General features: G+C 44.7%; 2 protein-coding genes across 7 annotated transcripts; one reads left to right on the plus strand and one right to left on the minus strand.

Moving 5' to 3' along the window:
• The first annotated feature begins 1,434 nt into the window (after positions 1 to 1,434).
• Positions 1,435 to 39,778, plus strand: SLC5A9 (solute carrier family 5 member 9). Its single transcript, XM_067535664.1, has 14 exons — positions 1,435 to 1,563; positions 2,997 to 3,068; positions 9,287 to 9,391; positions 11,268 to 11,432; positions 14,346 to 14,451; positions 16,516 to 16,596; positions 17,398 to 17,603; positions 18,644 to 18,779; positions 20,188 to 20,295; positions 20,899 to 21,049; positions 22,615 to 22,783; positions 24,277 to 24,492; positions 33,538 to 33,697; positions 38,319 to 39,778. The coding sequence occupies exons 1-14, from the start codon at positions 1,435 to 1,437 to the stop codon at positions 38,525 to 38,527; spliced, it is 2,013 nt and encodes a 670-aa protein (XP_067391765.1). The 3' UTR covers positions 38,528 to 39,778.
• Positions 39,779 to 58,636: 18,858 nt separating this feature from the next.
• Positions 58,637 to 106,561, minus strand: SPATA6 (spermatogenesis associated 6). 6 transcript variants are annotated; one of them, XM_067535513.1, is made up of 13 exons: positions 106,341 to 106,553; positions 101,842 to 101,979; positions 99,753 to 99,801; positions 97,790 to 97,831; positions 95,968 to 96,092; positions 91,121 to 91,201; positions 88,364 to 88,642; positions 86,517 to 86,604; positions 84,002 to 84,042; positions 81,098 to 81,279; positions 68,982 to 69,081; positions 62,598 to 62,686; positions 58,637 to 60,230 (listed from the first exon to the last, which is right to left on the minus strand). In XM_067535513.1, exons 1-13 carry the CDS (start codon positions 106,386 to 106,388, stop codon positions 60,050 to 60,052), a joined length of 1,443 nt encoding a protein of 480 aa, XP_067391614.1. In that variant the 5' UTR covers positions 106,389 to 106,553; the 3' UTR covers positions 58,637 to 60,049. The 6 variants fall into 6 exon arrangements, with proteins under 6 accessions (XP_067391614.1, XP_067391616.1, XP_067391615.1 ...); XM_067535515.1 differs by lacking the exon at positions 91,121 to 91,201; XM_067535514.1 differs by lacking the exon at positions 68,982 to 69,081 and having other exon boundaries at positions 106,341 to 106,552.
• Positions 106,562 to 144,179: the final 37,618 nt, after the last annotated feature.

The raw sequence follows: 144,179 nt of genomic DNA on the forward strand, positions 1-144,179 counted from the left end.
TGCTGAAATGCAGCTAGTTTTGGTGTGGAACGGTGCAGCTTTTTGCACCACATAGAACAGTTTCAGGCAGGAAAGAAGGGTGAATTCCAGACCTAATGGGAAATGCAAGGCGGAAACAGGGAAACAGAATGTAAACAAACAAACTGCAAACTGGCCAGCATGTGAGACCTTGCTGTGAAAAACAGTACCAAGGGATCATTAATGACTGTAGCTAGTTAGAACCTCAGGTTTATGTCTCATTAACTTGGCTGAATTTGCCAACCAGACTCTTTGCTTATAAAGGGACTGGAAGAAATTTATCTAAATGACAGGTGCTGGATTCTCATTCAATTCAGCTTTCTGTTCTCTGGTTTGTACACCAGGTGTCACTGTGCCATATCTGATACAAGCTGGCTGCACTCAGGTTACGCTGTTTTTTCAGCTTCTAATTATTTTTAAAAAGAAGTTGATGGATTTTGTCAGTTTTTAAAAAAATGCTACATTTAGGCCCCAGATGCTACATGGCTATTTTACATATGCATGCTGCACCCTGGGCCTGCTCCAACTCCCATTGAATGGATGGGCCAACCACAAGTATTCACAAATCATGTCCACCCCTCCCCAAATAAACTTTTCTTTAAAATCATGATTTTTTTTTTTTTTTTTAAATAACTCTTGGGTACTCTTGATTTTCCTTCTGATTTTGTCTCCCTTGAGTCATGTTTTCAAGCTTTTCTCTGCAGCCATGAGGACTGGAAATGTCCCTTTCTTACAACAAACGCTGCTCTTCTCACTTAATCAAAGGATTCCAGCAGCTGGGCTTTTACAAGAAATGTCCACCATGGTGAGATTTGGGATAGAAGCGTGAGCGTCGGCAATATCGCTTCAACGCAAGTTGGAAGAAGCCCCGTATAAGTTATTCTTTGTATTGCGATGGCACCTCGGAGTGCAGAAAGATGGTCCCTGCCCCAGAGAACTTGCAATCTAAGTACAGTGTGTGACGATCTAGCCCCAGCATGTTGTAGGTGCAATTGTATTTCCACAGCCTGTGTTCTTGCAGTGATTCCTGTGGGGTACCGATCAAAATAAACGTGATGTGCTAAGTCCATTTATTCATGAATTCAAGGTCTGCCAAGTTCCAGGCTAATGCCCTTTAATCCTGATTCTCTGCACTCTCTTATCTGAGCCCACCTTCCAAGCCCTGTGAGGATTTGCCCATCCTGAGCTAGGCAGGGCTGAGACGAGTAGCTAAGCACCGGATGCCTAGTCACACCGTGGATGGGGCAGGGATCCCCCAATTTCCACCTTGCTGAAGTGTTTTCTGCCACCCTGTACGTGTCTCGATTTTCCCCCCGACACTCTCTGTTAATTATTAAAGGAGAATAATGAAGGAAAACGTGCATCAAAGTCCAGTGTGAGAGCGAGAGAGAGACAATCGGCCGTTCATTCCCAGCCATGAGCCTGCCCACCTCTGCCACCACAGAGCTACCTGGCCAGCCTGGAGACACGAACGGGGCCTTCGAGGTTGTGGATATCATTGTTGTCGTCGTGTATTTTGTCTTCGTCCTGGCCATTGGGATATGGGTGAGTCCAGGTGCTCAACGATTTGCTTCTGTGAGGACACAGAGCACAGGGAGCGTGCGCTATCAGCTGTGGGCCCCTCCTGTGTGCAGAGATATCTGCTTATAAACAGCCTGCCTTTGTATTTGTCTATACCACTGACAGAGGGCCAGGTAGCGGCAGGCCTTGCCCGGTTTGTTGAATGTAGGAACACTTCCCAACACTCCATGCACTTTTACTGGAGGCAGCTCTGATTCCATTCCTTGCAATCCCCGAGCAGCGTTCAGGAATGGCAAGTGCCTTTCACTGTGGATTACTGGGCATGAAATCAGAATTAAGTTTCATTGCACTGAAAGTTTCAGAATGGCTTGTATGGAGTGGGGAGCCAGGGTGGAATGGTTGCAGAAAGAGGAGCTGGGAAACTTTCCTGGCGAAAGAGGGGGAATGAAGAGAAAAGGACATTAGAAAATTTGGAAAGATTATTACTATTTGATCCCTGTTTCCTTCGGCCCAGCCTATCTGGAAGAGTGCTGAAGTGGTTTTGTTCTCCAAACATACGCACTCACTGGGAGATTATTAAACGGATTCAGAAGCCCCTTCCCCCACCCAGTCAGATGGCGGCGTCTCTCCACGCCCTGGGAATGGGGAGAAGGACAATGGAAGAGCTAAACCTGCACTCTGCACCCCCAGCCTCAGGCGCTCCATGCATGCACTGCAAGCCTGGACCAAACCTTTCGACCCCTCCAAGCAGTGACGCTGCTACGTATTCTGGGTACTGCGGTGCAAACCAGAGCTAAGCCACAACTCGCTGCCTGGGAAATTCTGGGGATAGTGTCACGACAAACCGAGGGGCTTTCCTACTTGCGAAGTAACAGCCACACCCCCGGCTCAGTAACCAGAGAAGCTTGTTATCTCAGGACAGAGAACTCCCCTCTTCACTGGCCAGAAGTGTTGGCTGGGGACATACAGGGGACACGCTATGTTTCTCCCATGCAGTAGGAAGCTCAGGGAGGATTGCTCCTCCTAAATTGCCCTAGGAGGGGGCAACTTTACACAGTCCCAGTGCAATCCCATGGAGACTCTATAGTACGCAGTCTGCGGTCTCCAACAGGCATGCTCTCTGAAGCACAGGATCAGCCTTAGGTTTCACCCCACCGGACGTGCTGGAGCACAGTGCATTATTTCCCTGTGTTAAGTATTGCCACTGCTCATTGAGTGTCTGCAGAATCGTTTATTGAATCCTCCAGAAGCCAAAGCCCTGGGATGAGTTGGATATGGGGAGTCAGTCGATTCCAGCAGCAGCCGGAAGGGCAGAACTGGGATGACTCCCAGCATGTTGCTGGCAGGACGACTCGGACATTTCAAGGCCACGGTGGGAGGCGTGGGCGGAGAGAGGGGCCGATGTGATGGATGGGAACGTGGGCGGGGAGCACTTACATGTTTTTTCTCTATTTCAGTCATCTATACGAGCAAGCCGGGGGACAATTGGAGGGTATTTCCTGGCCGGACGGTCCATGACATGGTGGCCTGTGAGTCCAATGCTTCCACTTGTTGTTTTAAAACTGGGTTTTAAGCAAATTCAGGTACCAGAAAGAAAGGTCTGGGGACAGGCACAGCCAGGCAGCAATCCCCCCTCCCTCCCCCAGCTCTGTTCGTAAGCCACAGACAAGCCCCCACCACACGGTACCTCCCCACACAGCTCTGCCCATGTCCCTCAGTCCTGAGCCACAGGGACCCCTATCTGGAATAAAAGGACAGTTCAGTCTCCCTGTTCTTTTCCGTTCTTAGCTTTTTTACTCAGCTCAGTGGCAACAGGTCACCGTGGCCCCACTTGTCCATTAGGACCTGGATTTAGACCCGCCCCCCCTGTTCCCAACCCACTCCACATACAGCTGGAAAACCGCCATGGGAGCTTTCAATGACTCAGGACTGCATGATGCAGTGCACATCCTTCAGCGCCTCCAAAGAAAATAATCCCATGGCAGGGCCCTTCACCTCTACCCCCTCTGTGTGGGATAAAGTCTACGCTGTTGACTGTGCGAGGGCTAAGACGTGGCTCCAAACCGCACAAATATAAATCTCCGAAACGATTCACTAGAAAGGACTAAAGGGCATGCTTTCGTGGGAGCAAAAGGTACACATCAAATAATGTAAAAGTTTGAAAAGAATAAAAGCGTCACAGGAATAAATATCTTTTTTATCCAACTGCAAAATATACAGCCGTATATCTCTCCAGTGAGTCGCTGGGAACGGAATACAGTTTTTGACCAAAAACTTCTTGCTCTCTGTACCCAGTGCCCGTAAATTCTCTAGGCTAAATTTTCAACCTCTTCTGTAGGAGATGCATACATACATATATATATAGATATATAAAAGCTGTTATTTCTTTAATATGCTTCATGCTCCGATTTCTCCCAGGTGACGTTTAGGGAAAAGCATAGCCCAACGTTCCCACAACCAGAGTGTGGAAGGTTTAAAAGATGTTGAAAGGAAACTGGCTTTTCCCAGCATCTTTACTCTTCTTATTTCTCATTGCGGCTGGAGACTGGGCTACTCCAAGAGGTAATGTGGCCAAGTGGTTAGAGCGCATGAGTGGGTGCTCGGAGGGCTGGGTCCTCGTCTTGGCTCTCCTGCTGACTCACTATCTGGCAAGTTGCTTAGGTCAAAAGCAGCCTCTGATTTTCGCCTGCTTCCGTTTTTCCAGCCCAACTTGAGATACTTGTGGCTTGATTCTCAGATGAGCAGAGCCCCACTTGAGTCCAGTCAAGGCATGCTTCCTCCGAAATCAGTGCTGAAACAACGACACAACTTGACAGGAGGGCTGTGGAAGTGGAAGTGTCCCATCACTCTTTGCGAGAGTTGGGAGGTGAACCCCGGCGCCCCAGTTCAATTCCAGCGTGGGTGGCAACGTTCTGACAACTTTCAGAATGTCAGCTTCAAGCTACAACTGGTTTACAACTGGTTAACTGGTTCAGTCTTGAGAGGGGGTCTCCAAGGCAGGCCTCTCATGTGATACGAGATCAGCTCAGGTGCCAGTAGCCCCTCCAGTTTAACAGAAGAGGTTGGTTAAACAGCATTTCCCATTAATGGCCCCCCGACTTTGGAACTAATCTCCCCTCCTGATCTGACCGAGCCCATATTTTTTATAGCCTTTCCATCTGATGGCAGAAGAAATATGGCAAACAACCCAAAGTGAGGCTCCTGAATCGATATTCAGGCACTTAAATCAATGAGGCCTAACTTTTTTCAGGGGCCTGGGGCCCCCGAAGCTCCCGTTGCCTGAGGTGAGAGTTGCAGGTACCCTGAAGGTCAGGCCACATTTATTTAGGTGTCTAAACATGGCCTTAGGAGCCTGATGGTAGGCAGCCAGATTTGAAGATTTTGGCCTGTGGTTTTCGTTCACTTCCACCAGTGTAAATCTGGAGTAACTCCCCTGAAGCCTGGAGTCCTCTCTGTGTCAAACCTTCAGTGAAGGCATCATAGAATCATAGAAGATTAGGGTTGGAAGGGACCTCAGAATATCATCTAGTCCAATCCTCTGCTTAAAGCAGGACCAACCCCAACTAAATTATCCCAGCCAGGGCTTTGTCAAGCCGGGCCTTAAAAATCGCTAAAGATGGAGATTCCACCACCTCTCTAGGTAACCCATTCCAGTGCTTCATCACCCTCCTAGTGAAAAACGTTTTCCTAATATCCAAGCTAGACCTCCTCCCCTGCAACTTGAGACCATTGCTCCTTGTTCTGTCATCTGCCACCACTGAGAACAGCCTAGCCCCATCCTCCCTGGAACCCCCTTTCAGGTAGTTAAAGGCTGCTATCAAATCCACCCTCATTCTTCTCTTCTGCAGACTAAACAAGCCTAGTTCCCTCAGCCTCTCCTCATAAATCTTGTGTTCCAGCCCCTTAATCATTTTTGCTGCCCTCCGCTGGACTCTCTCCAATTTGTCCACATCCTTTCTGTAGTGGGGGGCTCAAAACTGGACACAATACTCCAAATGCGGCCTCACCAGTGCCAATGAAAGGGGAATAATCACTTCCCTCGATCTGCTGGCAATGCTCCTACTAATGCAGCCCAATATGCCGTTAGCCTTCTTGGTAATAAGAGCACACTGCTGACTCATACCCAGCTTCCTGTCCACTGTAACCCCCAGGTCCTTTTCTGCAGAACTGCTGCCTCGCCAGTAGGTCCCCAGTCTGTAGCAGTGCGTGGGATTCTTCCATCCTAAGTGCAGAATTCTGCACTTGTCCTTGTTGAACCTCATCAGGGGCACAGAACCTGCCTTTCCTCTGTCACTGATTTTCTTTTCCTATGTATCTCCAGTGGGTTTGATGATGTTACCCCTGAGGAGGGCCAGGTCCAGCTCCCACTGCAGTTTCTCCATTGACTTTAATGGGATCTGGAGTGGGTTCTGAGGGTAAATGTTAGACCTGTAGGGAAAATACAGTGGTGACAAGGGCACCTTCCCCATCGTCTTGTGATAGGCTGTGGAACCGCAGGCAACTATTTCTATGGCACCAGGCTTATTTTTCTTGGAGTGTCTGTGTCTTGCTGTGAGTTGGACACAGGCACTACCAGAATAAATAATAAGGCCACTATCTCACTGCTCTACATCTTCTGTGTTTCCTACATCTGTGTCCGATACAGTCGGATGTGTGTATTAGAGAAGGTATTTATATTTCGTGGGAGCCAGCATATTTACCCAGGATATGATTTCACATTACAGCAGCCAGCCTTTTAATCAGCAGTTTGCTATATGGCAAAGCACGGCTGTTGGCAGTGTTCACTCTAGCCCTGGCTTCCGGCTTCCTGCAATATTAATATTTTAACTTGCTCAGAAGGTGAGAAGCAGGTCAAACTCCAGTACTCTTTGCTCAGAGCTCAGCAGCGCCGTATGAGAAATCTGCTGCTCAGACAAGGTGTGGTTGGAAAGCAAACTTTCTGTAGGACGCATGCCAAAGTGTTGGAGAAACAGGGCCAAATTTATCCTGGGTGTCTCTCCATTGATGTCAATGGCCACCTGGGATTAATTTGACCTTTGTAGATATGTGGCAAATCTTTGTCCTGAAGGAGGTTGATCGTTAAAGCCAGAGGTGCTTTATCCTGGGTGAGGAGCACAGTACCTTGCTTTCATCTAGTTAAGGGACCACTGGACCACGCTAGGGGCAGTGTTAAAATTAACCCAAGGTGTTAGTTAGCATTTTCCAGACTGCTACAGTTTTCCTTCTATATGTTTTTTGAACCCACATTTAAGCATGGGTTGCAGCTTTCCGAGGGTCACACATTCTTTAAGATACATGCAACATTCTTTCCACTCAAGTGTTTCTTGAACAGGTCAAGGTTCTGGTTTGGAGTGTAAATATTTGCTTATAGAAAGGCATTGGATTCTCTCGGGGTAGAAATGCAAAAGTCCCCCCCCCCCCCCCCTTTTTTTTTTTTTTTTTTTTTTTTTTTTTTTTGCATCCTTCACTTCCTGGCTCCCCCAGTGAGAATACTGGAGCATTAGCTACTCAGGGGCAATGCTGGCCCCATTGAAATCCGCAGGAGTTTTGCCACTGACTTCAGTGAAGACAGGATTTCACCTCCATTTCTACTTGGTCAGCAGTCAGTTGGCGTTTTCCTGAGGGACAAACAAAGTGCCCGGATGCTCTGGGCTGACCCACAAATGGGGGGCATTCTCTGGGTGAGGATACCCCCCTTCCTGTGCAGAATGAAGGGACCAGCCGCCTCCCTGAGGCCATCTCCTCCCTAGCGCCCATCCTAGACCTTGTAAAGGCCTCTCTGTGGGCTTGAGAGCCATGCAGGGAAAGGATGGAGCAGGGGGGACCCCTGGGGAGGTTACACACAATGTCATCCCTCTAGCCCTCTGGAGTTTAAGGCTGAAGCGGTGTCAGCTTCTCGGAATGGTTCCTTCTGGGGCATGGGGCTGTCTCTGTTGTTGCAGCTCCGATGGAGCCATGTTGCCAGGAAACGGGTGGGGCAGCAGGGCCGATGCAGAGGCTCAGGGCCTGCTCCCCAGGGAACTGCCAGGGTGGGGGGCAGGCCGCACAGACTGTTGGGAGAGGGGAGTGGGGGTGGAAGAGAAATGCTGTGTGTGGGGGTGGGGGTTTCCCTCACAATCCCCTGCGTGGATCTGACTGTGGCCGGGGGACATCTGAGCCTGTAAGGACATCCAGGTTTGGCCCAAGGGAGAGAAGGGGTTGATCTCACCGTATTTCCAGGGGAAAGCACGAGCGATTCCCAAAGCAGGGAGATTTGGGATAAGCTCTGCCTTTCTGCCCGCAAGCACCTCCCTGTTCCACCAGCGTAGGGGAGCCTCCGGAGTCACACGCATCACTGTAAAACACGAGCCCTGCTGCTAATGAAGGGTTATGAAATGAACAGTGCATAAAGGCGGCCCAGGCGTCTGCTGTACCCAGCCAGGGCCGGGGCTGTGAAGGACTGTTTGACTTGCACAACATCTGCTGAAAGGAGGTTTTGCTAACTGCCCCTCGGGTTATCTCTCTGAGCCGCTCTGGCCGAGGGTGATCGCATGGCCCCACATCCATAGGGCAGCATCAGACCAGCACCTGCTAACCTGACGGGCACTTACAAAGTCGGGCCCTTTTTCTGCAGCTGTTACTCCCGCTGAGTAGCATTTCGATGGAGCACCTCACGAATAAGAAAGCAGAGTCACGCCCTGAATACAGAGCATGATGAGTGATCAAATGCGGATACATGATGCATGGATGTAGAGCTTTGGATCTGAAAGTGCTTTACAAACCAGCAGCTAAACTCTGATTGCACGTGGAGGGAACGGTCCCTCGCTGTGGGGTATCGCAGACACCGCCAAGGACCAGCCCCATGCCCCAGACTTTGCAACAAGCCCCTCTGCTGGTCCGGGAGGCGGGATCTGCACACAGTGGAGGGACAGAGACCCAGTGGGCAGGGTTTAAGAATGCAAATTGCTCACACGCACGCACCTCTCCCACCATGAGCTTGCAGGGCTTATCCAGAAAAGATGAGCTGCATTCATCCTTCCATGGGGCGTCTTCTGTAGCTGGGTATCCCCCTGTAGAGGTGGTCTGGGGGCACCCCTGTGAGCACGACTCCAGCATAGCCACTCGGTCATGGTGGCACACGGTGCAGCAGAGGACCGGGTTCTCCAGCGGGATGGATCCCAAGGGAGCAGCGGTGTTTGGGGCAGGTCCCGCCACAGCCTGTGTCGATACTCTGGGAGCAAAGCAGTAACTGCGCTGGGAGATTCCTTGCACTTCCTGGAATACCTGTAGATTGGAGTTGGCCATAAACAGGCTTCACAGTCATTGAGATTTTTGCAATACATAAACTAAAAAGGAAGCAAGTGCTTGTTTCAAATGGGTCCAATCCTGAACCTGTGCTCGGACCGTCTCAATCCACTTACCTATATAATTGCTACGATATTGCTCCCTGGTGTATCTAAGCTCCCATGCCATCCTCTGAATTCATAAAGACATCTCCACAGCAGTGTCTATTGAAGGGAAAAGTCCCACTGAAGTCATGATGGAATGAAAACTGACCTAATTAGGACCAGCACTAGGGGGCAGCCTCACATATGTTAGATTATTTTAATAAATCAAAGCATAGCATCCGTTTAAAAAAAATCCCTCCGACAGTAGCCTCCTGCATGACAGCAGGACAAGCCGTGAGGAAGAACCGGGGGAGTGCTTTATGTTTCTTAGACGCTACGTGCAATGACTTTCTGCGTTCTCTGCCTGCCTTGTGTTTCAGATTGGAGCCTCGCTGATGTCAAGCAACGTGGGCAGTGGCTTATTCATCGGTCTGGCAGGCACAGGGGCAGCTGGGGGCATCGCCGTCGGGGGCTTTGAGTGGAATGTAAGAAGCCAGGCTGCTCTGGAGTTGCAGTTTACACGGGGGGGGGGGGCGGACTGAGCTAATCTGTTATGAATAATATTGTTTTCTTAGCACCCCCGCCCCATCCCTCCTCCCCTTATTATAATAATAATATGCAGGATTCACCTACATTCACCAGGGGTATTCTTGCTGCTTTTTGTAGCACTCAGCAACTCCTGATCTTGTTGTGCAGAGATGAAAAAATAAGGGATGTCCCTTGTAATCCGGGACTGCTGGCACCTCTGCAGTTCACAAGACTCACCATAAAGTCACAAGAGCCAGCAATGCTGCAATAACATTTCAGGTTCCAAAATGTGTGTTTCTGTGTTTAACAACTTGGTGCAAATTGGAGCTGAATCTTGCCCTGATGAAATCAACGAAAGGTTAGCCACTGACCCTTCTAAGAGCATGAATAATAGAAGTGGAAGCGGAACAAGACCTGACATCCTGTAAAAGAGAGACACAACAGATCTCCAAAGGCTTGTTACTGTACTGATAGCAGTGTTCACCAGGGTCTCATTCACTCATCTTCCAACCATAAACTGAAATCCCCAGAGAGAGGATAATTAAGGAACAGAATATGCACCATATTAATTAAGGAACGGATAATTAGGGAACAGAATATGCACAAATAATTAAGGGACAGGATATGCACCACAAGTACCCTCTTGCCTCCTCCGTATTCATCCCTGTATATCAGACAAGATCCGCAGCTGATGTCAATGAGCTTAGCTCCATTGACTTCAGTGGAGTTATGGTAATGTACACCATCTGAGTCTGATCCATTGCATCTTGTGTTGATTATTGTGTACAACACAAGAGAAATTACTAGCTGCACTGGCTAGAAGTGAGGCTGGTGCTAGTTTTCTTGCAACACACATCAGTCTGATAACTCAGAATCTCTGCTGTTCCATTCCAAGGCCACTCAATTTCCTTGTGTATATTTTCCCTGGAGCTGGTATTTTCAAGGCGCCTGTGGGAGTCGACGTTTGGGTCCCTTTGCAAATTCCCAGCAGCACTAAGAAGCCCTTTCAGCAGAACGTGAAGCCTATGTGCAGGCCCGTGCACTGTCGGACGTATTGATATATTTTGACGATCATGTAGAGCAAACCTGACGCCATTAGTTTTAACTTCTCCATTTTGGCCTGCGCTAGATTTTGGAGCAGCAGGGTCTGATGGGAGCGAGAACTTTAAACCTCCTGAGAGAAACGTCATCCATCTCATGCTGGATCTTGCTTTACCAGGTGCAGGCACAAATCCAGTTCAGTCCCACAGGAAGTTATCCAAACAGAAAGGAGGAGACCATCAGAGTCTTCGCTGGTTAACCTAGTTGTACTGTCCTGCACAAATCATGAGATGCTCAGAGGCGTCTCTGGAGCCAAGAGTCTGAAAGTCAGTTTGGCTCAGATCCTCAAAGATATTTGGGCTTCTGACATCCTGGGCCTTCGTTCATTGGCACAAGCGACAGAGCTGCGGGTACCAAAGGTCACCAAATACTACATCTCCTTTTATAGACCTAGTGCAACAAAGTGGAATCCTGCCAAGGAGGCAAGGAAGTGGAACAAGAGCTGACATCCTTAAAAGAGAGACACGACAGATCTCCAAAGGCTTGTTGCTGTACTGACAGCCGTGTTCACCAGGTTCTCATTCACTCATCTTCCAACCATAAACCCCAAGACCCAGGAGAGAGAAATGCAAGTGCACCCCTGACCTTTGCCTTCTTGTCTGTATGGCAGCGCCATACTCTGCCTCAGAAATGCTGATACTGTCCATTGCATGTTCAGAGAATTTCCACTGTGCAGAGTCTATTGCATGTGTTTAATTATGGCTCTTTCTTTTCTTTCTTCTCCATTGCCAGGCTACCTGGGCGCTGCTGGCCCTCGGCTGGATTTTTGTGCCTGTTTACATTGCGGCAGGAGTTGTCACCATGCCCGAGTACCTGAAAAAGCGATTTGGAGGACAGAGGATTCAAATCTACATGTCCGTACTGTCCCTCATTCTCTATATATTCACCAAGATATCAGTATGTATCCCACTGGAAAGCAACACTGTGTCTACGGCAAGCTGACTTCATAGACAGATGCATAGTAATCGCTCGGTGAACCTTACAGTAACATTACAAATAATTAAGGGACAGAATATGCACCACAAGTGCCCTCTTGCCTCTTCCGCATTCTTCCCCATATATCAGGCAAGATCCGCAGCTGGGGTAAATGGGCTTAGCTCCACTCACTTCAATAGAGCTGTGGTAATGTACGCCATCTGAGGATCTGATCCATTGCCTCTTGTGTTGAAAAAATTCTTTGCAAAAATAATGTTAGGGTAATAGCATTTCTGTGATTATTTCCTTTCCTGAAATTTCTAATTTTAGGAATTTCATTTTAAGGAAACAACTAGTTTTATCTCCATTCCCTCCGCCCGCCTCAGTTGCTTCCATTATTTCAATCTGTAGGATGAATGGGAAATGTATTCTGCCTCAAGGCAAAGCATCGCGTCCTTAAAGCATTGTTACTTGCGTGCTGGTAGCATCATATGGTGCACGAAGCAAAGTCCGCTTTGCTGTCATTCAAATGCTGCAAAGAAAGGAGCATATTCTCTGCTCAGGGCATTAACAGGAGTTAGCTGGGCACCTGAAGGGAAGATTATAGTGCAAAGTCTTGAGCACGGAGATGTTCATTACCCAGGGGACTAGAGAGTTCAAGAAACTGGGAATGGGAACTATAGCCTTTTGTCTCTAAGCCAACGTCTCCAAGTTTACATCCAGCCCAGGTCAGAAGTGACCAAGGCCCAGATACTCACAGATCCTTCCACCAGTGGAAATTTGGAGTCTAAATACCTTTGAGAGTCTGGGCCCAAACGTCCTTCCTACGTGATGACTTTTGGTCAGCTTCTGTGAGAGGACTGGCTGGCCACAATACAGTGCAAAGGAGACGAATGCTGTGGGTGCTATCAACACCCTAGGAGATATTTGCTTAGCAGAACTGGCTGTGAGACGAAGGAATGAACGGGGCATGGACACAGAGCTACATTTCCACCCTAGAAGTGGCCCTTAAAGGCCAGGGATGGACGCCGCTTGCGCTGCCCGTGTCATGCCTATTCCAGGGGCAAATACAGAATTTCAGGCTCTAGGGTTCTTGTTCTGTGGAACCAGAGCCATCGCTCCAAGACCCCTCCCTGTGGGATCCTATTGGTCTCAGCCAGACTACATTCACTTCCCCATCACTGCATGGTTGTCTGCAGGTTCCTCTGCCCAGCAGGGCACCAGATATTGGGAAGGAAGGGGGGGGAAGGGGCCCCCAGCTCATCACAGCCACAAGGTGGCTTTTGTGGCAGCAGCATTTTTCAGTGCATTTCGGCTCAGTGGTCTGTGCGTAGTATTCACCGTTCATTCTCAGCGACCTCTCTTCCAAGGCTAATTCATACGCATCTGACAGGCATGTCTGGTTTAGCTTATTGGCCTCCTCGGTGTTTTCTCTAAGGCAAACAGCTTTGTTTTCAGAGTGCCTATTTAGTGGCTGGTTGGACAGCAGGAGGTTTGATTATGAGGGGAATTTTTCTCACCGCACTTCCTGCTGGAAGGTAGCTTAATAACTTTGCTGCTCAGTTTCACAGTGCTTCTGCTTGCCAGGAAGAGCAGAGCTCTGGGTGACTGATGGTGTCAAAGGGTGTGGATACAGTTCTCTTTATATTTCCTGCTGGGAAGACAAAGAACATGCTATTTTATGTAAAAGAGGCTCTTCACTGCCCCCCACCCCACTACTTTGTGTGCCTGAGGGTTGTAAGGGTCAGGAGGTCTAATGCAAGCTGGATTTTAGGGAGATGCTTTGGGGGCAGAGAGTAACACTCTGTTTATCACTCCATTCTGTCTAGCTATGCAGTGGACTTTGTCTGCATCTCTCCATATCCCAGGTTTACAGATTTCTTTTGGGTTTATTGATACAGAACAAAGCCGCCCCGCTTGTTACATGCCACCTTCTGTATTTACAATGGCTCCTTCTGAATTATAACTCTGTTTTTCCATCTGGCCTTGTTTACTATTCCTTTCAACAAAGTGAAACCCAGGGGTTTTCTGCAGCTCTAGGTCAGAGCTCCAGCAGGCGGAAATAGGCCTAATTTTATGGAAGTTGTTAGACCGACCCTGATCTATGCCGGTGCAGGAACTGGTGTGTGTCCATTTTCAGATAAGGAGACTGGCGCACAAGACATCGGCCACCCGTGGGCAGGGTCTTTCCAGCTGATAGTCCATCGCGCTGACCATTAGGCCATGTAATCTCCCAAGCCCAGGATGATACCAAGACGTAGTTCTGTTTTAACAGCTGCAAAGGACCCTGGATCCTTCCAAATTCATCTACTAGAAAAGCGAGACTAAATTCGCAACACCCACCGTTCTCGGAACCCGCCCTTGTTTCCCAGGGGCTCATGCTCTAGCCTGTGCATTCAGTGAGTTCCCCTTTCCAGCCTTCACCCGCTGATCAGCACGGGGAGTTCTGACCCTGGCCCGTCTGAATGAGGGGCCGATCTCTTACATCCCTAGTAGGCAGCTCTAAGATGTGCTCCCTACTGTAATGGCTTCTGCGAGCCACTGTCAGGATACAGAGTTGCAGAGGGACAGGCCTAGCTGATCTCACCCCAATTACCCCTCCCCCCCCAAGGGGTATTAATCTGATGAGGAGGGTGTATGCGTCTCCTAGGGCCTGGCACAAAGAGGCGCGACCCTGAAGCAGGCCCCATACTCTCCATAGCCCGGGGTACCTTTTTGATCGTATCACGTCTGACTTTTCCCCTCTGTCTCTCCCTCCATTGCTTTCATAGCCTCCTCCCTTCTGGTTGCCCATTTAATGGGTTTTGAGCCTTCCAGTGGGCTGGAGATTATGTCATTGAAGTGCTAATAAGTGCAACCCAATGGAGACTCAAACACTCCCTGCTCTCATTCCAGACAGATATTTTCTCTGGAGCATTGTTCATCCAAATCTCCCTGGGCTGGGACCTTTACCTCTCCACCGTGATCTTGCTGGCAGTGACAGCCGTCTACACTATAGCTGGTAATTATACTTGCCTTAAAAGCAGCACATGTATCTGGAGTCTGGAAAAGAACAGCTTCCCCCGTGCATTTTAGTTCTGGGCCCAATCGAAAGTCCACTGAAGTTAATGGAAAGGCTTCCATTGACTTGGAGCTTTGGATCAGGATGCCTTGTAATGGACTAAAGGTGAAACATCTTCCGTGCAGATCAATGGCACAGTTCTGCCTCTGCAGCACAGGCCTGCACAAAGAGAGGGAGACGATGCACTCCCTGCGTAGCAGCCTGTACAACAAGCACATAATTATAGTATTTATCAATTTTGCATGGCTCACCCATTGCATGGGCCTTTTAGCATTTGGCTCCAAGATGCAAACAACTCTTCTGCTCTCCTTGCCTGTCTAAGCTGGGAAGTTGGTCTTTGAAGGTCTTTAGGACCAGATCATTTGCCTGGGGTGCTTCTGAGGTTGCAAAAGGCCCTTAGGTCTCCATAGGGGGGCTGAAAAGTCCTATCCCTCTTCCAGATGTTTGCATCATTTGAGGCTCGTTTGCCTACTGGCGGTAAATATGCCCCAGGGGTTGTGATGGGATGTTGAGTGGGGTGGGTTCTGAGTTACGACAGAGAATTCTTTCCAGGGGTCTGGCTGGTGAGTCTTGCCCACATGCTCAGTGTTGAAATGATTGTCATGTTTGGGATCGGGAAGGAATTTTCCCCCAGAGCAGATTGGCAGAGGCCCCGGCGGTTTTTTTGCCTTCCTCTGCAGCATGGGGCACGGGTCACTAACTGGTGGATTCTCTGTACCTTGAAGTCTTTCAATCATTATTTGAGGACTTCAATAACTCAGTCATAGGTCAGGGGTCTATTACAGGAGTGGGTGGGTGAGGGTCTGTGGCCTGCATTGTGCAAGAGGTCAGACTAGATGATCATAATGGTCCCTTGTGACCTTATCGTCTGTGAGGATGGTCTAGTGGGTAGGACACCAGATGGTGACTCTAGAGACCTTGGCTCACTTCCTCTCTCAACCACCATCTCCTGGTGGGACAGTGGGCAAGTGAATTAATCTGTGCATGCGTTTTCACCTCTGAAAATGGGGGACGACATTCCCGTGTTTCACGGAGGTGTCATGGGGCCCAGATCCATTGATGAGTATGAGGTGCTCAGACGGTGCAATAACTGGGGCCAGATAAATACATAGGATTCTCCTGGTTGCCCCTTTCTGAAATATATATCAGAGCTGAGACCTAGGAAGGCGTCTTCAAAGTGGGGAGACCTCCTCCACAGGTAACACAGCAGAGTTGGCCATTTATATAAATATGGTGACCTGCTTGCTCTGTAGTTGTAGCCGTGTTGGTCCCAGGCTCTGAGACAGACGTGGGAAGTGAGGTAACATCTGTTGCTGATCAAGTTCTGTTGGTAAAAGGGGCAGCTTTCCAGCTCAACGGAGTTCTTCTTCCTGTCTGGAGAAAGTAACCAGCGTGTCTGAGGGACAGAGAGTTAAGCATAAGGGTTTCAGACACGGTGTAAGATATTTTGAGTGGCCCGTTCCATAATGCAATCTACTTCTCGGGTTGGGTGTCCTTGTTTAGAGAAGGCAGTTTTAAGCCAGTTTAGGTGTGTATCCTGCATTTTATCTTCAGAGCAAATTCTGTGGTGGCCAAGTGCAGAGAACAAATGTATTGGTGTGTCTGGGGTGGCTGCTAGATCTGCAGCGGTAACCATGGTGATCTGTGGGTTTTTGGTATATCATCCTTTGTAGGACTCCAGTTTTGACTAAACAGGGACTTCACAGAGACACGAGTTTTATGGCTCTGAACAATAATTTGTAATGCACCCTACTGCCTGCTAACCCTGAGCTGCCCACTTCATTTTAAGCCATCTTCTATCTCATGTGTGAAACCCTTATGCTTCACACTCTGTCCCACCTGGTATTTAGCTTGGACACTCTGGTTCCCTTCCCCAGACCTGAAGAAGAGCTCTGTGAAGCTCACAAGCCTGTCCCTTCCACCAACAGACGTTGGGCCAATACAATCTACTACCTCACCCATCGTGGCGCTCTCACACTCTGCTGTTTGCCGTCCTTCCTGCAGGTGGTTTAACAGCCGTGATGTACACAGATGTGCTGCAGACCGTGATCATGATCCTCGGGGCTTCGGTTCTTTCCTTTATCGGTAAGAGGAACAAGGGCCTGCCTTACCTACAGTCTGAGGTTCGTGATCTTGAGCTAGGCCCTATGGGGCATTTTTTCCCTCTTTCGGCAGCAGCCCATAGTTTAATAGGCGGCACCTGCCCACATAAGCCAAGCCAGTTCCGCCTCATCCGTGTTTTGTGCCAAAATGCTTATGTTGGTTGTGGAAGGTGTTGATCGCCTTTTTGCACCCTTCGGGAGTTGATGGGGCACCTTGCTGGATCAGACCCGCCGAGTCAAACTCGGCTCTGATTTGTGCCCGTAACTCCTCTGACTGTCAGCGTTCTCTGCCGCTTTCCTTCAGTGGCGTTCCTCTGGATTTAAGAGGGAATAACTGAGAAACAAAACGGACCCTCAGCACTTTGCTCCAAGCCTTCCTACAAGCAGCAACCCAAATGCTGTCTCCTGTGGTTTAATGTTTTCCTGCCTAGGCTCTTCCAGAGGGTTTTTATCAGAGCCTCTGGGTTGTAAGGCATTTTGTTGCCAGTCTGGGCCATGATGCCACTGCTAAGGGAATTCTATGGTGCTGGTGCTGTCTCCCGCAGAATGCACTGCTGGGTGTAGACTCCCACAGATCCCATTAACATCCCAGTGTTTCTGGGTGGAATCCTGCTACCCCCCGCCCCGCTTCCACCCGACACACACAACTGGGCCACCGAAATCTAGGTGCGAGGACAGCAAGGAAGAGAGGAGGAAAGAAAAAGCAAGACAGAGAGAGAACAAGATGGATGAATAACCTTGTACCAGGGCATCGGACCTTACCCACGGGCTGCTTCCTTTTCAGGGTTTGAAAAAGTCGGCTGGTTTGAAGGACTTAAAGAGAAATACAGCAGCGCGATACCCAGTGTCATCGTTCCAAACACCACCTGTCACCTCCCACGAGCTGACGCCTTCCACATGTTAAGGAACCCCATCACTGGGGACATTCCTTGGCCTGGGCTTATCTTTGGACTCTCTGTGCTGGCTACTTGGTGTTGGTGCACTGATCAGGTAAAGTACGTCTCTTTTCTCTTTCTCTCTCCCTCTCCCTGTCCACTGTAACTTCATTCCACTGACTTCATTTCCAGGCTGCTGCGCAGTGTGCAGAGTCAATAAAATGACAAATGCGTCTGTCTGTCTGTCTTGGGCGGAGCCACTGCCTCTGCTGGTTGAAACAGACCAAACCTGATCATTCTTTCCACTACCAACCAGTGCACCTCGGGTTTCAGTTCAATGCTTCTGAGTGTTGGAGGGTGGGGGGTTGGTTTGACAGTGGGGAGCAGCAGGTTATGAAGTTTTCCCATATGCACAGAGTTGACAGGTGAGCAAGTGTGGTTTCTTTACAGAGGTAGGTAGTAAAAGCCTTGTTCTGCAAGTCAGGATGTCTGTGTTCTGTTCCCGACTCGGCCGGTGATGTGGTGCGTGACTGTGTAAGTCACTTAAATCTCCGTGTCCTCATCTCTTACCCACTTTTTTGAAATTCCTGCACACAAAGTGCTGTGGACGCACGAGGTGTTGCGCAGTTACAGATCACTACCAACTTGTAGTGCTTCATCTGTTCATGAACTAGGAGCCTCGTGGGAAATTTACTGAGCAAATACAAAAACCTATTGTGGGCTCAGAGCAAAGAGAAACGGGCCCATTCTTTAGAAAGCCTGGTTCTCAGTGTTCAAAGGTGGGAAATTCAGATCTGCTCAGCACAATCCCGGTGTGGGATTTTTAACAAAGTGCCATGTTCTTTTTCACTCCCTACTCTAAGCTCTTGCCTCATTTTGCTGAGTGCATTCGTGAGCAGCTGCTGGGTTTCGCCCTAGAGGTGGCTGCTTTTCAGTGGAGGGTGAAGTGATTCCTGTGAAGGGCAAGGGAAAATTTCCTCACTGTACTCAGAGCCCTCCCTGGTGCCATACAGCAGAGAGCTGCACTGTGGGTCAGAGAGGAGAATTTTACCATTGGCTTGCAAAGTGCTTTGGGATCCTTCGGGATGAAAGGGTCCTGTTTTCGATGATGATTCTGTTTTCTTTTAACTCTTGCCATTTTCATGCTGACTGCAGGTTATAGTGCAAAGGTCTCTCTCTGCCAAGAACCTCTCCCATGCCAAGGGGGGATCGGTGCTGGCGGGTTATTTGAAAATGCTCTCTATGTTTTGCATTGTCATGCCCGGTATGATCAGCAGAGCTCTTTACCCAGGTAAGCTGTTGTTCCAGAGGGTTGGAATGTTCTTGGGTTGTGAATACAATTTCCTTGCGTCAGAGCCTCCTGAGGGTGCAGACCCACTAGAGTTTAGCAGGCTTGCCCTAGGGTTTATTTACATGCCTTGCTCATACACGTTAGCCACTCAGACAGCACTTCCAAGCCCTTCCCTTCACTGCCAGGTTTGCGCTGCTGCTTTTAGGACATTTGTGGCAGAAGCCATTGGGACAGTTCCAGGGGGCAGGTGTCATAGTACCATCTTGTGGACATTGCACGTATTTAATAGGAGGCAGAAGGGAATAGACTAGAGAGTGAAATAGAGACATAGGATATATTTAGACTGCACCCTAAGCCAGAGCTTTGACTCAGGTTTGAGCCCAAGTCCCCCTTCCGTCCACACACACATAAGTCAGCAAGTGCTCAGGAACCGGGGTCCTAGAAATCTCCTGGGGCGGGGTCAGAGCCCAAATCTTGCTGTGACTTGGGTCCCAGCCGTGTCATTTTGCAGTGTGGAGGCAGCTCAAGCCTCAGATCCAGGTCAGAAGGTCTGCCTTGTGCAGTATGCACTCATTAGCACGCCCAGCCATTGTAAGTCCAGGTTTACAATGTGGTGTGGGTACTCAAGCATGGCCTTGGAAACACAGAGTCCACAATCCCAGATCACACAGAGCTGGGGTCACAATGCAGTGTAGACCCACCCATACAGGCTTTAGGGGCTCTCTTGAGTAAGACATGGAGTCTGGTTTCTTCCATTATGATGTTGATGCAATAATAAAAGTATTTCACCTTAGTCTCCCCTTGCTTCGTCATGGGTTCTACAGGGCAGGCAACTGCCAGGCTGAGATCTTTCTTGTGGAAAGGAGCAAGATCTCCCCTCATCCCCTCCAGCCAAGCTGCGTGAGAGCCAGCTGAATCCGCAGATTCTCACTGCTGCTTCGGGTGTGATCGCTGAGAATGCAGCAGGTGCAGGGGGAGCCAAGCAACGCTGCAGTGCTAGTCTCCTCTGGCCCCCTCCAGAGGTGGCTGGGCCACAGCTAGAGATTGATTAACCTACTGCAGCCATGGTTAACAAGCAGAGCTGGATCTTGTGGCATAGGCAGTGAAGACCCATGCATTTAGCACCAAAAGTCCAGCGTTCAATCCCAACTGCCCCAACCCAACTAGGGGGAAAGAGCCCCCCTCTGTTTTTAACCAAGTTTGCACCTGTCCACCTTTATTCAGGGACCCTCACTGTCCTTTGACTCCCATTGCTGTAGGTTGGAAAACTCTGTTCTTCTGTTTTACTTACTTACATTAAATACATACGGTATCGAGAATCAATTCCTTTAAGACAGTTTCCAATAGTTGTCATAGTTATGCCACAAACTGGCTTGTTAGGTTTTCTAACCTTTCCTCTCTGCTGCAGATGAAGTGGGATGTGTGGACCCGAAAATCTGTAAAGAGGTCTGCGGAGCTGAGGTGGGCTGTTCTAACATTGCCTATCCTAAGCTGGTGATGGGACTCATGCCTGTAGGTGAGAGAGCTGTATTCCTAGAGCAATGGGCTTGTGTAGCGCTGAACGTCTGTGTACCGGGAATGGAGCTGCCTTTTGAGCTACCCATATGAGGAAGTAATCTCCTGCAACTGGGTTGGTAAACAAATTAAAAGATAGCAAAGTTTTCTTTTCCATTATGTGGCCAGCTAGCACGCGCGTGTGTGTGTGTGTTTGACAGACAGATGGATAAATCCAAGTAGCTGCACCGAATGGAAAAGAATAAAGTGTTTGCTGTGGAAAAATATCAAAAGAAACAAAAAAACCCAACCCATCTTTTTCAAAAAACGTTGTGGAAATTTTCCGATTTTTCAACAGAATGTTTAGTTTTCACATTTTTAATTGAAACAGTAAAATCCTAAAGAGAAAAAAAAAAGATTCCTTTTTTCCAAATAAAAATTTTCCCAGGACATTTTTTTGTCAAAAAACCCCCCCAAACTTGACCTTAAATGTCTCACTTTAAAAAGTCAAGATGGGCCTGGACCCAACGAGCTCTCTGGACTCTGTTTATGTTTGCATGCAGCACCGGATGCAGGAACTATAAGACCAAAGTTCTGAACCAAATTTTCCTTGTTGGTTGCCCAGGTCTCCGAGGTCTGATGATAGCTGTGATGATGGCAGCCCTGATGAGTTCCCTCACCTCGATCTTCAACAGCAGCAGCACGCTCTTCGCCATCGATATCTGGCAGCGGATTCGCAAGAAAGCCACGGAGCAGGAGCTCATGATTGTTGGCAGGTCCTCTCATTTCCTTCTGGCTTTGCTAAGCTTCTTAGGCTGAGAACATGTTTGTTGTTGTTCTGACAGCAGTTCTGAAACTCTCCAAAATGTCCTAATCTGGATTCTCGGATTCATAGATTCCAAGGCCAGAAGGGACCATTGTGATCATCTGGCCAGACCTCCTGTATCACTTCCCAGAATCGATTCTTGTTTGAACTAGAGCATATGTTTTAGAGGGAAAAACCAAAACAAAGCAGTGTACCCAGGTGACAATTAGCATACCTAGTGCATGGTAATGAAAAAAGTAAAATCTGAGACAGCGTTCTGTTTCCCAACTTTACCTGGTGTAGATTCAGTTACACACACAGGTTCAACCTGCCCCTGACCTGGAGAGATTATTTCCTCGGTGTTTTCTAAATTTGTCCTAGATTCCTTTATCAAAATCCTTCGTGAAACCATGGCACCCTCTATTGGCAGACTCCTGTACTGCATTACACGAAGGCAGTAAAACAGTTCCCTTCCCACTAAGGCTATGTCTACACTAGAGACCTGACAGCGGTACAGCTGTACCACTGCAGCTGCTCTACTGTAAGGTCTCCCATGCAGCCACTCTATGCCAATGGGAGAGATCTAGCCCATTGGCAGAATTAAACCACCCAGCGTCTCCCACTGACATAGCTCGTCCACACCGGCGCTTCTGTCGGTAAAACGTACGTCAGTCAGGGTTTGGGTTTTTTTTCACACCACTGACTGACAAAAGTTTTACTGACAAAAGTGCTAGTGTAGACACAGCCTAACACCATTAATAACATTCTGCACTTCTGCAGAGCCTTTTATCTGAGGTCACGCATATAAAGTAAGCTTCAAAACATCCCTGGGAGTTAGGTGAAGGGTAGAGAGGGGTAAAAGTGTCAGCTGTTTGATAGTACACAGCAACATGGCACCCCAGTCAATGCAGAAACAAAGGAGGCTATTGTATGCAGTTGAAACGTCTGTGGGGAATTTTATTAAGTAGGAGGTAGTGACTTAGCTGGAATCTGGTGAAGGCACCAGGCTTAACACCTCTACTCTTCTGAAAGGTGACTGGGGGATTTTAATGACCATGAGTTGTCAGGTCATCTGCCTCTGTCTCATCCAAGAGACAGTGGCTCCAGGAGCAGAGTTCCCACTAAATACATGTCAGGCTACTGGGTCAGCAATGATTCAGCTAGCCCTGAGAGTACCACGTACAGAACCACCAGCACCACTTCTCGCCACTCTCCAGGTTCTCCTGGGAGCTCTCCTATTCAGGTCCCAACAAGGCCCCACCCAGTTTAATTTATGCCCTCTGACCAGAGCTCAGCACAGGGTCGTTTGCCTGCCATCCTCCTTAGGTGAGTGAAATTTACTTCTCACCTGCAGTTAGAAGGAGAACGCTTTCCTAGATTTCACTTGAGATGAGCACTTCAATCAGGATGCCTAATGGTTTTTCCTAGGATTCATTGAAAACGTGAGGGAGTTTCTTTTGATTGGGAATTACACTTCCAGGTCGATTCTGAAGCATGCAGAGCTAATACTCCTTGTTCTAATCTCCGGTCTTCCAGGGTGTTTGTTCTCATCCTCATTGTCATCAGTATTCTCTGGATTCCCATCATTCAAACATCCAACAGTGGTCAGCTCTTCGACTACATTCAGGCAATAACCAGTTATCTGGCCCCACCAATTACCGCCCTCTTCATCCTGGCAATCTTCTGCAAGAGGATCAATGAGACCGTAAGTGAGGAATCAATGACTGGACCAGCAGGGATAAAAGCACTGAATCTCACAGGACAGGGTGGTTGGGGGATTGGGACTGGTCTATAGAACCTAGGTCACCCATTCAAACCCAGCCCCGCAAAGTTGAGACCATCACAAAGCGGCTTAGTGGTATGCGTGAGTGGATCTTAGCCCACCCTCACAGAAGCCACCACAACTGGGGCTAATTGGCAGCCATACTAGAGGTGCCATGGAAACTGACCAGGCTTCATACTCCTAGAGGTGGTCCTGCTCAGTCTAGGTGGCAGCCAGTGAGGGACCACTTTGCGCTCCCACTGCACAGAGAGGGTCTTAGGCCCAGATCTTCATTCAGGTGCCTGACTCCCGTAACTGTGAGGATCTGGCCTCAGTCTCTAGGAGACGCATCCTCAGCTGGTGTAACTTGTTCTAGCTCCACTGACGTCAAGGAAGAAGCCATGACATGTTACCCCGGGTGAGGACCTGGCACTAGGCCTGTCCAACCAGCACCTTGCACTCGTTCAAAATTCCTTTTTAAAACACTCACTGTTAATATTGGCCTTTCCTCCTGACCGTTATGAAGAAGCAGAGACCCAGACGTCTAGCATTCCCCTGTGCACTTTGATGCCTCTCTGGGCCCTCTTCCTTCCACTGTCAGTAAGAGGGGGAGCATCACTGGGGCTGTCTAATCCCATTGTTTTGACATGTCCATTGAGGCCTGGTTCTGCTGCCGACCCAGGCTCAACTTCTGAGGCAGGAGAAAACCCCACAAGGGATTTCTGACCCTATTTCAGAACCTGGTTCAGGGTCCCAATTATTTCTGGAACATCAGACCTTTTCGCTAGACCCGTTGAAAACAAAGTGCAGTGACAATGAATCCCCGCCCCCTTTTGCTGTAGCAGCCCCGCACGAAGCTCAAATCTAGGGTTGCCAACCCTCCAGGATTGTCCTGGAGTCTAGAGGAATCAAAGATTAATTTTTCATTACAGATTATATTGTGTAATGGAATCTCCAGGAATCCGTCCAACCAAAATTGGCAACCATCTTTCTAACCTTTCTTGTGGTTCTGTCTCTCACAGACTCTCCTGATCTCTCCCTTTATGGTGTGGCCAGAAACAAATGTCTCCCCATGGGAAGGACTGCAGAGTCTTTCAAGGACTTTTACCCCAATTTACCGCTAGGTCCCAATCCTGCAATGAGATGAACCTTGTGCCCACACAGAGCTGCACTGACACCGGTGGAAGGACCGTGGCTCAGTCTGGTCTGAGGTGTCCAGCTTGCAGTTAGAAGGGGGGAAATGTGTGGAGTACAAGTTCTGAGGTGTCTAACATGGATGTATTCCCCTCCCATACTGTCCTGCTCTGTTGACTCCATCCAGGAGAGACAGCCATTCCCAGAAAGGGACCGTAAAAAAAAAAACAAAAAAACCCCACAAAGATGCTTTCAGTGAACTCTCACTTCCTCATGCTTCTCTTCCTATGTTGTCTTCCCAGGGCGCTTTCTGGGGCCTCATGTTCGGGCTGGTAGTAGGCGCCATTCGGATGATCATGGAGTTTTCCTATAGGACGCCATCCTGTGGAGAGGAGGACCCAAGACCATCTGTGCTAAAGGATGTGCACTATCTGTACTTTGCCCTCATTCTCTGCGTGCTGACAGGCATCATCATTACCTTAATTAGTCTCTGCACCCCACCAATCCCAGAGGAAAAGGTAAGCAGCTTTCTGGTTCAAACCTTTTAAACCCTGCCCTATTGTAGCGTGTAAGAGGATTCTATGAGCTTTATCGCCTGTCTCTCCTATTGCTGGGATCTCAGGGCCTATATCACACATCTGCAAAGAAGCGCCTTTCCCAAGCTCTTCCATTTTTCAGGGCTTATAGTGTTAATGCTGCTTGAGGTTCAATGAACTGGAGTGTGAGTTCCCATCCTGTGCATACAGCTATGCAGACATCACAGCACATCATATCTGGGAGAGAAGGAAAAGGGGTGTGTGGGGGGCGGAATCATATTACAGTGTGTTGCTGAGAAGGAATTAAATGGATCTAATTGTTAGCTTCCACCCTATTTCAGCAAAGCCCCCATCAATCTTGCAAGCAAACAAGATTAATATCTTTGCAACACTGGCATTTAGAAGAATAGCATTCCGTTCCAATGTGATCTCAATTAAGTTTAACAACGCAGCATCATGGTACAGAATAAAGCAACTTTCTTTTATGTACTGTATTAAAATAGAACAGTTCATAAAGGTTCAGCTTTTATTGAGTGTCAGCTTAAAGAGATACTGTGAAGTAGTTTTGGGTCTAAGGAGGTTTGGTTTACTGAGCAGTTGCATAAAAATTGGGGGCAGGAAAAGGAAAAAACATCAGGCACAGCCATGTTCCATGAGTGTCATTTTTTAAAAGAATTTCTGAATGGGGTATAGGATATATAGATTCTCTGGGCCAGATGTAGCCCTGGTATATCTCCATTGTCTTCAGTGGACTTATGTGGGGGTGAATTTGATCTCATGTGGAGGGGAGAAGAATAAAATGATCTTCATAGATTCTAAGGCCAGAAGGGACCACTGTGATCATCTAATCCAGGGGTGGGCAAAATACGGCCCAAGGGCCGGATCTGGCCCATCTAACATTTCTGTCCGGCCCACCATGCATGGGCGAAAGCAGGCCCACCCAATCCATTGCTTCTGTTGCCAACACTCTGCTTAAACTACCCTGGAGCATCAGGCAGATTTTGGCCAGTCACTACCCAAACTTCTGGCTTCTGGTCACATGGCCAGAAGTTGGAAGTGGCCGAGGCCCGCGACAACTTATCAAAATTTGTGGCATGGTCCCTCTGTGAAAATTATTGCCCACCCCTGATCTAGTCTGACCTCCTGTATAGCACCGATCACCTTGATCGATCAGTCCTTCAGTCCTTGTATAGACTGTGCCAATCACAACACGTCTTCCATTCTTCTCTTATCCTGGCCTTCCTTCTCCATGTGGGGCCATGCCTTTTCATGACAAAATCTTCCCGTCTCTTTGGAGGTCAGCCAAGTGGTCATTTCAATTCCCCTGACTACCACTCGATGACAGCTGCAGTCGATTGTCAGTGAGCTTAGCTATATGCCCGGCCCATCACATTTTATTGTACCTGCTTTCAACAGCGACATCCTGCACTCCACGCTGCAGTCTGATCACTTCATTGGGGATTTGGTCGTGGATTAAAATCCCCAGAATTTTTCTCTCCATCGCTGTCTTCATGATGGATAGTTGCTGAGTCTCTATCTTTGTCAGTGCCCATGTTTCGCCACCGTACAACATTACCAGCAGCACTGTTGAGTTGAAGAGGTTGGCGCATGTTGCCTTATTGATTTTTCCTTGGAGGACATCCTTGGTAGAATTAAATGCACACCAACCAGCTTTCTTCTTCTTCGAGTGCTTGCTCATGTCCATTCCACTATAGGTGTGTGGACGCCTCCGTGCCTGGTTACCTGGAACTTTTTTCCCCTTAGCAGATCCTGTAGGGCCGGCCCCGGCACCCCCTGGAGCCCCGCACACACGTCATGGTATATCAGGCGCTGCCGGCCTAGGCGCCCCCTCCCCTCTGCCCCCAGTTCCTTCTTTCCGCCCGTGACGGTTGCTGGAACTAGCCTTGCTCTCTGCAAGTACTATTCCCCTTGTTTGGACTTGTTTGATATTCTAAGTTAGTTTTAGTTAGTTAAAGTGTTGTTAACAGTAGTTAGAGATAAGGCAAGTCCCTGCGGGGACTTCAAGCGGCCGGGCCATGCCCCAGTCGCCAGGATTCAAGCCGTGTGCCTCCTGCATGAAGGCTTTCCTGCTCAGCAATCCCCACAATTGGTGCCTTAAGTGCTTGGGGGAAGCGCACAGGAAAGAGAAGTGCAGGATCTGCAGGGCTTTCAAACCGAGGACTCAGAAGGACTGAGAGATCCGGTTAAAAGCCCTGCTCATGGAGGCAGCGCTCCGCCCGGTGTCTGAGCCGGCCCGCTCCACCTCGGCATGAGCGTGACCTCGGTACAGAGTCCACCGCCGGCACTGGCCTCGACTCGGCACCGCGCAACATCGCCGGCACCGAAGAGGAAGAAGCAACTTGCGGAGCGCGAACACTCCCCTGCGCCGACGGTACGGGCAGGGTCGCATGCGGAAAAGCACCGGACCAGGCCCGTCGAGACTTCTACAGTGCCTGCATCTTGGGTCAGGGAGCCTCTCCCGACTCCTGGGAGTGGGAGAGTGCCCCTGCGACACCATCGACACCGGAGGCTTTTCAGGCAGCAAGAGCCTTGTGGCCTTGCCTACGCCACCTCCACCCCCCCTTCACCGAGGGAGAAGGGGCCGGTGCCATGGGGGAAATCCGCATTGGGTCCCCCTGAATGGCGGAGGAGATCCCTGGTACAGGGAGGAAGATCTCCTGCTGGACAGTGTCCAAGGGTAGAGCAGAGACGCTCCTCCAGTAGTCGCTCCAGGTCAGCGTGGTTGAGCTGACCTGCCCTGGCACCGGACATGGAGTCTCCCTTTCGGTGCCGACGTCGCTCCTCAGCACTGGAGACAGCGCACGCCAGGAAGCAGCACCCAATCGAGGTCTGCCAGGTGGCACTCGGACAGCTCCCGTTCCAGATCCCCGGCACCAAAGAGTTCGCCTGTACCTAGACGACGAAGAACCTGGTCGCCGTCGGAGGACCCGGCACTGATGAGTTCACCCGCACCGAGGCGGCGCGGAACCTGGTCGACGGAGTCCGGCTTGGCACCGAGGAGTTTGGGGCAGCGCCAACCTTGCTCACTGAAGGTGTCTGCAGATCTGCAAAGCAAGCGGCAGTGGAAATCATCGGTACCAAGAGGACACTCCGGTATCTCTAGCTCGTCAGAGCGCACCCCCGCTCATCGGCACCACTCACGGCGACGGAGGCAGTCCTCATCGTCCTCCAGGTCGGAGGTGTTGAGAGGACGGTCCCCAGCATGGAAGGATGCCCGGGACCGAGGGTGAACATGGCACTACCGGTCCAGGGCCTCGGACCATGACGATGACTCGGGGTCGCCCAGGGGGGACAGTCGTCGGGCAGGCCAACACCCCCACAAAGCGTCACAGCCTGTGGCGCTGTCAGCCCCAGTTTGGCCCCAGGGACAATGGCTGCAACAATGGCCTCACTGGGCCCCATGGGGTATCCAGGTGGGGCCGGGGCCCCAAGCCATTATGTCGTCGGGGGTGCAGTCCGTGCCTCTGGTACAGGAGAAGGCCCATAGGCACCAATCCTTGGCCAAGGCGTCGGACCCCCTGGAGGGAACCGCAGCGGATACAACCCTTCGCCAGGAGGGGGCGCACCTGCAGGCTGCACGGCTGCAGTCCTCTCCCTCCTCACCTGACGAGGCAGTCTCCCGGGACCACTTGGCACCACTGGAGGATTGGAGGGTCAGATTCTCAGCTGGTCTACATTGGCACTGCTTCACTGAATTGAAGTACTAAGAACAGCTCTTCAAGGAAGCTCCATCGATTTACACCGGTCGCGGATGGCGCCCAGACATCTGTAGCGACTCAATGCTTTGCAGATAGCAAATGCATCGAAGGAAAAAAGCAATTTGTATCCTATGTTAGCGTGGTACGGTTAATGTGCCGAGTTTTAAACGAATTACAGTCCAAGAAGTGCCAGCCGTAGCATTTTTCCCTGCTGTTTTGGACAGTCTCCCATCCCTGCGGCGATGGCTGCTGTGCTGGGAAACAAATATGCGAGGAATTTGTTTGGTAGACTTCAGAGTTCATATGTCTTCATTGTAGGTCGTCCATATTGTGTCACGCTGTCCTTGAAAACCCTGCAAAAGCGCTTACAATTCAATTTGAGACTGTGAAGCTGAACCACAACTGTCAGGTGCCAGATGGCATTTTTGGAACAGAAGGATTTATTTTAGTTTACAAAAGGGAAACTTTTTGCTGAGTTCCCTCCACGTCCCTTGGGCCAGGAGAACGTGAGGGTGGTGGGGCGGGGAGGGGAGGGGAAGGAAGTGGTACACTAGTGGGGCGACGTTCTCTAAATGAACAGAGCCACACGGGCTGATCACCTGCTACCCTCCCAGGGCCTGTGCTTGTCTTCCAGACTAGTACACTAGGAACTTCACCAGTTGTGCGCCAGAGAGTGAGCTTGATGCCTTAGGCGGCTTGTTTTCCAAGGTGCTGAGTTCCCACCACGCCAGGTGGAGTCAATGGGAGCTGGAAATGCTCCTCTCCTCTGAAAATCAGCCCTTCAACGTGTGCAAAGGAGACGTGTGCCCAAACCACAGTCTGGGCTCCGAACGCCCCCAGGTTGGAGCTGTTCAACGTAGACCAGCTTTCATTCCCCCCCCTCCCCTCCAGCCCATTGTTCGATCACTCACTGGGGACACCTGGGTTCAAGCCCCTGCTCTACTTTTGCAGTGGAAGGATTTGACTTCCTGTGTGAGTGGGCTAACCACTGGGCCTTTGGGTTCAAGGCAGGCACCACCACCACCTCCTTATGAGGCAGGACTGACCTGGCTTACGCCCCTACCTCCAGGAGAGGGTTCACCATTGTGAATCCTAAGTGGAGGCAGGCACTTTCTAATGCCCGCTGAGGGGCGGAGCCTCAGCCATGCTCCTCCCCTCCGCATGTCGTGTTGGCTAGCTTAGGCAGCTGCCCGCTTCACATGCTGGCTTTTGAGGGTCCCATTCTTAGGCACTTAACTCTCCTCCTGCCTTGTGTAGGGAGCCTGGGCACCTAACGTAGGGCTGCGGATTCCACTAGGTTGCAGAGCGCCTCGGTCCCCTGTGTGGATCTGATCCCCGTGACCACTGCACCTGCCACTATCATAAAACGACGTGCTCTGTGTAGCGCTACTTATTCATGAGCTGCTTCCACTCAGAAATACCACCTGCCTGCAGTATCCGAGTCCCTTCTGCCTGCATTCCCGCTCATCCGCTATGCCCCAGCTACCGACCGTGTGAACTACTGCGTCCAATCCTGGCTTAGGGGCCCAGTGACTTGTGCTGCTAACTTCCCCATCAGCATTTTTTGTTTTTGCTTACTCCTAAGTAGCTGCCCTGTTAGACATGATCTGCCGTTAGTAAATCCATGCCGACTGAGCTTAATGAGATCACAGCTCACCAGACATGCCGCTGCGGTGTCCTTGGATTGTCAGTGTTGAAGGCAAGCTGCTGCAGTGGTCATTTCTATGACATTTCTACGGGAACAGGCTTGTTTTGAAAATCAGCTCTGAGCTCTTAGGAAAATTCCGCCCTTAATACATTAATTCCCCAGGTGCTGAGACACCTGACAGACAAGCAGCCATTTGTGTTTGGGATGGGGGGGGTGAGGCCCGCGTGTCGTTTCTTGAAGTCTTTGCCACATCCTGGTGCCATTTCCTAAGTGATTTAAAAAAAAAAAAAATCCTCAAGCACGATGAGGCTCATCAAATCAAGTAATTTAGCAAAATGTGACAAGAAAGATTAGCCCTGCCTGATGCTCATCTTAGTTGAAAATGCTTTAAATAAAGCTATTAATCTTCTAGCACTTGTGCAACAGTTTGTGTCGGCTGGAACTTGCCATCTCGCTTTTGTAGCTAAAAAGAAAATCAACACTTAAACTTGTGTTACTTTGTGAGTGACCCAGCGGTGAACTTAACTTCCCTGGCGGCGGCGGAGGAGCCAGCTGCTGCTGGGGGAAATGAGGGACCGTGTCTGACGTAGTCGCCATTGTAACTTCAGTTCAGCCCTGCCTTGGTGTGGATTCTCTGAAGAGAAGTCAGAAACTCGTAGATGTTGGAACAGAGGGCGACCTTGTTGAACTTGGTTGCCGAAGATAGACGCAGGGAGCCCCACACCACTGGCAGGGCTTCACCTAGGTGCATGAAAAACAACGGGCGTTAGCTGCCTAAATATCTTTGAGGCTAGACCTGCTGCCTTCTAGCATCTGTGTCTATGGTGGCGGCTGAGCCCTAGGTTGTTCCAGGTGGCAGGGGAGAGGGAATCGTCCCTGGCATCATGACCCGTTGCCCGTGCAGCCATGCCACTCTGCGGGGTGGAGTTGGCCAATGTCAAGCTGCTCCGTGGGGCTTCTGTTCCCCTCCTGCACACCCGTGGGAATTCAGCAGCTCAGCATTAACTTAGCCACTTCCCGCTGCTTCATGTGCGGTCGGAAGGGCTGCCAGTGGAAAGCTGTCGCTGGGCCAGTTCCATTCCTCCACCACCCCGGGACAGAATGAGAAGGACATGGCAGGTGCAAACGCCTACACCTCCCACCTGGGAGTAGGCCATGTAGGGGCTGACCTAACCCATGGTGCATTAAGAGTTACGGACCCAGGTCAGTTAAAAGCCCAGTCCACTGCAAGCCCACGCTGCGCATGTCTCTGGAAGGGCCAGGCTTTTTGACGCCCACGCCGCCTGACGCACTTACAGGCCATACACATGAGCCTCAGCTGAGTGTTTGGGCCTGTCCTGGCATGGCCGTGTGCTTCGAAAGGCAGAGCAAATGAGAGCCCATGTCCCTGGAGTCAGCCGCTGCTCTGCTCATTGCAGTGGCAGGAGAAGGCCCTCCCAGGTCTGCCAAAAGCCAGTGCGAAACAGGGACTTGGCAGGTCCTATGGGGAGAGTGTAAAACCCCCCCAGCTTTTAATACAAAGCAGCTGGAGGCGTTGTCTCGGTTTAACGTCAGCGCCAGCTTTGCCGGGTGGCTCTCTTGGCGATGCAGACTCATGGTGCCAGGCTCCGTTTTGCAGATTTCTTCTGCAACTGCTTCTCGCCAGCTGCTAGCACTTTTCCAGAACGCCCTGCAAAATGCCTGGGTGCCTTGAATCCCCGGGGCAGGCAGGCTGAGCCTGGAGGTGCGCCGTAGAGGAGAGAGAACCCCTCTGCCCCGGGCTATCACACGGCAACTGCAGCATCCTTCGGGACGCCAGCGCTGCCGTGCTTTTGCCGGGGAACGGCCAATGGACCTGGGTCCCCGGCTCTGCCTTACTAGTGACTGTCACTCAGGCCTGGCCTGGCAACTTCTTGCAATGACTTCGGGCGATCTGAGTGTATTACATTTGTGTAGCATTGTGGGCCGGGGACTGTATCGAATTGCATGGGAGAGGGTGACCGCAGCCCCTAAGAACAGCAAGTGCATGGAGGGTGATGAGGCAAAGTCACTCCGGTTGTATCACCCCCAGCTCTCGGGGCAGCTCGCCTGTACTAGTTCACACTGGACGCTCCAGAGGCCAACAGACAGAGGCAAGACTTTGGGATAAATAGCTGGGGTTTAACAGGAACAGGACCTGCTTTCTGATCCAGCAAATGGACAAGGCCGTCTGTCCAAAGGGGGTGGGGGGGGGACCCTGAACCCTCAAGGCAGGGCGGGAAGAACTGACACCCGCCCGAGCCGGGAGTGGGGGGCACTGATCTTGGATAAGTTTTTCTAGCATGCGTGCAGGTTCTTTTATTGTTTCTACTATGATTTCGCTCAGTAACGCTTTCCCCTTAAGAATCAACAGGCTTGCTTAGCAAAGGCTGGGTAGTAACTTATGGGCATTTATGCTGTCCATAAGCCTCCAGCCACTGGCCTGCTTAGCCAGCATGGCTTGCTGGGACTAGCACAGTGTAGCCAGGGAAGTGTGCAGCCTGGAAAAGCCCTGGTCAAGAGGGAGAGTGAGACACCCAAGAGAGACGCTGGTGGGGGAGCCGGGACCCTAGGGTGGGTGCCGTGGCGGGACCACAGGGGGGATACAGCTGCAGGAGCCCTGAACTGTGACACTGGGCTGTAACTTTACACGCTCCCCTGCATAAAGAGCCGTGTGTAGCCTCAGGAGAGATTGCTTCAGGCACGCCCACGGCCTCCCCGTGCTCTGGGAGAGGAATGTATTCAGCCAGCAAGAAAGGGAGGGGGGAGGAGGCCAGGCTTCCCCCCGCCCCGCTCCTCCACCGCAGGAGGGTGTATTGCTCACATAGCCCCTGCTATACCCCCACCCCAGCTGGAGTCACACTCCATGCAGGGCTGCGAGGGGCGTTTCCCCCCCCCCCGTGTGCCCAGATAAGGGCTGGAACCATCTAACCCTGACTGGAGGTGATGCTGTCAAGGTCTGGGTGGGGGGGTGGGGTCCTGTCTCCACCCCATGGCCCAGCCCATTGTTGTTCCTTTGAGCTGCCGGCCCTTTGTGCCCAGGGCTGGGGCTTGGTTCCTTCCACGGTGGCTGCCTGTGACATGTCATTCCACAGCGGCTTGACTGATGTGCCGGATGCTGCCGGTGTCGCTCTGGAGCGCCAGCTGTTTGAGTTATTCCGCTAGATGCCTGCCTCTCTCAGCAGTTAACACCCTGGGATGGTGACAGTGATTTGGCAGATTACAGGGGGTGGGGGGGAAATCAGCAACTTAATTCAAGAGGCAGCGTTCCTTGCTTTAACTAAGGGACCTTGTTATGGACCAGAGTTTCTAGGGGTGTGTGTGGAGGCGCACCATATACGACCACACTGGCCCTGCCTGCACAAACATCTTTTGGGCCCCTCCCCCAGATCTCTACCTGTACATCATGTAATTGCCCAGGGAGAGGCGTCTTCACCTAGGCACAGCGGTCTGCTAGTCTCCTAAGGATTAAAAAGGCAGAAGCCAACTGAAAATACAAGCTCAGTTGGAAAAAAGAAACACAGCCCCTCTGTGAGGTCAGACCCTCTCCATGCTAATCACAGCTCCTGTTTCCAGCCGAGGTACGCCCACGCCTCTTGCACTGTTTAACCTGACAGCTCTTTCAATTGCTTTCCTCGGCACGGTTTGAATCCCCGGCTCCAGCTCGCCAGCCTGACGTGGTGGACTAGACACAGCACAGCTCCCACCCTTGACCTGGTGAGCTACAAGAGCGAGGCGGCAGAGGTCCAGCTTGCCGCGGGTGAGAACAACGTGGAGGCGCCGATGTGGGAGGACACGGATTCCGGGAGCAAAGCCCAGCGAGGTAGGTTAGCTGGGTCATCCGAATATGAGCATGTGTACAACAGCTGTGTGCATATGGGAGCTGGTCCGAGGCCACCAGCGTCCATTGCAGGCCTTCCAATGACTTCAGTAGCATCAGGCCCAGGGATCTATAGACACCACATTTGTGCAGGGGGTAGCTACATGCTACCTTCATGTATTATGTATCTTCGACCACCGCACCTGCACTCTGCCTGCTAACCTGTCCCCCTTCCGATTTATTCCAACCCTCTGTATAGTTCCAGCTAGCTTTCTTTTAAAACCAAAAAAAAAACCAAAACCCAAAACAAAGCAAAACAACTTTCCAGAGAAATGGTTCCTCCTCCTCCCCCAAAATGTGGAGTTTCCTTCTCCCACCTTACCCGGGCCTCAGAGCCGTGATGGGCAAGGTTCAGCCTGGCACCAGCAACAGCATTTTTAGCCTTTAAAAGCATCCCAGCTTTCACAGCCTAAATCTGCCAAGCCAGTTGGCTGCGGAAACTTCCCAGCAGATCCTCAGGTATACCAGTGATAGGGGCCATATGACCAAGCAGGCACCTGCTTTTAAGCCCTAGCGGGCCTGTGATCTGGCGTTTAAAGCCGTGGCATTTTTAGATACAGAAAAGCTATTGTAGATCATTGGGGGAGGTTTCGATGGGCCGGATTCTCAGTGACTCTGGGACTGGGGGTGTAAATGGTCCTCTAACAACATCCCCTGGTTACCTAGGCTGCTGTAAAGCTGTCAAAAGAGTTCTCTGTTATCCGTGCTCCCAGCCCCTTGCTGCCAGAGGGTGCCGGGGCGGCCTGGGTGCATTGTAGTACTTCAGCTTACTGCTTGCTAGGGCCCATGGGAGGGGGCTTTGGCTAATTGTGCACATCCGTTTTGAAGGCTCGGTGAAAATGGTCTCCCTGGTGCTACCTGCCGCCTTCTTAAACACGTAACAAAAATGTGACTGCAACTCTCCTAATTCTGAGCATTAAAATTACATGAAGCACAGCAGCCGCTGACAGGATTGTCCTCCTGTGCCTTTAAACCAGCACCTACTTCGTCTGCATTCCTTTTCCGCCATTGCTGCTTGTCTAGTTCTGCTGGAGGGGCGTTCTCCTAGCTACCTCGCCTGCCCTAGGCGCTTAGTTCAGCCCGTGAGGCTACAGTTGAACGAAGCGGAAGGTACCAAGACGGCAGCATCGGCCAGTGGCTGGAGCACGGGAATGGGGAACCTTGGTTCTCTGCCACTGACCGCTGCGTGACCTTGAGCGAGTCTCCGTGCCTCAGTTTCTCTGGCTGTAAAAGGGGGATGACACGTGCCGTCCTGCATTATAGGCCTTAGGATCTCAGGCTGAAAAGCACTACAGAGCTACGCTGCCGTGTCGCCATTCTGCTAGCTAATTAAGGGTTGATACAAGGGAAGAGATGAGCTAAAGCAGAGAGACGGCAGGAGGCACTTCAGCATCATAGCGTTTAAGGCCAGACAGGACCAGCAGATCATCTAGTCTGGCCTCCCGCATAAGACAGGGCAGCAGCCCTGCACAGCATCCGTGTACTAAATCCAGCAACCAAAATTAGACCAAAGGCTCACGGCCTACAGGAAACGAGGCTATTGTGTGCCACAGGGGGAGAATAGGAGAAATCGAGGTGCACCAACACCCAAAGCCCCCCAAATGGCAGGAAATTAAGGGAGATTTACCCTGCTAAACCAGGCACGTGACCTGCAGCCCCATGCTTCAGAGGAAGGCACAACAACCCCAAGGTAATTGGCAGTCTGACCTGGGATCGGGGGGGAAATTCCTTCCCAACCCCACCTAGGATGATCAGTTAGACCTTGAGCATGAACAAGATCCGCCAGCCTAGCATCTGAGAGCGAGAAAATGCTCTATACCCCCTCAGTGCACCGGTCTTCCTTTCCAGTGTCCTACCTCCAGCTGTAGCCATCTCTAGTGCTTCAGAGAAAGGTGTAAAAAAAACCCATAATACATTGAGGGGGAATCCCCTTCCTGACCCCTGCAGCTGTCCAGCTGAAGCCCTGAAGCATGATATTTTAGTGGAAGGGAGCCCCAGAGCTGCTGAGCCCTGCCCCCAGCCAACACAAGCAACCTGGTCATACAGGCACACTCACAAATCCATCCCTCGCTCTCTCTAGTAAAACAAGTGCTTTGGGGAGGCTGTTCCATAGCTTCACTCCTCTGCCCGTTAGCCAACATCTAATTTCCATAGTGGATTTGTTCATGGCCAATCGAGATCCATTTGGTCTTGGGCCACCACTGTCCTTTATCAGAGAAATCAAAGACCTGTAGGCCTGGGAGGGCCCTTGCTAGGGTCATCTAGTCCAGTCCCCTGTACTGAGACAGGACTAAGCATTATCCTTTTAGCCCATCCCAGACATGGTCTTGTCTAACCTGCTCTTAAAACCTTCCAGGGAGGGAGCTTCCACACCCGCCCGAGGTAATTTATTCCAGTGCTTCACTAACTATTTAGCTCTTCTCTTCACCCTCTCTGGTGTTTACATCCAGCAATCCTAGCCCTGCTTTCTGTTAGACAAGCTCTTCCAGTCTCCTCTCGTAAGACAGGGCCTCCATTCCCCAGCCATCCTAGTAGCACTTCTCTGCTCTTGTGCTAGTTTGATTTAGGAGTTCTTGAACGTGGGCGACCAGAACGATGCACACTATTCCCGATGAGGTCTTACCGCAGTGCCTGGGCATTAATACTGCTCTAGTGCTACTGGAAGTGTCAGGCCTAATACATCCTAGGCTTACATTTGTCTTTTTCACAGCCGCATCGCATTGGTGGCTCATGGTCATCCTGTGATCAACCCCCACACCCAGATCTTCCTCCTCCTCCGTCACTTCCAACCGATGAGCCCCCAGTTTAAATGCGAAAGTCTTATGATTAGATCCTAAATGCATGATCTTGGACTGTATGCTATTGAATTGCATCCCATTTCTGTTACTGAAGCCTTCCAGCTCATCCAGGTCTCCCTGTCTAATATTCCAGTCTCCTCTGTATCGACAAATGTCTCCCAGCTTTGTATCATCAGCAAATTCCATTAGCACACTTCTGCTTATTCGAAAGAAAACAGCTGTCCCCCACCACACAGACACACACACAGTTCTAGGCATGGTCAGAGATTTCCTTTGGAAAACCATCCAAAATTTTAGGTTCACGTTTTGAAACGAAACACCCCCCCCACCCCCCGAGTCCACAAAACTGGAGATCTCGCAAGATGGGAATTCTCTCACAAGATTTTCTATATTGCCTAAATGTAGATGGGCCAGGCTTGAACCAGTTCTCATCACAACCTCGAACGAAGAGGTGAGACACAACAGCAAAAGTTCTCCATTTCTTTCTTTTTTTTTTTTAAATGGAGAAAGTTTGGATTCAAGTTTAGTGTAGCTGTTCAAGATGATGATGTTGTTCCTTATCAATTCTTATTATACCTGACCCAGCTCATCTTCTTACAACCTGACATCTTGGTAATTTGGTAATTAGCAATGATGGGAAAGGAAATGCAGAACAGCTTATACAACAGCTTAATGAGGTTTTGGTAACATGTTTTTCAAGCTTTTAATGACACGCTACCTTTCAAAGAGGGTTATATTTGGAAAGAACAGGAAGTGAAATATACATAGCACAAGGCTGACAATTTAAAAGGCCTAATTCACACAGCACTTCAGTTATGATAAACAAGCCATGAGCTCTGTCTCTGGGCCCATGAAATCCTACAAGTTTTGTGGAGTCTGGTGGAAGTTGGGCTGGGGAGAAATAAGAAGCGTTTCTAATTCATTAAATAACAAGTGTTTCAGATGTCAATCACCTGGGCCCATTTAACCTCTTTGAGGGACAGATTTTTTTTTTAAAGTAACATTTTTAAGAACACCTGAGCAAAGGAAGGCAGATTGGCTTGGTGGATTGAATGCAGGGCTGGAACCCAGGAACATCTCAGTCCTAATTGCAGCTGGACCCTGATTTAGGCCAACTATTTTCCAAAGTGGCCCTCGGTTTTGGGTGTTCATGTCGAAATACTTTATGCCTGATTGTCGAAGTGGCTGCGTGCCTGTAGCGCCTGGTCAGCTTCACTGGGAGATATGGGCACGCGGAACTGCTGAAAATGGGCCAAGCCGTGCAGCCAGAAACGGAGGTGCATAAAATCAGTGGCCACCTCTGAAAACGTTGGCCTTAGGCAAACAGCCGACCCTCTTTGCATGTCAGTTTCTTTATATCATTATAGTCCTGGTCTATTTCCAGCGAGGGGGAAGGACTGACTCAAGCTTGCTCAGCACTTAGAACATAGCATCTATTACTAATGTAAAGTGTTATTTAAATGGTCTTTCTTCTGGGTTTCAGGGGGCTTACCTGTGTTGTGAATGTGGACTGGGCAGTTAAAGCAGAGCCCTTCCTGAGCCTCATGCCATTGGCTACAGGGTCTGTCATCAGCTGAGACGGTGAAGCATTGTCTTCCATTGAGAAATTGGCTAAATGTGGCTCGTTTTCACCTCATGCACCTCAAGCAGCAGTGCTGTCATGGGAGATGTTTAGACAGGCGACACGGTGTATTTAGGGCGTGGGACAGAGGTGAGGCGCATGGAAGACCCCACTAAATTCCCCTCTCTGTGTGTATTTCCTGCAGCAGCGAGCCCTCCTTGCTGGAAGAAGCTATACTTCTGGTTCTGCGGGATCTCCAATAGCCCAGCACCCATCTTGACCTCGGAAGACAAAGCAGCTCTGGACAGGAAACTCACCAACATTGTGGAAAAGCACCTACCAAAGATGCTTTGCAACATTAATGCTATACTCCTGCTGGCTGTTAACGTCTTTCTGTGGGGGTACTTCGGCTGAAGACGAGGGCTGCAGGCAGTACTCAGCTGGCGTGGCTTTGATTTGAAATGAATTCAGACACTAACTGAAGGAAACCAATTAATCTCTCCTCATCCTAACCCCCACCCTAGCCCAGAGCCGGCAGATAATAGAGACGATAGATTTTCCATCAGGCTCTAAGCTTCCCCTCGCTACCGTTTCAGTCGATGCAGAGATTGAAGGAAATGGGGTTAGCTGCTTAGTTTCTCCAGGAGGGAGAATAAAGTAAAATGAGATGAGATCAGACCGAGCCCCCAAAGTTTGGATTCAGAATCCACCTTGCCCAGAATTCAAGGATCTGCAGGACAGGCTTTGGTTCAACTCAGAGTTCTGGGGCCAGGTGGAAAGTTTAGACCCAGACTCAGTTCCAAATCACGTTCCTCGGTATTTAGATCTTGAGGGGGATGGGGTTTGGACCCACATCGATTAGCTTGGGCCTGCTGCTCCTTTCCTTTAAACAGAGGCAGTTCCACTGAGGTCAGGAGTAAATCAGGAGTAGTGCCATTGTCCGAATGGATTGAGCCAATGTGCTGCACAGCCATACATAGACAAAGTGTCGTCGTCTTGTTCCAAATCACTGCCCATACATGGCATCTTTTTCTCTATCAAGTAGTACTTAACACAGCTGTACCATTCATTTGCTAATGCCTTGGGTTCTCTTGCTAGCGTAGTACAGTATTTTCCGGTCTCCTTATTGCTTCCAGTATCATCTGCTGATACAGAAACCAGAGCCAGCTGTCACTGGGACAATGTGCTCATTACGCCAGCCAGCGTGTATTGATGGAGCTGCTTTTCCATATATTTTGCTGTGTGCTTCCATCTTTACGCCCTCAGTAACTGCATCTAACAGGTTACCTGCTTTTGACTGGTTTCTTTGTAGACTGGCCATAGGCAGCTGATCGTTGCTTGAAAAACTGGATGCTCAGTAACCACAAAGGGAATACTACAGCCATAAACACATTCTGCAATGTTCAAGTCCAGTTCTGGGGTTGTTTTTGTTATAAATATATACGTGTGATTGAAAAACCATGACGCTTCCTCCTTTTTGCCTTTGGCTGATGTGGATCTGCCTTCCTTTTGATGTGCTTAGCAATGGCAAAGCAGAATTACCAGTACCTGCATCCTCAGAGTCCAAGTCTAGTACTCGCCTATGTTTAGCAAAGTCAGTGGTTCTGGTGTCCCTTTGTTCCTTCCATTGCATTTCACAAAATGTTTTCTCACGTGGTTGGCCTTTCCCCTCACTTGTTCTTTGCAATTTCTGCGTGAGATGATCTTTGCCATCTTCAGGAACTTCCTCAAAATAATCATGAGTTTGGTCAAGTGCTCGTCCACCTTTGCTCCTGTTGAAATAGTTTGATGTGAGTCACTGCTCATTCAGTTGCACTCCAGCCAGCCAAATCAAGGGACAGAGTCTTGGCCTGGATAATTGGTTTGGCAGTTTACTGCAAACAGAAACTGAACCATCTGAATCTCGGTGTGCCCCGTCTTTGTTTGCTAAACAAACATGTCATTTTCATTCCTAACCGAAGAAGGGGAATTTCTGCATTCAGACGGTTCAGTTTCTGGTTGGGCTAGCCAAGTCAATAGCACACAGCTGCTTTTTTTAATTTTATTTCCTTTAATTAAAATTAAACAGATCATGTTACTGCAAAACTGTTATCAAATTGCTACGTATTTGTGGGTAATTTTCATTTGTATATCTAAATAATAATGTTATTTTTTTCCCCACTTCCCTGGTTTAACCTGGTCTTAAAGCGGTATTTACCAACTCTCTGTACTAAACTGGTTTTACTTGGGAAATTGCCCACACTGCTAGCAAGAGGATGAAACTAAATCAGCTGGCGTGGGCAAGGGAGGAATTAAAATAACAGGCAGCGACAACTTGGCCTCCTTGAAATCAGTGGCAAAACTTCCACTGTCTTTTCTGGGGCCAGGATTTCACTCAGGGTGTTTGAGCAGAATGGCTCAGCGTTGTGGACATAATTAAGCAGTAGCAGCGATGGTGTCTCCTCACCTGACTGGCAGCTTGCTAGATGCACTGCGACCCTTAAAGGACATTTTCTTGGTGACGTCATGCGCGAGACACCAGTCACTGTTACCACTCTGTCTTAGCAAGAGCTTTGCTGATGCTAAGCCACGTGTCAGCTCCCTGCCGCACCAGCTGCCTTGTCAGCAAACTCTTCAAGCCTGTGCCTGTCCAAAGCTTGCTTTGCAGGTACCAGTCCGTGACCCCCAGTTCCCCAGAGACGGCTCCCTGCAACGTCCGGTCCCTCCGAAAAGACAGCGCCCAGCTCAGCTGTAAGGTTAGCGGAAGATTCACCTGCCACGCTAATACACCAGCACTCAGCGGGTTGATGGTAAAGCCAAGGGACAGTTTATTGCAGAAGAACAGAGGGGGAAGTGATGCTAAGCAAGGATAAAAGCAACAGAGCTGGTTCCAAAGAACACAAAACCAAACACGGTTTCCAGTGACAAACTGAATTTTAGCACGTTACACTCTGCCTAAGTCATTTTCTTACATCAAGTTACCAGCATCCCTACCCCCCGCCCCCTGACTGGGGGAAGCCAGCGTTCACAGGCTGCGAGGGTCCTGCACCCGCTTCCCCTCAGTGACAGACCACAACGAGGTGCTCCCTTTGTGTTACCCAGAGTCTCTGACGCAAGAGCCAGGAAGGCTTCCTGAGGTGGGGGGCGGGGGCAGATTCTGTACCCTGGCACAATTGTTAAACTGTCTTCTCCCCCCGCTTGATGGCATTTGTTTACCTGCTATGAGAATGTAATTCCATTGTCTCTGCCTGTAACCCAGCGGGTCAGACAGGTAAAGACACATTCCTTTGTCTAGGGCAGGTTGCATTGCCCCCCAACCGCACCATAAGAACAGATTGCCAGCACACCGCCCTAACGCGCTGTACACAGCCCAGCTGTATCTTGTGCAATGATTTTTCAGGACCAGGGTGGCACCACTTTACATAGGATACCTCCCAGGCCCGACAGGTGAGCTACGTATTATGACACCAGTGTGTTGGGGCACGGAGAGTGACTGTTGGGGGATGATCGTTCTGCCAGCTGGAATTGAGGGGCTCCCGGGCGGGGGAGGGAGTGTCACACTCTTGTCTAGGACTGTGGCCTTATTTAACTGACACGTGCTGGTGAATGAAGCGCCTTAGCCTGCCTCGCAGCAAAATGTTCTGCAGCAAGCGTGACAGAACCAGCCCCAGGGCCAGATCAGCAACCAGCTGATCTCCTGGGCTGCCATTCTTTTCACAGCCAGGCGGGCTGGGGCCCGTTCATTTCATATTAAAACGAGCAGGGGTGTAGCCTTGGCTGGTGACGCGGCACAGGCTGCTTGGCCCGGCATTGCAGAGCAGAAACTCTTTGCTGACCTTTTGTGGCCTCACAGCAGAACCAACGTGCAATGCTTGCTCCGTGGACTGCAGCTGACTGAGCACGTGGGTGGCCAGGACTCCCACCAGGACATCGGGAACACCAGCTCCAGGCCTCATCCAGCATTGTAAGGGCTCTGAGCACCTGAGTGGCAGTTCTTCATCCAAGACAGATCTCGGCATTCCGGTAGGAGGGCCAAGGACACTGCCACTGGGGCCAACAGGCCAATGCTCTCTCTCTCAGCCTTACTAGGAGCCGCCTGGACCATGCCACTCTTACACGTGTCAGAGCATTGCAATGCACGTGTGTGCGTTCTTGTGACCGTGTGAGCTTGCACAGAGGCAAGTTAACGTGTCAGTGATTCAGATGGGACCCATCTGGGCCGAGGGTAGCTCACCTGAAAAGGCCAAGGGCAGGGCAGGCTGCAAAAAGAGAGCAGATCCGCCTAACCTAGTGGCTAACACGGCCGTTAGCTTCACCCACCAGTCACAACCAGTGCTGCTGACCCCCCACCCTGGTTAGCAAGCAGTTAAAAACAAGAAGTTACACGGCCCCCTTTACTGCATTTCAGTCTCTGGCTCCCAGTTAGCAACTACGTCCAGTCAAGAGAGAAGTTATTAAAGCTCCATTCCCTTGCCATTGGGGGGGGGGGGGACCTTCCCGATCGTCCACAGGGTCCTGCTCAAGGTCAAGGAGAGAAGGAGCAGCTATTATCCTGACAGCTCCAGCTTGGCCCCAGCAGCCCTGATACACCACGGTTCTCGAGCACTCAGTAACTGCTCCAGTCACTCTGCCATTAACACCAGCTTGATGACCCGGGACCCACGGCCGCCTACAGCAGCCCAGCCTTGGGTCTCTCCAGCTCACAGCATGGCAGCTTTATGGCTAAATCCCATAGTGTTGACATGCTTGCAGCCTCTTAGCGAGGTCCTCCTCGGCAGCAGAAGGCCATCCACCAGGGCTACGTCCTTAGCCACGTGGAAGAGATGCTCAGTTTGGTCAATGGGGAAAGGCACCCCTCCGCCACAAGTAGCCATACCTTCCAGCTGGGATTTCCTGCTGCATTGGAAGCAGTGAGGCTGCTGGTGTCATCCTTTATACAGCACCATTTGGCATAACTCCTCTCTCTTATGCCTCCTGTCTATTTTCACTATTGCAGCATTCAGCTCTTTGCTCTGCTCCTGGCTTTCTCCCAGACACTCTTTCCTGCCCCTGCACTCTCCAATCCCTTTCCATCTCGGTTTCTTCCTTGAAATCCACCCTTTCTCTGGTGCCAGTTCCCTGAGGCTCAGCCGCTCACCAGCCATGCATCTTGCACAGGGAATTCTGCACAGATTTCTCTGGCCCCTGACAGGAACAGGCTCTGGTAATGGTATAGACTCTGCATACTGCAATGGAGCTCTTGGGTCTGACGTATATTCGCACCACCTCAGTTTACCCAGTCACAAAATGATGCATTCAGCTTTATGTCCCCGCAAGCACGGTTGTGAGAAAGCTGCTGGTATAAATGCACAGTGCTGTTGTACAATTTATGTGTGTGTATGACGGGTTTGTAAAAGAAAATTCCCAAGCCTGGCTTTCGAAGGTGTAATGGATTATGAGGCTGAAATACATAAAACTGAAAAGAAACAGTGAGTCTCAGACTCCCACAAGCCCCAGTGACATTCGGACACTGAGGTTTGCCTCTCAAAGTATTATAAAGTGGAGATGCTTTGATGCTCTGGTAGATGAAGACACAGGAGTGCGTAAACTTCTGGGGCAGACATTGGGGGAACATTGTGTGCTCTACAAGTGGGGGGCTAGGACACAGGCTAACCAAAGGATAGTGTTGTACAGTGTGTTTGCAGATATTGCGATCTGAGCTATTTTTAAGGAGGGGCCAGAAGCTCAGCGGGTGTAAACGGGCATAGCTCCACTAAAGGCAAAGGATCTATCTGGATTTATACCAGCCGTGGAGCTAGACAAAGCAGTTGTAGTTTTGCAGAATGGCACCTGGATGAAGCATGTTGGTGCTTCAAAAACACTTTACCAGAGAAATGCACCAAGTTAGAGAATAATACAATTGGCTCTTCATATGTAACAGTGCCAAATGGCATATGAAAGGGGGAATGGCTAAAAAAGAGAGAAGAAAATACACACACCGCTCCATCTTCAAATGGGTAAAGCTTTAATCTTCCATGCCAGCATTTCTCAGGGAATAACTTGTCTGCATTGAAAGGACTCGTACATCCTTGTTGCTCAGAGCCTGTGATAAATGGCAATATCCTAACAAGAATACATTGCCTTCAGAAATATAATTCATAGAGAAGTCCATGGGCAACAGCCATTATTAATGATGCCAATACATATTTTCTTATTAATCTTCCATACTATGCTTGTGTCTATCAGCAAATGATTATCATTCATTTGCTTGACAAATCTATCAAGATCATTCAATATTGTTCGGCCAAGGATCTTCTTTTAAACAAAGATTAATGACGGTGTGCTTTATCTGGCTGGTTGAGCAAAGGGAAATGAAATTATCAACGAACCCTACAAATATTTCACCTCTTTAATTTACCAGAAAATGTTTTCAAATGTTATTTTACAATATATGCTATGGTAGGCACATTTTATTATACAAAAGGAAAGGACGCTCCGTACATTTTAAGGTGATGGACAGCAAGTTAGCAAACATGGCGCCATCTTTTTACTGCAGTGCGTTGCATGGATTTTCTATGAGAAAGAAAGATTTCATCATATGGGTCTCCCGTTGTCAGGCTAGTCAGACACTCTTACGAACAACCTTGGGATGAACTCCTGCAAGGGGGGGTAACAAATGAGGATCAAAAAAGCATTTATTAGTTAATGAAGACAACCAGATCCTCTACTGAGCTCAGAGTCCTTTGCGTTAATTCAGGTGCCACAAAGGTGAAAAAAATTCCAGGAAATTCCCTTGCCTAGAGAAACACCATGCCTGCGTGAGGCCAAAGGAGGCATAAGGATGATCTCAGGAGCAGGAGGGACAACTGAGGACAGAGAGGGGCCGTGGCCAGCGGAGTTCCATTACATCTATCCTCCAACGGCCTATCAGAGTCTCCACAACAAAAGGAAGTACATTGTAGCTGGGATTAGTTCTTTCATTGGCCTTTCCTCCACTTTCTCTTGTAGGTCTCTGTGATGAGAGGTTAAAAAACATCCGATAGCCAATTTTTATTAGGTCTGATCCTCCAAACACCCACGGTTACGTTTCCCATTGAAGAGGATTACTCACATGCTTAAAAGTTAAACACATACATGTGGGAATTTATTTTTTTCTGCCCGGGTAAGGATTCCATATTAAAGTTAGATGAGATCCTTTGATTTCTCTATAAGGATTATCAAGCATGACAACTGGATCTTGTTCAGCAGGGGACAGCATTTCAAATACTTGGTACTTACCCCTGGGGCAGATTTTCAGAACAATTTGACATCCCTCCTCTCCCATACTGAGTTCTTTTGAAAATCTGGACCAGCAGCCCGAATAGTCTCGTGCCACCACAATTCTAGTGGTTTCAGTATTTCAATGAGATGCTAATAACATTTTCAGAGTCTTGAACACTGAGGATCTGATCTGCATGAAATTTACAGTAGGGACTGCCCCTGATTTCTGCTATGGGCTGGTATTAAGGATGTTGTTAGAAATATTTCTAAAGCTGTTGCATGCTAGCAGCTTTAATGCTTCTGCTTACAGCATGCTCATAGCTGTGAGTGCTGTTTCCCCCCAAACTCCTTGGCGAGTGATGGACACACGTGGGGGCCTAGAGAGGAACAAACACTGGACCTTGAACAAAAACGTCTGTGCATGTAAGCGCTCTTAACCCCCTTTTTGCTGGTGTCTGGGGCCACAATAGGGCTACTTATGAGAGTGTGTGTAGGTAGTCTAGGGAAGCTCAGCACTCCACAATTTCCCCCCCTACTTTCGTCAACAATAAAGGAAATTCACTGCACAAAAACTTGAACAGAGAGTTAAGATTAAGCAGAGTTAAGCAGTGCCTTGTACCCCTCTAAAATGTCAAAGGCACTAATACTTAACTCTCTGCAAAACAGGAAACGAAGCGTTAAAATAATGCATTGTGGGGAACTGAAAAGTTAAAGTAATGCAAACCTGAATCTCTTAAAATAGGAAAAGTCAAAGAAGGAATACACCAGGAAACACAAAACGAAGTTACACTTCACCACCTAACCCAACCAGAACTCTGTCCTCAATGATGCTCCAATAACACACGGCCTGGCTCTCTCCCCTTACTGATGCTGGAGACAACCTACTGGGAATTGACCTAAGACCACTGGAGAGCAAAGTCTTACCCCATCCTTTGCTCAGGCAAAAGTCGGTTTTAGATCTGGCATAGCAAACGGGAACAGCCTACCCACAAACACTGAATCTACTCCACACAAACCATGCCCAGACTTGAAAACCGTTACCAGCCCTTCACCCCAGAGATCGCCTTCTGAGCGGCTGAATTCATTTACCCCTTCGTTCAGTAAGCCCTGACGGCTATTATCATGTACGCCAGCAGACTGCTGACACCTCCCATGGCAAGAAGGCATCAATGTGCACCTCTACTGACAAACAGCTGGAACTCAGGGCTGAAATGAGGCATACCTGAGCATTCAGGGCGAATGCACACACACGTCTCCTATCACAGTGACAACTCTGCCAGTCTGCTCCAACGAATCCTGCCACCATTCAATATAGCAGCACCTAACATAGTGCACGCAGCCGACATGCATGCAGCTAAGTGTTGGCATTCAAATCTGTGGCACACAATACAAGCAATGGCCTATTCTTAGAAATTCCTCCTGTCTAGCTGTGATGCTCCCACCATCACTGAACCAATCCCTGGGGCTATTGCGTGCTCCAGGGGGACAACGGTAAGGTTGTGTTGTGAGAGTGGCTTGTACCTTAGCTTTTCATGTCCTGATTTTCAGCGGCTTACGTATTGCATTTCACAACTCGGCATGTAACGTTTTCACGTCTGGGCACACAAGGCTCTGGGGTTTAGCCATTTCACAGTCAACGATGCAAAAATCTCCAGTCAGTGAGCTCATATAAAAACATGAAGGCTATGCTACATTTGGAGCGAGGGCGCCGATTCCCAGCTCCTGTAAACACGCTTGCAGCACCGTGGCGTAGCCATGAGCACGCAGGCAGTGCCGCGGTAGCTGCCCCGAGCACAACCCCACCTGCATTCCATGCATATGCATTCGGGGAGATTAACCACTCACAGCAGCCCGCGCTACCACGCCCCACTACACTTTTCAGCATGCCAGCTTGATGAGAACAAGCAGGAGTACACCTCCGGCAACTGGGAAAACCCCACCACCAGCTCCAAGTGTTGACGTAGCCTAGAAGAAAGAAAACCTTCACCAAAAACGCTAGCCTTAAAACTAAATCCACGCTCGCTGCCCAGGCCTTTTTCCAGCCACCCTGAACCTGTCTGCGGGAGCTGTAACGCGGACCTGGGTGGTTAAATGAGACACAAGCAATGAGTGTACACTGCAATACACTTGAAACATTTAATTGGGACTGAGTGTTAGCCCACACGTATATTTCATTATCCTTCACTGGGTCATGCTTTCCTTAATAGAGTCCGGTCCTAGGCTAATGGCAGGGCCCAGCGCCAGGAGGCAGGGGCCCTGTTCTCTATTTGTGGCTCTGAGAGTGACTAGTTTTGGCCTTGGTCAAGTCACGGCAGTTCCCTCTCCCTCAGTTTCCCCCATTTGTAAAATGTTTCTCACCATTACACAAAGCTTTTCTGCGAGTAGCTGGCGCTTTACTATAGCAGAACTAGGATAACGAGCACCAGCCATTGAAAGCGGCAGCGAGACAAATTCAGAGTAGAAACAAGGCACAAAGTCTCAACTGGGAGAGTTATTAACCATTGGAACAACTTCCCTAGGAACGGGACAGTCGCCAAACCTCGTGGTCTTCAAATCATGCCTGGATAGTATTGGAAATGATACGCGGTAGTTCAGTCGGAAAGGTTGAATGCAGGAATGATTGGTTGAAATTCTCTAAGCTACGCTGCGACAGATGTTGGATTAGATGATGAAAATGGTCTTTGCTGGCATTAATCTCTATGGCTAAATGCACCATGTAATAGCTACATTTTGTTCCTGGACAAAAGCTTTGTTAAACTGAAATCAAGGTTGATAATACAAAGCAATATGCAAAAGCCTTGGAAGAATATTACACTTATCCCCTCAAAAACTTGTGTTAGAAACCCAAGGCAGCGTTCAGGTTAATTGTTCAAGAAGCTCAGCTATCCATATGTATAACCAACCGATGCTCAATTACGACAGACACCCAACTCTGCCCCTGAAGTGACGTTTTGTAGTTTTCAGCCTATCACATTCAAATAATGCAGTAACTTACAAATATGACATGATCTTTTTCACCTCTTGGGCTGGCTGAGCATGCAGCCACATCCAGGACTGTCCTGGCCCTCAAGTTCTGCTGTTGGGTCCATATCGGTTGTTCTTGTTTGGTCTCTAGAATGGCAAGAATTTTGCTACAGTGGGCTTGGGTTTTTTTTTAAATCTCGCTTGAAGCTGCACTTATACTTAGTATACTTAGTGCTGGGGAGCAGACGTATGGTTAAACTCCAGCCAGGGTAACTGCTGTGTGTTTTGTTGCCCCTCTGAGATACACCAACGCACATGCTGAAGGCCTCGTGCGACTAGGTAATCACTTTGCAACTGCAGCAACTAGAGGTCAGCAAAAAATAACCCTGTTTTTTTTTTTTTTTTTTACTTGGGCTTACAACAGCTGCTAACCCAAAATCTCCGTGAGAGACGATGAATACCCAGAAGTAAGGGAGGTTTTTATTATTTGCTGGCTGAAAAATACTTGCCATTACAGAACACAAAATTGTTTTAACTAACCCCCCTGAGGAAATAGAGATGGAAAGCGCTCTACTGAGAGTATGAAAACAGACCCCCTCACCTGTCTTCAGGGTATGGACCACAAGGATGGAGAGCTGTTGAAGAGGGTTAAATTAAAGGCTCATGCTTGAAGACATTTACCCATGTGAGTAAATGGGACTACTTGTGTGAGAAAAGTTACTCATGTCCCTCTGTGGCTGACTAAGTGATAATGGCTCAATGACAACAGTGGACAGGTGTGTGCCTATTTAAATAGCATTTATAAAAACCAAACTGAGATGAGAGACAGACTTTGCTGTGTGGGTTTAATGACTTCAGTGTTGCAGTGATCCTTCTCAACTCTCAGTTTACTAGCCAGATCCTCTAGCTGTCTGAGCTGTAATGTTGGTACAGCAATTTGGCAACGTAAAGCGCTATAGAAGTGCTGAATAGCATTAGCGGCATATGCACATTTTCCCATGGGAGCTGCTAATGCGCGGCCGTTTTGTGATAAAAATCAAAGAGGGACTGGATTTGTAATTACACTCTGCATGCCTGTAAGCCAAGAAGCATTTGGTTTGATTGGTTTTTTTTTTTGGTGTGCTAGGTGTCCAGAACCTGCCATCATAGTACTGGTGGGTCTCTGGTGCAATGCAAGCAGGGCCCATGGTTTCAGAAGCAAAAACCGAAATGCCAGGCTGTGTGAGACTTCACAAACTGCCTGAGCATAGGATCCATCAAACAACAGGCCCTCCATGCCAAGAGAAACAGCAAAGGGCATTAAGATGGTAACAGACCCAAATCTGTAGCATGCCAAGCCAAAACTAGCTTATTGGATGAGTTGCCAGGCTCATGCCATTTCCACCCAGGAGCCCCAGAGGGACCGACCAGTACACGCACAATATACTGCAAAAGTATTCCCAGCAAGGCACAGTTTATTGACACGCTATGAACCATGGGAATGTCGCCAGCAGCCTTAGTGCCCCACACAAGCAAACAGTGCACCAGGGTGGACACACGACGTTTCAGCACCCTGTCTCCTGCAGCCGTCAGCTATTACCCTGTAGTGGGGCCACTGCCTCTCCTGATCGGCTAATGCAAGGACTAACTCAACGATAAGCTTCTGCAATGTGGACGCTCCCTAGATGGGGAAGATTCTTCTGACCACATTCAGGAGTAGGCACAAAGGCAGCGTGGCTTTCAAGAGAAACGTGTGATTTTGGTTGCATCGGTTTTAAAACCAGGATTGTTGAAAAATGTTCAAGTGTGATTTGCAACAGGAGCATTCAGTTTGAAAGACTCAGACTTGTCTCACACAGTGCGATTCTTCACTTCAGTTTGGAGGAAGAAAAACTCTGCTGGAAGCACAGGCAAGTAGCAGTGTCATTTTTTCATTAACCTACAGCCACTGTCCCTGTAGACGTACAGCCATAAGTAAGATTACTGCTATAATTTTGTCTGGGCCCCAGGGAAAAAAGTTTTGAGAACTTTAAAGGTTATTAAAAAAGACTTGAATTGGAAGTAGTTTCAGTTTACTTTCATATTTCAAAATCACATCGTAGCTACTCACATCAAAGCAGAAATGTCAGTTGTTTTGCTTTGTTCTTAAGGCACTGTAAAACCGGCAACCTCCATAAAACAGTTTCCTTCAGATTTAAGAGCTGAATGCCAAGTAAACAGCTTTTTTAAAAGCTTATTCTTCAGGAAGGCCTATGGAAATAGATTGCACAGGGCAGATTCTCCTGTCACGTATGCAGGCTTTAAACTGGTCTAACTCCATTGGTGTCTATGGAATTAGTCCTGACTTATGCCAATGTAAGAAGATCAAAATCAGAGTGGGTTTTCCTCCCTGTTCTCCCAACAACTATATCAGAAAGCCACTGAAGCCTCCCCTTTAAACCATCTGGACGGAGGGGAAGCACTTTTTTCCAAGCTAATGCTCCCAGGGCTGCTGAGTTGTAACATTACTGAATCTTGGGAGTTGGGGCTTGATATTTGGTCCTCTTATCGGATATTATGAAGAAGCTAAAATGTCACCAGAGAAGTCTTGGCAACCAAACAATTGGGTCAATTTCTAGAGGCCAGAATTAAACAGAATGGACCAAGCGAGCTCACCACTGGATGTAACTTAGGGATTCATAGCCAGTAAGAGTGGTAAGCCCAACTTGTACGGTGGGAATGGATTGCTTATAAAGTGGAAGATGAAGGTTTTCTTACAGGACGGGACAATCAAGCCCGTAGGGATGAAGGACTTCTCTCCAGCTTCAGCCATTGAACAGAGAAGTATGGACACAGAAGACAAAGCCTCATACCTTTACTCATACTCTGCAGAACCCAGCTTTTGTACTTTTACTTAGTTATTCAATACAGACGCGTGACAATTTATAACAAGTGTCATTTCCTAGTGATATAAGTAGGAGCTTTATCTCCAGCATTTAATTCCTGATGTAACATTGGGCTGCACTGGAACAGTCATACATTTTATATACTATGCAGAAGTCACAATTAAGAGAAATCTTCAAGTGCACACAAAAAACTTATTTTGATTGGCCAGGTTACTGAAAATTATTTCTAATGTAAGTCACCAGAGTATAATTCAATGGCTTCTTCCCCCTGCTATTTTATCTCCTGCCAAGTTTTACAAAAGAGAAGAATGGCATATAGCTTAGTTGCATGACATCCAAGATGCTGCCTACACAAATGCCAGAAGAGAAGCTAAATGAAGCCCAGAACATATGGCGCTCTGCTGACAGAGCTCAGAAACTGGTTCTGCATGAGCAACAAGGAACATCTTGAAACGCACAAGACATATGTGTTTTCGGAAGAAGATTGAAGTGTTTCATAATAAAACAGGACAAAATGAAATACAAGTGCTGTATAAAATTTTAATTAAAAACTGGTTTTACCCTTCAACGTGAATATACAATATGCTTCACAGATGGATTTCATATTTAAGTATTATCCAAACCAAAAACATAAATGAAACAAATAAAGCCTTCAGAAATGGCACAGAGGCTAAAATGTGTGTAAACACGCCATGATTGTGGTGAAAACAAGGCAGGCAGGGAAAGCAACCTTCTGTCAAGTGTTTACTACTGGAGTGCTGAATGAACCTGTTCACAGAGCTCTCGCCTTTGAACGAACACATTTAGCCCAAAGTCCAAAAATTGAAGTTGATTTAACGATATAAACAAAAGCATCCAATCTACAGAACTTTGGATATTGCCAATGTTACTTTACAAAGATTTAGTTAAATGGCTATTGTATGTACTACTCATCCATGGCATCTGGGTGCACCGACGCACATGGAAAGCAACACATTAAATTGCCCCCAACAGATTGAAAACAGTTCCCTTTCTTTTGTATCACGCCAGCCCATCCTAAGAAAACCCTTCCCAGCAATTCTGTAGGGTTAAGTAAAAGCCTGACCAAAGAACTGTACCTCACCCTATGCTCTGAATGTTGGTAAACTCTGAACAATCAAAGAGAGCAAGTTCTACAATCAAAGACAAAAACATTTTGGCCTTCAGGCCTCAAGGCTTTCAAGCTAGGGACTGTCAGCAAGCTGATAGTAGCTGTCGTAATGGAGCGTCATGGGGAAAGTGGTCTCAGATGGCAGGTCCCACAGTTCTGTTAGCTCAAAACCAACCATTGTGACTGGACGGGAATCCACAGCAGAAAGATCGCATGACCTCTGAAGCTGATATGCCAAACGCAAGGTTTAAATTTCCCTATAGGCTGTCGTCGAGAAAATTATCCTTGATTTCAGAAAAGTTTTCCCCTCACACAGCAAGCACATGAAACTATAAGAGTGGTAGGTGTTTGGGGGGGGAGGAGGAACAAGGGTTTCCTTGTCTCCTTTTTTCTATAAGCGGTGACAACAGTCAACACTTTAATAGCCACAATCCTCCCTCTCTTCCTTTCTAAAAGATTTAAATACCAATTGATGTTCTAGTGATGACCTTTTATGATGGCCTGTGTGTTCAACCCCCCATATAGGAATTATTGAAAGACCTTGGTGCTCTTTTCCTAGAATACCAATTCATTTATTATGATACATGGAACTGGATCTAAAAAGACTTTTAGGCTGACTTCTATTGCTGGACCTCTGAAGTTTAAGGGTTTTCCATAAGCTTTTGAGAGAAAAAAAACTCAAAAGTCCTTGTCGCACTCCATAATGAATACCAATTTTTAAATCTTCTCAATAATAATCTGATACATTTTTATCATTCTATTAATGGGGCAAATAAACTCACACTGTCATAATTAAGATAGAGGTTAGACTTTACATGCTCCAAAGACTCTCCATTCAATGATCATATTTATATCTGAAGAGGCCACTGGCAAAATTTTGCTTTGCATAGTTCAATATTTCTAAAATATCATCAAGTTTAGGATTTAGGAAGACTAAGATTATAATGATAGAAAGACTCGCCACCTTCCACATGCAGGATCATGTAGGATCAAAACCTAAATCACTGAGGTTGGCTAGGATATCTATTATAATGATTAGCCTCTAAGCCACAAGCTGTACCTTCTCTTTCTCAATGGACTCTGTCAGATTTAACATCACACTTCCTTCTCAACAAGAATAGGGCGTGTTTAATTTCTGAGAGTTACATGATTAAAAAAGTAAGAAATTGGAAAAGCTATAGTGAAGCCCTTTTTATTGAATACGAAATGGGACTTCGTGAGGTTATTTATTTATTTTGTAATACTCCACTTCTGTAACAAATTCTCTCTCAGGATCTCAAAGCACTTTTCCCTGTGCAGGAGAGATGTATTCTTCCTATTTTATAGCTAGGGTAACAAAGGCACAAAGAGGCAGAGTGATTCACCACAGCCTTCCAGAATCGTCTTGCTCCCAGTTCTGTTATCTAACCACAAGGTGAGGGTTACTCATCTTATGCAGTAACTGGAGTTCTTCAAGATGTGTCCCCGGGTGCTCCACTTCAGGTCCACATGCGCCCTGTGCCTTTATCAGAGATTTTTGGTAGCAAAGCCCGTTCAGCTCACACATGCACCCTACACAGCCTCGTGCCCTGTACCAAGGCTATTTGCCTGTGTGGGCAAACTGCCCTCAGGTCCTTCACTAGCGCAAAGTCCCACAAAAGAAACTCTGAAGCAGAAGGCCACGAGGGCAGGTAGTATAAGCACTGTTCTCGTTATGACCATTTGCCTTGGGATGCATGAGGACCCATATGTGCGCCCCACCCCAAGAGAGAAGAGTTTGATGTTATCATGACCGTAGGGGGATTCTGGATTAACAGGATTCCTGCACAAACTTTGCAAGGATCCTTCCACCAGGTGAATGACTGTAACACCCAGCTAGGTGTAGTTTCAGACTATGGTTGTTGGAAATATACACTGTTCTCAGCCACTCCTGGAGACACTGAAGATATAACCTGGTGTTCTGATACAAAAACACAAGCTGCCAGATGACCCAGAAGCTGTAGTCATGCTCTTGTTGGTACTTGGATAGTGAGGAAGCTGTCAGGAGACGTGATAAATATTGAATCCAGAAATGCTGCTATAAAAAAATATTTGCTGTGTAGGGGTCAAGGCTGATTTCTCAATATTTATTTGTAGGCCTACAGTGCAGAAAAGTGAAATTGTTTAAACTGCTGACAGCACCTCCTAATAAGACGGTCCTTTAAGGAGAGAGTCATCAAAGTAGGGAGAGACTTATTCCTAGATGACAGAAGTGGATGGCTACAACCGCCATGATTTTTGAGAACACGGTTGGGGCGGAAGAAAGGCTGAAGGGTAGGAACGGATACTGGTCATGATAGACTATGAAACAAAGAAATTGTTTGTGAGGGGGATGAATTGCTACATGGAAATAATCATCTTTGAGGTCAAGAGTTGTAAACCACTTTCCGGACTCCAGGGAAGAAATTATAGCTTCTAGTGACACCATTCTGAATTCCAGATGTCAGACGTACTTATTCAGTTGTCTGAGATCTAGTATTGGCTTCCAACCCCTGTTTTCCTTGGGTATCGGAAAATACCTTCAAGAAAACCCTTGTCCTTTATGTTGAAGTGGAATGGGCTCTATAACCCTTAGGCTTCAGGGCGATGTGATCGTCTGCTTTAGCAACTGATTGTAAGAGGGGGCCCTGAAGACGGAAGAAGGGGTGGGTGGGTGAGAGGGCAAGATGGGGGTAAACTGCATCATAAACAAGTAATGGCCTCCAACACCAATTTGATATCATCTGATGCCCGGAAGACTTGTAACCTGCTGGTGGTATCCAAATTGAGGAAAAGGGGTGGAATGGTGCAGCCGAAAAACTCTGACTATCAGGTGGTTCAAATGCCTGACCAAGCTCCCAGAACTGGTGTTTGAAAAACGCTGATGGCTAGGATGAAATAGTCAAGTTAGAGGTTAGCTTCTTTTTAGAGAATCAGTTTCAGGTTCAGATGGTCAAAGGGTGGAAAATTGAGCAGGATGGGATCTTTGCATTGGTTGAGACCTGCCAAATTTCCTTTTATTTGCAGGTGTGTATATTCCCAAGGACCTAAGTGTAGCCCTAGAGTCCTTTAGGGAATGAAGTGAGTTGTCTGTGGAAGCCGCAAAGAGCATGTGGCCATTACATGTTAAATCCTCACAGGCTCATTGTATCTGCCACGAGAAACCAGACAAATGAAGTCAGACCTCTCATCACTATTGCGGTGGAAATAAACCTGGCTGCATTAAGTGACGTCCGCAATGATGCCTTCACCAAGAGCTTCTTCTCCTTTATTATGGCACTATCCTGATCTCCATGTTCCTGTGGTAAATGGTCAATGAAAGCATTAAACTTCCCATAATTGAGGTGCTCATATTTCAGTATCCGTGCTTGGTGAGTCTCAATCCCAAACTGTAATGTTGCCAAAGAGTAGCTGTTACGACCAAAAGATCCAGACATTTCTAGTGCTTGTTACATGGGTTAGCTTTAGGAATATGCTGGCTCTCCCTTCCATTAACTGTGTCCATGATCAGCTAATGTGGTGCTGGGTGTGCAAATAAAAACTCAGACTAGCCCTAGCTGGGATATAGTGTTTTTTATTGGCACACTTGTATGTAAAGGGTCCCGCTGTTGGAGTTTTCCAGGTGGTCTTGGCTAGCTTAAGTAAAGCTTCTGGTTAATTGGCAGTGCCACCCAGGCTGAAGTAGTAGTAGTGTAACATGTCCAGGAACTTGTGAGAAGGAAGGTGGTTGAGAAAGAACTGAGGGTGGTTGGTCCATACAGCCCTTTGTAGCCTTGGAAGATGCATAGGGCACACGTGCACACTGAATAGGCACTGCTACCAAAAATCTCCCATCCAAGGCCCAGGTGTACACCTGAAGAGAAGCACCCATGGGGATCCTACTCAAAGAAGACTAGCTTCTTTCTCCTCATAACAGATTTAAATTTCTGCTAACTCACTGAAAACTTCAGGAGGAGAAAGGGTGGAGTGATGGGATATGAAAACCCACACATACAGTACATAGAACCTGGTGCACTTTTCTCATCAAGTAAGTTTAAAGCAGCGCAGATTTTGAGCCTAAAAATTCTCAGTGTCTTCATTACCCAAGGTGTTCTAATCTGTCCACAGCATCCACTCCATCTGAGATTCTCAAGGGACCCAGCTGAGGCTTCTATCCTTCTAATGGGGGAAGCTAGATAATGCTGGTCCTTAAAGAGCTTGACACTTCCATCTCTTAATCACTCCAGGGCAATTCTGAAGGATTTTTAGTGACTACTATTTAGTAAAAAGCCTGCCTTTCACTTGAGCACCAATGTGTGTATAGTTTGTTTTTGCACAAATTAAGTTTGTCACAGTGGGAGTTGAGACAAAAGTAGCTTCCGTTTGACTTATTAAAATAAGTGATTAAAATATTACACTGATTACATTTTGTGTCACAAACAATGCCAAAAAGGCAAATAATGTCTGGTTAAAATACTCACGGGCTATGACAGTCCGGGGGAGGAAAAAAAAGAAATAAAAAGAATTATGCAATAAACGAATTCTCTCTTAATCTAGCCCATTATTTCTAGAATTGAGTTGGCAGTTTTCCTTTAGGAGGTAAAATGGTGGTGGTGGAATTATGCCATCCTGCTGTCACTAACACACCACTTTGTGGATGGCAAAAGATAAGGAACAAGCAAGAAAATGCTATTTAAAGCTCTGCTCAGAAACCTAGAAATTTGCATTTGATCGAAGGGATTTAAATTGTATTAGAAGGCAAGGTGCACTAAACAATTACAGTTTATTACTATGTTGGTTCACTGCCTGAGACTATACTTATCACGCACTGCAGTAGCCGAGGAGAATCCGTCTTCTCTGCTCTTGAGCAGTATGCATACTAAGAGGAGGTTAGCCAAGCACACAAACAGAAGAGGGACCAAACATTTGTTTTAAAAGTGACGTACAGATTTCATGTGGACAGAGCTGTGTAATTTGGATCTTAAGTCACATTTCACATACAAGTTTTCCCCTCCCAACAGAAAGAGATTCCAGTAAAGTATTTGGAAGAGACCCCTTATCTGTATCACGGTGTACATATTGCAACACAATCTTGCCATGCGAGAGATGGGTGTGCCCCATACTAGCTGACTCGAAGAGGCAAAACAGCTACACCCACCCAAGGAGAAGGGCCAAAAGCTAGCCACTCAATTTATTGCTCAAGTTATATTATATTAAAAAAAAAATTCATATGGAGAACATTCCTATCCTGCAAAATTCAAATATGAACACTTCTTTTCCTCTCTTTTCTTCCTTAAGGAATCTCAGACTAAGCAAGCCTGTAGATTCCCCCAAAAATTTAAAGAACCAGGATAGCCACTTTTCATTCTGGCTTAAATTTCACCCTAGTCTTTCTCACTAAACTCCTGCCCCTCTGGGCCACACTTTCTTTGCACCCTCCAACTCATTATCTTGGCTTCTTATAGTGGGTCTCTGCCCTCTCTTCCCATCCCTCAACTTTCTGGCTTCACATGTGGGGTAGGGGTCTCCAGTCTCACATACAAGGCTCTGATGCATTTAACTAATTGGGCTGAACCACCAGAGATGGGGGGCAGTGAATAGTTCTCCTATATTATGGAGAGAGAATAGGCCAATGGGCAAAACAAAGGGGAGCAGGTGACATCCAAAATATCCTTAGTTCATACACCACAATTACACCTATCTTGCTGAGACTGTGAAGGAAGCTTGCTGCTGCTGAAACTTTTTAGACACTAGGAAGCAGAGCGTGCATACAGAGTACCTGCTTCATATCCTGGAGATCTAGCATGCCCAGGGCATACATCAGCTCTGCTCTGGTTATCTGAGCAGTAGCAACATGAAGGCTTACAGTTTTCACTCACCTCTGACACGGGGGTCTGGCCAGGAGGGAATGCTGAACAAGGAGGTGTTGAATGCATAATATGAGCAGGAAGACAGGGTTCCTGGCCCGAGCGCTCATTCACACCCAGGAAATCCTTTCAACCTGCACTTACAAAATAGATTTTTGTTGGGTCACTTTAGATCACCTGCTGGCAGAGAGTCAGTCAAATTCTGCCTTGGCTTTTCATGAGCCGTAAGTGATCTTCTCAGTCCCTTCCCTGCCCTTTTTTCATTGGTCAATTTTCTCTCTTAAGAAACAAGTGTATTACAGACCCATAGGAAGCCCCAGAAAAGCAGCCCAATTTAGTGGATGAGCACAGGGCTAGGATCCAGAAACTTGTACATTCTAAACCCTGCAGTGCTGGCGGCTCCATGGCTTTGGGCAAGTCTGGGCTGTAGTTTTCCATCTGTAAAGGGTAACTAATAATGATTCTCTACATTATAGGAGGTTATGAGGATTAAATAACTGGTTAATTTTTGTTGTGCAATTTGAAATTCTAAAGCACTGCAAGAGCCAAGCATGGTCACGGCCAAGAACATGGAACTGCTAATCCAGTGATTGGTTTAGCTATTACCAGAAAAAGAAATGCCTGAATACAGTACACTTCTTCTGAAGGCCCCTCTAACTAAAGCTGCAATGCACAGCCTTTCAATGTGCTCGTCCACTGACTTGCTCACTGGCTGCTGCCTGAAATCAATTAGGTTATCTTAGTAGTAAAGCATGGATAGGAGTAGGCCAACCTTTAGTCTATCCACGTCTGTTGGCAGGTTACAGTCCTAGGTTTCTGCCACCTGGATGCCTAGTTTTATCCTTTGTCCAAAACCAAGATGTAAGATGGCACCAGTGCAACTGAATCTGTCCCGTCTGCTTGCTCTGGCAGCCAATGAGCCAGACGCCCATGTGTTTTTCCCATTTCAAAAGGAAGCAGGAGAAAGACACTCTTGCCCTTTTAAATCACTCAGCTTTTTCAATAGATGGGCAACTTGCCCTGATCTGTTAATGGGGGAACTGTTCAACGTGAGGCTGAAAAGGTTCCCTCTCCTGGGAGAGCATCTAACTACTGCTGAACATTTGGTGGCCTTTACCGAAAAGAGGCAATTTCTGCCAATACATCCCCAGCAGGCTAGTAAGGACGGGCTCCAAATTTGATGGGACTGTAATGCAGGGACTTCATAATGCTGCACGGGACATCTGCTCTAGCTGCCAAGCTTTGAAAGTGAGCCTGGAAACATTTAGACATTGGTACCCTGGGATGCACAAAGAAGAGATGTTTTCTTCCAGTACCCAGATAGTTATTTTCAAAAGAGCTTGACATTAATAGAAACTTCATGGCTAACAGCGCTGGGAAACACTTTCAACACATCTGCAGGTCACTATTAGAATTTTTCCCTTCTCCATTTCTAAACCTGGAATGAGCAGATATTAGCCTTCTAAAAAACCTCCTCAAACAGACAGCACTGTACTCTCTCTCTTTAAACACTGGGGCAGGTTTCATTTTCAGTCAGTTATATTTAAATTGCCGAACAGTTTTAATAATTGAAATAGAGCTGGCTGCAGCCAAAACCTGAATTGATGATTGATAGGAGCATCCAGTTTTACTCAGTGCCTGCTTCAGAACTGAAAAGGGTGAAGAGGGGTGGTGGTGAAATAGCATCATCACAGCTTCTAAAGGGAACAGTGCGCCTGTTTAACTTCAGTTGTTTCGGATTTTCTTTTTATTTTAAAATTTTAATTTTGGGGTCCCAGCCTCAAAACCCCCCTAGACCATAACAGATTTTCCCCATCAACATTACATGTTAAAAAAGAGTACAAATATTTGTTACACAAAAATAATTCTCATTAAAAATATTAGCCTTGTGGACTGTACATTTCTGGTTGTATTGCTATCAGGAGTGTATTTTTCTTTTTGAAATGGTGCCAGAAGCTTTTTTGTACATATTTCTGTATATTTTCTCCAGGCTGTCTTCAAAGATAGCTCTGTGGGGTTTTCCTTTATACACAGCTGCACGATTGGACCAATATTCACCATCATCCAAGTGAACGGTGGTGTTCTGCTGTGCCAACGAACTATTAACATAAGCAAAGCAAAAATGATCAATGTGAGGGGAAGAAGAAACAAGTCTGCAAATACAGTGTGAGCTCAAATAAAGTGCTGAAAAACAGTGCCATTTTACAAATAGAAATATAATTATACCACAATTATTCTAAGAAAGAGAAGCCCATATTATTGAAATACAGAAGTCTTTGCTCACGTAACCAAGTACACTTTATAAATGTCTCCTAAATAGAGGCAGAATTAGTTTTGGAACAGAATGCAGTTGCTGTGCTGTATTTTGATTGGCACTGCAACTAGGCATTGAGCCCTACTCAACAGCTACATGGGATTTGTGTCTCCTTTGAAGGTCAAAAATGTAACCATGAGCAGCTATTTCAGTATGAAGAAAATCTATTCAAAGTAAATTAAATGACTTCTGCCGCAGCTGAAAAGTGTTCTATCCTTACCGTCTTAGGTTAAAAACGTATTTTACCAAATCCATTGTCATATAATGGCAATGGAAAGTTACTTGTTTCTTCCCCTTATGTGACCAGAATGGAAGGTTACTTGTTTCGTCCCCTTACGTAACCAGTCTACTGTCTTAATGGGGAACCATCCTGGCAATCTGAGCTAAGTGATCTGGGAATTACACACACAAATCATTAAGAGCAGGATTTCTGCATGCAACTCCCGACTCTGAAATACTGGTCATATGTTTTTATTCTCTCATACATCTCCTTTAGGAGTCCCAGAAGTTCTTTACAGAGTGAGTCAGACACTAAATATTTCACACAACATGGACCTTTTCCATACTCCCAGTGGTTTTCAATCATCTACTTTGCTGCAAACATGTGGTCGGTAATACCATGTCCTCCTCTGAACTCTGTCTCTGTCCTTGTCCTTGTATCTTGTTGACAAGAAATGTGCAAACACCGAGCAGTCAGATTATCCTTGAGTTCTTATGTCTCTCCTCCTTTGTGGAATGGAAATTGGGTTGCCAATGCATAACCCCCAAGTGCAGTTCTTTCCCAACTTGGTTGCCACATTTCATATCCCGCCATTTCTTGATGCTATAGTACTGGGATTTTTTGCTTCTTTTTTCAAGGCTTGAAGTTTCAACATCCATCTCAAAGTCTGAAAGCTGCCTAATTACAGAGGTGCATGCACACAGACATTTGTTTGCTTCAACTGTCAGGGTAAGAGATGCACTTAGGATAAAGGAGTGGCAATAAGTATAGAAATGTTACTAACAATTTCGATAGCAACTGCTCTGAAACCTGATAAAGAGAAAAGTAAGTGCTTTTTCACAGAGGAGAGTATGATTGCCATTGTAACCCTTAGTTACACCCTAACTGCAGAAATTAAAATTTAGGGTGTTTTAAACGATGCTAATAGCAAACCACTACAAATGTGAAAAGTTCACTACACTGCACAATATGAAAGTTCTTCCTGTCTGTACATACAGTGGTGACTCATGAATTCGGCAATTATTGTGAAAGTTTGCATCACATTTAAGTGTCAAAACATAGCTATTTTAGGTCAAATCCATCTAGATTTAGCACTGCAATTCTAGGATTTTTTTTAAAACAAAAAACCCAAAAGGTACATAGATCTAATAATGTTTTATATTTATATAGTGCCTTTTATGCTCAGAAATCCCAAAGCATTTCACAAACTACCACCAACACACCTATCCTTCCCCCCCGCCCCCCACACACACTAAACTGCAACTATCTCTAGGGTAGAGGATGGCGGTGAAGCAATGAACTATGAGTAAGAACACTGGAGCAAGACCCTCTTCAAATGAAGAGTGCCAGGAGATACTAGGCTTCTGTAAGCAGATGAGACCTCAAAAACTGAGGTCCTTTCTGAAATACAAAGACTAAACTGTCTAGTCCTCTGTTTAATCCTCCCTACTACCACAGATGAAGCAGAGTACAATACTTGAACTTAAATTTTAAAAAATCTTTTCTCAGTAACATGCCTGGAAAAAGGTGTCTAGATACTAAGCCTCAGTTTCCACATTCCTATCATTTAAAAGATAGTCAAATACTTCTTTAAAATAGAAAATTTGCTCTCTGGCTGAGATTATGAAATCCAAATTACTGCCCAAGGATCGTTTTATGACCATGTAAAGTCCTGAAAATAGGGATTAATGAAGGTTACACTGACAGAGTGTCAAACATAGCAGCATGAAAAGCACAATGATAATTAACTGTATTTTGCTTTTAGGTGAAAAATGTTGGTAGGACTAACTCCCAGAAGTGCTTGTCCATTTTACAGCATAATACATAGTTTAAAATATCAAATGAATTCTTTATCCATTTGGCAGCTATATTTTAGCAGTGCAGCATGTCTGTTGTTTCTATACCATATACAGCAGTAACTGAACGCCATACCTGCTCTGTAGTTCACTGCCACATAAAGAGTCTTTACAAGAACCTTCTCTTGTCTTACTTGACTCGCCTTTCGATGAGTTACTCTCATCCTAAAAAACAAATCAAATTCTCATTTGCCCAGTTTCTGATGACAATAGTTTCATTTAGAAATACTTTCCTTCCATTTAGTAAACGACTATTAAACTGCTTACATTTCTTCAGGGAGGAAAAGGAAAAGGTGTAATGAACCAAACACTACTTATGATCAGTTTTAATTAAAATCACTGGAACTCCACTAATAATTTTCAGGTAATAAACTGGAAAGAATTTCTGGGAGTTGTACATCCAAGGGCCTGTGCAAACGACGGTAGTCACTGATGCTTACTATACACACACACAGGGTTGAGTGCTAGGAAGCACACTGGAGGCAGCACTGCATTTATGTCTTGCATAAGGAGAAAATTGAGTCAAAGATTCATTATCTCATCCTAACATGTCATTGTCATACGTATAAGGCATTTTAATCAGTTAGTGGCCTTCTAGAGGGCAAAAATTGTTCATTCCAGTTATGTGGGGCTGGGGAGAAGGGTACGTCTTTAGTTTACCAGACTTCAAGGTAACTATGATGTACTTTCTCACTCTTCAGAGAGATTCTTAAAAGTAACTACTTAGGACTCTTCATCTTCTGAGTGCTTTATGAACATTAAAGAATTAATTCCTTGTAAGGAAGGTGGGTAGCATAATACCCACTGAAAGTTAGTGGTACAAGCAAGACTAGAAGGTAGGAAAGTCTTCCCTTACCATGCTTACTGTAGGAGTATAGAATAAAGGATTGTAAAGAGTTGAAGCTAGAGGATGTTTTCAGCAGAAGCCAACTGCTACAAGGATTAGTGAACAAAATTGTCTTTCACATGTACTGTAAAAATAATTAAGTTGGTTGAGAACACAAAACCGGGAGACAGGAGAGTGAATATAGAAGAAAAGGGAAATAAAATGGCGAGCAAGTTGAAAAACCTAGGACTGTGGAAAGGGTAATGCTATTTATTGTGGAGAAATACAAGATAATGAGAGCGCATGGGTAAACAGGAAATTTGACTCTTCCCTCATACACTACACAGCACCGAGCAGAAGAACTGGGGCATAGTGGTAAACTCTGAAATGTTTGCCAGAAGCAAATTAAATTTTGGAAGTCATAAGAAGATGCATCAAATGTAAACAGGAAGATGCTCTACATAAAGCTGTATAAATAAATGAGTTTTTGGTTTGCTAGCAGGTCCAAAAAAATCAAATATCCATTGGAGCAGGGACTGGAACCCAGGTGAGCGCTCTAACCATTAGGCATATAGGATAGAGTTTTGTTCTCTCTCTCCGGCTCAATGAATATTTATTTATACTATGCGGAACAGCTTCAACAAGTGATGATTGAGAGAGCCCCAGGTTAAGGCATTTATACCTGAGAGGTGGGAGATCTGAGTCCTTGTTCCAAAGTGGGGAATTTAAACCAGAGTCTCCCATGCGTCAGGTGGGTGCCATAAACATTGGGCTACTCGATATAAGGAGGTCATTACCACCGCCGCCTCCTGAGTTTTGTGAATGATGCCTAAATCTCCTTGTGAAGTCAGACCAAAAAACTAAAATGTTTCATTTCAACACTTCCAGTTTTTTTCTTGTTCTCAGTTGAAACAATTTGCCGAAATCAACCAATTTATAACAGGTTTCAGTCAACCCAAATCTACATTTTTCAGCGAAAGCATTTCCGATTAAATATTTTGCCCAGCTCTAGTTTTCTACGTGTTATAATTAGAGCCACAGTGGCCACCTTTGGAACAGTTTCCCCAGACTTCTGGTCACAGTACTTTAAGAATGCACTACAGATATAAAAACTAGCAAAACACAGTTGGATGGTGCTGTACTTGATCTCAAGGTTTGTGGTTATTTGGAAAGGCTAGAGACATTAGGCTCATGCTCTCTGGAATAACAGGAATTAGAGACCCTTCCAGAGGTATAACAAATTTGGACAGGAATGGAGACTTGAGCCAAGACCTCTGTTTCCTGTATGCTAATTTGTTTGCTGTAGTATTGCCTTGTTCTCCCCTCCCCATTTGCCTCATCTATCTGTTGCATCCTATCACAACCTAGATTTTGAGTTCTCGGGGACAGGAAGCGTCTTTCTATTGAGTGTTGTACAGCACCCTGTATAATGGGGCCCTGAACCTCAATTGGTGCTTCATGGGACAGTGCAACACAAATTAATGATACATAATGAATGTTAAAAAGCAATTCTCTGGTTATTTAAGTGAACAAAGGCAACGTGAACATGAACAGATAAAAATATTGCTTCTGATGCTCATCTGAAAGCCAGTCAGTTAAAAGTTTACCAAAATTAAAATATCCCATCATGCTTGATGTTCTGCCCTCCTGTTTCTTCCCAACAGGTCTCATGCCTACCTGCCCTCCTAAATGGGATAGTTTTTTTGGATGGAGTGGGGGCCATAAAGTCTTGCCTTACTATTGTTAAGCACGGCCTGTGCTAGTCCATCCACTCAACCACAGAACTGGCCATATCTGCTCAAGCCAACAGAGCATACCCTGTCAAATCTGGGTGAGCGTACGAGGGAGAGATGGTTCAATGTGGCGTAAGAGACAGGAACCACCTTGTGCAGAGGCAGCTCAGGAGTGGCATGAGGGTTTATTTTGTGTTTTTAAAAGATGACTTTTCAAGAAAGGGCCAGTGGGGGAAGAGACTCACATTTCCCCAGTTGCAGTTCCTCTTTAAGAGCTGTAAGGGGTTTATAGCTACATGGGAAGACAATGAAGCCAGCCATCAGGCTCTTTTATCAAACTAGTAAATCCTTTTATCTTAGAGTCATGGTTTGGTGTTCAGGAGAAGCAGTCAAGGACCACTGGAGCTGGTTCAGGCTGTGCAAACTTTCATTACATGCAAGTGCTGGACCGTCATAAAATTCAATTTGCCATCCGACATTCATTGGAACATCAGAAGAGACTGACTTGAGCTGTACCTGCTTTCAAGTGTTTAGAACACAGAAAAATGTTACAAACATCTTGAATTTAACGGGCTGTAGCGCTGCTCACAAAAGGTCATGAAGGTCGTGTACTATTTAGGGAAAGTACAGGGTCTGCACTTACATTTGGTCAAAAAGTTTTAAGATGCACAAAAGAAAAGGCTCTTCAATAGTTTTGAAAAATAGCCAAGGGTGGACAGAAAAATTAGATTTGTAGACTAGGTTCTCATACCTGAATGTGAATAGATGGGAACAAATATATACACATTATATGAATTTTAGTTACGATCTATACTTTAAATCTGGGGATTCAGAATGAACACCTTTCATTTGATAAGAATTTCAGAGCATACCTAGCTTCGTAAATAAATCTTAGCTGAATAATTTGGAAAGTCAATTTTTTGTCCTCCCTCCAAAATAGAAGTTCCAAGAGCTCATGGATGTGATTTTGGACTAATCAACCACCACCCATTCTCATCCCTTCATGTAAAGTAGTCATATAAAGCACCAACAGAGCAAAGCACAACTCATGAAAATCCAACAGTCTAAAGTCAGAGCAGGTGCAATACAGCACACAGCTAGTAAAGGGTGCTAAGGATACACTTCCCAGAACAGGCACTGCTTTCACAGGGTCTATTTCTACACTGTAATTAAAAACCTATGGCTGGCCCAGACCCGCTGACTTGGGCTAAGGGGCTCAGCCTCTTAGCCTGAGCCCTGTGAAGCTATGGAGAGCTTTGACAACATTAAACCACATGTTTTGGATGGACTAAAAGCATAAGGAAAGAAGAGGGGAAGGCCAACGAGGAAGAGACTACAGTAGAAGGAAATTACTAGATCATAAACTATCACCTTGGGGGCGTGCAGAGAAGAGACTAATTCTGAAGTGTTGTAAAAAAGGAAATGACAAGTTTTGGCAATGGTTTGGACATGACGGAAGAATGAAAGATTAATAAAAAATGACAGTAGGCATGAAAGCCTGAAATACTGAAAAGATGGTGGTGGTATGACTGTTTCAGGAAAAACCAAAGACAAGGAGGGGTAGGGGAACAGCCAAGTCTGGGTTCACTATATTGAATCTGAAGGTAGCAACAAGATGCAGAATTGGAAGTAGCAGTAAGAAGCAGAGAAGTGGATTTGTGGATAACTACTGTGAAGATAGTTATGGATGAGATGACCCAGAGAGGGAAAAGAGAACAGGGCTAAGGATGGAGCCACGGGAACTCTGACAAAGAAAGAGGAGGAGGAGAAGAAGATGGTGCCACACAAAAAAGTACTATAGGACTGCTTAGAAAGGAAGCAGAAAAACCAACACACCGCACATTGCATTGGAAAGCTGGGGACAAGTAGGGGTGATCAGTTCTTTCAAAGGGGAAGGGAGAGCTAAAGCCATTAGATCTGACCAAGATATTGTCGTTGGTTTCTTTAGCAAGGGTGCTTTGCCACTTGACTCCACAAAACGCAAGTCTGCAAGGTCTCAAAGAGTTGGTAGGAAGGAATAGGCCATATAATCAAGAGGGGAGGGAAAGTGGGGATAGTTGGGATTCATTAAGGTTTTCATGATGAGAGAAAAACAAGGGAATGTTTTAATATTAAGAGAATAGTTGAGGATAAAGATGAGACCAAGCCTCCTTCCTTTCCTCAGGACCAGTGATAGAAATGTGATAACACACACACAAAAAAATCTCAAATCACTCTTTGTACAAAATTGACTTTCCATACTTCATTAATCTAGACATACTCACAGTGAAACCTGAGTACAGGTATAATTGTTATTGGTGCCAGAGTGCTGCAGACTCAAAGAGTTTGTATTCGTGCAGTTCTCAGTAAAGAATGGTTTAAGATACTCAATGCTGCAGTAAGCTGGAATGGCTTATAAAACACTTTGCTTTGCTCACCCTCACTATGTTGAATGCACAGGTGGAGTGATAAGAGAAGTCTGTGCTTCGGAGATAAGAGATCTTGGGAAGGGAAATGTCTCTACAGTATTCACCCTGTACAACGGTAGCGCTTTAAGAGGGGAATTACCAGAATAAATGGAACATCACAAAAGCATCTAACAGGTTACCAACAGTATGGAGCACAAAGGCAAAAGGACACAGAAGAACTTGAGCAACTTGAAACTTCAGGAAATCAGTTCAGACTAAAGAGATTTCTGGCTACATAGATTTGATTTTTTTTTAAATACAGTTCTACTCTGAAGAGCGTTATGCGAAAAACAATGACCCTTTCTTTTCTTTGGACAGTGCAGCTACAAGTCAGAAGATCAGTTTCTATTTCCACTGACCTATTGAGTGACTTTGGCAAGTCACTTCACCTCTCTGTATTTCAGTTTCCCCATCTCTAATACTAGCTCTTTCATAAACCCTTTAAGTTCCATGGATGAAAACACTTAAAATAAAGATAAATATTATCACTACTATGTAGATCTGGTCACTTCTCCAACTGGAGTTCTACTGGTGTTATTACTCTCATTACCCCTCACTAACCAACACAGCTACAGGATAGTGACTTGGATTCCTGCCTAACTTACAGATCAGCAGCACTGTTAATTGCATTTCAACTACCCAATTATTGTTGGGGAGCATGAGCCAGAACGCACACACACTGACTTTCAGAGTCCAGGTTGAGTTAGGCAATTAAAATTAAGCTTACTTGTAAATTGATTCGATCTGGAGTCACCAAGACCCAAAAATGGAATCTCAAAAGACCAATTTTACAAAATTTGCTTTCCAGAGCAGAATCGCTTTTCTGGATATAGAAGCTTAAATTTTTTTTTTATAAAAAACATTGGCCTATGTTTCTAGGGCTTATACACACTAGAAGATGGGCTCACATATTCAACTATAACTGCCCTTAAGTTCTAATAGACAGAAGAATGGAATACACAGATATAGGGCATCATCTCTTTATTTATGTAAAGAGCTCTCTTCTACCATTCACAGGTCAGGTAATGAAGAAAAAATAATGTGCATCTGAGGAATAAACATACCCGTATAAAATAGCTGAATACAGCATCACCAGCTGGGTGACATTCAGGCACATAGGAATTAAGCCCTTGACTTTCTACGGCCTCATAACACATTTCCATTAAGCTTATTTTAAATTGGAGCAGGAGCACCATAAAGATTAACGTAAGTCACTATCCCTTGCTGCTCTGCGAAAGAGTTACCCACAACACAGGCCCATAAAGGCTACATAATGCCTGCCAGATTGGTATGAAATAGTTCAGTCATGTACAGAATCTAGATTCAAGAGCTGCTTGTGAAATCCATGAATTCTACAGAAATCTTTTATTACACAAAACCTGTAGGAGGCATAATTTTCTTCTGTAAACGTTTGGTGGCAAATAAATGTTTTAACTTGTAAACATAGTACTTACAAATGCTAGCCTTTGCCTAGCACTGTGTGTCCTTAAAATATTTTTCACTCGTTTATGGATCTCTTCTCCATTTATTGGTGTAGACCAACCAGAGTTAAATCTATAAGAAAAAACAAAACAGAAAAACCAAAAAAAACAGAAGAACTATTCTTAGTTTTAAAAGGGCCAACACTTTTTCCTGTGAAGTTTTTTAAATTAAGAAACACACATTATTGCTTTCTATTTGGCATGTATAGAAGGTCAAAATTCAATCCTATCTTTTTCCTCTGGGATAGGGTAAAAAAACCTTTTGAAGGGGTGCATTGGAGTAAACAGTCACAATTTCAATTATGTGCAAGATCTGTCCACATTTTCTGTGCTCTACTGTGTAACTTTACTGTTTATGTGTAATATCTGTACTATCGCTATGGTAGAGAAAAGATATACAATTATTTTATCCCCAGAATCCCATTTTCTCTTCTTACATGAAGCATTACACACATGAAATTTCCTCCACCAGAATGAATGAACAGGAAAACAAACCCCAATTTATGTACATTAAAAAAACCCTGGAAATCAGAAAAAAGTTTTATGAAACTGCAAATTCAGTTTCCATCTTACAAGACACAGCAAAGTTCTAAGTCTTAATTTTTGTAAAGACGCCCATAATCAAACAAGCTACTCCATCTCTTAATGCAAAATGAACTGAGATTTTATTCTTTCATGACATGCACTATGTTTATTCCATTTTACTTGAAAAAGTAATTAAGAAAATAGATTTCAGTTTTATCTTTCCCCAGGCATTTAACTTATCATAAGAGGAGTTAGTCTCAGATTGTTAGTGGAGAAAAATAAGAATTTGGGATCGAAGCACGCACGCACATTATTCAGGTTGCAAAGTCCAACACGCAGAAGTTAGGAAATGCCTGAATTAAAGTTTCCTGTGCAACACTCATTCAGCCCCTTTGTGCGCACGTATTACGATACAGTCTTTAATTACATGATTAAATACTATTTTTCCCCACAAGACCTCTGCCTCATTCGGTGCATAGGATTTCTTCTGAAGAAAAGTCAGAGCTGTGTAGTGAAGGAGGCTGCTGTCTGTACAACCCCTGCCTCATTTGTTGTGGAATTGGGAAGGCATGTAATGAAGGAGGCAGAAGACTACAGGACGAGAAAGGCTGGTTTTATAGTTAAGGCAGTTGAATGCTGCCTCGAGGACGGATTTCTATTCCTGCTGCTGGCATAGTGTTCCTATATGATGTGGGGGAAGTCACTAACAGTATGTGATCATGCAGTTAAAGACTCTGACAATGCATATGCACAAGGGAGCCAAATTAAGATTGCACAGGGAAATTTAATTCTTGCATTTCCTTACTTTTGTGTTTGACTTTGCAACCTCAAAAATGTTCTTTTAACACAGTCTTCCTGTGTGTAAGTTTCCTTGATTTTTAGAATAGCCAACCGGAAAAAACAGGAATTCTACCATGTTGCATCATATTAACATCCATATGGTTCATCAGTAGGGATGGAACCTTAAGCCCCACCACACAAACCTCTGCTACTTGAGCTAATGAAGTAACTGATAGCAATAGTAGGTTGTCACCTCTGCATGGACCAGCAGTAGGGGACCCTTTGCCAGCAGCTTTCACAGATCCTTTCCCCCCCCCACCCACCCACAGTCTCCTTGCCCAGCCAGTCCCACCTCCCCCTTTCTAACTCCATGTCTGATCTTCCTCTCTCCTTCCACCCCCCACAGGCTCCCAGTTCCAGTCTCCGTTCTCAGGCTCCTCAGCCCATTAGTTTCCCCCGCACCACCTCCCCACATTCCTTTCCTCAGTATCCCCCCACACTGGTTCCCAGCTCCAGTCTCTGTCCAGAAAATCCCAGTTGCTCCCCTCCCTCCCCAGCTCGTCGGATCTAATTCTCCCTTCCCCTAGCCAGTCCCTTCCTGTTTCCCTCACCCAGTCCCAGCCTCCCCTGTGGCTCCAGACCCAGTTTTCTTGCTCAGTCACACCCAGCCTGCCCCCTCCTCTTCCAGTCCAGTTCTAACAAGGCTTCTTGTCCCAATGTACTTCCTCCCTCCCATTCAGCTTTTGCCTTTCTGCATTCAAATCACACAGCTTCCTCCTCCATATCCTCTGGGTGCCAGTTTGGGGTGTCATTGGGAGCACAGGGGAACAGGCTCCATATTCAGCTCCAGGGACCAGTCCCACCTTGGCCCAGGGCAGCCATTACTGGGAAAGTGGAAAGCTGAAGAGCTAAGATGCTAATGGAGGGTTACAGCATCTATTACTCAGGGAGTTCAAACGCCTGAAACAGTGTTGGGAATTGTTCTGGATGAAACCATGCACAGACACATGATAGAGATTACCAGAGGGTTGGACTGACTGATGGGCATTGTGTTGGGAAGAGATAATGATACATATAGTAAGTTGATATACACCACAGTTAGGAGAGGATCAAAAGGTAAAACTTTTTTTGATGAGTTTCTGTGCCTTATTGGAAACATACCATCCATCCAATGAGAAGGTAATTATCGGAGCAGATCTAAATACATGTGTTGGAATGGAAAAGGCTGAATATGAAACAGTGTATAAGACACTGGACTGTAAACTTCAAGGGGGAAATGGTTCTACAGACTTGTCTGGACTTGGTGCTTACAAACACACACTTTCAGAAGAGGGAGAGACATCTCATTACTTGTGTCCGTGAAGGACAAATCCCAAAGTGATTTCTTTTTTAATAAGAGATTATTCATGATCGATCAATCAATCTATCAGTTGTAACGTAATACCCAGGGAGTGAATTGAGAGACAGCACAGACTTCTCCTTATGTACTTCAGAATCCAGGCACCGCAGAAATATCAGAGCACCTAGGCACTGGACAGACCTAAGTAATGGCAACTTAAATAGGAGACTGAAAAAATCTTCAAACAAGGAGTGATGCATAGACTTCCTGACTACACACAGGAACGTGTGGAAGACAACTGGTTCCAACTAAAGTAAACTGTTGGAAATGGCACATGAAGTCCTAGGAATGATGAAAACCAACACCAAAAGGGAGACAAGTTAAAGAATCCATTGGGGGGGGGGGGGGGGCAGAAATGGTAACCAATCAAAAAATGGCAGGCCAGTGGCTTGAACAGAGATAAGATGGCATACATGGAGGCAAAAAACGAAGCCAAAAGAAGGGCTGTGACAGCTAAAACTGAGGCCTGTAATGCGCCATATAACCGACTAGGAGGACATGAGGAGAGAAGACCATCAAAATACTTGCTAAGATAAGAGAAAACTATGAAGGATATGAACAAGTTTGCTTACATTAGAAATTAATATGGTAGATTGCAAATGAATGGAGAATTATTCAACAAAGTTTGGAATGATTATTTTGAAAGAGTGATGAGTGAGGAGAATCCAAAGGAGGAATTAAGAACATATAAGCTGAATCAGGGCTGCAAAGGCACTTAAAATAATGAAAAAGGGGAAAGTACCTAGGCCAGATAAAGCACTAATGGGAGCAGTGAAGTCACTGGGAAGGGAAAGATCAAGTATCTTCTACGCGTGTTTAATTATGGTCTTAATAAAGGGAAAATATTGGATAAATGGTGTCAAAACTTTTTGGTGTCTATTTTTAAACACAAGAGATATTACACTGTGTGCTAATTATCAACCAAGTAAGCGGATATCACATGCTATGAAAGTATGGAAGAAGATTATTTAAAAGTGTCTGTGTGAAATGGTTGAAATTTGGAGGGATCAGGATGGATTCATGCCAGGAAGGAGTACAACTGATGCCATATGTGCACTATGAATCCTCATGGAGAAGTTCAGAGAAAAGAGATGGCAATTGGGTATGCTCTTGGTGTATAATCTTGTACCAAAATAAATAGTTTGGTGCAGTGTGTAACAGAAGAGTGTCCCAGAAGGATAGCCTGTCTTATCGAGGATATTCATGATAGAGTGACTAACTTAGTCAAAACTAAATGGAGCTACAGTAAAGAATTTCCAGTAAAGTTTGGCCTGTGTCACAGGTCAGTATTCAGCCTCTTTTTGTCTGTGGTTGTCATGGATGTGCTAAGTGAGGGCATATGAAGGGAGGCACCTTGGAACATGCTGTTTGCTGATGACTTAGTGATATGTCCAAAAGATTCAGACTCTGCAAGCCAACTTTGATCAGTGGCAACATAGATTTGAGTGGCTGGTCTTAAAGTGAATGTTGGTAAAACCGAGACTCTGATAACTGAGGGAGGACGACTCACAATAAAGTATATCACAGGGAGAGAGCATAAAGGAGTGAAAGTGTTTCAATATCTAGGATCAATGATTCATGATAAACACAAGGACCAGGAATAACCCAGTGAAACAGGTAGCAGGTTTAAAACAAAATGAAATAATTCTTCAAACAATGCATAGTTAATCTGTGAAACTCGTTGCCAGGTGTTGTTGTGAAGGTCAATATTATAACAGGGTTTAAAAAACAATTAGACAAGTTCATGGAGCATAAGTCCATCAATGGCTATTAGCCAAGATGGTTGGGGATACAACCCCAAGCTTTGGGTGTCCCTAGCTTCTGACTGCTAGACACTGGTAGTGAACAACAGGGGATAGATCAATCAATGATTGCCTGTTCTGTTTATTCCCTCTGAAGCACCTGGCATTGGCCCCTGTCGAAAGACAGGATACTGGGCTAGATCTGGTATGATCTTGGTCTGATCCAGTATGGTCATTCTTATGATGATGTGCCATGTGGTGCAAGTGGCTGGAGCTGACTTCAGTAATGTTAAAAGGTAGAGTACCCAAAACTGTAATTCAATCCATCTTAATGTACGGAACAGAGACTTGGCCAGCCACAAGAAAGGAAATCACTATGCTCTCCTTCACAGAAATTAAAAAGTTGAGATGGTCAAATGGTTGGCCACTCTATGACATGAAACATGAGGTTGTAAGGGGACAACTGAAGACAAGTTGAGGGAGGCTAAACTACGTTGGTAGGGGCATATCAAGAGGAAATCAGACAGCTATATTGGTAGGATGGCTCTTGGATAGGTGTGATCAGAAGATGACCAAGGGGGAGACCAAAGATACTGTATATGGACCAGATATTAGTAGACCCTCAGAAAAGCCAATCTGCACAACAGCCTAGAGTATGATCATGAGTTTTGGAAGACTATAAAGATCACTGGAAACTGGCAAGAAAGATGATGACCACCCAAAGGTTTCAGTGTGATCTAAACTCTCATGCTTCAGAGAATAACCAGCCTCCAATTGAGAAGCTCCAAATATGGACAAGTTATTCCATAAGTGCTTTACTTCAGGATTCCTGTCCTTTCCTCCGTTTTCCTGTATCCATTTAATCTGCTCTAAATTATTTGTCATTTGGTATGCCTCCATAATGTCTCCCGCTGTAAACAGTCCCAATCTTTTCAACCTATCATCCTACAGAACGTTTCCATGCATCTAATCATTTGTCAGCCATTTCTGAACCCCTCCTGTTTCAACTATCTCCCTTTGGAGAAAGGATGCATAGAATTGACACAGTAGTCCAGGTAAGGGTTCTCACTGATTTATATAGTGGCATATTTTCAGATTCCTAATATAGTTTAAGATTTTGTTTGCTCTTTGACCATCACTGAGCAGATTTTTTCATTAAGCCAGATATAATGGCATTCATGTGTTCTTCTGCAATGGTTACAGTTAATTTAGAACCTAGCAATGTGTATGAGCAGTTCAAATGATTATGTTCTTCTCCAGATAGAACCTAAAAACAAAACAGCCCCCCGCCCCCGGCAAAAAACAAACAAACAAACAAACACCTTGTAAGAGTAACAAATTTTAGTAACCATTCTTAGAAAAAGGCAGAGTTGTCTGTTGACTTTTCTTAGTTCACCTGAAGTCAAAGAACTTATGAGTGAGAAGGCTGGATTCTGCTATTTCGTCATATAACTGAACTAAGTCTGACATATTACATTACAATGAATATATTAAAGTGTTATCAAATAAATTGCTAGAAACCTGCTGCTCTGCTCAAATGCTCTGACTTAGAATGAACTAGATCAGCTAAGAATGAAACAATATATACAGAAAAAAAAAGAAAGAGAAAAAAAGAAAAAGGCAGGATTAGTAATGTGATTTTCAAACTCCTGATCACTAGTTCCAAAATCCTAGCATTGGGGAAACTGCTGCTGAACTTGTTCATGTAAACATGTAGATTTGCAAGCCTTTCAAGTGTGTCAGTTCCTGTTTCCACAAATGAAATGTAGTCCATGACAGTGTGGCCCTTTGTCTCATTTATACAGCAACTGCAATTTGTCAGATTTGCTTGTGTTGTTCATACTGAAAAAGGTGGTCAGAACATATTGCTGTAGTTTATAATATTTTGGTTTTTTGAAACAGGAAATAAAGTGGCTAAAATTCATTTGGATAATTTCAAAGCACTGTTACTGATCTTACAGTTACAAATATCCTTTAGGAGTCAGGTGCTCTATCTTGGAAAAAATAAAACCAAATTTGCTATTTTATTCACTCATATGAGACGTACCCATGTACCGCAGCAGAAGATTAAGTAGTTAGTACAAAAGCTATAAGCATTTCTTCTGTGGTATTTCTGAACAATCCACTAGTCTGCACTGTGGTATAAGAAATGTTTGTTGATCACATAAGCCCTGAACTTAATTTACAAAATCAAAACCTTAAGTATGATTAAAAACAGTATCAGCTCCTTTTTAATTAGTTTTGCCAGTATCTTTACTGTCTAATTTTAGTAATAACTATAAAGCCTAATCCACATTTTAAGTCATAATGTTAATATTTACACCAATCAAAACTCATCCTCAAATAAAACGATGCCAGAAAATGTAACACCCATAATCTAAATTGAAACAATTTAATGATGTGATAACTCCTGTTGGAGATATTTTATAAAATGGGTTTCAAAGCACAGCTTCTTAAACTATAAATAAAAGGAATTTCAGTTGCCTAAACCCACTAATAAAGTATTTTAAAAACCACTAGCTACTTCTTTGTGTGATTAAGGTGTCAGTATTCTATTGCAATGTTGGAGGAAAAGTAATTTCATTTCAATGCCCTGATAAACTTCTACAGCTGTATTTTGTCATACTTCCAATTTTGCTTGGGACTTGCAAACATTCTGCAGTTACATCAGTTTAAATTGTTTATTGATTCCAATAGATTGTAGAAACACTTTGGAAGTATAGCTCAGTGACCTAGAAAAAGCCAGATTAGAGAAGTTCTCATCATTCATTTCAAAGATGCTATGTCAAGTACGATCTAAGGTACAAAACTATTCTCTCTTGGAATGTGACTAAAGGAATTTATTTTCTTTTATGAGGTAAGGATTTTTTTTAAAGTCATGCAAACAGACATTTACCTTAGTGCGCAAAAAAAAACAAAAACAAAAAAAAAACAAATCTGGATGTTAGAATACATATGAATATAATTCTCAGACTACCATTAGCATAAAACAGAGCACTGGAAATTAAAATAGAAGATGTGCATACTGTTTAAACAGCAGCTTACAACTCTCAACTTGATAATAAATAGGTATTTTCAAATGTCAAATAGTTCGATCATTCATTTGTACATAGGAAGAAATGCTAGTATCACCTATCTGTAAGAAATCCTACACCGTCTTGTATAGCAGAGTTAATGTAAAAGCTTATTGCAAAATGTTTGTATCAGGTATAACCCCTTCCCCACCAGCAAACCTCTCAACAGTGTGTGTAATTGTATGCATGTGGCCTCCATGAAGAATTTATCAGCTTCAAAGGTAAAGACTACATGCTGAGCAGAAACTACATACAAGGACAAACTATCACAGGATAGAAATCAATAAAGAACTGCAGTAGCAGATTCACAATTGGAGAGCACACCACTATTGCAAGACAGAAAAAGGGGGGGTGGGGGGAAAATAACTCCTTAGATAAATATAACCAGACAAGCAGCTAAAAGAATGTTTGAGAACCTACCCATGTAACACAAGAAATCATCCAGAAAACCAAATACACTTAATTCTAAAACAGATAGAACTTGGTTACCTTTCATCTCTGCAATGCTCATGGTAACCAGAGGAAGTAACTTTATTCCCAGCTAAAGGATAGGAAGTGGCTACTTACCAAAAGCAACTTGTTCTCAGCATATACTGCCAACACAGAGAGATTCTGTAAGGATTGGGCTACCTTTAAAAAGTTTCACTGGCATAATGATGTCAGTAAGGGGTGTGATTTTTATGGCAGTAAAAGCCCTTGTGTAGATGCAGCTATGCCAGAAAAACGTTATTTATAGCATACAGCTTATTTCAGTTCCCAAATCAAAAGGTAGCTATGCTGGTATAAGCACTTTTATACAGATATCGCTACTCCCACTTTCTGGAGATTTTGCTGCTTTAACTATGAAGGAACAGCTAAAACAATTTTTTTTTAAGTGTAAACAAGTACGAAGAGTCATACCATGGCGGTACTGAATAGTTTTGAGCAGTAGCTGGTGGGTGCACTTGATTCCTCTGAGTACTAAATTTTGTAGACAGGATAAAAATACACAATTCCTTCTACTGGTCCCTCAGTTCTTCTCCACCACTGGAAGCCCTGTAGAGACCTAGGCTTTGAAGCAGAGAAGAGGTAGCTCTATGGAGGCACATAGAAAACAAGAGCTCTTGTTGATATGTAAACTTTAATTTCAAGCCTGAAGGCTAGCCAATCACCTTCTAAGGAGGTGGGTCTTAATGTTCTATAAATACTACCATCTGCTCTGGATGTGGTGTCAAGAAAATCATAATTTACAGGTGTGAACTGGCTTCCTGGTAGCAGCCCTACAGATTTCAGGTAAGGTCACATTGCATGTACACACCATCCACTTTGCGATGCCCTGGTTGATTGAACCTTTAAGAATTCAAGCACAACTGGTTTAATAACATAATTAGATGCATTTTCTTATCCATTTTGATGGTCTTTGAGCTCAGTTGGTTGACCCTCAAATTCTTCGCCAGAGGCCATAAATTGTCTGACTTTTGAAATGGCTTAGTCATGTTTAAATAGAAGCCAATGGTTCTTGACATCCAGGATGTACAACTTCACCTCCCCAGCATAATTATGGGGCTTTGTGAAAGAGACAGGCAGAGATAACAGCGACTGATAAAAGTCAGATATAAATTTATCTAGAATTTGGGGTGAGGCTTAAGTAGTCCTGGTCTTTGTGGAATATGGTATAAGACAAGAGATCATCAAGGTCTGTAACTCAGACTCTCCTGGCCAACACAACTGCGCCAAAGTAGGAGATCTTCACTGAGAGGCAATGCAGAGAGCAAGACCCTAAAAGCTCAAGAAACCTCCCATGGGTTTATTTAATGCCACATTCAAGTCCCAAAGATGAGCAGGTTCCTAAATGGGAGTGTATACGCTTGTAAGACTTTTACAGAATTGTTTCACCACAGAACAGACAAAGCCAGAGCCCCTTTTCACAGGGCCAGGGTAAGCAGAAGTGACAGATAAGTAAGCATTTTCAGTTTCCAAGAACAGCTTTGATAACAGAGACAGAAGAAAGTCTAAATCAATTGGAACCGGACAGGAAACCAGGTCGCAGCCTCTACACTGAGCATACTTAAAAACCAGTTCTATTTACCAGCACTCTGCATTCTAGGGGATGGCTTTCTGGACTCCGCTATTTTAAGACATCTTGTTCTAGAAACCTTACCTCTGTGATATCAGATGAAGGGCTTGGGGATCTGGATGCATTACCCTGCTGGGCAGGAGATCTTGACTCAGGGAGAGTGAATAAACTACCTTTGGTTCGGGGCTAATTTTAATAGAAGATCACTCAGACTTGTTCGCTACTGGAGCCTGTTCCAAAAGCAAGTTCTGGACCAAAGCCTTACAATGTTTCTGGACCCTTCTTTAGAGTGCCTTGCAGGAATCACAGCCTTCAGAGGAATGCCCTCCCCCCAGGTCTAAAAGGCACTTTACATATCTATATAAAACAGATAGACGGCAAGAGCAAAGCCTCTTAAACCCATTGTCTTAGACTGGTCTGTCTAAGACAATGACACAAAGTGACCTCAAATCAAGAAAAATTAAAAGACAAAAATTTAAAAAAACAAAGCAAACTTTTCGGCCTGAGCCTAAGAATCTAACTATTTACAATTTGATATATTTGTTGAACACAAAAGAAAAAGGGACCACTCTGGCAGGCAGGCAGAGAGGAACAGAGGGACTATTAGAGTATGTCTACACTGCCGGCTCCGTGGCAACTGATCCCAGATGGGTTCTCCGGTCAATGCCAGTAATCCACCTTCCCAAAAGGAGTAAGGCTGCATCGACTGGAGGGTGTCTCCCATCGACAGGAGACACCGTGCTACGTGAATATAAGCACGTTGAAGGGAGATATGCAAGCTATCTTATGTAGCGTGTGTATCTCCCGTCAACGCAAGTGGCAGTGTAGGCCAGGCCTTAGAAAGGGCAAGGTATTTATATCCTTGGGCTCTGTAATGCAGGACTCAAGGGAATTCTACAAGCCCCCCATATACTGCTCAAAAAGATTCTGGAAGTGCATAGCTACACAAGTAACACCAATAGTGGAGCTCTGGGAAGCAGTATCATGAAAGACATTCACTTCACACCTGGTTAGAAAAGAGGTCAAGATTTCTTGTTGCTGTGGGCTGATTAGCATCATCTAGCGTAGAAGTTCAGTGCTCTCCATAAGCTAGATTCAAAATAGATTGGAGGCAATACTTATCAAATCACCACAAGATCAGGCTCTCTACTCACCTAGATATATGCGTATTTTGTTATGCTTTCAGCAATATTGATGTTCTGCACAGCTAGGTGATTTGAACAATGGTATTTTAATACATTTCCAAAGGCTGATCCTCGCCGCATGTTTGCCAGATTCAAATGTAACTTTCAGCGTACCTTCTGTTAAGACTTTGGTAAGTTTAGCAGTACTAATATTAAGGTCAGATTTAGACTACATTTTCATTGCTCCGGACTCTTTGCTTTCTTATTTTATGATTTTGCTTCTGCCAAAAGATTTCTTTAAAAAAATGAAAGTGTTTAAAAAGCCTTGGATCTCAAGTAAGAAAACTGTAGGTATTTATTAATAATATTGGTGCCTCTACTGATAGGAAGAAAACACTACATCATTTGACAGGATTCTGAATAGCTGCTGGGGAGAGGCCAGTGAAGTGAAACAGCAAGAATGTTTATATGATTTTGAACTAGACTAGCCGAGATGTGTACCATGCAAAAAAAAAAGTAAAAGGTTGGTTTTTCCAAAGTGTTTTTCTTCCCCTCCCCTCCGATGCCCATGAAAGACCCACACAAAAGAAAAGAGGGTAAAACTGATTATGGTGGCACAATGACCTTAACTACCCACATAGGGTTATCAAATACACAAAGAAGAAGAAAAATAGAAACATTAACACGCCCCCTCACTTAAATATTGTTACAGTAGTCAGAATGCTATAACAGATAAAAGTGTCAGGCAGAGGGTGATGTTAAGGGGACACCAACAAACTTTCATGAGGATTTAAAATCTAGTCCACATATGCCCCACTAACAATCTATATCTATATATTTTTAATGAAAACCCTAAAGAAAATTTTCTATTTGAAAAAAGAAGCTGTAATTTGTATTAGATATAAATTAATAAATTACTGGGGTTGAAAAACAATCAGAAGTAAAAAGTTCAGAATACCTACAGAACATTTTACCAATGCAATTACCACATTTCAGTTCCTGACATTTAAGTCAGTCTTCGGAACATCAGCATTTTCCAAGATACTGGCCAATTGTTGCTTGAGATATGTCATAGACATTCAGGGATAAAACTCGAACTAAGTTATACTAAATATCTGAAACATGCAATTGGAAAAGAGATTTTTATTGCCATGATTTTGCAACCCATGTCAGTTGGGCTGTAGTAATGCAGCTGAGAGAAGATTGACACCCCATTTTGGACATGTCCTGGATGACTATTCAAATGGTTACATAAAGTTACAGAAAATCTACAGTCACTTTAGCCTGTATCACTCCAAAAACATTCAACCTACAGTTATGCAAACGTTGCTGCATTAACTATTGCCAATTATTCCAAAATTTCACAGACAAGTGAAAACAAGCCTTTACCTTTCCCTAAGAGAAGAACGGTTTAGTACAGGACTCGAGGAATGTTTCCGCAATGCGGGGGGTGCTGAATGTATTAATGAACTAGTAGAACGAAACTGCCTACTAGCAGTACCCGAAATCAGATGCTCATCACAGCTGTCAGAAGAGCCATCTAAGTCTTTCCCATGACGAGACCTTACAATCTGTCAAAGAAAAAAAAATAGCAGCACAACTTCAAACAATATAGAATAAGTGCCTTGGCTATGCCTGTGCATAAAGCTTCTAGGAAGCAGAGATCTACACGTTCCACTTTTCCTGTATGTAAAAAAAAAGTTAAAAGTTAGACCTGTCTGTTTCAAGCAATACATTCATTCATTCATAAGCAGTTATTTACAGAGGTTTGCATACAACATTATCGTGGGAGAGGCAGTAGTCCCCATAATTAAGATTTCAAGCTAACTCCCTGTTTTCAGTCACTGATCGCATCTTGAAGTTTTCAGCTGAAATTTTCCAGGACTGGTTTCTGAACAGGGATGTTTTCATCTCAGCAGAAGCTCTTCCGCCATATTTGATTATGAGGCAAGTTGGTTGGGGGGGAGGGAGATAACATTATCCCGATTATAAAGAAATCTTTGCAATTTTTTTGGAGCAGCAGTAGAGCTCATACAAGTTAGAGGTAGAAAAGTGAAACAGACCTCACTGAAGAAAGTGCCTTGGAGGTTTCAGATAAAAAGACACCTTGGAGATTTCCACTCAAAGTGTTCTCTATTTGCCCAAGTTATGACCCTTTAAAAAATTGAATACTACAGATGTGCAGTGCATTTTGCATGAGGTTTCCCTCTAAGCTTGTCAAGCGCTAAGGAAAGCTACACCCTGCATGCCTGTGTGACAGGATTTGCTGCTAATGAAAAATGTACAAGCCGTGAAAAGGGCTTTGAAGGGTTGCTGTATTCCTTAAGTTTCACAGGAAGGTGCCGTACCCCAATGAACCTTTACTATTCCTTCATCTTTATCCAGCATCTCATTCTCTGGTGATCCCATAAATTAGGGCCAAATTCTGCATTGCCACTTTGATCTCTAGATACTGCTCCAGCCCCATAAGCAGGATCCTTGGATATCAGAGAATGGCCAGAACAGTTCCACGTCAAAGATGTGGGGTGGGATAAGGATGCAGCTTTTCCAACTTAGCTTGCAGGCTTAGGAGAACAAGCTATATTTCATCTTGTCTGCCAGGCCCACTTAGGCAGAAATAGTATTTCTAGATCAAGATTTGATCTGTTCCCTTATATTCCTATAAAGGGATTCATCATACCCTTATCCAAATGTAACTGACTAAAGCTTACACCACTGGCCCTTTAAAGTTTCCTATGCTTTGTGGGAGAAATGTGTGTGTTTTGTTATTTTACACCACACATGTACAGGGACTCAATACCATTCCATGGACTTCTTCAAGCTAGCCAGGAAACCCTCTGAAAGGCAGGGCTGGATTTGACCCCATTGCACAATAAATTATTTTTATGTGAACTTTAATCAAAGTTTAATGCCCCAGTCATACCACACAGAAGATCTAAGTTAACAAATAAAAGCCAGGAGAGTCCAAATATTTTGACCCCATAAGCTATTTTAAAAGATGCATTTGATGATTGCTACAAAATCAGAATCCCATTCAAATGTGATCTTCAGATTAAACACACTTAGACAAACAGCAAGTCCAATATCATTGGCTTTATTACACTTAACACTGACTTCCCTTAACAGCTACGTTATACCAATAGTAATTCTCAGGTCCTCTTAGTCTACACAATACTAACAACATCTAGTTCAGTTCTATACAATAATTTTTGGCAACAGAAAAGGTATATTCCCTTCTGCCTTTATCTTTGTTAGAACCAGTAATGCTTAAGGGCATCAGGAGACTGATGAATTTAATCTGTATCTGTTATATATGTGCACCAAACAATGACTGCTGCTAATTTCTTCTTCTGCACTTGAGAAAAATGGATTTGAATTAAAACATCCATCATAAAAGCATATTTAGAAGAAGCTATCTTTACAGTTTATCACTATGGAACAATCTAGAGGCAGCACAATAGAGCAGATTACATGACACATAAAACTGCAGTAGAAGCTGACAAGAGAATGTTTGGCCTATATCAATGTTTTTTCCTTTTAATTCACCTTCCTCCTCCCTCCCTGCATCATCTCTCTTGCCAGCCATTAGCAAATCGAATAGTTAATTACTGTATGTGTGCGCGCCCTATCTACAACCTGCTAGCAAAATTTCCAGGGTATTTCAGGAAAGATGAAAAAATTAGGAAAAAAGGATAGAGTAAACCAAGAAGTTAGAAGTCTGACAGGTGGGGGAGATAAACAAGCCCTTCCATCCCAACCAAGGGCATGTGTAAAGGAGTTAGCTGAGGAAGGAAAGAAAAAACTTAATAATCACAAGAGCCAAATATTTGAAGTAAAGAGCACCAATTAAGGAACAAAACACCGTGGGCCCAATTGTTATTTACACCAATGCCACTTTACAATGCTCTGGTGATAAGGGATTCTCTTGAAACAGTTGTAAATGTAATTTTACACCCACTTTAAGGTGCCTTTATTCATCCTTGGCATCATAAAGTGACCTTACTATAAATAAAAATTAGGTTCTATAACTGCAGAACATGATTATTTACCAAGAGTTTATGTCCACAGTGTTAACAGTTTGTGTGCGCAGAATGTTTTGAGAACACTTTATAGTAAGATACCTAGATATAGATAATATTTTAATAGTACAATATACAGCATCAAACAACAAGATAAAGAACTTGTATATTTGATTTCACTCAAGCACCTTCAACAGAAATCTCACACACCTTTCCATTCCTCACCCCCCAAAACATAGGAAAACTTACATGCAATTTTATTTGCATTACTTACTTTAGTATACTTGGGTCTGTAGCTGCCAAGTAGAGAAGGATCTGGAAAAAAGTGGACCCCAACAGAATTTTTAAACAAGTTTTGAGACTACAGGTATAGAAACTACATGCAGTTTAGGGCCTTTTAAAAAAAGTCATCCCCAAAAATCACTTAACACCTTTCAGATAGTAGCCAGAGCAATTTCTCATCGCTATACACGGTGTAATTCTAAATAACGTCACTGCTGTTAGTGTTTTAGTTTCAATTTCTTTAGATGGCAACAATAACTTTAGGTTTGATTGCAACACTAACTTAATGGCAACTCATCACACCGGATGAGTACAATTTTGTGAGTGGACTGAAGAGACATATTTTGTTATTCACTGCTTACACCAATATAAAGTAAAACTATAACAGAATATGTATCATATTTTCTACTATATTAAAGCAGGCCACTTTAAAAAGGAAGTCAAATTTCCATCCTAAAAGATAAGTCCACTGCGTATCCACGGGACTGGAAACGTCCCAGTTGTTCCTACTCTGCGGTGCCATGGCTCGAACCAGTTTGGTGGGTAGTACCTACAAGGTGAGAGTGTATTCATCTAATAGCAGCTAATGCTTAGTTCTTCTGGGGAACTTTAGCTATCCAGAGAGCAGGACAAAAGGAAAGAGGCTAAATTCTATCCATAGATACGTGCACAGAAATGCCACTGATTTCAGTGGTTTCCAAGTTTTGATAAAATTTGGTTATATCTAAGAGAGACCATATATTTCAAGAGAAGCTTTCATCCTGAAGGATCAACCAGGCACTAGTGCAAACCCTACTTCCATTAAAAGAGCCATAGGATCGGTAGAGCCAAATTTTCAAGAACTCTCTCTGATTTTGCAGACACAAAATGATTGAATTTGGTATCTAATTTGTGGGTGCAACCAAGTAGCCAGACTTCTAAATCCCTTGCATAGAAAGCAGACTGCACCTCCATTTTTTGAAGTCTCATCCAAAAGATCAATATACACCTACAGTAAACTGCATGGACTTAATTAGCTACCGCCAGAAGGATGAAAGAGGACTGAGCTGTCATTTCTAGGATTAGTACACTTGATTCCAGGAATCTGCATTTTTCAAAAGTCTGATGCTTATAAATGTTACACCCCAAAATACAGGCAAGGGGGTGGCTTTCTACCAGTGAATCCTAAGACTGTTGGAAGTGACAACTCTTTTCTGAGGTAGGTTTCAAGTCCCCAGTGACTGGCCCGAGACCACTAACTCATTTCCTATAAGTTCATAATGCCTATCAAGAGGTGATGTGTCTCTAACATTACCAAATTGCAACAGATTCAAGTTTATGGTGAAAGGCTTTGCATCCTAATGTCTACATTTTGAGTCTCCAGTCCTTCCCTATGGGCAAACTGCAAAGTACCTTTAATGCATGGCGAATTGCAATGAAGTTATTGCTAATGAGGAGACAATAAAATTTAAGTAGAAGTACACAGAAATACCGATGAATTTCACTATGATTCATGCTATCATATTACATGAGGAATACTAAAGAAATTAAATCATGTTTTAAATGTATTGCCTTCCCTAATTGGAATTAAGACAGACAGGGAATCTCCAAGTCTGTGGAAACATACTATATAGGAGGAGGATTGTTTTCAACCTAGCTCTCCACTAAAAGATTCTTACTTTAATCCATGGATTACTGGAAGCAACAGAGCAAATAATCCACATGGTGCATATGGGAAATAAGAGATCAGAAGCTAAATAAAGTGGCAAAGCACAGCCAACACTGTAAGAAGACCTGTATTTGTCAGTTTCTATAAAGACATATAATTACTGTGGCTGCCCAGTACACCAAGACTGTAGGCTAACAGTAGCATGCCAGCAGTACCGCAGTTCAGAGGCAAGCATTATGGGAGCTTCAGCAGCTAGGCCTGGTAAGCGCTAGCCCTGGTGGGTCCCTATAACCAATCAATCAGACACGTGGCTAAGTGAAAGGGTATTTTACTGGGGCTGGCAGGAAAGGGAAAGGTTACAGATATCCTAGGTACAGAGGTTTAATCAGTTACAGATCAAAGTGAGCAATAGTGTTTTTTGTTTGGGTCCCTGGCAGCCCAGTCAGAGTCAGGGCTCTTCGGACCTACTGCTTGGAGTGCCCTCTCCAGTGCCATCTCTGTTCAAGCAAATAGGTATTTGCAGGTTGCCAAGCCAGAGTCAGTTAGTGTCTCTCACTGGAATGTCTCTGCACTGGCTCCTTGCCAGTATTTTACCAATGCATCAGCGTGGCATTGGGGGATACTCTGCTTTCAGATGATACAGAACTCAGGACCCAATCATGAAATACTTAAATATCCTAAGCTCTTTTTTTTTCTCTCTTTTTTTTTTTTTTTTTTTTTAAAAGTAGGTTTATTCATCCCAGAGTCCCAGCTAAACCCTAGGAAGAAAGGACAGTCTTTCCACATTAAGGGGTTAAAAAGCCTAACCTGCTGTATGGAATAGGAGTATCTAAGAAGAGAGATGCAAGGCAATACTCACCATAGGATACCCTGGACCAAGCTTCTCGTGCACTGTCTTTGGTGGGACCCCAAGTATGAACATCAACAAAGGGACTCGGCTGCTCAATCTGGAGCCAAAACATTGTTAAAATGTTTAATGTAGAGAGAAACTTTTTATACAACTCTACAGTATTTTGTCTGTATAAAAGTAGTATTATTATGTATACACAGACAATAATGTAAGAACATAGTTATACAAATCCTTAGATTAGAAATTATAAAGCAGACCAAAAGGGAGGCCAGGGTGACACACAGCAAATCAAGATGTAACTTATTGTCTTATATATTAATGCAGTTCCACTAGATCCTTCTTATAGTAACTCAGAATAAAGTATAAATACAAGTTCTTGTTTTGAACTTTGCCAAACAGGCAGCTTTTGTTTTTGTCTGCCTCAGGCAATAGTAATAGGAAAAAAGGAAGAGCCTTTTTTAACATTCTCTACAAATTGATATCTAATATTTACCAGAAATAGTTCCGCTCTCACCAAGATATTTAAAGCACTGCTCTTCTTAATTAAAGAGTAACGTTTTAGCACGTTCAAATTTTTGATCTCAGAGTAACACAGAATTCCCAGTCCAGGAAGACCTGAGCATTAAAGATAGCCCTCCTTAAGGGCATCACATCAGAAAGGCAATGATAGTTTGGATATGGTACATGAAAAAGAATGAAGCAGATACACATTTTCTTTTTGTAGAAGAGGCACAAAAGTAGAGTAATCAGAATCCACAATTAGCATGTAAAGATGCCATAATTATACTGTGAACATCACCTATGGATCAGAAACAGAAGAATTGATTAATTTGAGTTAAAAGAAAAAATAATATCCATGGGAGAACGATAAGCAGTAGGTTGAAGATTAATGGTTGCTTAAGGCTCATCTGAATTTCTAAAGGGTATCTAGGAGTAAGAAAACTTGTAAGTGAATTCCAGAGTTTGATAACATATGTTAAATGAATTAATTAGTAATAAGCTAAAAAAAGGAATAATCAGGGAAGCAACTAAGATAATCAGATACTGTGATGGATAAAAATCACTGGAATTGCATGTAAAACATGATGTCATACATAGTAAAATGGGGCTATTTTGTTTCTGTGCTCTCTCTCCAATCTTCCAAGTTTGGATTCTTAAAGTAGATGTTTATAGTGACTATGGGAAATATTAAGAAAAAGAGAAAACTAACATTCAAGTACATATCAAACAATATGATCTTCCAAGACACTAAGCATTCTGGCCCCAATCCTGCAAAGCACTTAAGAACATGCTCAGTTTTAAGCAAGAGTAGTCCTGTTGACTTCAGCAGGATGACTCAAATCCTTAAAGTTAAGCATATGCATAAGTGCTTTGCTAGATTAGGGTCGGAGTGCTCAGGAACTTGAAGGATCGAGTTTAGATCTTGGTAAAGGGACAATTTCAAAGATAAGATGATAATGTAAAGAAAGGTAAGAAGGAGGAAGGCTGACTTTTCATAAAGTCACTCTGCACTCTTTTCAAATCCTATTCAGCCACTTTTAATATTAATACCAATTACTTCCAACTTGAATTTATACAGCTATTATGCTGTCCAGTGTGCTAGAAGAAAAGAAACGGGCAGTCAGAATTTCAACATGGTATTCATGAAAGAGTTTGATCCTTGTCAGTTACCAGAACTGACAAAAGGACTTTTATTCTAGTTAATTTTACATTTAAATCACTATGTAGCAGGCTGTTTAGGAGAAAAAAATTATTCATATAAACTAGGAACTGAATGGATTTGGGGAGTAATATTTAACGAAAGAATAATATTTGATCTGACCTTAAATTGAAAGCACTTTGCAGAGAATACATACATGTCTAACTACAAATGGAGGTTTATCGGTTTCTCTTCTGAATTCAAAAGGCCCAAGGTTTAAATGGGCCAGTCGTTGTCTGGCTTCTTCTGATAGCTCACACATTCGTCTTTTTGTATATGGAGATGGAGATCGTGATTTAGAAGCTATTGTGGGCTGCTCATAGTTCTTTGTTGCTAAGCAGTGTCTGTTTTTCTCAGGTGAAGGGGTGTTTTTCTTTGGTGACCTTGTTTGTAATCTTCCATTTGGTGTGGAATGATGCACCCAATCCAAATTATCCTAAAGTGAAGAGAGAAATTATCTGGCTTGACAGCATGCTGTGCAAAGATTGCTACTGATAATACAACAACCAAACATCTTGAAAGGGGGAACTAATACCTCCGACAGAAATAGATGTATGTCAATTCAAGTTACCCTAACAAAACTATAATCACACAGCAATTTAGAAAAAAACAGAGATGGTCCTTCTCAATAGTTTGTTTAAAAGTAGGAGGAGGATAAAATGGATGTTGTTAAATGTCAGACTTCAAGGTTAAGTGCATGATACTTATCCAATCAGCTTGCTCACACAGCTGGTGCTAAAGGCACTATATAAAATTAAGTTGAATTATGTCACTTTAGTTCATTTAATGACAACTCTGCCTAACATATATGATTGAAAGTTTACAGATTTGAAAATATTTGCTCACCTTGCTACCATTTTTTTTTTTGGTAAAATCTTTTAAAGTTTTTACCTTTCTGAGAGTAAGGCTAAATAAATTTGTCTATCTATCGAACTATATATTTTTAAATAATGAATGGCAACAGAGTGAGCTCTTGTTAATTGGTTAAATTATATGTATTTTACAAATTGACCAAAGATTCATGAGTTAACTGCTTTGAAAAATGCATTTTCTTGAAAGATGGGGAATTTACTGCCACCTTTTCTTTTCTAAGAAAAGGTTGCCACCAAAAAAGCTACAAAAACCCAACCTTTAGGACCCACTTTCCAGAATTCCTCTTTAGTTAGGCCAATAATATAATGCAAATGCAAAACCAAAAACATATGCCTGTAAAACTGACATTTTTTGCACCCACAATGAAAGGGTTTGGAGACTAAGTTTGAAGACTATTTAAAATGTCAGCAGAAGGGTTTAGCTCACAGTTGACACAAGCTTTAAAATACCTCACTGTGCACATGCATGATATATTAACAAACCCCAATTCTTTTGTAACCAGCAACACCAAACTAAGAGTTATTATGGAGAGTCAGCCCTAACTATTAACGTCTTCACTTACCAGTTTAAAAGTCAGCTGTCAAGACATACTTTCAGTACTGAAGTTTCATTTGAAATACATTATCACTCCTTTTTAATTTCAGCATAAAGCTATCTTTCAGTTGCCTCTAAAGGTTTTATAGGTTGAGGCACTTTAAATAAAAAGGCCTTGTTCTGAACACTTTCTCAATGGCTCCTTTTGGCTTTGAATGTCACAGTATGATGAACTGGAATCTCAGGTAAAATTTGGCCCCAAATTCCCATTTTATTCATCCTGATTTTTATTGGTATTAAATTTTGTAAATTTTTTTTTAATGACTTTTCTTTAGAAATTAATTTTCCTTTTAAATTAAAAAAAGATAACAGACATTACTCCAGTGCATATGCAATGCAAATTTTACTGCACTGCATCAGTAGGTATGAACTGAAACAGAAATTGACTAGAAAGTAAAACTGGACTATATTTACTGTTCACTGCTTTCCTTTCCATCTGCACTCATGATGAGCTGGTGTTTAGGACTATCCATGTTAAGAATCTCAGGTACATGCTATGTATACTTCAGAAAAACACCAACATGACAGTGTCTCTTGATAGTGACAATGTCAACTTGAATTTGTTAGGTGTCAGTTTAGAAGCATTCAGTTTTCTAACAGAATGTGCTTTCTTTTAAAAAAATAATTTCCCCCTTTAAAAATATTGATCAGGCTTTTATTTTTGTTCCTCTGCTTATGGCTAGACCCTAACATCATCATGACCCAAACATGCCTAGGCTACCCCTTTTTCTCTGTGCACATTACTGCCTGTTCATTTTCAGTTTTGTTGTTGCTATTACTGATCAACACCATTTTGAACAGCGTGGGGGAAGTGATGTCATATCTGTGCATAAGAGAGGAAGCCTAATGGAGGCTCAAAACACTGAAACTCACTGTACACAAAGCGCTGTCAAACGCACAAAGTAAACGAACTGTAGAAAAATTTTTCCTCTAGTCTCTTCAGTTAGTTCATCTAAAATGTCACTTATTGTTTCATAATTTCCAGGTGGATAGTTGATTGACAAGTTAATAGTAGCCTGTTAAAATGAAGTCTTCATCTCCATTACAAAAATAATTTCTAAAGATAATTAAAATTATGGTGTTTGTATTGTTTTGTTTTTAATAGTTTGTCATCTCCAGGTTCACCCAGCTACTATTAGATAACAATGAGACAGCATCTTCCCAACTCTACACACCACAGGGACTCACCTCAAATGATCATAGGACATGGCAGCTGTTAATTGTTTCGTATTCAAGGAACTCCCAGCACCTACAGTCATGCACCAAGCTTACTCTTTACTCATGCTTGATTAAAAATGTAATCAAGTTGTCTAGCACCTTTGACATCTGTTTTACCCACACAAAAGAATGAAAAAAGTTTGTATGGAGTAGCACATGCAAAAATTTGACAGCATAACTATCCATTTGAAACTAGAAATTAAATCACAAACAGTTAAATTATGCTAACCTGTACATGACTCCTTTCTGAACTTAACAGACTTTCTGTAATAAGGAAGCTTGTAGAAAATCTCAATTTTGGTGCAATTCCCTAGAAGAGACACAATAATTGAACATCAAGCTCCAACTAAAGATAAAGGGTATCAAAGAAATAAATGTCACCTAATGTAACTAACCATTCCTAATTTTAAACCATTTCCTTTGTTAATTTCAGCCTTTAATAAAGATAATTAGAAAAGACAGAACAGCAATGGTAAATGTCAAGAAGATAACATTTGCATTTCTGACAATTCAATTACAGATGATTACATTGCTTTTGTACAACAATTAAGGTCTGACTTTTATTTCAATATATTTCTATGTCAAAAGCAGTTTTAAAGATTTTCATGTCATGTTACAGCATCAATAAAAAAGCAAGTAATGCTTTACAAGTTTCATTCATACTGACTTTGCAAACTTATTTATAAACACAATACTGCTTGTGGTTTCTGTTTCTTATACTAAAACTAATGCTTTTCAATTTATTTATATTTGAAATTTTGGTATTCATTTTTTCTAACATTATACACAATCAGTGAATACAGACTTAAGGGCCATACCATGTTCTGTACATCAACAGACAGGGGGACCCATCTACACATGCATCTTTCTCAGCAGAGCAGAAGAGAGCTAGTGGTTGGATATCCCTAGGGACCATCATCCACCACCCCTCTAAGTACCACACATATATTCAGGTGCAGATCCCCAGAGGATGCTGTTGGCATAGGGGTCTGAACATAGAAATGAAGGGGAGAGAAGACAGGAGGGTGAGGGTTGGGACATCCTGCAGGACAGTTGGTACAGTCTGGACTCCTGGGCACTGCCGCAGGTAGGGAGAAGGTGCTCTACCAGAGAAAGACCCAGGGGCTTTGGATTTAGTATGGAAGTATGGAGGCAAACGACATCTGCACCCATGACTCTCATGTGTCTCCAGTAGCGCCCCAAGATCAGAGATTTCAAGGGAGACTTCTTCCATTTTGAACCCTGTGCCCCTCACCATAAGAATTTTGGGGGAACTCCCTGAGGGAGACCTTTCTCTGCCTCTCCTTCCACACACCTACACCATTAATTTTCTCGTCCTCCATACCCCTAGGAGATGGCATGATCTGGCTCCATGCTAGACTACTACAATCAGAAATACAAGAGACAGAAATGCCAAACATGATCACCATTACCTTTAGCTGTGACAATTATCAGAGCCCTGGATGATGGCAAATTCAATTTAGGTGGTTAATTTTAGTGAAAAAGTCAAACCACAGGGTATAAACACATCTTAAAGCTGACCTTTAATCAGCATTCATTTTTATTATCTAAATGAATTATCAACTGTCATCAACTGTCTAAAAAGGAGCAAATTAGAATTAGTATATCTGCTATGAAAAGCCTCAGTAGAGAGCCCACTGTTCTTAAAGAGACCAAGAATTATTACAGAATCTTTCCAAGTTTGTACTTAAGATGATACAAAACAGCTCTTCAGTCAACAAAGAAACTGTTACTTGACAACAAGCTTGGACTAGATATTATGGACTTGACCTAGATGTTATGGTAACAGATGCCTCAGAAGCACCCATATCAGACTAGCAGAAAGAAGGGACAAAAGACTCTCAACCCCTTCGTGCAACTCACAACCCTGCCACTGATTTGAGGGTCTAGGCATCCTGGGCAAATTACTCAGCTTCTCTGTGCCGACTGTTTACCCACCTGTCAAATGGTATAAAACGAACAGGATCACAGGAATGCTATAAAGCTAGTTAATGCTTATAAAGGACTTTGGAAGCATCACATGACAGGTTTGTAACTCTTAGCAGTAAGAGGAAAAGCAGTCTGCATTTAAAAAATAAATAAAATAAAATAAAAGCTCCCCAAACTGGGACTCTAATGAAAAATACTGGAGGAGAGAAAAGGTCTGTTTAAGTGATGCTGCAAATATTGCACAGAGGGGGAAGATTGTGACTGCTAATATACCGTACTATCAGAATAGGTTAATCATGTTCTTAGAGGTGAGGTCTCAACAGAAATGTTGAAGAGTCAGCAAAAGCATCAGCAGGGCAACACCAGACCAGGAAAAAGGAAATAAAACTGTTCTCAGAGAGAGAACTCCAGGAATGCCTTGTATTCTTATTGTGTGTGTGTTCTGAGCCTCGTAAGCCATTTAGCTAGAGACATTATCAGCCAAGTGCCAGCTTTCTGGAGGAGTTCTGATATTCTGATCTTGGATTCTTTCCACCAGGCAGCTTAGCAGTGCTAATCAGATATTGCTTGTCACTGCCTAGCTGAAGTCCAGAACAGTAACTTTGCTTTTGCTACCTTTAGTTTTAATAAAAGAAAAAGTTATTGGGCAAAGCACTTTGGTAGCATAGGTGTCAGTCAAATATACTTATTATTGCTGCTGATTATAACTTCTCTTGTGGGAAGAAGTCATTAACTAGTGTGAAAATAAGGTGAGTAGTTTTGGTTCTCAAGATCATGATTAATATTTTACCTTTTGCCATAAAATGTACATACATTACTTGCTGCCAACAAGGACAGCAAGTATATCTCACTGGTACAGCTTAGGGAACACCTCTCACCCAAGAGGGAAGATAGAGGGGCACGCAGAAGCACCCATCATTCCACACCTCAGGAATCCGAAGCAGTTCGGAGGGTAGAGGGAGACCCACCTGACAAGAGACACAGCTGGTGGCAGGGATCTGGGAAGGAACACTTGTGACTCTTCCATCTTGATTTGGAAGGGGAGGTTGTTTCCCTCATGGCTGCCCATGCCATCAGCTACAGAAAGGAGACAAATCCTCCAGCCCACATCCTTCCCCCCCCACCCCCCCAATTGTCTACATTATTCTTGGGGCATGACCATTACTCTCTACTCCTTCTAAACCATCCCAGGTTTCTGGGAGGGAGGAGGCTCACATGCTTCACCATCTAAACAGTTTCACATGCTTTCCTGGGGGTGAGAGATACTGGAGCACTTTTCTCATTCCAGTCATTTTAGGGCTGCTATAGCTCATCATGCAGCTACCAATGCCCCAGCTGGCTCCGCTCGACACATCAACAAGGATGAAAGGCCCTAAAGCACAGCAGAACTATGCTGGCTCATGACAGTGAATGTTGCAAAGAGCCAACTATCTGGACACTTGGATCTCAAAGCGGGAGACAGCCTTTCAAAATAAATACAAATACAAAAGCATTTGATTTACCATCAAGAACTCTGGGAGAAGTGAATTAGCTTTTCAGTGCAATGAAAGAACTCCAAATTGTCATTTAAAAAAATTATTTTGTAATGAGCTTCAGATTCAATACTACTCAACTGTCCATTTTCCTTAAATCCTAAACAGCAAGGTGTAATAGGGCTATATTTCATTTGAGGAAAAACCTTCTTACTAATATTAGAAATGAACCTAATACAGTATGATTTGCTTTTATATTGTTTCTATCATCAGACTGAATAGTATTTGATAACATGCAGATAGGACGTTAAAAAAAGGTATGTATGAAACAGGTATTGTGCAATCTTCCAAAACAAGATGCAGCTCTGTATTGAATTTTGATATAAAAACGCTCCTGCTCCAATTGTGGATTGGTTATAAGCAGGCTTCGGATTTCATCACATGATGTTTCGGTTTTGTGGTATAGGAAGAATTGCTTAGACATATGTATGCCAACTCACACAACTAAGTGTTCATTTAAGCAAAGTTCATTCAGATACAACCTACCTATCATCATAACCCTATCTGTTCAACTCAACTCATTCAGATGAAGTATGCTACCTCTAACCACCAAATTAGCACCTTTATTGACAGGGTGATTTTCAGGTTGGTCTTATGGGGCAGAGTGTACCAGCAGCAAGCCATTTTTGGCCTTTAATCATTATTTTAAGAAATTCAGTAGTAACTGACAGGACAATTGAGCCCCAAATCATCCAATCTCAGTGTTCTGTCACTTTAATGATACAATTATATCAAATTAAGAAAAAGCACAGTTCCCCAAGGTATTTCCTTTAAAGTTGCTTTCAGGACTATCCCATTCCCATCTGAGAATCATCAGCTTCAACACCTACCAAAGGACAGGTTGAGACCAAACTTATTTTCACTTAGTGAACACTTGAGCCCATAACTCCAAAAAATTAATGCTAATTCATTCTATTCACTTAGCCACACTTAGGCTTTCTCAAAAGCCATAATAACTGAGGGGCAATTGGCAGTTTCTAAAATGGCTTAGCCAGACAGTGTAAATGGGGGCTGAAGACAGTTTGACAAATAAGTGATAGAAGGGAAAATCAAAGCAATAACAGTGCCTTAACCAAACTGAAATACAGGTGATGATGATTACTCATTCTTATTGTGAGAGATCCCTCAGGCCCTAATGATTGCTGGAGGGCCAGGGTGCACAGTGCTTACAAACTGAAAGGTCAACTGACCTTGACCCAGAGGGATTAGGATGTAACTTGAGACAAAATGCAACAAAAAGAGTAAGTGGGAAAGAGAATTACCAAAATAAGTATGTCCTGTTACATAGTACTAAACCTATCTTCCCACCTACTGGATGGGTGAAAAAGGGGTAAAAAGACCATGGTACTATATTGCAAATCAATCTAGATACTCACTTGTTCACATTATACAAGTACAGTTTGCACCTCAAGTTAAAAATAACATTTCCAGCAGACAGATTCTATCTTCACAAGGTTCAGCCTTGGATTAGTATTTGCCATTTCAGGGATTGAATTATCAGCCACTAGTAATCACTTTTGGCTTGAGGTAGTTCCTGAGGCTGTTCCTGTGAAGCACACTGTATCATAAATACAATACACAGATAGGCACTTACTGTGAAACTAGCAGACCTCTTCATTAAAACTTCACGATCTGAACCATGGCGCCCACGAGTAAGCTTAGGGTCAGGGAACAGGAAATCTCTTGTATTTTCTTCATAAGTGGCTAGAATTTCTCCCACTAAAAGGAAATATGTACTAATTTATTGGGCAACTGTTGTACACTGTAGACACATGCACAAGACTATAATGACACTAGTACAACTTTTTATCTTTACAAATTAAGAGTAAACTCTTACTACACTAAGGCATAAACTCTCTGATTAAAGTGGGGCTATGCCCAACAGCAAGAATGTGCAGGATCGACCCCTTAAGCACCTTCTACTGAATAGTGTATCAAATTTATGTAAAGCACACTGCCTTTGTTGCACTAAGACAATGATTCGCAACCAGGGGTACACATACTCCTAGGGGTACGCAGAGGGTACATCAACTCATCTAAATATTAACCTAGTTTTACAACAGGCAACATAAAAAGCACTAGCGAAGTCAGTACAAACTAAAATTTCATATAATGACTTGTTTTTACTGCTCTATATACTATACACTGAAATGCAAGTACAATAATTATATTCCAATTGATTTATTTTATAATGACATGGTAAAAATGAGCAAGTGAGCAATTTTTCAGTAATAGAGTGCTGTGACACTTTTGTATTTTTATTTTGTAAGCAAGTGTTTTAAGTGAAGTGAATGTTGGGGTATGCAAGGCAAATCAGACTCCTGAAAGGGATAAGGTAGTCTTGAAAGGTTGAGAGCCGCTACACTAAGAGAAATGCGAGAGCTTCTCCTACAACATTTATTCAGTTTCTTTCCTTCTTCCTTTTCTCCTATGCACAGCCAATGATTTTCTAACAGCAGTCAATTTCATGTGTTATTCTGTATTATAGAACAATTACGGTTATTAAGAAGAGATTTATACAACTGTCAGAAAGGAATTTAGGTACAATCAAAGAGTATTTCAAAATCCTCAAATCTTTTCTTTAAGGAAAAAACACAAAATAGATTATGTAAACCTTTCAAATTATTCTACCAGTCACTTTGCCAAATGTCCATTATAAGCTCTCTCTCCTCCTAGAATCTCCTATCCTCCCACAACAACAAAATCCACACTAAGTTTGTTTCTTTGTGTAAATATCCCACTGAGCCACCAAGAGAAACAAATATTTCTTTGCTTGCTCTGCTGTTATTAAGAACTTGCAACTATGGGTGCTTTTAATTTCCAGAGCTCTCAAATAAGTCCTCATTCAAACTCTATTTTATTTCCAATAAAATGCAGATTTATATTATCCATGGGAACATTCGAATTTCATTAAGAAAGATTTTTTTTATAATCACACAAACCTATAACAGAAGTATGACAAATCACTGTTTATTATCTTCACCTCTCCCCAGACCTGTAATATTTATAGCGTGGATAAGGGTTTTCCCAGTGGTCACGATTAAAATTAAAAAAAAAAAAAAAAGTGTCATTTTGAGAACAAGATTATGCACTTTGAAACCCTATAGGCTGACACACCGCAAGTGAATTTTGATGCCTTTAATAAATGTGCATTGAGTAATTTTGGTTTATTTTCAATTTTTAAAGTATTATCACTTTTGTAAGCCTGAGTATGGTACATTTCAATATTTAGCTTTATTCTCTTTCAAACATGAGATCCTCTTGATCTATTAACATTTTATATTCAAAGGACTATTTGTTGAAGAGCTTTTTACTTTGTTTGTGTGTTGAGAAAAGGGATTGTACTGTAATGGGCTGTATCCTCATGGAAATTCACCTATTAAACTGTATAATTTAAGAAGAGATTGATACAATACCTGGAGGAACAAGTTGTATTAGTTCAAGTACTGCTGTGTCAACTAGAAAGGAAAAAAAGGTTTTTCATAAGTCAAAAAATAAACTATAATCAGAAGTAATTTTGATATGCAAAGTACAAGAGGAACCATTCACTAATTAACCATCTCAACATTGTATATGCTAATATAGCAAGTACAATTATGATGTACCAATAATTAAAGCAGATTATGAACACTTTATATGAATACTACAAATCTAGTCGAAACCAATGGAGTCCTTAGGCACTACCACAATACAAATAAATTATTGGCTCAAGTTTCTAATGGACACTGTCAAGCCTGGCAGCAGATGGGCTCAATCTTTTGTGGAAACTAGAGAAGTTGTGAAGTTGGGTCCAGTTTCGCACTATAATTCTTGCAAAGTTTGAGGGGGCCTAGAGATTTGGAGTTTTGGTTCAGGCACAATACTATTTTCACATGATTCATCGTGCTCAACGTACGGCAGCACTGCTTATTGTGGAGTCACTCTGTTCAAAAAAATCACTAACATGTAAAAACAACGAGAGTCCTGTAGCACCTTAAAGACAAGTTAGTCTTTAAGGTGCTACAGGACTCCTGTTGTTTTTGCTGCATACAGACTAATACAGACTAACACGGCTACCCCTCTGAAACCACCATTTAACAAGGTAAAACACTCATTGAAATTCAAAGTATTTGAACATAGTTTGCTATATGTGAACAGTTTGTTGCGTACATGAAGTCTTTTGGTGCTTGTGACTACCAGTTACATTTTAACTGTTTTGAATTTCTCTCTCTCTTGAATACACTAGAAGAAATGTATAATTTTAGAGATTTCTGGCCGAGACCTCTTCTTTATCAGTATTCCTGGTAAGTTATTACTGTCAAAAAAAGCCATCGCATCTTCTAAAACTTTCCTAAGCTCACATTTAAAGGATCACTTTGAGCAATGACTATTTCATTTAATGGTCACACATATTTGTAGCAGACAGAGTACTGATCTTTGTTCAGCTGCCAGTGTTTCAAGGAGATAATGAGAATGTTTTCCTGTTCCCTCAACTCTCAAAAGTATCTTTAGATTCCATATTAATAATATGATATTACCACTAAGGGCTAGATCCACAAAGGGATTCAAGTGCCTAAATGCCACTTTAGGCAGCTAAGTTTCAAACTTTAGATCCTCAAAACCCCTGCTCAGTGGCTATCTAACCCCATAGGAACCAAAGTTCCCCAGACACCTAAGTTTCCATAAAAAGTCTCCTAAGCATCTAAATTTCTGCCTGTGGGCATGAACAAAACCATTTAAGTCCTGATACTGCTGAGCAGTTCAGAACCTAGCTCACACAAGTCGTGGACAGATTCATAAACTAAGCATTCCCCCATCTCTCTCATCTGCAGGGCCTGATTCAATAGGCATGCTCAGAGCATGCCTTACCAGCACAGAAGACAGCCAAAAGAGAGGAGACAGCGCTTGGCCTCAGTGGTCAGGGCACTCACCCAGGATGTGGAAGACCCATGCACAAACCCCCATTCTGCCTGATGCGGAGCAGGGGTTTCAACCCAGGTCTCTCCCCCTCAGGTGAGTGCTCTAACCACTATGGCACTATGCTATACTGTGTTCTTGGGTAGGTCTCAATCTCTTCTGCTACAGCTGTTCTACTTTGTATGAAATACTGAAATATTCCTTGAAGCAGGGACTGGACTGGAGTCTTCCAGGTAAGAGCGCGAACCACTAGGAGACAATCTCTCTCTCTCTCTCTCGCCCCAAGACTATTTTTAAGGGACTTAACACCCCAATTCATAGTATACAGAATCTAAGCGCCTAAATCATGGCTGTGAATTCTGCTAGGCAGCAGAATGCCTAAATGTTAGGCACCACAACGCTGAGCCTACGCCTTTTTTCTGAAGTTCTAGCCCTAGGTGCATACAATATAAATGTATATATTTAAAAAAGCAAAAAACTCACATTCAAGTAGCTCAACAAGTTCTCCAGGATCAACTACATCAGTAAATACCTAAAACAAAAGATTAAAAAAATGTAATGGTCACATTTGATAAGAAATAACAGATGCACTTAGAGAAAACTGAAGTTTACCTTTGATTCTGATTATTACAAACAGTACTATTCCCCAATGGGAAAAAAAAAACCAGACAGTTGAAATTATAACCTGGCACTAAGACAGATAATCCATTTATTAGAAAGACAGCACTTTTGGTTATCTGATTTCTAACCATTTAAAGATTCTTCCTCTCCACTTACAGCTACCATAAATAAAGAGCCAATAACATGAAAATGCAAGGGCAGTCTGCACAAATTTCAACAGTGGAAAAGACAAATAGCTGATCTTGTTAGAAAAGTTCATTCTTCATCTTTCACTGAAAAAGATTAAAGGGACAACATCAGCAACTTTTAAAATTGTTGGGTTTTTTACACTTGAGCGATCCCATGATTATCTTAGATATTTGAAAATAGAATTAATCTCCTCTTGCTTTTTCTTCTTTCCATTTGTATAATGTTGATTCTTCTTCTGGCACTTGTAACTGAACTGAAAATAACATGGCACATTTCAATTACTATTTTGTTTGCGCACAACTGTTACTGATCATGTCAGCACCACTCTGGGAATACTGTTCATTCACTAACTATGGCTGTAAAGCCAGAAAGGGCAGCTCTTCAATACATTTTTGCAGGTCCTGAAAAAATAGTGACTAGTTTTTTATTATAATTCCTAGGGGAAAATAGATTACGAAGTTATACTTCAGTGGAGAAGCTCTTCTGCAGTTTAAGTTGCAAACCATGTCAGAAGTGTGTTCTATTGACAATACGCTAAGTTTACACCTTCAGAATACAGACTGTAATATTACAGACTCTTTCAATGAGACTTTTAAACAAGCACTGCATCTAATTAGAAGGCAAACAGCAATTTTAGCTGAAGAAAGTGGTGCTGGAGGTTCAGTGGCTGATACTCTTCCCTCTGATTCAGGGAATTCCCTCTGATTCCCTCTTCCCTCTGAGCCAGTGCCTCCGCATACCATTCAGGGCCCTCCTACTACTGGAGGTACCAAACTTTTGAGGATATGTAAAAGTAGAGAGCCTGAATACCTACAGCTATTAAATGAAACTCTTTGTATAAGCATGGATGTTATTCCCAGGGCTCTGGCTAAATTCCTACTTAAGCAATTGCACTCTATAAATACACCTAGATTTCTCCCCAAGTTTCAATTGGATACAGTATTCTGCACCTCCTGTCCTAAGTTGTTTTGTAGTGTGGCCGTGCACTATTAAATAGCTGCTGTGTTCCATTTCCACCCTGCTTTTCAGCAGTGGCTGAATTATCCCTCTACATGCCTTACCTATCTCACAAGATTTTGTTGAGGCTTAATTAGTCAGTCTTTGAAAGTGCTTTGGGATACTTGGATGAAAAGCACTAGAGACGTGCAAAGTATTGTTATTCATGAATAGTCAAAAACGGAATCAAGTTTGTAAGGTATCGCATTTCATTATTCCTATGGTACTCACAATGAAACTAGTAGGGACACCGAGAGATGATAGGCAACTGTAAATTACCAAGCTATAGTGCAATCAAGGGAGCTCTTGTGACATCAAACCACGAAAGAACAGCTCATATGGAGAATGCTGTCACCAGAAAGCCCAAGCTCATATTCCATCTTTTTGCTATAGATTTGTTTTTTTTTTAAATCTAACTCTTGATTTTTAATTTTCATTCTTCTCCCTATTCCCTAGTTTTACTTTCCTTTTTGACCTACTTTTAAGCAGCATAACACTTGGAAGGAACTAAGAGAAGCTACTGAAAAAGGTCATTTAATAAAAGAAGAAAAGACAAAAGCTTAAAAGTCCTCAGGATATACTTCGGTCGTATGTTTCACAAACCTTTTTTTTAATTACTATATCTGTAATGAAGAAACAAATACGTCTTTTGTGTTGAACAGATGCATTAATCAGTAATAACACAATATTTCCAGTGCGATCATTTGTGTTTGGGGATTCCGGTTCTTTGTTTTTTAAATGCTTGTGTCCGAAGTTATGATCTTACCTTTTCAAATATTAGTTTCTCTTCTAAGAAGAGTGGAAATGCTGCAGGGACACACTGAGTCTTTTTGTACTGTCCAAATACACAGACGCTGAGATAGAGCTCATTTTTGTCTTTCAGCAATACTCCAGGGCAAGTTATCTGGAAGAACAACGTATTCATTATACAAACTGAGCTTCAGCATTAAAATTAATGGTTATATTTGGGAGGAAAAAAATGGAATGGGCTAAGATGAAAATAGTTGTTTGTTGGGAACCAAATGGTAACAGATTTTAGTGGCACACACTCCTTTTCTAAAGTAATTCTAGCTGTACTTACTGGCTGGGGCAAATGCTTATAGTTTTTAAATTCTCCTCTAGCGTAAGCAGTCACAGCTCCATTGGCTGAAGTTAACTCCTCAGTTTTAGGGTCACACTTTATAATGGTGTTCACGATCCACAACATGTAATCACTAAGGGCTATATCAAGCAAACAGCTGACACACGAGAGATATCCAAAGCATGCCCCAAGTGCCAAAAGCTGCCTGAGTCCTAAAATATAGCCTCCCGGCAGTGAGGACTCAGCTGATGAACTGCTGGTTTTTATTGCTTGTGAACTAATTCAGTCTGCTGAAGAAAGGTACATTTGTTTCAGGGTTGGATTTTTTTTTTAAGTTTATGTAAATGTATGTAGGAATTAGGTGTAGCTCTAGGCCTCCTGGAAAGTTGCCAATGCAATTCCTAATGTTGCAAAGTTTGGGTAGCCCGGAGGGGGAATCAAAGGAAGACTGGACTTTTTGCTAGAGTGCTGCTCCTGGACGTTGTTGGTGGTGGCCGCCACAGCATTATCTTTCACATCTATTTCTAACTAATAGGTTTAGTTCTCTGGCTAGTGAGCATCTTGTAAATTTTTTCAAGCTGTACTGTACATCACACAATTCTTAGCTGTTCTCTCACATTAAGAACACACACAAATCTCTTCCACACAACTATGTTATTTTCTCCAAATCAGATGGTTCTACTGTGTGATCCAGCCAAAGAATTCCTAGTCACCTTTCACTTCAGTTTATGCTGCTCCTATATTATCACAGTACTATAAATGTGAGGTTGCCTCTTGCAACACAAGCTGCAGAAGAAGCAGTGCTCAGATTTTCAATTGCCAGCTAGAGGAGAAAGGGAGCAGAGTGACAAGTTAAGTGAGGTATATTTGCTACAGTTCTCCTTCTCTCAGATGAACATTTTGCACGAGGAATCCCTGTTGGACCTAAAGAAAGATTCTTCATGTACCGCAGAAAAATAATCCATGAATGAAAGAAACTATGGAGGCTAAATCCAATAGCCAGTGGAATTTAATGGGGACTAAATGTGGTCTAAAACAAGAATGTCTGTCAAAATAGATATTAGCTAAGCAAAAGGCTTCCCTCTCTAAGAGCTATTATCTCTGATGAAAGGCACCAGGTTAACAGTCCTAAAGATGGAAGCAAATCTGCCAAGTATTACACCTCTTGCATTAAATTCATGCATTCAGAAGCATGAATGCAAGACACTTACCCATGCAGCACCTTGCAGCCTAGGAGAAGATTCCCTGAGCTACAAACTAAAAAAACCAAGAGTTTTAGCCTCAGCTCTTCAACTGACTGTTCTTAATATTTCTGGGCACTTCACAACCCTTAATAACCAAGGGCTCATCTCTTTACCTTCGAGGAGGCAGCGAGCATTCCCCCCTTTGACAGATAAGAAAAATGAAAGCTTGAAGGAAGTCACTGAAGGCAGAGCTGGAACAGAATCCAGGTCTCCAATCTGATAGACCCCAAGATCCATCCAGTTTGCCAGATGGCCTAGCCGATTAAATTAAGTCCTTCCCAGATTAGGGTTCAGGTATGCTGGAAGCTTGCACTTCTGCTGCCCTGTAGATAAACTGAGGGCTTTGTTTAGCAGAGCTGCAAAAGCATACATCTACAATTTTTAAAGGCAGCTGAAGGGTATATATCAGTGAATTGCAAAAGGTGCATCTTTGCTCACTAAATAAGTTCCACAAAACGTCACATGGCCTGTACAGACCTTGGCAGCAACGCTAAAGCTCCTATTTGATCGCATCTCTTCAGGACAAGAGACAGTTTTATTCTGTTTTGTTACATGCTATATAAAAATATGTTAATATTATCCCCAAGACAAGTATAGTTAAGAGAGTGCCAGTGCTATGCACACACGGAGCTCAGAACTGACCTGGAGGGACCACCAGTAAAGGTAACAAACTAGATCAACATCCGTACCCATTCAATTTGTGCCTTCTGTGCCAAGATTACCAAAAAGGTGGGAATTCGTGTTAACAGTGGTCTTGTGATATAATAAACATCCAATAAGAAATGGAATGAGACCCACTAAACTCATATCACATAAGGGGGCAATATATTATAATGAACCAGGATCTCCTTTCAAGAGGAGTCCCTGTGTTTGGTTTTACTTGCAGTTTTAGGACTGTGTTGTGTATATTTAACTAACTCCAGTCTCTGGGCTTCAAAAATCCACTTGCCTACTCTCTACTAACAAATAAGAAGCTGTCAGTGTCAAGGACAAATGACACCCATCAACTCCTACAGTTTTCACTTACAATAAGGTTCTAGCCAAAAGTAATCTTCCAAATGCGAATGGAATGTAAATAGGTGCAACGCTAGCTTCCTTAGCCCGCAGATACAGCTCCAGTAATTCATCATGCTGCTGCAGGTGAGAACTCTCTAGCCAGCAGTGAAATGAAGAATCACGTGACTCACTCTGCAGATACTTGGGAAAGGTCAGCGCAGCAGCAAAGGCAGGCACTGAAGCTATTCTCTAGGAAGAGGCCTTCAGAACCAAGGCTGGCAGATGTAACTGAAAAGCCCCCTTTCATTGCAACCTGGAATCCTGAAGGAGGGGAGAGTAGGAAATACCCCTAATTCCAGCAGCCAGAGACTGAAGGAGTAGGGGATATCCTTCCCTGCACTCCCCTTACAGCACCCAGAACCTGGGGTGGGAGGAAAAACAGAGAGAAAATACTATTGTAGTTCTTCTTTCCAGCAGCCAAAAGAGGTGCTTTTTGGAACTGGCAGGGGAAAGAGTAGGGAAGGGAGTTATATTTATCCGAAAGCCATAGATACAGGCTGATACGATGGCTGCCATACCTGGGCACCTGTAGGAAAGCAAGTACCTTCCCTATCCTTCATAGGATAACAGGTACACGCTCATGTGGCTGTTTTAGAGCAAACCAAGTACCAGCAGTGGGAATAAATCAGTACCAGGAACACTAGCTCCATCTCCACCATCGCCTCTAACTGACAATGTGAGGACAATGAATTTTCATATCTTGGCTGGTGTCCAGGATATTTGTGTGTGTGTGAACTGCATTCAGGAACTAGTGGGCCGATATTACCTATAGATCAAAGCTGCTCATACCAAGTCAACCATAATCCCAAGGTCACTTTGCCAGCTGGTAAGCAAAGTGTCTCAGAAGGTCTATAAATTATGGTGGGGGATCACGGGAAGAGACAGCTATGTAGAGTAAAGCGGAATATATGTATGTGGGGTGACCAGATGTCCCAGTTTTATAGGGACAGTCCCAAAATTCAGGGGGATGAGAGGGGGATTCTTACATAGGTGCCTATTACCCATCACCCCATCTCGATTTTTCACACTTGCTAGCTGGTCATCCTAATACGTATGCTACTTTGAGCGGTCACAGGTGAGGTCACAGGACTGCCCCGTAACATCTCAATTCACAGGAGTCACCTGCAGAAATATGCGGATCTTCATTGCAGCTGGATTCAGCCCCTGCATCTCAGGAAGACAAAGCCCTGCCCTGCCCTGCCCTGCCCTGCACACAAGTGGGTGGGCGGACGCTACTCCCAGCTGACGAGAGAGAAAACATCCCCATGGACACGGCTAGTGACGAGGGTCCGCGGACACAACCAGGGCACAAGTTCAGCCCCGAGGAGGAACGGCAGGGCGGGAGTTTCCGCCAGAAGGGCAGGATCGCTTCCCCTTGCACGCTTTGCATCAAAAATACCAGCCGATAAATTAATTTAACCCGCCCCCGGATCTGGGCGAGTTTCATCCCGAGGAGGAATCGGCTCCTCCGCCTCCCGGGCAGGGGCGGGGCGGGGCGGGGCGGAGGCAGAGCCGCCCGCGGGCTGCCACGGGAGGAGGCGGCTGAAACTAACGGCCCGGCCACCCATCACCGCAGAAGCGGGCCCGGGGGGGATTTGAGCTGCCGCCATGGCGACCCCGGGGTCGGAGGCAGCTCCGGCGGGGCCAGCTCGGACCGGACCACCCCCCCAGCGCCGGTCCCCCCCCCCCCCCCCCCCCGGGCCGGCCGGAGAGAGGGGAATGAGCGCGGGCCTCCCGGGTTCTGCGACCCCGGCCTCTCCGTGCCTCAGTTTCCCCGCTGGCCCCAGCGCTAAGGGCACCCCGCCGGGCAGCGGGAGGGGGGGGGGGTGAGAGGAGCCGGGAGCCCCTCCCCCGCGCCAGCCGGGCCGCCCCCCGCCCACTCACCGAACGGAGCTCCAGCTCCAGGCCGCAGACCAGCGCCTTCCGCGGCATTGGGGGGCCCGGCGGCTGCCCGCGGCCCTGGCCGGAGGGGGAGGGCGGCTCGGGGCCCGCACAGGATGCGCCGCGCCGCTCGCTCGGCCCCGCCCGCAGGGACCGACGCCGTCGTCGTGGCAACCGGAACGTTTCCGGACGCGGGGCTCTGTGGCCTAGGGCGGGCCTCGGGGAATGACGTTCGAGCCGTGGGCGGGGCCCAGAGCAAGCCAACCCACTTCCTCCCCTTCCCCCCCGGGCCGCAGCTGAGCGCATGCGCAATAGGCTGAGCCTGGTAGCCGGCTAGCGCCCCCTGCAGAGGGCTCGAGACTAAGGCAGGAGGCAGAGCGCTGGTCCTTAGACTCCAGCACACCAACCCGCCCCCCCACCGGCTGTAGGGCAGGCGTCACTGCTGGGCTCCCCACCTTGCACCCCGCTGCCCATGCACTGCTCCACCCACCCACCCACGTGCCGCCCCCTGCAGCTGTGATCTCCCTACACCCCCCTTTACCCCTCACCCGCACCCCACTGCTCTGACCTCAACATGCGCCCTGCTGCTCGTGCACCGGCCCTGCACCCACCCGCACCCCCTTACCCTGCACGGCAGCCTACAGCTGTGATCCCCTCCCCACACCACCCCGGCACCCCACTGCTGTGACCTGACCCTGCACCGTGCCCCCCATCCCTCTCCCTCCCTCTCTTCCCACGCCGCTCTTGCGAGCCCCTCCCTGCACCCCGCTCTGCCCCCTCACCCGACCCCTACAGTCTGCATCCCACTGCCCTGACACCCTCTCCCAGCCATGCATTGGCCCTAGCCCCCCTCCTGCTGTGATCCCCAGTTTGCACCCACACCCCCTTCCTCCCTGCTTGCACCCCACTGTTCATGCATCACCCTGCACCCCACTGCTGTAATTTCCACACTGGCCCCTACTTGCAGCCAGTCCCACTGCGCCCTGCAGCTAACCCTGGCCTGCTCACCAGCAGACACATTCCCAGCATCCCCTGGTCTAGCCCCTCCCATACTCCTCTGCACTGCTCCTACCCGTGCTCACTTCCCCCATCCCCTGCAGCACTAGCGCCTCCCCCTGGTCCCTCCAGGCACTAATCGCCACGTTCTCTCTGCACCCCAACACCTGCATGTGTGACAGCTGGCTGCCGCCTGCAACTGAAGCAGGGACCTTCTTGCCCCAGGTGCATCCAACCTATTTGTTGTGGCTGAGGCAAAAAGGGGAATACAACACATTCTGACCAGTGGGTGGGACAGACCCTCCTCCCCAGAGTGACTCCTCTCTCACCCCGGCCACACCTGCCAACCCTGCAACAGGGAGCTAGTGCCATAAATTACTCACCACCACATTCTGTGTTACTGGTTGCAGGCACTTACCTTCACTTCCATAGGCATTTGCTTGATCAGGGCCTAACTCAGGAGTTGTCTTACCCTGTCCCAAATTCAAAATGCATGCAGCAGTGATACTATTTATTTAGATAAATTAAATGTATTCAAGTCAGCAGGACCTGGTGAAATTTATCCTGGGCTACTTAAGGAACTAGCTGAAACAATCTTGGAACCATTAGCAGTTATTTTTGAGAACTCATTGAGACTGGTGAGAGTCCAAAGGACTGGAGATCTTTAATAAGGGGAACAAAGAGGCCTCAGGGAATTACAGACCAGTCAGCCTAACTTCCATACCTGGAAAGATACCAGAACAGATTATTAAACAATCAATTTGTAAGCACCTAGAGAATAATAGGGTTATAAGGAACAGCCAGAATAGATTTGCCAAAAACAAATCATGCCAAACCAACCTAATTGCCTTCCTTGATGGGGTCGCTGGCCTGGTGGATGTGGATGGAAGCAGTAGACATGAAATAGGTAGATTGATTTTACTAATGTTTTTGGCACAGTCCAACATAACATTCTCATAAGCAAATTAGGAAAAGGTGGTCTACATTAAATTACTATAAGTGGCTGCATAAACGGTTGAAAGACTGTAGCAAGAGTAGTTATCAATAGTTTGCTGCCAAACTAGTAGGGCATATCTAGTGGGGTCCCACAGAGTCAGTCCTGGGTCTGGTTCTAGTCAATATTTTCATTAATGACTTGGGTAATGGGAAGTATGCGTATAAAATTTACAGCTGACACCAAGCAGGATGAGTGGCAAGGAGGATTAGAATTCAAAACTACCTTGACAAATTAGAAAACTGGTCTGAAATCAACAAGATGTACTTCACTAAAGACAAGTGCAAAGTATTTCATTTAGAAAAGACAAATCAAATGTACAGCTACAAAGTGGGGAATAATTGGCTAGGAGGTAATGCTGCTGAGTAGCCAGCAATGTGATGTAACTGCAAAAAAAAAAAAAAAAAAAAAAGGCTAATATTCTGGGGTGTATTAACAAGTGTGTTGTATGTAAGACATGGCACTGGTGAGATTTTACCTGAACTACTGCATCCGATTCTGGGCATCACACTTTAAGAAAGATGTTGATAAATTGGAGGGAGTCCAGAGCAGAGCAACAAAAATTATAAGATTTAGAAAATGACCTAAGAGGCAAGGTTTAAAAAAAACCTGAGCATAGAATCATAGAATGTTAGGGTTGAAAGAGACCTCAGGATTTCATCTAGTCCAACCTGGTGCTCAAAGCAGGACCAGCCCCAACTAAATCATCTCAGCCAGGGCTTTGTCAAGTCAGGCCTTAATAACTTCTAAGTTTGGAGATTCCACCACCTCCCTAGGTAACTCATTCCAGTGCTTCACCACCCTCCAAGTGAAAATGTTTTTCCTAATACCCAACCTAGACCTCCCCCACTGCAACTTGAGACCATTGTTTCTTGTTCTGTCATCTGCCACCACTGAGAACAACCTAGCTTCATCCTCCCTGGAACTCCTCTTCAGATAGTTAAAGGCTGCTATCAAATCCCCTCTCACTCTTCTCTTCTGCAGACAAAACAAGGCTAGTTCCCTCAGCATCTCCTCATAAGTCATGTGCCCCAGCCCCCTGATCATTTTCATGGTCCTCTGCTGGACTCCCTTCAATTTGTCCACATCCTTCCTCTAATGGGGACTGGACACAGTACTCCACATATGGCCTCACTATTGCTGAATAGAGGGGAATAATCACTTCCCTCAATCTGCTGGCAATGCTCCTACTAATACAGCTCAATTTGCTGTTAGCCTGCTTGGCAACAAGGGCACACTGTTGACTCACATCCAGCTTCTTGTCCAGAGTAACCCTCAGGTCCTTTTCTGCAGAACTGCTGCCTAGCATGTTTAGATCTTGAGAAAAGAAGACAGAGGAGGGACCTGATAACAATTTTCAAATATGCTAAGGGCTGTTATAAAGAGGAGGTAATTGATTGTTCTCCATGTCCACTGAAGGAAGGACAAGAAGTAATCAGCTTAATCTGCAACAAGGGAGATTGTTTAAATATTAGGAAAAATCTTTCTCACTATAGGGGTAGTTAAGCTGTGGAATAGACTTCCAAGGGAGGTTGTGGAGTCCCCATCATTGGAGGCTTTTAAGGACAGGTTGGACAAACACCTGTCAGGGATGATTTAGGTTTACTTAGTCCTGCCTGAGTGGAGGAGGCTGGACCCTCTTGAGGTCCCTTCCAACCCCACTTTTCTTCAATTGGGATCATCTCTCAGGTCTCCTGGAACTAGCCCCAGTTAAGTAATTATCAGATTTTTTTTTAATCACACATGTAATCCATCAGCCTCCTGTGAGTTTCTGCTTGATAGTGTTGCCACTGAGGACTTCACAGTTGTCACTGTTCACCCCATGGCCTCTCGGCACCAGAGAGCATCACCATGCTCTATGGGATGTGATCACAACTGCTCAGTTGTATGTCAGACATACAACAGCCCAGGGAATAATACTTTCTCAGTACTATTGGTCCCCTGCTCACATTGCATAGTATCCAGCTTTAATGACAAGGAAACTTCTCAAGGATATGTAGATCCAAATGGCAACAATAAAGCATTGCTTAGTTCTAGATTCCCTTCTTGTTGGAAGAAGAAATCCATGAAAGTTTGTGGGGTGTGCAAATGGTATGGTAACAGGGTCACATAAGTACCTAGGATAGACACTGTGCAGTCAGAATCAGCATCATATTTGTGATGAACATTTTATTTCCCTATCTAGTGCCTTGAAACATAAGCACTTCATATCCCTTAACATGGGAGCCACGCTGCAGTGTAGGGGACTTCCTGGCACAGATATCACAGCTACTGGCTTCAGTGCTTTTCCCAGGAAGGCTCTGTGGGGTTGCAGGGGAGGGTTGTGTATTTCTCCACCCAACAGGGGGCTACCCCTTCCCTGCCCCTAGCCTGCAAAGTCCCCACTGCCTGACCCTACAGGGATCTAAGCCCCACAGGAGCCTATGAGGGAAAGCTACTGCAGAAGCAATTTCCCTCCTCATCCCACTTAGCTGGTGGGATGAGAGCCAGCTGGATCTTTCACTGGTGATCTGGTCCATAATTTGGTCCCATGACTGCATTATAGACCCTAGTAGCTCTGATAGATGGGCCCTTCGGGGAGGGTGAAGAAAAGCCTATTTCAGCACAAATGCATTTGCTGATTAGCAAAACTGGTTGATCAAAAGTACAAGAAACACATGCTAGTTTAAAGGATTCAGGGTTTTAAAAAGATATAGGTTTTCCCTTAGTGCAAAAATGCCTCTTCAATTCCTTTATTTCTGCAGATACAAATCTTCGCTCAGCATTATTTACACTCAGTTTTATGTTGCTGAATAAAGATGTCTGGGTGGCTGCCTTGCATAATACTAATTTTTTGCAGTCAGCTCTGTCTAAATGATCAAGAACCCAATGCACCTTCTGCTGCTCCTCCCCTTATTTGGGCAATGTACAGAGAAAGTGAGAATCCTGGTACCAGAGAAGTAAATTGAAGAATTCCTTCTGATCCGGCTTTCACTTCTGCCTGTGAGAGTCAGAGTAACAGCTAAAGGGATTGGAGTTACAGCAGTGCAAGACAAACGTGAGAAGAATCATGACCCTATTGTCTTCAGTGGGAGCAGGATCGAGCCTTAGATTTGTTGTGGCAGGCCATTTTCTAGAATATTCAGTCAGTCCTATTGATGGAGGTTCATGAGATCCACAAGTGGGGTGCAGGGGAGGGAAGAAATCACATACATAAAGTAGCAGATGGAATTGTGATGATCAGAGTCTTGGAAATACCCTGCATTAGAGAAAGGCAGAGTAAATAGTTTAGATCAGAGAGCAACTTGGCCTTGAGCCAATTATTTTCCATTTCATTTAATTCCTCCCTAATCTTTGAAGCCTCTATATTGACAGAGCAGCATAAAAAAGCCTTAGCTTAGCTCAGAATTGGGCCCCTTTTCACTTTAGATTTAATCACTGAGAATAATTGCAATAACAATAATTGTGGAGAGTTCAGTGGAAACATCTGCTCCATGTACAGTTCTGGAGGAGGGCAACAAAAAATTATTAGGCATGGAAAGATTTCCATGTGAAGAGAAGCAAAAGATTAGGACTCATTTTACAGAGATAATATGAAAATTAAAAGGCAACCTGTTCAAAACTTATTTTAAAAAGCGCTTTATAAAGACATAATTAACTTGTGGAACTCACCACCACAAGAAATTACTGAAGCAAAGAATTTGGGAGGACGTGGAAAGCTAGATCTTTAAATGAACAATAGGAATACCTGCAGCTGGGGCAGGGACTGTCTTTGTTCTGTGTTCATTCAGCACCTATCTCAATGGGGTCCTGGTCCATGATTGGGACTCCTAAGCACTATTGTAATGCAAATAAATAAGTACATTATAAAGGAATGTTTTTGCGTTACAAGACCAGACCTACGCTTATTAAGAAACTTCTCCCATAAATAACACAATAAGATGCCTAACACTTGCCTCAGAAGTTTCTGAAACCAGCTGTGAGAGGGAGGATACTGAACTAGATTGGATTTCTCATCTGATCTACTAGGACAATACCTGTGTTCATATCTCATTCTATCTCTACATTCATTATTGGGCTACTTGTACATTTCACAGTAGCTGAACTACAGTGTGTGCAAGTTTGTTTACTCGAGGATGCTCCCAGAAAAAGCTAACGTTAAACAATCCCAGCAAGTTGGAGTAAAGCAGAGAGAATTTTGTAATGCAAGAAATTCTAATAGGATATAGGGGGAGAAAAGTCAATTGTGTTATCACAGACAGTAATATGCCAGGGAAGGTTAAGTGATACATTATAGATGAGGTTGAAGGATGGAAATTACTGGAGGGTATCAGAAGACTCTTCACAAAATGTATTTTCATATAATCTTTCTACTTCAAAGCAAGAAGAAAAAAGCTTCCCACACATTAGTGTTCATTAATAGCCATTGCTTTAGATTAGGCCCCATTTATTTAGTTGATTTCATCTCAATACTACCTCCTGCATTCAGCTTGGGCCTTCCTTACCTACATGAACACAACTGGGCAAAGCTACTGGGCTCTAAAATCAACTGACTGTACCTTAAAATCGTTATGGGCAAAAGTTCACATGGACTTAGTCACTCTCTCCATTGTACATCGAGCATGAGCAGCTGTTCTGTTCCTTTCCAATCTCCCCACTGTCTGTTAGAGAGCCTTTTCCTCTGCAGCACCTACCACCTGGAACAAACCTGACTGCATCTCACGCCTTTCTCCTTGCTTTTTACAGTCTCTCAGTTCTGACCGGGGAGGTGATCACTATTCCTCTCCACCTCTGCTACTCAGCAGATACTGACTCTGGCTGAAGTGAATATCAGGCTTTGACCTTTGAAGTTAATTGTGACTGATGTGAAGCCAAGTTCATATTTTCCTTGAGGGCCAACATTTGCTCATCAATGTGTGCATTATTACATCCATTCTGCGTGTCTTCAACAATACTTAGGAATCGCCTTGTTACAGTGGAGTTCCAAACTGTACAGTTTCTCCATTGAAATGAATAGCCAAAGAGGGGAGATTAAATGGATGGATCTATTTTAATGTGCTTTCATTAGTTAACATTTGTTCCAGACCTCAATGTTATTGGCTTTGGCTGAAGTAAACTATAAAAATGACTCAATCATTTTTCACCCAGTCACAAACCAGGGACTTTCTTATCTATCAGTTTCAAGCATGATTAGGTCACTGAGGTGACCTAGCCCCCAGGTGAATTCCTCCCTCCCACCCCCGCTTCAGGATTTATACCAGAGTCCAAAGGAAAACATCAAAGTCAACCTTCCACCCAAGACTCATGCCAGGCACAGCCCCTCCTCCAGGGATCTGTCCTGCTCCCGACCCTGACAGGTCAACCTGTTGGCTCCAACTTCCAGTCCTCCTAGACTAGCAGCCCCTTCTTCAGAGTGTCTGTAGCACCTTACAAGGTGGCAGGCTAGAGGGAACTCACAGCCGCCCTCCGCTATGGGTTGTCAGCCCTGGGACCTGAAGCAATTGGGCTACCTAGCCACAAAACACAAGGTACCCATCTTTCCTTTCCAGGGCCTCTTCCTATATGCTCAACCTACCTGACCTGCAGCTCTTTAATAGAGGTACCGTCCCTGAAGTCTTTTCCCTGACTAAAGGCAGGCCGCCTCCCTGCAGGCCTGGTTCCCACTCACATACTCCTGTCATGTGACACTTGTACTTTCCTTTCCTTCGCCTGGGAAAGCATCTACACCTGGCACAGATGAGACTGATATGCAACCTCCTTCAAGGGCCGGCTCACGCTGCAACAGGGCCTTAACTCTGCAGTTGTATTATTTACCTCTGCAAAGAATTATGAAATACAGTTTGAGTGAACAATTCAATAAACAATATATTGATTACAACAGTTTGTGGGTTTTTTTTTTTATTCAATCTACCATTGAAATGCCACATTCGCCCCCCCCCCACCCCCTTTATAACTCCAACAACAACCTGATTTCTGTAGGAGCCCCCAGATGTTCTGTGCTGGCTGTACACGATCCGTTCACTAACAAGCATTTTCAGAGCGGTACTGGCATTGATGGCGCAGATCGTACAAACAGCAAAAGCGGTGTTCGCTGCCGTGAATGCATTGACTCCCATGGGAGTGATCACACATTACTGTTGGGAGTGTTTGCCTAAATGTAGCTCGGCATGATAAAGAAGTTGAAGTTGTGATTAAAAATAAAAAAATCACTTTCTGGGTTTCTGGAACAAGATCAGTTGCCTCCTCAGCTCCCCACCCTCCCAACTCCAATCAGCCTGAAGTCATGTTGCTTCACTCTGCCTCTTTTGCCCTTCTGCAGGCCCCCTTAATAACTCCACATGTAGTCTGCTCTCTGGATTAACAGCACCCCTGCCTTGGGCTGGTATTCACCCCTGAGTTCTGAAGGAACTCAGATATGAAATTGCAGCATTGCTAATGGTGGTATGTAACCCATGGCTGAAATCAGACTCTGTACCAGATGACCGGAGGGTCGCTAAGGTAAGGCTGATTTTTAAAAAAGGCTCCTGAGGCGATCCTGGCAATTACAGGGTGGTAAGCCTGATCTGAGTATCAGGCAAGTTGTCTGAATCTATAGTAAAGAACAGAATTATCAGACTCATAGATGAACATGATACTTTGGAGAAGAGTCAAGCTGGCTTTTGTAAAGGGAAATCATGCCTTTCCATTCCATTAGAACTCTTTTAGGGAATCAAAACGTTTGTGGACAAGAGTGATTCAGTCGAAGTAGTGTACTTGGACTTCCAAAAGCCATTAACAAGGTCCCTCACCAAAGGCTCTGAAGCAAAGTAGGCAGTCAGGTGATAAGAGGGAAGGTCCTCTCATGGATCAGTAACTGGTTAAAAATCAGGAAAAAGAGGTAGGAATAAATGGTCAGTTTTCACAATGGAGATGGTAAATAATGGGGTCCCCCAAGGATCTGTATTGGGACCTGTGCTGTTCAACATATTCATAAATGAACTGGAAGAGGGGGTTGAACAGCGAGGTGGCAAAATTTGCAGATGATATAAAATGACTCAAGATTACAGCCATTTTGGAATTAAACTAAGAATTACAAAGGATCTCACAAAACTGGGTGACTGGGCAACAAAATGGCGGATGAAATTCAATGTTGATAATGCAAAGTAATGCACATTGGAAAACATAATCCCAACTAAACATACAAAATGAAGTTAGCTGTTGCCATTCAAGGAAGAGATCTTGGAGTCAATGGGGGTAATTTGCTGAAGACATCTGCTCAATGAGCAGCAGCAGTTAAGAAAGCTAACAAAGTGTTAGGAACCATTAGGAAAGAGAGAGATAAGAAGACAAATATCATAATGCCACTATATAAATTCATGGTATGCCCACACCTTGAATACTGCATGCAGTTCTGGTCACCCCACCTCAAAAAAGATATATTAGAATTGGAGAAGATGCAGAGAAAGGCAACACAAAGGATTAGGGGCCTGGAACAACTTCCATATGAGTAGAGATTAAAAAGACTGGGACTGTTCATCTTAGAAAAAATGTGGTAAGGGGACTATGATAGAGATCTATAAATCATGAATGGTATAAAAATAGTGAAGTGTTATTTACCCATTCACATAACACAAGACCCTGGGATCACCCAATTAAATGAATAGGCAGCAGGTTTAGAACAAACATAAGGAAGTACTTCTTCACCTACCACACAGTCAACATGTGGAACTTGTCAGAGGATGGTGTAAAGGCCAAAAGTATAACGTGATTAAAAAAAGAATTAAATACGTTCCTGGAGGATAGGTCCATCAGTGGCTATTGGCCGGGATGATCAGGGACGCAACCTCAAGCTGTCCGTGTCCCTACGCCTCTGACTGCCAGAAGCTGGAACTAGATGATAGGGAATGAATCATGCCCTCTGGCACTGGTCACTGTCAGAAGAGAAGATACTGGGCTAGATGGACCCTTGGTCAGACCCAGCATGGTCATGCCTATAGCTCTATGTAACAGAAACAGTTCAAATCAAACATAAGGAGCCCAAAATAAAGTCCATCACCACAACACAAAAGTTTATATTTAGCTCTAGCATCTCATCTGGTCACAATCAGAGCTCTTCTTCTGTCCCAGTCTGGTCTCAGAGCCAGTCCCTCCGGCTTTTCCCAGTTGAAGCTCAGCGTTCCAGCTCTGACTTCCAGGCCCAAATTCAGTCAGGGTTTCTCACAGGAGCCTCGTGCTCATTGGGTTATGGCACCCAAACTACCCTGTTGTTGAAGTCCTTCATGCAGCAGCCTCTTTCAGTCCCTGCAGTTTCCCGAGCTTCCCCTCTTTGCAGCTTCCTGCTGCTCTTTATAGAGAATCACCTACTCCAACGCAGGTGCGCTTCTTGAGTGATCAAAGGTGTCTAGCCCCAGGCCCTCCAACCTTTCAGAGGCAAGCCACCCTGTTACAGTCTCCCGGAGTTTTTTCTTGGATGGGTCCCATCAACGTACCGCTCAGATTCCTCTGCTAAGTTCTGATGAGACCATAGCCAATGGAGGAGCAGACCAGACTGGAATTTTGCCATATGACTGAGTGTCATACACATGGGTCAGTATTCATCCTGCATGTAATTCCTGTGGAGTCACCCCGATGATAGCTACAAACAGTACATTCCTTCCTTCTTTGTCATAAAATGAGCCTATGAAGGATGATTAGTACATCTGTAAAAGGTCACGGCTGCACCATTTAATCTGATCAAAACTTTTTCATATTTTATGTAAAAAATGCAATCGTAATTCTCCTGTGCCGGAGACAGCGCACAAATGAAGTTTCAGCCTGCAACAAAATTCTTCCAACCAAGTTATAAACCCCTGAAAATGGGGGTTTATAATGGGACTGCTGATAGACCCTTAACAATAGTGTTGTGAATGGAGCTGCTATAATTAATGATACTTCAGGAAGATTTATGGTCCTTAGATAGGGATAAAACAGAAATATCATTTCTCCTCTTTGCCTCCCATCATTTTATCCTCTATGAAGTTTTATGTGAAATAAGTCAAATGAAAAATGTAAGCTCTTAATCTTTTCCAAAAATCCCTGTCTCTCACTTGATGAACACTTTTGTAAAATAAATTAGGGGTTTTTATTTCTCATGTATGTACCGCTTTGTATTTGAAAAAGCAAAGAAAAGAACATTGTCAGGCTGGCAAAGTGACTCCAGATGATTGTGGTGGAAGAACTAGAAAGTAACATCCTCTCCTGTCAAGTGGAATTTCATTTGTGTACCTCCCCAACGACAGTGATCCTGATTCTGCAATAACTCAACATAAATGGCTGGGGAGGGTATAAAAGGAAATGCATGTTGTTCTGTTAGCATATGAAGTGCTGGACAATAAAGAATGGTCTCATCAGAACTGCTATGAAAAGTGTGCAGTGGTGTCTTTGTTCACAGCAACAATAGCTATGTGGGCAGGCAGGGAGGCTAAGAGAGGTGACTTGATTACAATGTATTAGTACCTTTACAGGAAGAAAATAGCAGGTACTAAAGGGCTCTTTAATCTAGTGGAGAAAGGCATAATAAGAATCAGTGGTGGGAAGCAGTAGCCAGAAAAAATCAAATTAGAAATACACACATTTTTAACAGGGAGGGTTTTAACCACTGGAATAAACTCCCAAGGGAAATGATGGATTCTCCATTTCACAGATTTTTAAGGTCAGAAGGGACCATTGTGATCATCTAGTCTGACCTCCAATACAACACAGGCCATACAACTTCCCTAAAATAATTCCTTGAACATATCATTTAGAAAAACATCCAGTCTTGATTTTAAAATGGTCAGTGATGAAGAATCGACCGCAACCTTTTGTAAATTATTCCAATCATTAATTACTCTCACCATTCAAAATGTATGCCTTATGTCCAGTCTGAATTTGTCTAGTTTCAATTTCCAGCCATTGGATCATGATTTCTTGATGTCTTCAGATCAAGACTGGATGCCTTGTTGGAATATATGCTTTAGTCAAACACAAGCTGTGCTTTAGTCAGACACACATTATTGAGCTGAATACAGGAGTATCTGGGGAACATTTAATGGCCTATGATATACAGGAAGTCAGACTAGATGACCTAATGGTCTCTTCTGGTCTTAAACTCTATGAAGTATGTTAATATAATGAAGTAATAAAAGATGGAGTTTTGTGCAGCGGTTAAAGAAGGGGGATGGTAGTCAAGCGAATTTTTGGATTCTGTTCCTGAGTTGTTGTGAGCGATCTTGGATAAGTCACTTAGCCTCTGTGTGGGCCTCAGTATTTATTTAATTCATACGGTGCCTCGTCGCTTGTTCTAAAAACTGCCAGTGTTTTACACTGTATCTATTTGAGGTGTTTGTACTGCTACGCATCAGCGTCACAGCTCAGCATCTTCCATATTAAGCAGAATGGCAATTGTAAAGTCAGTTGTGAATTTCATGGGGTGTCTGGCTCTTTTCCTTATTGTAAGCTGTAGTGTTTTGCATCATTACAGTAGATGCTATTGTACTGGCTTTAAATAAGGGCCGAGGCTACATTAGCTATATAGAGCGCTGAAATCTTTGGTTGAATCTTTCGTCCTTTAAAATTGCTGCAATCCAGCAGGAACAAAGGGTCTTCTTTAAAACTCAGTGTTTTCAATGGAATTCACTCCAATTCCCCCGTGGAAAGAAACCATTTTAAAGGGCCAGGATTCTACTATGGCTATTATTGGTGCTCTTGCTACAAAGCACCATAAAATCATTCGCGGCAATCGGCAGAAGTGGGGGTGAAAGCATTACACAGCTGCACAGAACAGCTCTCATAGGAACAGAGTGAAAAATGGAGCAAGGAGAAAGAGAAGATTTGAAATCCAGAAGAAATGCAGATATTAGTTAATATTCTGGCAAGCTGCAGCAAGGGGTGAATATAAGTGCAGGTGGAGGGGAAAGTGTGAGTGAGGATTAGTGTTAATCACAGGCTAAAGGAGGACGAAAAGCTTTAAAATGACCTTTAAAAAGCAAAAAAGTGACCTAGCGGCCTGAAGGGGAGAATTCCTGATCAGCACAAGTGTAGGAGTGACAATAAAATGTCTATGGGAGGTAGAATATAGGGAGACCCTTTGTGGTGTGAGCATTCTGATTAACATCGTGTAGTGTGTAAGACATGATTAATGGGCACTGGTTCTGCAGTCAAGCAGAACATTTCTTCCTCTCTAGGGCTAATATTGTTTGCCTTATTCTAGTAAAGGGCTGGACTCCATGTTGGAAGAAAGCAGCTCCTGCGATTCTTTATCAATGTCCCACTTTGGGATCCTTAAAGATGTTATATGTGTGATATTCTGTTATAACAATCGAGATCTGCGTATCTCTAAGATGCTTAATCACTTTTTTTTAGGCACAATGGGCCAAATTAATCCCTGGGAGATCTCAACTGAACTCAAGAGAGATACAGCAGAGAAGAATTTGGCGTGGTGCTATGGAATGTCTGCATAATATGCTGGTGTTATATCACAGCCTAGTGGTTGGGAGCTTGTTCCAAAGGTCCATGAAACATTCCCATTGACTTCAATGGGCTTTGGAGCAGGTCTTAGAACAGGACATCTGGAATTGGGAGAAGATATAGGGGTCTATTCTCTTCTCAGCTTTGTCTGTATAACATTTGAAAAGTCACTTAATTTCTCTGTGCCTGCAATTTGTAATGTACAGTGGGGATAATATTTACCCCCCCCCCCCCCTTGTACATCACATAAAACTTATCCACCTTTGCAAAGCACTAGTTTTTCATTTGAAAGGTACTATTTAAATACAAGTATTATCACTACTAAAATCTATTTTTAATGTCTGATACTTGAAACATAAGATGGCATGTTCTTTAGCACGGAGCTTGGTTTTTTTATGTGGATTGCTGATTAAATGTTAACATACCAGAAAATCAATATGAAAAGGAGTTACTTCCTACTGTTTGAGGTCTTTCCAACCTCACATTTTGATTTAAAAATAGTAAAACTCACTATAACACATTGCGGACTAATCACTTCCCAGATACCTTTGTAATCAACCTTATGCTTTCCCTCCCACGCACTTCCATGAAATCATTTTGATCAATAAACCTTAAGAGCTCAACTCAGCTCTCAGTTGCAGCAGAATAAATAAGGAACAATTCCACTCACTTAACAGGCATTCATTTTGGTATGGCACCGGTGTCACTGGGTGCAAACAGACCTTAAACGGAACTGAAGTGGTCCGTAGTCCTTGGACTGCCACTCTGCACACTGGCGATTTTCAGCCTTTGAGAGCAGAATTTGATCTGCTGTTTTATCATAGGAGATGAGGGTTGGAAGGGACCTCAGTAGGTATCTAGTCCAACCCCCTGCTCAAAGCAGGACCAACCCCAACTAAATCATCCCAGCCAGGGCTTTACCTTCATGAACTTAATTTAAAACCAAACTCAGCTGATTTCGTGTGTTTGGGAGGGTGGGCAGGGCATACGCAGGGAAGAGGGGAGAATTTGCTAAAGGTGCTTGCCTTGTGCCAATGCAACCCGTGCCAACTTTCAGCCTGATGTGATTTTCTTTTCTTTTAAACAATCAAAGTTACACAAAAAACCTTCGGAAAGCAGGGCTTTCTGAGGGCGACGCCTACACAGCTGTAACAGTCGCTTCACAAATGGGCTGCTGGTTATGACCTACAAGAATAATATGGCTAAATGTGCCGACTTTTGCAGTTTTCCCCTCCTTTGTTGAAACTAATGAGTCACGATTAGAGTAATGCTTTTTTGTGACTCCAAAACCATTTTGCTTAATGAGGTACTAAGTCTTTATAATTAGGCCCAGAAGGGAACTGGGATGTGGCCCCTTAAGAGCAATAATTATTTAGGTTATTTATGGTAATAAAAAATTGAAAATAGGAATTCTTCCTCCGAATGTGACTATTTATTCTTTTACATATTGCCTAAAAGGCAATTACCCTATTAAGGCAACGTTTTGTTGCTAAAGACATTAATTGAAATGTAAATTAAATGTAAATCGACTAATTAAATTGATATGTAATGAACTTGTCATGCAGGCCTCTGAGATCAGATGCATTCTGCTAATAAACCAGTATTACAGAAGCACAATCACCCCACTAGAGTTAAGGTTGTTTAAGTGCTGTCTTTATAAGCCCCCTAGATTCAAGGGTTTGGATTGCATGATTAGAGTCTGAAGAGGGATGGTAATCCAAATGGCATTGTGAGCTCCCAGATTTATTCTCTCTCAATTATGCCAAGATCAATTTTGTTCCAACACAAGATAATTCTCCTAAATGAGGGTACCCCAAACTCCATCTGGATTCTGGTAGCCTCTTACAGGCTGGGCTCTTGCTTCCCCTTACGGGATCTACAGAGGTTGGTGGAGCTTCCCATAAAAATCTTTCCTCCTTCAAGTGCCTCCTTACAGCTCAGCTCTGCCGTGATGTTTATACGCTGCTCTACAACAGCTAGGCAGCTGGTGCTCTGCACCCACTGCTTCTTACACTTATAATGGTTTCACTGTTGCCTTTCCCCATGGGTTTGTTGCATCCATTTGTCGCTTAACTCCTATGGAGAGTGTAAGCTCTTTGGGGCAGGAACCATCTTTCTGTTGGGTGTTTACAGTGTCTAGCTCAATGGGTGCCCTGCAGTACAAAGCACACCCTGCGATGCAATACAAATAAAAATAATAATAAAGATTCGGCAATCAGAATGGAGCTGGCAATTGCGTTCATGATGCACAAGGCAGAAGAGAGTCTGATTAGCATTGGCGGTGGGAGAATGAGCTGGAGTAACATCTCGCTTTCCTCAGTAAAGTGAGCAGGCAAGATTGAAGGCACACAGGTTAACTGGTCCAAGGGCAGCCTTTGACCCTGGTAGGGGGCGGTTGCAGACCCCTATGAATAGAAATGTAAAGTCAAACCTCAGCTCTCCTTCCTTTACTTAGTTACTTTGTGTCCTGTCCACTAATGCATCTCACACAAAGGCACGTCCGTGTGAGGAACCTGCTTTCACAAATCGCAGCTTATCCCCTAACATTTGTGTAAATAAAAAACACGCGTCCAGATGCGTGTGGGGAAGCAAATAAAGAGGAGCGTGGAGATGGCAGAACCAAGGTGTGGCTTAGAATTTGGGAAAGGTTTGCCAATCGCTTTCCCCAAAACTCACCCGGCTCTAGTCACACCTTGACATTTAAGCATACTTGTTTTGCACTGATTAACTCTGACTCTCCATGTATGATTTACTCCACTCCGGTGTCTTTTGTGGGTAGGGGTATTTAATAAACCTGTCGACTTGGTTTCTTTTTAACTTTAATACAGCATCTTGACTCGTACTATTGAAAAACACGCCAGTCTGAAGTTTACAGAGCAATTAAAGAGCCTCCTGGGGCCCCCGCTACACAGAGATCATCAGAGTATATAGATTAGTAATTGTGCAGCGTCTCCCTCTGGCTGAAGAGCTCCCAGTCAAATTCCAGAGATCATCAAGTATTCATATTTCAGTGGGCTTTGTGTCACATACAACTTCCCAGTGTAATTAAACTACAATGCGCCTCATCTAATACACTTTTGGATCTGGCTATGTATCTATTAATTTATTTTAATTAGCTACTATCAAGAAATAAAATGAACATCAGTCTAAAGCTGCAACTTCGCTGTTTGAAAACATGCGCTCTGGGAAGAGCTTTAATCTGGGTTGTTGTTCCCCACGTAGTGCCGTGATATGAGAGGGCTTCACAACGGAGAACAAAATTGACAGAGCAAAGAGTCTCTCTTTAATTCCTACTGCCGGGGTAAGAGGGTGTCGTTGATGGATCTATACTACCAGCTTGTTCAGTATTATGGAAGAGACGAGGTAGGTTTGACATTTAGAGCGGAAGTGGAAAGCTGTGATCCTGGGGCTCTTATGAGGAAACTTTAATTCCCAGCTTTTATGAGTCGTGTCATCCATCGTTCCATTGACATCCATGAACTGCAGAAGGAGAACCATCCCCGGAGATAACTCGACCTGTGCCATTGAAGGTTTGGGGCTCAGTCCTGCAAGGTGCTATCTGTCTTTCTCTGGTACATATCTAGCCTCCATCACTGTACTACCTGAGCACCTCACACTCTTCACAACACCCTCTGAGGTACTCTCATCCCTTTTGTAGAGGAGGCGTAGATACACTAAGGGCCAGATTTTCAAAGGTGTTCAAAAAGGTCTAGTGCCTAACTCCCAATGGAAGTCCTGTTCAAGTCCTGAGCTGGCACCCGAATCCGCTGGCCCATCCTTCAATGGACTACTTATGTGCTTTGCTGTATCAGGATAGAGCATTCAGCCCCATGCAGGATCAAAGATCACGACCATCACCCAGATTTGATATTCTGTGGAAGCCAGTGTAGTGATGAGCACACCAGGACTCTGCGTTCACATCAGCAGCCCATTTCATAGCAGATTGTACCACGTTGACCAGGTACCGCCAATTACTTGACTACACTCTCAGTTCAATATCAGAATGATTCCCAAGACCAAACAGCCACGCTTAGTCAGGTTGTTAGTCAAAGACAAATCTGTACGTGACAAAGAGAAGCAATATCAGGAAGCAGTCTCGCAGTGTTCACCTTACAAAGGTGGTCTGCTTCAAAAACATGCATCTAAGATTACCCATATTTATAGCACACTTGATTAGAGAGCATTCTACACATCACATCCACTTGTTTCTCTGTACCATCCAGAACCTTTCCTTATATTATTTTGAATGCCACAGTCCAGCTGTCAGGGAGTCGTGGAGGCACCCTTAACTGTACCCGGACATGTTATTAATGTAGCTTGTCTCTGACAGGCTCTCTTTTTGCTTGTGCAAAAAGCCGAGTTCAACTGTTGCCAAGTGTAATGGGATATACTCCCATGTGAGTGAACAGCATAACACAGTCCAGGATTGTATGACTTAGCATAATTACAGAAAGTTTGTATACAATCTAATATAGCACATAGCAATCCAACATTGAATACGCGTAACATACATATTGGCTAACAACCAGCTGGCTCTTTTTTAATGTCCCTGCTGCCATTCCTATATATGGCGTGTTAAAGTCACCAAGCTTGGAGGTCACACAAGTGTACATTGCTGTGGCCAGGTCCATCTCCATCACTTGACCTCTCTGTGTCTCACTTTGCCTGCCTAAAATTAGGACTAATATTCACCTACCTATCTAGCTATAGACAAAGCCCGTTCTGAGGGCTAAGAAGTCACAGTTGGCACAGAGCTTTCAACTCACAGGCTGAGATTTCCAACGCTGCAGATGGGATCTGAATGTTGAGTTCCTACCCACATTAATGGGAAATGGGCACCCAAAGCACCTAGGCAGCTTTGAAAATCTCAGCCGTAAGGTGCTACAGGAGTGCTAAGCATTAATGATTGATTAATAGCATTAAGGACAATGTTCTTCGTTTCCATGCTGTTCACGTTGGCTAGACTTGGAGGAGAGCTGCTGTCATTCTCAGTAACTGAAAAACAGACCTAAGCCCTTCAAGCTCATATACACACACGCACGCGTGCCCACAAATACCAAGTGACCCTGTCTTCTCACTCACTTTATGACAATTAGCTGCAAACGATATTTCTTCAAAAAACAAAGCAAGCAACATTCTTCTCCTGATGCAACATCCAAGCTAACTCTGAGGAAGCTAGATTTACATTGGTGTAACTGGGAGCAGAATTCATACTCGCTTCTTAACTGCACTTAAACAATAGTTCTATCTACTGCGCCAGCTTCGCATCCTCTTCTCTCTCGGCTTTCCTCCCTTCTTTTCAGACACAACGCTCGCCTCACTTGCTCCCGCAAGCCACCCCCGGGTGGCAGACTTTGACACCATATGTTTACTGCTGGTGATTGACACCCCTGAAGCCTGAGCTCTGTTAATCCCCGGCCCAGGTAGTGCAGGCTTTCCCAGCTCAGTACGAAGGAGGTAAGAGGGTAATTGATCTCCGTCAACTATTCAAATCTCAGCCCTTCCTGCCAAGACAGATTTCCTGGCCTTTCTGACAATAGTCGTGTGATGTAGATACCCGTCCACTAGGAACTGGAGTGAGTACAACAAATGGTAGCTACTGAAGCTGAACTTTTAGTCTCTACAGACCTCAGCTGACTTTCAAAAGAGGACCTAGAGGTGAAGTTTATAACTTTATTCCCAAATCCCTGAGGCCTCCATGTCCCAAAAGTTCATGTAGGGCCAAAACCTGGTTCCACTGAAGTCAATGGAAGTTTTGTCATCGCCATTAATCGGCTCAGTATTTAGCTGGGTCTGCTCTGTTAACTCCTCTAGTAGTAGAAAATTCCACTCCTTTCTTTTATATGGCCGGGTCCATTTCTTATGCTAGACCCCGAGAACTGGATCTGAGCAGAATATCTCAAGGAAAAAGAGCCACGATTAAATAAATAAAATCCATCTGACTGATGGATGATAGGTCTAAAAGTCATTCAGCTTAGTCATTTGGTTTGTCCTATATCATATTTTAGAACACCTACTTTCCTGACTGAATTGTGCTATGGGAGTTTTGTTTGATGGGTTTAATCGAAGCATGGCTAGCTAGAAATGGTAGCATTATCTGTAATAAAGTAACTCCTTCCATTTACTTTCTTGATCTTTGAGTCCTAATACCTGGGAAAGTACCCATCACCTATAGGCCCTCATCTGAAAGGAAAGCAGGGCATGAGGTGCAGGATTTCATCATCTCCCTGCATCAATTTTGCAAATGTATTTCTGAGCGAAAACCAACCTGAGGTGCTTGTTAATTTCACATCTCATCTTACTCTGGCGATCATGCCCAGCTCTGTGAGAATTCTTTTTTGCTCAGTGGATTCTCCTCTCCCAGCCCCACTAAGCTAAGGGGATGAATTACCTTTTGTAGGCTCCAATTCTCCCAGCCCTCTCCTTAAATAGAGATGAAATTTGAAGATTAGGCCTAGGTCCAAATGGTATGATGGTGAAACAGACATTAGATTTTAGCCTATAGTGTTATTAATAACACAGGTAATGAATATATTGTGGTTTTGATTATATAAACGTACACACACACACACACACACAAACTCAGGGATTTAGGCTGTTGTAATTACCTGCACTGACTGACCCCATATATGGATGTCAGTGATATCAAGTATCAGTCTAAATCTAGAGTAATAATAATGACTTCAGTGGAGTGACTCCAGATTCAAAGTTACACCAATGTAACTGAGATCAGAATCAACCCAGGATTTTTATTTTACAGCTATTTTAGCTCAGAAGGGGGTCAAAGATGAACATAATACAAGGATCTGAGCTACGCTCTGCATGAATTGTTATTCTCCTCCCGCCTCTGTCAAAGAATGCCTGAACGTGCTTACAGCTGCTATGCTCAAGGGTGTCCTCCCATTGGATATATTTTGCATATCTCAAGTAGTAAAAGAGAAGAATGAAGACCCTGATCCTGCAATTGACTGTGCACTGGAAAATCCATGCACTAATATGAAGCTCTACTGAAATCAAAAGGGCTCCACAAGGTTATGTAGGACTTCATAGCTAGGACATTACAAAACCCCTGGCCAGAGCTCTGCCACAGAGGCAATTAAAATGATCCAGACAAGGAGAGAATCTTCTGATTCTGAGTCTGTCCATTAACCAGATTGTGAATAATAATGGGACTGATTTACCAAAGCAAAGGGTAATCAAGGAAGTGCATTATTAAACATGAAACTCAATCTTTAAAAAATCATGGTTTAACAGCAGTTATTTGCCAACTCTGACAAAAGATTGTGAGCCTCATTGGCCTAGCACTAGCCATGTGCATTTAGGACGGGAGGGTAAAACACTACCAGATTACAAGTCACCACTCACACTAGTAGTAGCATTTAATGTTGATAAGTGCAAAGTATTGCATGTTGGAGAACAATCCCAACTATGCATGCAAAATGATGGGCTCTAAATTAGCTGGTGCCACTCAAGGAAGCGATCTTGGAGTCATCATGGATAGTTCTCTGAAAACATCTGCTCACCGTGCAGTAGCAGTCAAAAAAAGCCAACAAAATGTTAGGAACCTTTAGGAAAGAGAGACATAAGACAGTAAATATCATGTCACTATATAAATCCATGGTATGCCCACACCTTGAATACCCTATGAAGTTCTGGTTGCTCCATCTCAAAAAAGATATATTCATTTGGAAAAGCAAAGTGTAAAGAGAAGGGCAACAAAAATGATTAAGGGTATGGAACAACTTCCATATGAGGAGAGGTTAAAAAAATCTGGGACTGTTCAGCTTAGAAAAAAGGACAACTAAGAGGGGATATACTAGAGGTCTATAAAATCCTGAATGGTGTGAAGAAAGTGAATAAGGAAGTGTTATTTACCCCTTCACATAACATAAGAACCAGGGGTAACCCAATAAAATGAATAGACAGCAGGTTTAAAACAAACATGGGGAAGTACTTCTTCACCCAACGCACAGTCAGCCTGTGGAACTCACTGCCAGGGGATGTTGTGAAGACCAAAAGTATAACTGGATTGAAAGAAAGTTCACAGAGGATCGGTCCATCAGTGTCTATTAGCCAAGACCGTCAGGGATGCAACCCCCATGCCCCAGGTGTCCCTAAAGTTCTGACTGCCAGAAGCTGGAACTGAATGACATAGGATGGATCACTCAATAAATTGCCCTGTTCTGTTCATTCCCTCTGAAGCATTTGGCAGTGGCCACTGTCAGAAGACAGGATGGCTGGGCTAGATGGACCATTGCTCTGACCCAGTATGACCATTCTTATGCTCTTATTTCCCACCCACTTTGCACAGGTTTAAATGACTGCATAAGCTGCAGCACTGTGGAGAATCAGGCCCAGTAAATGTAGCCAGGAAATGCATTTTTTCTTACTCTGCAGGTTGCTCCACATTGTCATTAAATGTGTATATTTTACCATTGTACTTTCCCATAGTCCGCAGCAAATCAGTCAGTGAGAGCAGAAGCTGATTGTCCTATTGTTCAGCTGATCTGCTTTTCCTGTATCTCCCGAAACAGTTAACTTCTGAGGTTTCAAAGCAGAGAACATGACGAACACAGCAAAGCAACTGATAGCTGATTAAAATTCATCCTACTGTATCACCCATAAATAAGAAATAAAGACGACACGGCTGTGATTAATCAACCATAAATGGCCATCACTTGTTTCCTGCATTCCATACAGATGCAACCCAAGCACCAGCCCAGCTCGCCAAAAGGGTAACAGGCAGATCGTTCTTATTCATCAGGATTTTGAATGTAAACAAATACTTGATGATTGGTTCCCCTCCCCACCCTTGCAGATTTTCAATCTTTGTGAGAAAATCTGTACATTTATTCTCTTGATCATCTGGCAAAAGGCAGACATTCACTCCCTGTCCATGGAGCAAAATAAATCACAGGGTCCAAACCACAGAAATCCAGGTTTTAATTAAGCAGCATTAGTAACATGCAAGAGAGCCACCACCTACTGACTAGTAATAACCGTACATTTTTGTTTCTAAGCACTGCTGCCTGGATGGTGATGAAACATGCAGTAAATAACCTACAAACAATAACTGGCAACCAGGCTTGTAGCTGAAACACTGGTGGGTGTAAGAATCTGTTACCCGTCACAAACATGCCTCCGTTAAAACCCCAGCTTGCCTGTTTGTAGCTATGGTTCAGCTGAGCATACAGGAGGGGGTGCGTGCTGCTCTGTTGTCTCGCTTGTGGAGTGTAGACGCGACTCTCTTTGGCTTTGGTTCGCAGTCTGAGGGGCCTGATCCGTTCACGTAGTGACCTTTGGGAAAAGGCTTGCGGCTGGCCGCTAGTCACGACACCATTCTACCGCAACAGGCTTTCCCCCTGTCACTTCAACTGCTTAGAAGCCATCGTCACAGTGTGGTTCAATGGGGAGGGCTGTGTGAGGGTTCTTCTGCCACTGGCCTGGTGCATGTCCATGTGCAAATCACTTAACCGTTATGTGCCTCAGTTCCCCCACCTGTGAAGCAAGGACAGTGAAACTACAAAGCCTTTGGAAAGAGCTTCAAGTCCCAGGAGCAAAAATCGCTGTGCAAGAGCTCGGTATTATTATCGTCTGGCAGCTGGAATGTGTGTGGTGGTGGTGGGGGAGCGGGGCAGTACTACTGCGCTGTTTGCTGCATGAGAAGCCCTTTACAAATGTTTACCCTGGTTCTTCCTATCGAAACCGCTCCCACTGTTGGATCATTTCTGCTTGGGACCCAACATCCCCTTGTGCCAGCACTGCGCCCCTGAGCCGGAAATGTGTCTAGGCACCCATCAGCCGAATGGCATGCGTAACGCCACCGTTTTGGCACCATTGACATTTTCAGAGATGCTGCTCAGCCGGCGCCAAGTTTCCACTGGTTGGCGTTTGCAAAGTGGCCCAAACGCGGTGGCCGCCTCCAAAGCCATAGCTCAAGCCAAAGCCCCGCAAGTGGGATTCTGAAAGAAGGCAGGGAGCCGCCTCACTCACCGTCAGGGCCTGATCCCGTAGGTGTGCTCAGAGCAGGCCTAGGACCAGATACCTCTCAGAGCCCTTTTAGCAGGGCCGGACACAGGCCACTGTTCGGTGGGAGGTGGCCAGCACAGCACCAGCACAACAGAGAGCTGGGGCAGGCCCATCATGTTTGCTGGGGCCCCATCCCCGCCCATTTCATCCCAGGCCTGGTCTACACTGATAATGTAGGAATGCAGTTTCCGTCGACCACCTAAAATATGCGTCTTCACTGGTTTGTCAGTTCCGCCGACCTAAATTGTAGTAAAATTCGACTTACTAAAACCACCTCCTCAAGTGCCGTCGCGCTGATGTCTAATTCTGTGGGTTGAATGAGCGTCAGTGTAGGCAGAGTGTAACGTAAATCAACGTCATTGGCCTCCGGGAGGTATCCCATAATGCTCTGTTGTGGCCGCTCTGCATATTCGCGGTCTGCTGCACTGTGGCCATGGAAACAGGAAATAGCTCCTCCCCGCAAGCCTTGGGAAATTTTGAATTCCCATTTCCTGTTTGGTCAGCGTGGCGAAAGCTTGCCAGCACAACTGATCATGGCGTCTGCACGCCCCAAACGTGCTCCAGCCTGGAGGAGTAAACCTGAGGTCTTGGATCTCATTGGTCTGTGGAGCGAAGAGTCTGTTCTGGATCAACTCCGAGCAAGCAAAAGAAATTTGGATACCTATGAGATGATATCTCGTGGCATGTTGGAGAAGGGGCACAACAGGGACGTGCAGCTATGCCGCGTTAAAATCAAAGAGCTGAGACAGGCTTATCAGAGAACTAGGGAAGCTAACAGTCATTCTGGCTCCTCACCAAAAACATGCTGCTTTTACAAGGAGCTGCATGCAGTTCTCGGTGAAGACCCCACCGCTATGCCACCATGCAGCGTTGATACCTCGGAGGCAACCTGAGGCCAGGATGAATGAGGATGAGTCTGTGGACGAGGATGATGATGATGAGATATTCCTTCTCCCTGAAAGCCAGGAGCTGTTTGCAACACAGGAGAAGCCCACCCAGACGCAGGAAACCGTGACTGGCTGGGATGCCGGGAAAGGCACATCTGGTGAGTATGTACTGCAAATTGCATGTCTTTGGTTATATCCCCAGTCCATAATCTTGTATCAGCAGGAAAAAGTGGTGTGTGTGGCGGTAGGGCTGTGCTTCCTTGTGCTTGGTGTGCTTAAGCATTGGGTTTACCCCGGAAAAGATTATTTATGTGCACAGGGATGCTCCGAGAATCCTCCATGCATATCTCCAGGAAACTTTCATGTAGGTATTCTGTAATCTTTTGCAGAAGGTTTCTTGGGAGGGCAGCCTTATTTCTTCCACCTCAATAGGGCACTTTCCCCCTCCACTCTGTTATTAACTGTACAGGCATCATCGCGGAACACAGCATAGCAGCATAAGGGCCAGGCCTGTAGCCAGATGCTTGCAGCAAATCCTCCCTTTCCTCCTGCGTGACCCTCAGCAGGCTGATATCACACATGGTTACTTAGGGAAGATGGTGCACATTTACAGTACCTGCCCAAGAAAGTTTTTCAAAGTGTGTGTATTGCACAGCCAAGGATGGTTTCTTGGGTCAGCACACTGCAAGTCCCTAAGTAGGACATTGTTGCTATGGGCCTTTGGCACCCACAAACTGATTCCAATTTTTTTCCTCCAGAGAGAGTTACCCGGACCCATCCCTAACCCTTTCTACCTCCTGTTAAAAGCCTGATCAATTGGGAGCCTGACATCCATGCTGCTCTAGGGAGCATGGACTTGTGCAGCGTGAGCATCAGGGAATCCCTAACAAAGATGCACTAGCCCCTTACTTACCCTGGCTGGAACAGCACTCCAACCCCTGCAATAGTTAGGCAATTGTATGCAGTTCTAGCCTTCCCTTGGGAAGGCTAAGGGGAGTTATTTATAAATTGTAACATTGCTTTTCGTCCATGGGACGAGTTAACAATGGATACCTTGTGCTTTGCTTTCCTTACAGTGGACAACGTGGCTTTCAATACATCGTCTTATACTCCTGCAGAGCACCTGTCGCAGATAAGAAGGAAAAAAAAATCCCGGGATGACATGTTTAATGAGCTAATGAACGCCTCCGCGGTTCCTGACAAAGAGCTAAAAGCGTGGAGGATTTCATTATCTGACAGGCTGAATATGGACATGGACAACAGAAAGAGAGCACAGGAGTATGAGAGTTCAATACAAGAAGAGATGCTGCGTATAATGCGTGATCAGTCAGACATGTTGAAGTGTCTGGTTGAGCTTCAGGAAGCTCAGCGGCAAGAGAGATTCACTCTGCAGCCCCTGCAAAACTTTGAGTTAACATACTCTTTTCTATCCCCCACTCCCAAGCGGTCTAGGAGGAGGTTGAACGGGGTGCAGTACGTGCTGCACTCCTCGCTGGTTGAAGAGAGCAGAAAGAGGCGACAGCCCCTTTAAGGAGGGGGAATGTGTGATTGTGCACAGCCAAAATGGGCTTTGTATCTCCTCTCTGGCCCCACACAATGCATGTGCAATGTTCAATTATCTTCCTATTCCCCCTCTACGAAGGATCACCAATAAAAAAATACTGCATTATAAGGGAATAAAGGAAGGGGGAAGTTGCGGGGGAGAATGGGAGAGGGGGAAGGTTGGGGAGAAACATACGGCTTCACAATTAATTACTGTTTATTGATAAGAAGGGAATAAAGGGAGGGGGAAGGTGTGGGGGAACTGAAATGGTGGGGGATGGGTAGGGGATGCGAAATGAAAGCACAGCACAGATAAGCAACGCACATTTCTGTTGTGTCTTGTTGCAAAAGCTGTTTTTTAATGCTTTCCTGAGGCGCAGCGCTCCATGATTGGCTCTCAGTGGCATCTGGCTGCTCAAAATTTGTGACCAGCCTATCTATCTCCACAACTCAACCCAATGGGAACTTCTCCCCCTTTGTCTCACAGACATTATGGAGCACACAGCAGGCAAAGATAACTATTAGGATTTTTTTTCATTGAGATCTAACCTAATGAGCAGACTGCGCTAGCGCACCTTTAAACATCCAAATGAACATTCCACCACCATTCTGCACTTGCTGAGCCTATTATTAATATACTCCTTCTCGCTGTCCAGGTGCCCGGTGTAGGGCTTCATTAGCCAAGGGAGCAAGGGGGAGGCAGGATCCCCCAGGATCACTATTGGCATTTCAACATCACCAATATTTACTTTTTGGTCAGGGAAGAAAATGCTCGCCTGCATCTTTTTGAACAGATCTGAGTTCCTAAAGATATGCATGTCATGCACCTTTCCAGACCACCCAACATTGATGTCAGTGAAGTGTCCCCTGTGATCCACAAGGGCCTGCAACACCATTGAGAAGTATCCCTTTCGATTTATGTACTCTGTGACAAGGTGGTCTGGGGCTAAGATAGGGATATGTGAGCCATCTATTGCCCCCCCCGTTTGGGAACCCCACTGCGGAAAAGTCTTCCACTATGTCCTGCATGTTTTGCAAAGTCACTGCCCTTCTTAGCAGAAGTCTGTTGATGGCCCTGTACACTTGTATCACAGCTGCTCCCACAGTGGATTTCTGACTCTGAATTGATTCCCAACTGACCGGTAGCAGTCTGGGGTTGCCAGCTTCCACAGAGCGATGGCCACTGTCTTCTCCACTATCAGAGCTGGTCTCAAGCAAGTATTCATGCGTTTCAGGGCTGGGGAGAGCTCTGCGCAAAGTTCAAAGTGGCATGTCACATTCGAAAGTTCTGCAGTCACTGCTCATCATCCCACACCTTCATAACACTGCGATCCCACCAGTCACTGCTTGTTTCCCGGGACCAGAAGTGGCTCTCCACTGACTGCAGATGCTGCGTGACAGCCTGCAGCAAACGGGAATTGTTTTGTTCTACGGCTTGTTGCAAGGCAGCCTCTGTAACATCGTAAATTTCAGCCCTGCGGCTCCTGGCTTGCCCCTGAAGATACTGCAGAATAAGTCGTGAGGTGTCTGTGATGCTCACAATAATAGTGCAGAGCTGAGAGGGCTCCATTCCTTTCAGGCAATGACATACACATGGCAGACAGTGAAGGGTTTGAAAAAATGGTGCAAAAAGGTGATTGTCTGTTTGTTTGGACTGGGACAAGAAGGGAGGACTGGGAGGAGGGAGTATGTTGCATCTAGGAGGATGACAACCTTCCCAAAAGCCTCTGGGGCTAGTTGCACTGTGGGAGAGCTACCCACGGTGCACTGCTTTGATTGTCCACCCAAGCACGGCTAGTGGGGACGCAATCCCCTGACGCAAGGAGCCTGGTGTGATCACGCTCCTGCAACTTCTAAACTTCGGTGGGTGAAAGTCGATTTAAAATAAATTGACTTCACTCTGCAGTGTAGACATACCCCCATTTTACCCCAGTTACAGACGTTCTGGTGGGCCCCTCTTGTCACTGCAGGGCAGAGGGGGCACTGGGAAACACACAGCGAGCGTGAGGGGTAACAAGCATGAGCAGGAGATGGGGAGACATGGGGAATGGGGCCGCAGCAGGTGCCTGCCTGACTCCAAGGGAGAGTTTGTGGCTAAGGATCCCAAGTAGCGGGAGGTGCCTATCTCTGGTCTGCCAGCTGGGTGTCCGAGGTTAGCCACTTAGTTGCCTGAGCCCCTCCCCAGCATTACACTCCAGGCTCATTTAGGGGGCTTCCTGCTCAGCTGAAAATCCCTTCCTTAGGGGCTCACTACATCATATGGGGAGCCTGGGTGCCTGGCTTGGGGCTGAGAACTCCCCTGGGCTGCAGGCCGCCAGGTGTTTAGGGACTGCAACACTGAGCAGAGCAATGCCCGAGTGCCGCTAAGGATCTGGCCCTGAGTTAGCAACGTCACCGGTTCTCTCAGCGCTACCTTCCTACGTGCTCCCGCCTTCCTCCTAGGGAGGAGAACTTCCAGGTACCCAGCAGAGAGTATCTAGCAATAAATACCCTTCCCCTGGCCTTGCTGCTTACTTGTAAAATACAGCGATTTCTTTAAAAAAAAACCCTGAAGACAGCTACCGCAGAAAGAAAAAAAAGGCTCACGTCTAAAGATGCTCTCATGCCTAATTCAGGGGGAGAAATCCATACTGCATTTAAAAGATTACATCTGATTAGCCAGGATACTTATTAGCTTGACGTTTGACAAGGACACGGGCAGAGATCCATCCCCGCTTTAACTCCCCTGGAGTCAGTGGGCTTGTACCCAGAAAGGGGTTTGGCCCATGGTGATGTTCTTTCAAGAGCCACTTTTGCAAATGCCAGCTCTGCCCCCTTTCCCCCCAGTTCTGATCGGAGCGGACCCTGCCAACCTCTGCAGACCGGTCCTTCTCCAGAGCAGACTGTGAGTGGACGATGAGTTTTACGCAAGGCTCCTAGACCTGAGATACGCAGATGTTTGCAGGCTCTCTGTGTGAGTTGGAAATGTTTCACCTCACCCCTTGCTGGGGTGGCGACTTGTAACAAGGAGTTAATGACGCTAAAACACACCAATGAAGCCCCCTCTCATTTATTGCTTTAAACAAAGAGGTTACCTTTGGGTTCCCCTCTCTCCAGCAGCACAATGACGACGGCTAAGGCAGCTGAATGCAGGAGCGGCTGGAGGCAGCTAGGCCCAGAGCCTCTAAGAATTATCTCTGGCCTGTGTTGTACAGGAGGTCAGACTAGATGATCACAGTGGTCCCTTCTGGCCTTGGTATGTGTCAAAGTATTTACCGTAGGTGCCCCGCTCCCTTTGAAATCAATGGGAGTTAGGCACCTCAATACCTTTGAGGCTCTGGGCCCCGACTTCTTCAGTACAGCAGCATAGGGCCCCTCTAGACTAGTATTAGTACCTATAACCGGCTTTTCATCTGTAGGTCTCAAAGTGAAAAGACAAATGTAAAGATTTTGAACATGCCAGCTGACATGCTTTTACACAAGACCGTGCACCTTATGCAGCTAGGGCAAAGGGCTGTAAAAAGCATCTGGTTGTGGTTGCCCCTACAGGTCAAGGGAGTTTAGGATTGACATGTGAAACTCATGGAAGAGGCACACATGGTTAGAGAGAGAGAGAGTGTGTGTATGTGTGTAACAAGCGACAACGATGAGGCGAGTGAGAAAGCTAGGAGATTGAAGCAAAACTCATACACCCAGGGTCCCTGGAATTAGAAAACGCTCTGCCCTGGATTCGTAATCCCAGCCCGCACAGCTCAGCACACGCTTCATTTCCTGCGGTACATGACTGTGGCGTACGATGCTTGAAACAGTGTGCGCTGAATTCCAAAGCCAGTTCCACGCTTTGCCAACGGCATCTCTCTTTCTAACGAGCCGAAACCACAGCGCCATCTCTCCCGCCCAAACCCGGCCTGCTCCAGATTTGAATTATGCCGCATGAGCCCAGCTTCGTGATTTGAAAATGGCCTCAACAACAGAAACATTGCAGCTAATCAGCCCCGTGCCCAGCAGTGCTGGAACCATTTGCGTAGTGGGGGGGGTGCTGAGAGCCATTGAACCAAACTGTAAACCCTGTATCTGATGGAAACCGCTTCAAGCCAGGGGGTGTGGCAGCAGCCCCCCTCTCCCACCGCCACACCCCTAGTTCCAGCATCTGGGCCCACGACCATTGGCCTGTCTCTTACAAAATAAACTCATTCTGCTCGTTGCTGCTGCGCCACATGGATGTGTTAAACGTGCAGTGAAGCAGGCTGAGCAAAGGGATAGAGGAGCTTTCCTTACACAATCACACCTACCCACAGAACAGATGAACTGAGAGGCAGTAGAACACAATGATTAGAGCGAAGAAGCAGACACCAGGATTCCTGGGTTCTTCTGGCTGTGCCACGTGCTGGTCAACAAATAATGCCACCGCCCTGCCTCGGTTTCCCCACCTGTATAATGGGAATGCTATTCACGTGGCGGGGGGGTTGTAAGGCTTGCCTCCATTTTTGCAAATCACAGGGAGGTCTTCAGATGAATACCTGCATAATGGTAAGACATGATTTTGCTTCTCTTGTATTGGGCAGGGAGAGGAGCTATTTTGCAATAAATAAATAAATAAATGATAAAGCGATTTTGTTAATAGCCACTGTAAATCAGAATATACGTTCCTCTGCCACTGCACCATCTCTCTCTTCAGACAGGAGTCACCAGCTCTCCTCCCTGGAGCTGCACTCTCATTTGGGCCAGGTTTAGACTCTTAGCCAGCTTCTCCGTCAGCTTCCTCCTTTTCCCCAGTTAGTCCCCACAGGGTGGGGGTGGTGGGAGGTCAACAGCCAGCCTTTCCCTGCTGGTGTCTCTCTGCTACGAAGGAGGAGGCAGCATTTATGCTGGGTCCCCTTCCCAACGCTCATCCTAGTTGGTTGGGGGAGGGGGTGCCTTGCCATACCCACTCTGCTAGGTTTATGGTCCTGGGTCCTTACAGCAACAGCAATGGGATTTCCTCCCAACCACCACTTATTCCTGGGACAGCTTCCTATCTAGCAATATCTATTCAAAATCTTAAAAGGCCACCCATGTGACAGGTGGGCTGCCTCCTCAGGGGCCAGACACCGGGATTATCAGACCCCCCTCCCAAGACTGTTATAAAGTTTACTGAATACATGCTTATAAAGTTCGATGCGACTCCTCACTTGGCAGGTGCTAGGAAGGATACTGTGATGCCGGTGGAGCAGTATTACTATTCCATGATATGATCATTATGATTTTACAGATGACAACGATGAAGCACAGGAAAATGTCATGTGACTTGCCCAAGGGCTGGCATTAAGTCCGTGGGAGAACTGGGAACAGAAGAACTCTTGGCATGAAATTCTGCTCCCATTGACGTCAATGGCAAAACTCCCATAGACGTCAATGGGGTCAGGAGTTCACCCCTGAAGCCTACATCCAGCTTTTTGCAAACCTGTGTTCTAAAAAGCCCATAAAACTGGAGTTAAGCTGAGTTGTAGCTCCCCCTCCCGCAAATTCTTAGTCTGGTTTTCCCTAAGTTTTCTTACAATGTGACGGGCTGCATGTTTTGCCTTTTGCAACTCAGGATCCCGGTTTTTCAGATGTTTGGATGTGTGATGGGGATAGGACTGATCGACAGAAAAGGGGTTTCATTCGTTCCTGTACCGTGTCTAATTTAGGAAAAGAAATCTCTGTCAGTGGTGGATGGATCTTTCAAGAGAACACCCCCATAAGGAACATAGCATCCTGCGGTAGAACTGCAACCAACACGCACTGAACTAACTGTATTGCGTAGCTTGAGCCTCCACTACATTCAAGGCGTGTACACGGGTGAGGGCAAAAGCTGCTTGATGCTATTTACATTGTGCCTTTCACCTCAGAGAATCCCCCCGTTTATCTAAGCAGGAATCACTTCACCCATCACAGAAGTGCAGGTACCTTTGGGGTGGAACCTGGCAGATGTTTAGTATTGCCTCACTCAGCTATTTTTGGATAGGAAGTGAAAACAAAACCATGCTCTTTCGAAAGCACAAGGAAATATATGCATATACTTGCCTGGGGTTGAAATTTGACCTCAGGCACCAGGACTAATACCCCTACTCTTGCCAAAAGAGTGCTGTGGGATCTTTAACGACATGAGTAGTCAGCAGCTCAGGTCACATCTCCTCTGTAACATGTGATCGTGCCGGGGCATCATTTCTAGTCTGACCTAGAGAAGAGCATCAACTTCTGGGTCACTAGCACAACTTGTGGCAACACCCTGGTTTCTCCCCCTACCCCGTCCCACATTGTGTCCCATCTAGTACTAACTAGTAAGCCCAGCCCTGCTTAGGCTTAATGATATCACAGCCCAAGATGCCTTAGCCCTGAGTATAAAGTGACACTGCTTTCCAGAGAAAAAGTCCAAGCACTGCTATAGAAATAGGATCTCGGTAGCTGGTCAAAAAAATTCAAAATCTGAAATTTTTCAATGGAAAAAAAAAAAAAAGGCAACATTGTCGCCCAAAGCCGATCTCCATGCTGAAAACTACTCAAGGTCCCAGCATCCTCAGTGTTCATTTACCAGGACACTTTAAACCCTTTGAGAGTATTCTGCATATATGCCAGTCTGCTAGAGACAGGCACGAGTGATCTATTAAAAACAAACAAACAAACAAACATCAGATTCTCCTATATTTGATACCTACTTAAGAGAACCCCCTGACTACCATAGTACTGCACTGCTGCAATGCAATTTACTTGGGATGCCTTGAGGACACCACTCGGAAACTTCAGCACGTGAAGAATACGACTAACAAACAGTGCTATTGGAGCCACAGACCAAAAAGGGCCTCAGTTTTTATAGCGTCGCATCCACACGTAATAAACGTCCAATCCCCCAGCTGATTTCCCTTGGAAGCATGGAGGATTCAGTTGTCCATACTGGGATAGAATTTCTGGTTCCAAGAGAGTTTAGGCATTCCAGGCCAAAAGCTAAGCCAGCCCACTTTACATGGAGATCTTGTGCCTGTCACAAGCCTGTGCGTCAGCTTCCCCAGCTGTACGATGAGTATAGGATATGCTTACCTCATCTGGGCGTCATGAGCTGTTTGTACTTGGGATGCAGCCATTGAGCGCCCAAGTGTAGATGAGGAAACCTGCCATTTGCACCAGCCGAATGTACATCTGCTCACCCGCGGCAGGCCACTGATTGCTGAATGTTAACTCCAAGCATAGACAAGGCCCTGACTAATACTAAGCGCTTGGAGATCCTTCCTGTTATTATGATTCTTACTTCTTATTATGAACGATACAACCAAGCGGCTCCACTGACAACCACACAACGGCCCCACTACAAAGGGAAACTCACCCTCCTCTGTTTGCAAAGTTTTCACCATCCTTTACCATCCTCCAAGGTGGCTGATGAAATTGGTTTGCTATATATGGAGGCAATGAGAAACCCCAGCATTTGTGATATCTCTGGTGCCAGGTAAGGAAAGCAGCTTTTTTCCTTTTAACTTGCTGCTGTATATATATTGTTTCCTTGTAGTCTATCTTTAGGTTATAGCAGTTCACAGGATTTTTCAGCAGATGTGTTATTCAATTACTTCAGGGCTTTTCCATTTGTAATATTATGAAGCAATGATAGCCAGCAGACTTCACCTGTCTTATTGAGATAGCTAGCCTGGTAATTTTAACTCTGCCCATTTTATCCACACCAGTAAATCTCATAACATGGTTATAGAGAGATTCCAATTTTTGTAGACTCTTCTCCTGGGAATGCCTGTATACAATATTGCCATAGTCTGTAATGGACATAACCTGTGATTTGATTAATGTTTCCCTAGTGAAGAAGTCAAAGCATTTCATGTTCCTATAACTGGTTTGCAGCTCTGCAGTAAAGGTCTTTGGTGTAGCAGAGAAAATAATTGCAAACGCAGCCCCAGTCAGAATATATAATCCCCCTCACAGTGAGGGTCCAATTCAACAGAGTTAGACTGTCTGTGCAGGGGGTTGCGGCGGGATTTTCTTGTCAGGAGAGCAGGATGCGCAGAAAACAAGGTAATTTCAGTGTTTTAATATTCATGAATCAGCCTCTGTGTACAGGGATCTAATTCACCATTACTCTTCCTAGGGGTGCACCCTCCCAAGATTAGAGAGAAAACAGCATTCAAATGCCACTGATTCCACCTCCCCCAAAAGAATGAGCCTCGATTTGTGGCAGAATAAAAGGGTTATTCATCATTTTCAATAGCAATGCATTTTCCAAAATCAGGACGAATCCCCCCATTCTCGGGTTCCATCTTGGGGATTTTGAACCTCTAAAATAACTCTGGTTGCACCTGACCCATCTGTCTTCTGACCTGCTGCCAGTCACTGTGTTATCGAGACGTCTCATCACGCAGCTAGATAATGTAAGTCCAGTGCCTCTCACAGATCGTCTTCTCAAGAAGGAAAGAAAGGAACTGGCAGCTGTTCACAGCTGGTAACTTGGACAAGTATTTTTTGTAGATATCACATTTTCTTCAGATGTCCTATCTCCAGGCCTGATCCAGTGCTCAGACTGGCGGCTTTCCATTGGACACCAGGACGTGCCCAGGTGGTGCTCATGTGGGAGGGAGGTGGAGAGGGGAGCAAAAGAGCCGTGCAATTCCAGCTCCCACAATAGTGCTATTCTCCCCAACGGGCGGGGGAGGGTTGGGGCCGCAGCACAACCCCTGCCGCACTGGCTAGCAGAGGCAGCCAGCTGCAGGAGTGGACGCAGCATCTGCTTCGAGGCTGGGGGAGCTTTGTTCACAAGCTGGGCTGCACCATGCCTCCTGTAGTGCCTCCATAGGCACCACTCCCAATGCATGGCTGTGCCTAACAGTCTAGGTGACCTTAACAGACAGGGCCATCCAGCCATCTGTTGCTATCCTTGCTTCTTCTACATACCAATCTGTCATATACGTTGTATTATATATATACACGTCTCTGACCTTGGCCTTTCTGCTTAAGGATATGGATCTTTGTTTCAGCTAGAACACATTCATTCCTAATCTGCCAATGAAGCTCTCATTTCATTTAAACAAAGGCCTCATATATCCATCCAGAGGCAAAAAATTGTCCCTTGAGAGGAAATAAAAGCTCCTGTTTCTTTGCAATGTAGTCATGTAACTACTTAGTCCTCTTTTAAAATCCAGGTGCAGGATTTGATTGTCTGACACGTGCATCCTGCAGCAGTGAGTTCCACAGGTTAACTGGGTGATGTGTAAAGAAGTATTTCTTAATGTACTTTCCAGGGACCACTCAGCATCAGATAAAATGGAACTGATTGGTTTTCCTAGTCAATTCAATGGGAATTGGGCCAGCTTAGACCCAGGCTGAATTTAGCCCCTAGCGTCACAGATTTCTTAAACATACTAGTTCTGTCTTTATTCTTCTTGCTTTAAAAAAGAAAGCCTTTTCTTCTGTCTGTTGGTCTGAGCTTTGAGCAGAGGACAACTTTATTGCTAAATATTAACTGCAGAACCATACCCTGTTGTGACAGACAATATTATATACATTTGATATTGGTTATAAAATACAGCTGCCTGAAAGCACTTTCTGGTCCCTTTTTTGTCACTGTAAATAACCTCCTCTTCACATAACTGTGTCATGTTGTCCTGCTGGGAGATCTTTGCATGCTCCATACAGGCATCGGTCTCCTTAATTCACAGACCTTTAGTAGACATTCTTCTCTTAAAGGAAGTTTTTACCCTTATGTGTCGGTAACTGTTTTCCCTTCAAATGAAACTGACTGTAGAGGAGAGGATGAGCTCGAAGGTATAGCTCACTGCATGTAGCTCATCTATGTGGAGTGTGGGAGTTCCCTTCCATGGACACAGACAGGTAGAATGACTTGCCCAAGTTGGTGGCAGACTAGGATTATCACTTGGGAGACAATAGGCCTGAGCTATCGTCATTATTTCGCATTTCTATTGCAGTGATGCCCAGATCCACAGGCTGGATTGAAGCCCCATTGTACTGGAGAAATGCACTGGATGTCACAGGCCCCGCCCTGAAGAGGCGATGGTGGAATCCACTGGAGGAGGAGATGTTGCAGGGACAGGCTGAGGTGCCAGACTGGATGGAAGGAGGCAGGTCAGGAGTGGAGAGGTTGATCTCCATGGCAATAAAACCACAGCCTTGGACATTAAAACCATCTGAATACAGAAACCAAATGATGGGAACCTGTGAGGCCCAGTGGCAGGACAGTGCCACCTTCCACTGTCCAGCCAGTCCAGAGGGTTCTGAGCACAGCTGCAGTGAGGAAGACAAGGACAATGCAGAGACACGTTCAGTTGTTGCATCTATCACTTTATTTATTCCTCTTACAGTAGACTCTCCAATGACTAGGAGACTTTACCTGAAATCCTAGATACATGGAACCATTCAGAAAGAAACACCAAGGAATTCTGCAAATGTTTTGTTTCAATCAATATGCAAAGGGAACATTTTTTCCCCCAAGTAAACCAACTTTGAAATTTTTCCACTAAAACCTTATAAAATCCAACTACAGTCATAAATTAACACTAGATTAATTCAAAGGACAAGTTATCCCCGCTCTGCGTGCCTTCCAATCTATATCTCCAAGAGGTCATTTTAATTATCATGCTGTCACCACTATTCATTACTCGGCTTTGAGAGTAGCCCTGTGCCTTTTAGATGCATTGGTATTCATCATATTAAGACACTTCACCCTCCTTAAAAATGCACACAGTTTAACCCTGTAACCTTGAAATGCTGACAATATTGAGTTGGTTTTTATCATTTTCCTTCCCAAGGGTCATCTTATTTCTTGTTTTCAACTTGTTTCATATTCTCCCACCTCTCCCCTTCCCAGAGCCTGGAAAAAAAAATCAGACTGATGGATTGTGTTTGACAACATCTGTGCATTTACAGCTTTGTCGCTTTCTTGGGACGTCGTTCTTTTTCAGCTCCACACAGAGCCATATTCTGCCCTCATTTACACCCACTGTGAGACTGTGCAAGGTGCAGGGGGGGATGACACAACTGGTGCATGGGCGATAGGTCTGGTTGTATATTCAGCCATCGCCATATAGCTATGCATGAGAGTTGTACCTGACTCACAGAACTCAAAGCTGTATTTTCTGCCCCGACTCTGCCTGCTCTGTGCTTCCCTGTCAGCACAAAGCAAGTGGAAAGCTGCCCTCATGGGCCAGCCAAGCATTCTCCTAAGAGAGGGGAGTCCTCATGCTACATAGAGCCATCTAGGCTAGCTCTATGTCTCTTCCCAGACAGTGGCACGTTGGGGACAGGACCAGGATACTCAGAGGGGGGTGAAGCACACGAGCAGCCATCCATGTGAGATGACTGCAGCCAGTGTAACTTAAACGTAAGGCTGCTTTCAATTTTGCCTATGGCCATTTCAGCCCCTTGGCCAGCCCTGGATCAGGGATTAGCAGCTGAGAAACTGGCTCTTGTATCCAGATCTAAACTTCCCCGGGCTTTGGGGATGGAGGGGTCACGCCCATCACTCATATCTGGTTCCATGGCCCCGCAGAATCCGCGGAAGGTGATCACAGAAGGGAACAGTGAAACTAAGTTGCCCAGTAGATCAGGTCTTTACCTACAGTTTCAACTCAGTTGTCCTGAAAACCTGAGGGATACTTCAGATGGGCCACATGAGCCCTGGGAACAGGCTGTCTGCTGGAGATGGCTTCTAGCACAGATTCCATTGTGCGTACATACTATTGGCCAGATTCTGAGACTAGCTTGTGGAGGTGGGGGAAGAAAAGTCAGGGGGTCCCCTATGTTTTGCCCCTCTCCCCCATCATGAGGTAGCCAAGAGGGGGAGGCCAATGAATGCTGCCAACCGTGCATGCTGCCCTGGGAGCAGGTTTGGGTGTATTCCTGTGCACTAACCAGCAGCTGTTGGGGGAGCACAGGCCGCTGGTGAGTTTAATGCCTACGACTGAGTTCTGCAGGCACAATAAAGTCTGCAAAGGGTCCTAGTTG

Source organism: Emydura macquarii, unplaced genomic scaffold (assembly GCF_026122565.2).
Source record: "Emydura macquarii macquarii isolate MOO-44397 ecotype Brisbane River unplaced genomic scaffold, CSIRO-AGI_Emac_v2 contig_3506, whole genome shotgun sequence".
Classification (NCBI taxonomy): Eukaryota; Metazoa; Chordata; order Testudines; family Chelidae; genus Emydura; species Emydura macquarii.

Excerpts from the sequence above, each read along its gene's own strand:
- SLC5A9 (XM_067535664.1), top strand. The coding sequence starts at position 1,435 with ATGAGCCTGCCCACCTCTGCCACCACAGAGCTACCTGGCCAGCCTGGA. Across the intron at positions 14,452-16,515 it reads AGCCGTCTACACTATAGCTG|GTGGTTTAACAGCCGTGATG; the intron begins GTAATTATACTT and ends TCCTTCCTGCAG. Across the intron at positions 22,784-24,276 it reads GCAAGAGGATCAATGAGACC|GGCGCTTTCTGGGGCCTCAT; the intron begins GTAAGTGAGGAA and ends TTGTCTTCCCAG.
- SPATA6 (XM_067535513.1), bottom strand. The coding sequence starts at position 106,388 with ATGCCGCGGAAGGCGCTGGTCTGCGGCCTGGAGCTGGAGCTCCGTTCG. Across the intron at positions 99,802-101,841 it reads AGAAACTAATATTTGAAAAG|GTATTTACTGATGTAGTTGA; the intron begins GTAAGATCATAA and ends CTTTTGTTTTAG. Across the intron at positions 81,280-84,001 it reads ACAGACCCAAGTATACTAAA|ATTGTAAGGTCTCGTCATGG; the intron begins GTAAGTAATGCA and ends TTTCTTTGACAG.